At 35.2% G+C, this 144,179-nt stretch overlaps 1 protein-coding gene across 2 annotated transcripts; it reads left to right on the forward strand.

The window, feature by feature from the left end:
* The first annotated feature begins 8,643 nt into the window (after positions 1-8,643).
* On the forward strand, positions 8,644-76,606 carry ZDHHC21 (zinc finger DHHC-type palmitoyltransferase 21). 2 transcript variants are annotated; one of them, XM_001365943.4, is made up of 12 exons: positions 8,644-8,721; positions 8,847-9,138; positions 13,512-13,658; positions 16,691-16,824; positions 18,850-18,925; positions 20,702-20,896; positions 23,803-23,901; positions 31,200-31,311; positions 35,146-35,284; positions 50,415-50,531; positions 67,162-67,205; positions 67,718-76,606. In XM_001365943.4, exons 6-12 carry the CDS (start codon positions 20,743-20,745, stop codon positions 67,848-67,850), a joined length of 798 nt encoding a protein of 265 aa, XP_001365980.1. In that variant the 5' UTR covers positions 8,644-8,721; positions 8,847-9,138; positions 13,512-13,658; positions 16,691-16,824; positions 18,850-18,925; positions 20,702-20,742; the 3' UTR covers positions 67,851-76,606. The 2 variants fall into 2 exon arrangements, with proteins under 2 accessions (XP_001365980.1, XP_056661336.1); XM_056805358.1 differs by lacking the exons at positions 8,644-8,721; positions 8,847-9,138; positions 13,512-13,658; ... (1 more) ...; positions 18,850-18,925; positions 20,702-20,896 and adding an exon at positions 26,935-27,031.
* Positions 76,607-144,179: the final 67,573 nt, after the last annotated feature.

Raw genomic sequence — 144,179 nt, forward strand, 5'->3', positions numbered from 1 at the left:
GGCAGGCACACGGTTTGTTTCCTGGCTACAGGTTTTTCCTTTTTCCTCAAATCTGCTTTCTACAATGTTTTCCTATTTGCATGCATAATCCCTTGCTGCCATAGATCCCCAGGCTCTTCATCAAACAGGAAATGTGAAAGGAGGAGGAGAAGTAAACAGAAAACAACCAGGCTGTTTGCAGGGACAGGGTTGAGCTTAAGAGTGACATCTGTGGGAAATTACTGCAGCAAGAGTGAACAAATTCACTTTATTCCACATTGTTAGTCAAGGAGGAGAAAACAGAAATATTGTGTATTTGGGGACAGAACGTTGTGGAGTGATTTAAAAAGCAGTCAGTCTTGCCGCAGAGGAAGGGAGTTCCTTTTACCATAACCCTAACTGCATTGTGTCATTCTGTCAGAGAATTTTAGAGCTGGAAGGGTGCTTAGAGATGATCTCACCCTTTGATTTGTCCACCCCCCTTTATCCACAGATGGAGGGGCAGAGAAGGTAACTCCTCTGCCCAAGGTGATATACTGAATTAGAGGCAAAAAGAGGACCAAAACCCAGGTTTTTGGGTCCCAGGTTCAGTCTCTTTCCCCAGACCACAGTGTGTTTGTAGTCTTTACTGTTTTTGCCCATCAGGACCCTGTGCCCCTCCTTTCTCAACACATTCTCTCGGGAATCTCTGAATCTTAGTGTTGGTTATTACTATCATTACAAAGTGCTTAGGGTATGGATTTGGAGTCCTGGAGACTTGGGTTTGAGTCTCACTACAGACACTTACTAGTCATCTAGTGACCCTGAGAGAGTCACTCAGCTTGTAGGAACCTCAGTGTAGTTCCCTGTAAAATGCAAATAGTAACAGCACCTACCTCATAGGGTTATTAGAAGGTTCTTATAGATAGACAGACAGACAGACAGACAGACAGATAGATAGATAGATAGATAGATAGATAGATAGATAGATAGATAGATAGATAGATAGATAGATATCTGCATCTTTAAACATATGAACCAGGTTAGACAATGACTTCTAGATGTATAATTAGATGATGTCAAAGGAAATTCAGGGTGGCTTGTATTTGTTCATCTGTTATTCGTTTGAGGATAATATTACTTATGTGTCCCCAAGAGAATAAGGTGAATTAGTACATTTGGAAACTAACAGAAGTTAATTTGCTAAAGTGCTTTAGAATCATAAAACACAGCAATAAGTGCTGTTATTATTTCCTCTGGCACCTGGCTTTTTCTTGAAGTACATGTGCTGCCCTCTGAGGTTATTTTGTTCCCTTAGCAAACATTATCTTCACATGAGTGATGTGAGATGTCTCAGTGGCAGTTCTTCCTCTTCACATCTTTTGTTGGCTCAGATCATTTTCTTGTTCCCTTCCCCTTTGTGATAACTCAGCCAGTCCCTCTGATTCTTTTCTCCAACAGCCTGTTGGACTTGAGTAGTTTTTCCGATTATCCCAACTCATGCCAGTCTTTGCCACATCAGTCTGTCCCTTGCTAAAGAGATAGAGTAGAAAGGGCCTCTTCCCTCACACATTTATGTATTTCAAGATTTTAGACTGGATCAATTTGCCAATATCAGTGGAAGTTTTAAATTTGATTATCACATAATAATAGTTTATATATATATATACACACACACACACATATATATATATATTCATATATATATATATATATATATATATATATATAGAGAGAGAGAGAGAGAGAGAGAGAGAGAGGGAGAGAGAGAGAGAGAGAGAGCACTTACTATGTTAGGTACTGTATGAAGTGCTTTACAATGATCTCATTTGATCCTCTAACAATCCTGGGAGGTAAGTGCTATTTTTACAGATAAGGAAACTGAGGAATACAAGAGCTAAATTATTTGCCCAGTGTCACATAGCTAATAAATCTCTAAGGCCAAATTTAAATTCAGCTCTTTCTAACTTCAGGCTCAGCACTCTATTCACTACCTACTACAATAGTTGCCCCCTGAAACAAGGGAATATTGTCCCCCTTTAAAATTTTCTCTAGTGTATTTTGTTTGGTTCTTTCTTTTGACTCTATCATATTCTAACTTTTAGTATATATGTGTATTTTATATTGCTCTTAGTAGACTATAAACCTCTGGTAGATAGGGAACATGCTATTCTTTGTATATGCATTGTCTACATCACATAGCTACTTGTACTGCACATATAGTTACTTTGTACATGGTTAGACATTAATAAATATTTGTTGAATTGATTTCTTGTCTTTAAAGTCCTTCATACATGGCATGGCCACTTCCTACCTTTTCAGTCTTCTTTTTTTGGGATATTCTATTTATTAATTTTTTCCCAGATTACACGTTGGCATGATTTTTAATAATTATTTTCTGACATTTTGGAATCCATATTCTCTTCCTCTTTCCTACCCTTTCCCCTTCCCCTCTACCCTAGAACCTAGAAGGTAGGTAATATGATATAGGTTGTGCATATATTATCATTTAACACATTCCCATGTTCATCATGTTTTGAGACAAGACACATATTGCTTACACTAGAGAAAATTCATGGAGGAAATAGTGAAGAATGGTATGTTTTTGCTCTCTGCCTCCCAAGAGTCTCTTCTTCCACTTCCCTATCAAAATAGAATTCTAGTTCCTTTCCTTCTATAGTGTGGCAAACTTTGGGTGGTCCTGGCTACTGATTGGGTAAATGTTTACTTGCTTATATCATTTTAATTGGGCCCTGATTCAAGGACCCGTTATAGATTTATTTTTCTTTACTTAGAATTTTTACACATAAGACTTTGAAAAATCTACATTTTCAACCAGAACTTATCTTTTTTTATTTGGATTTTTCTGATGTCTTTTAATTTTTCTTGACAATTGATTCATATACCTCATATCTCATCCATGTATCCCTAAATGATCCCTGTGTTTTTCAATCAGTCTCTTCAAGGGGGAGAAGGAATGTAAAAATGTTATTATTTTAAATGGCAAAGTTTAAATTCCTTTTGAGAAGAATTTTAGGTTAAGAAACATGCTACCTCTCCAAATCCAGAAACTGAACTCTTTGGAGAAGACAGAATGAAGATGCCTCCAGACCACAAGCTGCACAAGAAGATCAAAAGTGAACTTTGGGTGTGGTTGATTGAACATTTATTTGTATGTATACTTTCATGCCAATGGGGAATGCCCCCTAACTGGCTTTTTTTCAATGCATCTAACAATTATTGGTTTTGTTCTTTTCCTCTTATCCTCAAATTATTGTAATCTTTAAATTGATTATGATTTCATGATCCTTTTTTGGGGAAACTTTTCCCCAATAATGATCAAAGGGGGAATGTAAAAATGGAGATTTGAACCCTAGACTTCAATTCCCAGAAGTCCTTGGCACCTCCCAGAATGCCCTATAATCTCACCTGAGATCCCCACCTGGACCAAGAACAAAATTTGTATTTAAACTGACTGTACCGCCTACTTGGGTCTCTCTGCTTCTGCTTCTAAGCACATGTGTCTCTCAAGATGTAGTAAGTGAAATTGAATGGGCTTACCAGCCCTAGGCTTTTTTTTTTTCTATTTTTGTATTTCTTTATCCTTGATTTCTAATAATGTTTAATAAACCTCTAAAAATATAATACTTTTAGTAGAGAAACTAATTTAACTGTTACAATAGTTGATCATCATACTTTACTACAATATTCTCCTGGTTCTGCTTACTTCACTTTGTATCACTTCATATAAGTCTTTTCGTATATAGCACAGTGGTATTCTATTACAAGCACATACCAGTTATTTAGACATTCCTCAACTGATGTGCATCCCTTCACTTTCCAGTTCTTTGCCACAACAAAAAGTATTGCTCTTTTCTGTCTTCTTACATCTTATTCTCTTCTGCAAATTCTACTATCCAGTGTTATTGACCTCTTTGCTATTCCTTTAACTTGACACTCCCAACTCTTGAGTGTTTTCATTGACTGTATCAGATGCCTAGAAAAATATTCCTCTTCTCTACCATCATCCATCCCTGTCTTCTGTCAAGTGTCAGCTGAAGACTTATTGTTTGTAAGTAGTCTATACTATTCCTTCTTCTTTTTTAAAATACTTTTAGCTTCTGTCTTGGAATCAATACTTGGTTCCAAGGCAGATGAGCAGTAAGGACTAGGCAACTGAGGTGAAATGACTTGCCTGTGGGCACACAACTAGGAAGTATCTGAGGTGAGATTTGAACCCATGTCCTCTTGACTCTAGGCCTGGCACTGTATCCACTATGCTACCTAGCTTTCTATTATCATTCATTCTTAATCTTAATACCCTTCCACTATTAAGTATTTCCAGTTTATCCTGTATGTATCTTGTTTGTATGTAGTTGTTTGCATGTTGTCTCCCCCAATGAGATTTGTAAGAAGAAAGATTGGATTTTGTCTTTTTTTCTCTATTTCTTAGTATAGTTCCTAGAACATAGTAGGCACTTAATAAATTCTATTTAACCGACTAAATTGAATATTCTTGTTTTTTCTTCTAACCTTTTCTCACAGACTTGATTTAAGGATAATTCTCTATAAATTATTCAAATGGACTTCACCTTTTTACTTTAAAAAAACCTAAGCCTCTGCTTTGAAGTTCTGTCTTTTCTCATTAATAAATTTCAATCATTGTTTCATTCGATATTCTATTCTGCTCCCTATACCTCAAGGTGGTTGGTTCATTCAGAGGAGTATAAACAGTGTAGTCTGGTGGAAAGAGCATTGGATTTGGAGTCAGATAACATAAGAGATTTGAATCTTGCATTGGACACTTATTTGTGACCTTAGGCAAGTCATTTAACTTAGTTCAGTCTCATTTTCTTCATCTATATAATAATTAATGGGAAAATAATAGCACATACTAAAAGGGAATATTGCAAGGATCAAATCAGATGTATATAAAGTACTTTGCAAACCAACTACTTTGCAAACAAATCAGTACAATAATTAACTGAATGACAAGTGAAATAATGCATATAAATCCCTATATATATATATATATATATATAAATATAAATATGCCTTCCATCTACTCTCTCTATCCAATTATTTACATGTTGTTCCCCTAATTAGAAGGTGATGATCTTCAGGGCAGGGACTGTTTTTGCCTACCTTTGTACGCTCAATATTTAGCACTATGTCTGGCACATAATAGATTAATGAGTACTTATTGATTGATTGACTATTATCCCTTCTTCCTTTTGTAGTACTTAGAAAGATCTATGATTTCATTGTTCAGTATTCCTTCCACTGACAGATAGTTATCTTTCTATTCCTTACAAGACAGTTTTCATGAATTGCTGAGGAAAAAGAATTCCACCCTTGTGTGGCTCAGCTTCTGATTGGCTCCATAGTTAATCTTCAGATAGCTGATAAACACTCCATTCCATTGCTGAACCTGGAAAAAAATCTGCCAAAACTTGTGCTCCGCTGGTAGTCTCTGAAAATCTTGAGTTTTCTCTACACTAAGATAAATAATTGGAGTTGAACTTTAATAAAAGTATTTTGCTTGTAGTCTTTACATAATCTCCCAGCCTGCCCCTCTTCTTGTCTATGAAATAGCCTTCTAATTGATCCTAGAAGGATAAAGTGATTGATTAGAATGCTTTACTTTCACCTACCTCCCCTGGAGACCAATTAATTTATTCAAAAACACCTGCTAGAGTTGTATCAATATGAATATACTCACAAAATTTAGAAATTAACTTTTGTTTTTTAATTGTCTCTTCCATTTTGCTGCCTAGTGAAGAACCATTGTTGGGGGACAGGATGGGTGACAGAAAGTCTGAGGGGTAGGGTGCACTTCCCTCCATAGGCAATCCTTTTTTAGCCACTTGTTATCATAGAAACCCATTTCTCTCTTATCACTATTCAGAAACACAATAACTAAATGAATTTTTTCTTTTAAGCATGGGTTAAAGTTCCTTATAACATCCTTATCAAGAATGTGAGTAGGAAGAGGTGACAATATCAGTTGCTCTAATTTGTATTTTTTCTGTTTCCAGATAAATATTATTTTATTAATAATCAGTTTGCAGCAAGTCACAAACATCTTAAAATAGAATGAAAATTTGCTAAAACCTATGTGTGTGAGAGTCCTGCTTTTATGATGGAGTTCTTTTTAGCACCTCTAATCACCAGCAATTCCAATTTATCTAATCCATTTGATGAAATCCAAGACAAATACCATAAATAGGAAAGCTCCATAAAGAATTAATTGATGTAAGAGGCAGGGTAGTGTGCAATGAAATGAATATTCTACTTCTGGTCAGAAGAACTGGCTCAAATCCCTGCCCTGGTGCTTCCCATTTTTTCTGTAAATGGGGAATGGGGGTGGGTGGGAATTAAAAATATTTTCACTATCTAATTTAGAAGGTTATTGTGAGTCTCCATTCATTAGCATTTAGATATTAGTGAGTCTCTTCTTGTTAGCAGGAAATAGTAATTTTTCACAATGCTTAGAATAAAGCAAAAAAGTAATATAATGTTTTTTAGAAAAGAAAAAAAAAACCCTGTATTTCTCTCTCCTAATTCTTATACTCTACTTTTTGTTTATTTTTGTCTTTTATTCTTTCTTTTTAAGCACAATAAGCTACAAATCCCCAATTGCATAGTTTCATATATTTAGAGCTGGAAGGAGCTTTATCTATCACCTAATTCAGATGAGGAGACCTAAGTTATTTTTCCAAAGTCACCTAGGTCATATAGCCATCACTTTGTTGACTGTATTGGGATCTTACTATGAAAGTCAAAATCTTTCAAACAAGACGTTATCAGTCCAGATTATAATCAAACTCAGATCCAATCCATCTATCAACCAAATATTTATTGATTTCCTCCTAACTCTATTGTCTTCCACCATTCCTATATAAATTTCTTGAGGGTAGGAGCTAACTTCCTTTTTTATATTCGTTCATTTAGTCAGTGCTTAGCACAATCTGGCATATAGCAAGTGTTTAATAGATGCTTCCTTCCTTCCTCCCTTCTTCCACCCAAGACACAATGGCACATAAGCACATAAGACACATAGCACATAAGAGATTCAGTCCTTGGCCACATGGAGTTGTTTTTTTTTTTTAAATCTAGTTAGCTAACTACAGCCACAGCATGGTAATTAATAACTAAGACTGTTTGCAAGCCTAAATGGATGGTAGAGAAAATACAACTAAGAGCTCAGAAGAGGGAGAAATTATTATGGCTAGGGTGATAAGTAAATACTTGAAGGAAAAGATGAAACTTGAGCTAGACTCTGAGGAATGGGGAAGATTTGGATAAATGCAAGGGGAGGGTGGTGCTGAGCTGAAGAGAGAAGTGTCCCTAGTCAGAAAGTAAAAGGCAACATTTGAATAAACCAGCCAAACTGGAGGATTTATATTATGAAGTTAGGAGTAAGGAGAGATGGGTCAGAGAGGTAGACTGAGATTTAAATTTTTTTCATTTAATTTATTGATTATTATTATTTTTGTCTACTACTGAAGTCCCTAAAGCTTTAGCTCAAATATGTCCAACTTTCCAAAGTGGAGAGAACACCCTACAATGGACTCTTTAGATGTCTATCACTTAGCTTAGTGAGAAAGACAACTTGATGGGGGGAAAAAAGAGAAATTCTTCAAACTTTAAAAGAACTTTGATTTCATTGAATGTGAATATTCCCCACTCAATGGTTCAAACAGAACTTCTTCCTTATGTTAATGGATAATTTCCATCAGTTCCAGTGTCCAAATTAAAAGCTTTTCCAGGTGGGGCAGTCCTGATAGAACTTTTGCTTTACTGACGACATAGCTTTTCATAAACCCACAAGGAACCAGAAAACCAGGAGAAATGTAGTCTTCCTAAATTTTAGTGCTTTCCCTTTGAGTTTATCTACAATTTATCTGGAGTAGATGTCTGCATGTTACCTTCCTTTTTAGATTGAGAGCTGTTTGAGAGCAGGGACTTCCCTCACCCTTCCTTTTTTTTTTTTAACTATGTTCGCAAAGTTTTGCACAATTTATGGCACATGGAAGGTGCTTAATAAATGCTTGTAGACTGAGAAATAAGAAAACCTGAGTGGAGTAAGCTATGAAGGTGGTTGATTTGAACTGCAGAAAGGTTAGACTACTTTTCTTATTCTTGTTATATGGTAGAAGTGGGCTGAAAAAGGTAGAGGCTATGTGATATTGTGGAATGGGCACAGGATTTAGGGTCAGAGGACTTGGGTTCTTACTCTGCCTCTGATATTTCCTGACCCGAGTGATCTTATGTGTCTAGAGATGAGTGTCCTTTTCTGTAAAATTAGTGAGGTGGACTAGGTCGTCCTTGAGCTCCCTTCCAGTTTTAAATACTATGATGCTTTAAGTCTTTAATTCTTAAAGAAAGAATTAAAGACTTAAAGAATCACAACAGTAAATGCAAAAAAAGGGAATAGATTGTTGAAGTTTTAGGAGATAGGAAAAAGAAGAGGATCATAAAATTGGGAGGTAAGACCTTGGAGATGATTTAGTTCACGTCAGTCATTTTACAGATGAAGAGATCGAGACCCAGATAAGGAGAGTGATTTGCCCAAAGTCGATTTCTATTGAAGGGAGGGAAGGGATTCTCTCTCCAAATTCCATACTCTAATCTCCATCCTAGTCTTAACCTGAAAATCCCTAGTGGCTAGTACCATACTCTACACACCATAGGCGCTTAATAAACGTTTGTTGGATTGAATTACCCAAAGCAGAGTTACTTTTCGGAAATGGGAATAGGGTGGGTATATTGATAGATTGATGACTAGGTGGGAAGTTATTATGTGTTGGGGAGGGGTCGGGGGGGGGTGTGCATTGAGGCTGGGGGCGTCTTTTCCTCCTGAATCGCGTTTCCTCTTATCTCAGGGCTCGTGGCCCTTGGCGGACTCCGTCCCAGGCTCCGGGATCGGAGCTCCGACGGTAACGGCGGCGGCGGCGGCTGAGACTCGGCGTTCTTGCGCCCCTCGCCTAGCGGCCGCAGCGGCCCAGTCACCTGCCCGGCCCGGGGCAAGGACTCGCGGAAGCGGAAGAGGGGTGCGGGCGCGGCCAGGGCGGTGGCGGCGGCTGCAGAAGGAGGAGGGAGACTGCGGGAGAGCCTTTGGCTGCCGCAAGAACTACGGAAGAGGCGGCTGAGCCGAGGCGGCCCCCGGCGCCCCCGGTGAGTGCGGGCGGGCCAGACTGGACCGGGCCGGGCGGGGCGGGGCCGGGGCGGAGACGGGGAGGGCGGGGGGCTTGCCTCTGCGCTTCCGCCAGTGCCCCCCTCTCCCAGTCGTCCTCCTGGCCTCCCTGTCATCCCTGCCTTCTGCCCCCATTCTGCCTCGCGTTCCTTCTCCGGGCCCCCCCCCCGTGTCCTTGCTGTCCCTCACTCCTCGTCCCGCCCTTTCTGTCTCCTCATTCCTTCTTTTGGGGCTCCGTTCTCTGTCTCCCCAGTTTCATCTCCTGGTGCCACCTCCATCCTCTGTGCTTCCTATACCTCCTCTTGGGACCCCATTCCGTGTCCCCCCATTTTCCTCCTGATCCCACTCATTTTTTCTGCACCCCCCCCTCCTTCCTTCTCACAGGGGCCGGGTTCTCTATGCTCCTATTCCTCTTGGGTCCCTACTGTTTTCTCTAACTCTGTGCTCCCTCTGTTCTCCCTGCTCCTCATTTCTCTAGGCCTTCCCTGTCTTTTTTTTTTTTTTGCCTCCTATTCCTACTGTGTCTCCTCTGTCCTCTGCCTCACGTACCTTCTGACTCTGGCTATCACTATCTTTTCTGCCTCCTATGCCCACTGTTGCCTTCCTATTTCCACCCTCAATCTTATTAATTCTTTGCTTCCTCCAGTGCTTGGCCTATATAGTGGTACTTAATAAACAATTATATACTGACTGACTGAATCTGTCCCCACTTCCTCCTTTGCCTGTTGGCTTCATCCTATTCCTTCTTTGCTTATCTTCCTCCTTTTTCTTACCTCTGTCCCTGATTCTTTTTCTTCTTCTTCTGTTTCATTCCCCCTCTTCTTTCTTACTCCTCTATTTCTTAATTCTATTTCCCTTTCTAGTTCTTTTCTGCATCTATCAGTTCCTAATTCATTATTGCCCTTTTCCCTCCCTTTTATTCCTATTCTTAGCAGTATTCCTATTCCTAATACAATATTCTTCCTCTTAATATATTTACTTTTCCCCTTGCTCTTCTCTTCTGATTTCTTCTTTACTGGCCTATAAAATCATCTTCTCTTTCTCTTCTTCCTATCCCTTTTCAATTTATTCTTTTTTTATTCTTCATTTCTTTTTCCCTCATTTTCTTCAGTTTATTTCACCTCAGATTCATACACCTTTTTGATCTGCAGCTTCAAACATCCTTGTCTGTTCCCCCACCTGCTGAAGTGTGGAATTTTTTTTGCTAGATCCATTTCTCATTCCCCACTTTATATTCCTCTATTCCTTCTCTTTCCTTTTTTTCTTGTACTTTGTTCTTTATTTTTCTTGCTATTTTGTCCTGCCTCTGTTTTACCTTTATGAACCCTTATCTTAAAAGTGCTCCTTTTCCTTCCAGAGCTCTTAATTCCTTAAGTCCCTGAACTGCTTACTGAAGAAGAGTGTAAACATTTCCAAGAGTTTTCTTTTTCCATTTCTTGAGGTTATGGGTGGGTTGTTTTCTCTAGTCTTAATTAAAATTTCAAAGGTTGTGTCAACTGCTTGATTTATCTCACTCATTCTCAGTACACAATGAATGATAAAGTGAATTGAGCACTGGACTTGGAAATAGAAGATGCTTATTAGCAATATGACAACCACTTTGAGCCTTGATTTCTTCATCTGTAAAGTGAATATAATTCTAGTTGTCTATAACTAGGCCATGAGGACAGTATTTTGTAAAGTGCAAAGCAATATAAAACTGAACTACTATTGTTTTGTGTCATAAAACGTCTTAAAATGTTGTCCTAGGTATCATTTGGAAAGAAGATATAATAAAATTAATAAAGATATAGTATGATGGAAATAGGACAGACTGGGTATTAAGAGGCGGGAATTTGAATTTATCCACTTAATAGAAGTTTGGCCTTAGACAAGTCCCTTCGTTTTTTGGGTCCTTGGTTTCCTCATTTATAAAATGAAAAGTTTGAGATTATCTAACATCTCTTACATTTTTGATTCTGTAGTTTAACTTCTGCTTCTGTGTCTTTATTAGGTCTCAAAATTAATCAATTATAGCCATAAGGTGGTTGTTATTTTCCCCTTGAATCCCAAGAGGGTAGTGAAACTATTCATAGTCTTTGGGCTCTTTTATCACTATTGCCACTGCACCACATCTGCCTCTCATGCTCTCTCTGTAGCCCTTCAGTTAGCTTGGATTTACTCTTATTCTATAATACAAATTCCAGACAGAGTTTTAAAAACTCATTAAGTCCTGTTCTGAAGTTTCAGTTACCAATAAAATACACATTTCTTTTTATGTGACTCTTCTTGAGTTTAGCTATACTTGGGCAAATAAAAAAGTTATAACATAATGGTTTGCAAGTTATAATTGAAAATGATTTTAAATAAGTATAGGAGTTTAGACTTACTATGTGAAACATGCAGCAAATTTCTTAAAAGTTCAGAAATGGTATCAGAGTCCTAGATGCAGAATTGAAAGGGAAGAAACTGAGGTATCAGAACATGAAGTGATTCATCTAAAGTGTAGTAGGTGTCTGAAGTGAGATCTGAATCCAGGTCCATTGTACAGGGCTATTTTGTAGGTAGGGAGAGGAAGGAACCTAGGACCAGTAAATCAAGTGTCTATTAGATGTTTATTAGGTGTCAAGCATTGTGCTAAACCCTAGAAATACAAATAAAGGCAAAGCAAGTCCCTGCCCGCAGAGCTTAAATTATAATAAAAGAGACAGCATCTAAATAACTAGGTACATGTAAGATATACAGCATAAATAGGGCATAATCTTTGAGGGGGAAGGGATTTGCAGTGGGGATGAAAAGAAGTAGGGAAGATGGGAAAGGCTACTTGTAGAGGTGGTATTTGTGCTGAGGCTTGATGGGAACCAGGGAAACTAGGAGGTGGAGGTGGAGGTGAGGAGAGAGAATTCCACCCATGAGGTATAGTCAGGGCAAAGGCCAGAGAACAGACTTCCATTCTAATCCTCCTGCACCATCCCAGTGGATCTCCCATACTTTCTTTAAAGGTAATAGGAGATACCTGATAAGTGATATAATTAGAAACAGAACTCATATTGTATCTCCAGGTAAATTTAAACCAGTATGTTATTCTTACTTAAGGCTATTTTCCTGAATATTTTTGACTTCTTTATTATACTTTGATAGCCTTACCTGGATATGAATTTATTCAAAATATCCACTAAAGAATCATTATTAGGTTTCTATTTTAAAATCACAATTTTAGAATATAATTTTATAATTATGTCACCTTTTGTGTAATCTTTTGACTTAGCATAGTTAAATGGATAGAACTTTGAAGCTTATATAGGAAATAGAAACTAGAGCATATTTTAAAATAGTACGTAATAGTAACTACTGCTATTATATAAATCTTTAAAAGTTACAAAATATTTACATGGATCACATTGTATATACTGACATGTGACTTCCTCTGCAGAATATAAGCTTTTTGATAGCAAGAACTTTTCTTTATTTAACTCTGCATGTCCAACCCAGAACAATAATAGGCAATTCCATCATGCTTACAACAGAGCTATGAAGGAGGGACTTATTGGAATTGTGCTTATTTTATTATATAGCTAATAAGTGATTGAACTAGTATTCAAACTCAGGCTTCTAACTCCAAAGCCATCACTTTTTCCTTTGTATCACTCTCCCTTTCTATGACAAATCAAAGTAAAACTGTGTCCATTGGGTTTGTAGCTGACATCTGTTTAATTTACCACAAAGTAGTTGAAATATTTTTAAATGTGGTTTAAAATTGGCTTTGCTAATACTCTGAAAAATACTTACCTGTAAAAATTTTCATATTCCTAATGCCCTAATTAAAATGCACCTTTTTATTGTACTACTGTTGTGGAATGACAGAATCACAGAATTTGAAGTAAGCATACAGACTATAACATTGTTCCAGTGCTATGGTTAGTAATACTTTGAACTTCTTATCAGCTATGTGATATTGAACAAGTCCTCCTCTTAGCACTTTAGTTTCTTCATCTATAAAATGGGAGTAATGCTACTTTCATTACCTGCCTTCCAGAATATTGTTAAGTTTTATAAACTATAAAGTGTTATTTAAGTGTGAACTATTTTAATTATTATTATTTGCTTTCTGACTAATCTCTTTAAAACCTTGACTTAAACTCTGTCAAGTAATGATAATCTCCATTATAATAATAAAAAAAAAACATTCAGATCTACCTTTAGGCTTTACAAAGCTTCTTTTCTTTTTTTTAAAACCCATATCTTCTGCCTTAGAATCAATAATATGTATTGGTTCTAACACAGTGGTAAGGGCTAGGCAATGGGGTTTAAGTGACTTGCTCAGGGTCACACAACAACACTTCTTTTCTTACAATATCTCAATTGTTCTTTATAGCTTCTTGGTCAAAAAAATATTCTGGATTCCATTATCCCTATGTTTACAGATGAAGATTCTGATGCTGAAGAAGTTAAGTGACTTCCTCAGGGTCACACAGCTAGTGAATGCCTGAAGTGGAATCAAACACAAATCTTGTTGCCTCAGGTAAGATTCACAGGACTCATTGCAATGACCCAGTATTCAGAATTTCATGGATTAAAATAAAGAAAAATAAATTGATTCAATTTGGTCAGTGTGTAATGGAGCTTTCTTTTAGAGTTCATAGGAGGTTGGGCATAACAGGCAGCAAACCAAAGTGCTTTTAATAAGGCATTGGCAGGCTGGCTCTGAAAGTGAGGGAAATTACCTTTTTAAAACTATCAGGGTGCTAATCAGTACAATTTTTGGACTGTCTATAACCATTAACTTAGCTGTTGACACTTAAAATGGGAGATCTTTTTCCAGCAATCAGTGAGTAGATCTGTTAGAGGAGTAGAATCATATCAAGCTTGATATTCTTACTATAAAGCTGTAAGTAAATGGACAACAGGTTCTCCTTGGTGAGGCAAACAAAGGAATAGGCAAAAATGTTTTTATTTTGAGTCTTCAGGCAACAGGAAACCTCATTTTACGAGGCACATTGTCATCATGGGTTATTTTGTTCATAATGTTATAAATTTATAAAAAGATCACTGTAGACTAATCAATTAATTAATAAGCAATTATCAAAGCACTGCTACATGCCAAGTGCTGTCCAGGGGATTGAGGATATAAATGTGGGAGTAGGGAACCCTTGCCCTCTAGGAACTTATGTTCTCCTGGGGGCACACAGCATGTTCACAGAGAAGTGCAAGATATATACAAATTGAATACACAGTGATTTTCTGGTTGGCATGCGAGAAATTGGGGGAGTGAGGAAAGGCCTCTATTGGGGGAGTGAGGAAAGGCCTCTAAAGTAGGTGGCACTTAAAGCTAAGCCTTTAATGCAAAATAAATTGAAGCTTGTCAACATATTGTAGAGGATGAATAGAGAATAATAAAATAATCAATGCAAAAGTTGACATAGGAGAAGACAGTGAAAATTATAATTGTTGTATAAGAAAAGAGAGTATCATAAGGATCTTAGACTATAGGAACACTCATGTTTATGTGACCTGACTTTCTTTGAGAAGAGAATGTGTTCCCCTGGATATGGCAAATGCCAAAAAACATCACCAATAGTCAGGAAAAATCTGGTTACTGTTGGAGTTATTTTTTCACATAACTTATGTAACTGGTCAAATAATTGACTTGTTAAAAGTAAGTATCAAAGTAAGTATCAAATTAGAAGAAGAAAAAAGAAAAGATAGAGCTTAAAATTGAGGTTACTTGGCAAAAATTAAGGACTTCAGAAACAAAGACAAAAATTTCTTGCCGTTACAAGTTTACTTTCTTCTATGAGTATGGCATACACATGCACACACACACACAAAGTAAATAGAAAATATATACATGTTTCCTTGTCCATTAAATATCAGTTTAGACTCTACATGACTTCTACAGCCTTTCCTGATCTCAATCTGTGATCCTATAATCTTGTAATGTCAAGAGTGAAAGTATTTTTATATGAGGGAAGCAAGAAAGGGTTTGTGTTTGAAGAAGCACCTCAGCTCACTTTACAGGATGATAGGGATTCTATGAGGTGAAGGTGAAGTAAAACAAACAATAAGACAAACAAATAAAAACACCTGCCTGAAGAGGAATTAAATTCTACTGGAGTATATAATGTATAACCAAACAAGTAAGTAAAAATATTTTAAAGAGTTAGAGAGGACTAGTAATTTGTAAGATCCAGGGAAGGCTTCATGGAGGAAATAGCACCTGAGGTGAGCCTTGAAGGAAGCAATAAATATTCATAGTGGAAGACACAAGAAAAAGGTATGCTCTTAGGTATGGGGGATGTGCAGAGGCAGGGAGGAGAGAGAGAAAATGCCAAATTTAGCCAATCACTGGTAGTCTAGTCTTGCGGTAGTGAGGAACATGTGAAAGACGGCATTCTTGGCTCCAAGACCAGCTCTCTAGATACTCTACTATGACTACCTCCAATCAGGATTCTTTTCCTAGTATTTAGAGGAAGCTAAAGACTTGAACTAGGACAGTGGCTGTGAACAGAAAGTAGCAAAAACAAGAGCTGTTGTGGAAAAGAATTGAGAAGATGTGAAGGTTATTTGGATTTGTGAGAAGAGGGAGAGGAAAGAGTCCAAGATTACTCCCAGGTCATCATTATTCCTTATGGCCTACTAGCCTGGTGGTGGTCAGAGAAGGGTCAGAGAAGACAATGACTTCCATTTGGCCTATGGTGTGTATGATGCTCAGTTGTCCAACAATCACTAGGTAATGTGGGACTGGAGTTAGAGAGATTAGAGCCAGATACATAGATGTAAGATTCATCTAAATAGAGATGATAATAAATTGTATGGGAGCTATTAACCTTTCTGATAGTATCAGGAGAGGAGAGAGCCCAAGACAAAGACTTGAGGGACATCTCTGATTAGGGAGCAAGAGCTAGATGGGGATCCTACAAAGGAGCTGCAAAAGAATTGGCCTTAGAAATAGGGAAAGAATCCAGTAAAAATAATGTCATGAAAACTCAAGTAGTAGAATGTGGTATTCAGGAAGGAGTGGCGGTGCAGTTCCACATTGTGGACAGAGAAACCAAGAAGGGAGAGGACTGAGAAAAGACTTGGTGATTGAAAGCTTGGTTACCTGTGAGAAAATAGTTTAACTTGGTTTTAGAAGCCAGATTGCAAAGGAGAAAGATGAGTGGGAAGTACGGACCACATATTTGAGTGTAGTTACTTTTTTACCCCCTCCTACAAGTGTGACTGTAAAAAGGAGAGTTATGGGCAAGACCTTGAAGGAATGGCAGTTTGTTTGGAGTAGGAGAGGGGAAGATAACTGAAGGGGGGGGGGTGTGCTCCTTTATATATTATTATAGTGATATAATTAGGCAGAAAATAAAAGAAAACTCATCAGCATGTAATTTCCTAAATCTTGGCAATCCAGTTTCAAGGGAGATAAGGAGACTGGATAAAACTACAGAATTGAGTCTTTTGTTCTTGTTAGTTCTGAGGTTAAGTGTGTACAACTGGTATTTTCATCAAGTTTTTAGCGATTACATTTTTGTGAGTAATAATTTTTTATTAAAACATTAATAGGCTTTCAAGGAGAACTGTTATTGAAGATGGATCCATTTGGTCAGATGTAGTATTAAAGAATGAAGAAAGAAAAAAATTCCTAATTAGTACTACAAAAATTACAAGTAATAGCCATCTCAGCAAATTTGAAATTGGTAAGTTTACTAAGTTAAATATTTATAGTTGTTAGTTGGTTATTTTTTTAAATCCTTGATGAGAGTCCTCTTTGATTAGTATTTGTTAAGATGAAGACTGAAAAAGCATGAATGGGAAGACATAAACTGATGCAGTGGAAATAATAAGGGACCTAGGAAAACAATAAGGGCATCCCCAAAATCTTGGTATAGTTGTAAGCATTAATAACTTAAATAATAAATGTTACAAACTTACAAAAACATCATTAAAAATAATTATTTTAATGTATTTAAATATTTAATACTATATTTTAAATATAAATGTTAACAAGATCAGTTGCCTTGTTATTGCACTCTGTGTGTGTGTGTGTGTGTGTGTGTGTGTGTGTGTGTGTGTGTGTGTGTGTGAGAGAGAGAGAGAGAGAGAGAATTTCTGGATGAAACTTTCTTAAACTGAGGGAGATCCTCTTGCTTGGACATATAAGTGACCTAATTTGTCTTCCTCAGACTTTTTCTTATGGGGTTATGTCAGATCTGTTGTTTTTTCAAACACAGAGCAGTAACTGATTATTTTTTGTTATTTGTTTAGTCATTTTTCATTTGTGTCTTTTCAGTAAATGTCTGAGGTCAGTTTTGAACTTGGGAAGATGAATCTTCCTGACTACAGGCTCAGCAATCTATTGTTGCCACCTAGTAGCTAATGAAAGTTTTACAAAGTTCAAAAATCAATCGATATTTTGAATTTTAATAAGAAATATCAGTACTTTAAAATTTTAAATAGTTAATAGTTTGGAATATTATTTTGAGAATTTTGTAGCATTTATACTTCTAGAATTATTAAAGCTTAAAACTACACTAATAATTTGGGGATACCCTATTTTTTCCTCAGTTCTCTGCTTACCTTACATTGTGTCACTTTATGTTTTTTCCATCTATGCCCTTTTTCAGACTTAATCTTAAGTGCTGTTTTGACTTTATTATTTAATATATCAGAAGTTGTATGTCAGGCCCAATGTATGGTTTTACTCTCATGGATGATAAAAATAATAATTATAGAAATGTTGACCTTTCTATTTTAATTTTTATGGATTTCTGTTGCCCTTGTGCTAATTTTATGTAAGAATTCACTTAGAATCATGTAAATTTTTAGTGTTTCTTACCAAGTCTTCATAACATTCATTTTTACTTTTGCTTCTTTCCATTATTTTTTGAGATGATACAACTTATAATCTTATGCTCTCCCCCTCCAAAGTGTTTTACAAATGAATTTATGTTCCAGAATGGTTGCCTTTGGGTACCATGTCTCTTTTTGGCAAATATTTGCAGACTGAGATGGTTTCTAGGTTATTTTGGCCTCTTCATTGTGGTGATTGCTTTGAATTCATTAAACTTTTTTGGGAAAGGTGATTATCATTGATCAATATCTTGACCTTTTGTCCATTTCCCATTGTTTAGCATTTGTTTAGGTTATGTTAAAATTTTTGGAATGATACTTATTGGCTTCTCATAATTATTCTTATAATTAGATGATGATATTTGACCCGAAGAGAGTCTATTGTTGTAAAGTAGTGTTCTTTGATAAAGCAAAAGGAAAAAAAATCTAATCATTAAGAAAAGGTCAAACAATTTGTAAATATTTACTCTCATATAGAAGAGTTGAACTGTAATTTTTTTTTTGCTATAGTAATTTACATGTTTATGAAGTGAGTCACACCCTATTGAAGTACAGTGACCTGATACAATCTTAAGAAATGTTGAAATATCAGTTGAGTGTCTACTAGTTAAATAAAAGTTTGAGTTATGAGCTCACCTTTTAATTTACAAATTAGTATGTTGGAATCACAAGAGCTAATGAAAGTATTTTACAAATGCTATTCCTGCCTCACTTGTTCAAGACAAGCTTACAGCATTGCATTAAGTTCTGGTTGCTGCTTAGGATGTGTAATAGTTTCTGTTTGGGCACTGACCACACCTAATAGATGTTAGCTGAGTGGAGAGATCTTCCAAATTTGTCTGTTATATGTTTGCTCTTTTAATCTAATTTAGAACTATTGGAGGACAACTGTTTCTTCTCATACACCCAAATTAGAAGGATTATGCTGTGCTTCTTTCAGCTAAACAGGTAATTTTCCATGTACCATTTATTTTTTCCTTCCTTTTCTTTCTTAACAGGTTTTGGTCAGAGATAACTTTTAAAACTATTCTTTTTTCCATGCTATGTGAGACAAAAACTGATACAGGTATGTTATTCACTGTTAATGAGGCTTCTCACTTTAGGGTTATGAACATTTACTCTTTTGTGGAAATTCAATTAATCCGTTTCAACCAACAGATGAGAATCAAAATGGATTAATTCCATTGAGAAGACTTAAGTTATTTAATATTTTGTGGATTTGAATGATGATAGTAAATTTAAGAATAGGTAGTCAAACATAAAAAAGGTATGTGAAAGTAATTGAAACTGCTTGAAGAATTTTCTGCAGCTTTATTTTAATATGAATCAGAATATTTAAAATTTAATATGCTTAAAATTCTTTTTGCAAATGTTAGGGATCTATGTTATCTAGTATACAAGCTTCTCTAAGTTTAATGATGATGCAGAGCAGTTGGTAACAAGATTCATCCTCTGGAGCTGCCTTGAATTTAATCAGATCAGCATATATTTTAGCCTTTCTAATGTAAAGATAATCAAATTCATGCTGATTTTTTTAAAGGATTAAGCACTATTGTTATTTTTAGAATGAGTAGAAATGTGATGTTCCTCTGTGACTCCATTATTCTAAGTGTTTTTGAAACTTGGTCACTTGGAAAGATTTTAATTCTGATCATATGTATTTTTTGGCTTCATCATTATTTGTATGTTTATAGGGAGAACCTTTTTGTAAGAAAAACATTTGCTACAAAACTCCATCTAGAATAGTTGCTAGCTTTGAATATCATTGATACAGACCTGCCTACACATATGATACAACTTTTCATTTAATAATACATTCAAGTATGTCAGCAGGAAATCATAGCAGAACTTGGAAAATTTCACCAAAATTCCCATCCCCATTAATATTGTATAGTCCCGGTAAAATTTTTGAGCTTATTAATTTAATTTTAAAAGTTGGTTTATGTAGTGTTTTAAGATATTTAATTTGGTACCATGCTACCTATAGCATAAGTATCTAATTGCCAAGTCAATCAAATGGTACTTTGGTGGCATAGTAATAAAGCTGAATTAAAAAAATTAAAATCCATATATAATAGGAACAGTACAGAATGATTTTTTTTGAAGACCTAACTCTTTTACTTTGGGTTTTTTTTTGAGAGTTACATATCACTAATAGATTATTTTTGGTTTCTACATCTGAATTCAGATGTATCTAGTTATCAATTCTCTTAACTTGAAAGGAAACATTTTAGTCATATTCCTTAAAATATATTAATGATTAAAAATTTAAAATAAATAATTTTATACTTATCAAATGAACCAGCATTATATAAAAGGTTGAGAATTGACCTCAAAGGCAGTGATTTGGATTCAAGTCCTGCTATGGTACCTACTGACTGAGTGACCTTGGCCAAATTATTTAGTCTTTCCATGCCCCAGATTAACATTTTAAATGCAGAATAGTTGCTGAAATGCACTGATAGAGGGATTCTTTATTTCCAATCCTAGTGAAATTATAATCTCCATTTCTATCCTCTCTGCAAAATGCTCATCAAATAAAAAAAATATTTCCATCTTCTTCCTTCTACTTAGTGGCAAAGTTTGAATATGTTAGCTCTATTTGTATTTTATTTTTTAAAGAAAAATAAAATATGTGGAAAGTGTTTGAAAATTATTTTCATTTGAGCATAAATGCTATTCTACCTTTTCTCCTCTAATCTAATTAATTTTTTTCTCCTTTAGGATCACCTTACCTTGTTGACTATTGATCATAAAATTATACAATGGGTCTTCGGATTCATTTTGTCGTTGACCCACATGGTTGGTGCTGCATGGGTTTGATTGTCTTTGTCTGGTTATACAATATTGTTATAATTCCCAAAATTGTCCTCTTTCCTCACTATGAAGAAGGACATATTCCGGGCATATTGATAATATGTAAGTTTATATGTCTTTTTTTTCTTTATATAACAGACTTTTTCTCCATGTAAATTTTTTTTGATAATAATGACTTTCCTTTTAGTACCAAGTAGATTAATAAATTGAACATTGAGAAAGCATTCAGAAAAAATGGCCTAACACTTGTAGCTTGATATAGTAGATAAAGTTCTGAAGTCAATGTCAGGAAAAACTGACTTTAAATGCCATCTTGAACTGGGTATTTTTGGGACAAGTTTAATTTCTCTGGATCTGGATAATTTTCTCCATTTGTGAAACAGAGGGGTGAACTCAGTGACCTCTCAGATACCTATCATCTCAATTCATAATTCTATGAAAATATCTTACTAAAATTTTTTTAAGTTCTTTAATATGATGACATGAAGGAGGAGTTTTTGGAATGGTGTAGGGAAACATCAATAAGAAAGCAAACTGAATGATCTACAACTGCCCATGATGATTTGGGGCATTTATTTACATCTTTAGGTAGATCTTACTTTCTTCAAATGAGAAGATTGAATTAGATCTCTAAGGCCCCATTCAGCTCTAACATCACTTATAGTAACATTGAGAGCAATTTGGATTTTCGAATAGCTTGTGTAAGTTTGGGAGTCCACTATAGAAGCCTTTTTCATATGAAATATTTTAAATGAGTTTTTTGTTATTTTGCAATTACATATGTATATACATAACAATAATTATAACATTAACATAATCAAATGACTAATTGTTTGAGAAGAGTTTCAAAACAAAACTTGCATTATGATTCTACTTTGCTGGGGGATGTGCTTTAGGAAATAGAGTTTTAGTGAATGCTAGAAAAGTTTGTTTTGCAGTATTTTAAAGATTTCACTTTCCAGTATTATTTAGATCGTTAATTTGCCCAGCATATATCATTAATTGGACTAAACTGAACTCGGGTAAAATTACAGGTGAATTTGTTTATGAGATTTTTTCCCAGTGACTTCCATCTCTTGGAGAAGCAATGCAATATGAATGAAGCCTAGGTAGATCAACAGATAATCCTACAAATTCCTCCAGTCAGTAAATGATGTCAAAGTATACCACTGTTCATTAGCCCTTTGTGATTTGTATTCTGTGTTTTTTATGTATTTGAATTTTAAGTTTGCAATTTTCTTATTTTACTTAAACTTTTATTTCATTTTGAGAGAGGTTGGTAATAGTAGATAGATCAATAGACTTGTTAGGAAATCCCAAGTTTGGATCCTGGCATAGATAGTTACCAGCTATCTTACCTTGGGAAAGTCACTGAAGCTTTCTGGACTTCAGTTTTATCATGTATAAAATGAGGGAGTTGGATTAGCTTGACTTCTATAGCCCCTTCCACCTCTAAATCTATGAGCTTTTTTTCTGCTTTCTTGCATCATGTTGTGTTCTGTTGTCTTATAATTTTAGAAGAAACTCTTTAGTCCTGTGTGACTAGCTTACTGATTCATCAACTTACATTATTAAGTATTTGTGGAAATGGGAAGTGTATACAAACTTGCCTAATTTTGAATTTTAATTCTGCTCAGATATGGAAAAGATTTTTAGAAGCTACAAAGAATAACCAATAACAAAGATCAGTCTACCTCATGAAAATGAAGTAATATTAAATCTGTCCTACATTTCCAGTACATTTCTATCACTAAAGAAAAAGCTGATAAAAGAATTTCTAAACTTTTAAGTTTTTTTTTTAGCTATTAATACACTCTAGTAGGCACTGATACACCAAGACTGTTGGGAAGATGCTCTCATACATCTTATTGTCAATAGATACTGTTTTAATAATGTGCCCTGTTGAGATATTTGGTAATTTGGCTTTGTGAACTTTTGTTTTATTTTTATGTGATAATTGATTTTGGGAAACTATTGTTTTATATTTCATTGTCAGTTATAACCTATTAAAGTACTTCTTTAATTGGAGGATCTACTGGTTTTGAACTTGTCTACTTCATTTAGAATCATGCAGAATGCTGCCTTTTGGGGGGCTCATAAGAGATTATTTGGTCCAGCCTCCTCTTTTTAGAGGGTAGGAAACTCAGGCCAGAGAAGATGAAGAGACTTGCTCAATTTACTGATCTCATAAAATCTATATGCAATGCCAAGGCACCAAGTTGTGTATCAGATGAGCAGGGCAGACTTTTGTCCATATCGGTAGCATATATTTGTTTCAAGTTTGTGTTATAATATATTTGTACTACAAATACCAGTTTCCAAGTTCTTATTTCTTTCCCGAACACTTAAAAGATAAAAAATTCCAATGAACATCTTAGCCATGAATTTGATTTTTATTATACACAGTAGTATGTAAAGAAAATTTCGAGAGAGAGAACTTAATCTAGTATTGAGTGGTCAGAAAGAGTCATGGAGCAGGTGATACTTGAAAACAATTCTTGTAGGATAAGTGAGGAATTTGTAGGAGTATTGGAGTAAAGTATTCCAGGATGGTGGAAGAGTGTGAGTACCAGTTTGTCTGGAGCAGAAAGGTTATACAGATGTCAGATTGCAGAGAACATATATCTGGGTGTGGTATTTAGGTGTTGCACCCTAGGTAATGAAGAACCATTGAAAATCTTTAAGCAAGGACTTGAAAGTGATTAGAGTTGTATATGCTGAATTTAACTGGGGAAGATACTAGGTATGGGAATATTCAGATAAAGCTATATTGTATAGGTCAGGCATGAGATAAGAATTTTATTTTATTTAAGGCTGGTGAACTTATATTAACCCTATATTACATACGGTTAGTATCAGTTGGTCACCAAATAAGACCTATTTTATTAATGTCTTTTTGGGAAAATTATTTTATTTTTACAATGTGTATTAAAGTATATATTTTAAAGTCAAATGTTAATTAATGACAAGTATCTTGATGAGTAAAATGGTTGTCTCTTTTTTTCCAGTCTTCTATGGTATTGCTATGTTTTGTTTGGTGGCCTTAGTGAGAGCCTCAATAACTGATCCAGGAAGACTCCCTGAAAATCCAAAGATTCCACATGGAGGTATTAGATTTTTCAGAAATAATGTACTTAATTCCCAGCTGATAAGTTTTTTTGTGATGCTTTTATTTAGTATATTATATTGATACTTTTTATGTCTTTATGGAAATCCAGCATTTCAACCCTCCCTCTCTCCTCTCTCAGGCATAAATCTTCCTCTGATAAAGAAAAATAGTTAAGCAAAAACTTCTATCTGAGACAGTGACCGCATTTCACAATGTATACAGTATTATAACATTTTAACATAGTAGTCTTCTATCATTTCAGCCAAGGAAATGTACCATTTTATATTCTGTGTTCCACAGCCATCACTGGTTTTCCAGTTACTCAGTGATTCAGTTTTTGTCATCTCTTTGCTTACTTTGTTGTCACTGGTGATACTATCCATGGTTTGGCTTAACCCACTCTGGATCAGCACATAAAATCTTTACTTTTTTCTATGAATTATTCATATTTATAATATTTTGCTCCATTCATAGATATGCCATAACTTTTTCAGCCATCTTCCAGTAGATGACATCAGCTTTATTTCTGTTTTTTTGCTACTACAAGAATATTTTGATGTATATCAGATCTTTTTTCATCTTTCCTCTACTTGTAGTAACACATGCCTACTTGTAGAATAGATGAGTCAAATGGTGTGAGCAGTTCAGTGATATTTCTTATATAATTTCAAATTCATATTGAGAATAGTTTGGATAACTCCATAACTCCACCAATAAGTATGGGGAGAGAGTCTTATCTATTTTTCCATTTTGTAGTATTATCTGTTGCCAAGCTCATCATTTTGTATGGTATGACAAGAATCCTCTAAGCTTTAATTTATATTTCTCATCAGTCCCTTGTCTATTAGAATGATTCTTAGTGTTATATTTTTGTCTGATTCCAGTAAATCTTATATATCAGTAATATTTGTGAAAATAATCCCCTTACTCTACCTTTTCTTTTCTAACTCTATCCTTATTGCTTTTATGTGCTCAAAAGCTTTAAATTTTATATTTTGTCTTTAGCCCTGATTGTACTCTTTCCTTCTTCATCATAATACCTTGGTAAATGAGTTTGCCTACATACTGTCCACTTCTCTGAGTTCTTTGCTCCTTTATCCTATTTTGTCTTGCCAAACCATAACCTAGGATGACTTCCACCATCTGTTGTCTTCACACCTACTCATTTGCTGCTGAATGAAGCCAAAAGAAATTAAAAAAAAAAAAACTTTGCTAACAAGATCCGCTACAAGTTCATGGTATATGATCTTTTTTTTTTTTACCCCCTTACTTTCTATCTTAGAATCAATACTATGTATTGGTTTCAGGGCAGAAGAGTGGTAAGGGCTAGGCAATGGGGGTTAAGTGATTTGCTCCGGGTCACAGAGTTAGGTAGTGTCTGAGGCCAGATTTGAACCTAGAACCTCCCATCTCCAGACCTGGCTCTCAATCCACTGAGCTACCCAGCTTCTCCCTGGTATATGATTTTAATGGGGTCCTCACTGTAGCAAAGCAGTTCTTTTATTCCTCTCTCATTGATTCACTGCCCCACTCACCACAGTGGATTTTCTAAACTTTTTCATCCAAGTGTCTCATAGCTTTCCCTATCCCAACCCATTCATCTGAAAATCTTGCCTCATGATTCACTTAAAAAAAGTGAAGTCATTTCCAGAGAGCAGCATCTTTTCCCCTGTTCTTCATGAACATGGTTGAGGAATTTTTTGTATTAACTGAAAACACAGATGTGGTGGTGCGTGCCTAAAACTCCTGCTTCAAAGGGCAAGGAGACAGTTGAGCTTTATTTAAATGAGATAATATAGATAGAATGCGGCATAAATATTAGCCTTTAAATATGCTGTAGATTTATTTTTCTTATCATATAGATGAAATAGCTAAAGTATCAGGTATAATTATTGATATTTCTGCCATCTTTATATGTATATTAAAGGTGCAATGAAAAGTTGAGATATTTTACTCTAGCCAGTCAGTCAGCTACCATTTTACTAATTACTGGTGGTTGGAAATATTTAACAAGTGGTGATTCAAAACAGTTGATATATAATTTTCTAATGTTTAAAAATACTTAGTTTGAATTTCAGAATTGATGTGAATCTCAATTTATCCAGGAGTTTTTGCTATTTAGCCTTCAGAGGGCCTCTTTCTATAGAAAAAATATTTTGCATATTTTTTTTTCTGTGGTGGTATAGAGGTCCCTGGTGATAATTTATCCTTGGAGAAATAGAAAATTTTACAGGATGATAGAAAAGATTCTTGACTTTGTGTTTGTTTTTATTATCTTACATTAATTAACTTGTGTGTACATGCACAGTATTTAGAAATTTTTAAAGTGCCAGAAAGACTGGATGCCTACTATGGGTCTGAGATTCTATGATTCTATTATTGTGATAGACTCAAGAATGATAATGATGAAAAATGCCTCTCCTTTTAGGTGTTGAAATAAGGTTACAGAAAGAGGTGTATATATATGTGTGTGTGTGTGTGTGTGTGTGTGTGTGTGTGTGTGTGTGTGTGTGTGGAGAGAGAGAGAGAGAAAGAGAGAGAGAGACAGAGAGAGAGAGAGAGAGAGAGAGAGAGAGAGAGTCAAGCAGTGGCTAAGTGGTTTTGTTTTGCTCACCTATACATCTAGGTTTTGTTGGGAGAAAGGAGGAATTACTGAGACCTGATATTGATATAAGAAAAGCACAAATAATACTTTTTTTTTGCATGAAAAAAATTAAAAGAAAAGCTATGATAGGTTAAAATGGAGAAGATATTCATGGCTTTGTGAAGTCCTTGTGTATCATTCTCCCCACACCTGCTTAGTCCTGGTACTGATAAAAGAAGCTTATTCAAATGAGTGTACATTTTATCCACATTGTCGATGCCTTTTTCATATATCTCTGTAGCAGAACATGCATTAAATGCTTGGTGTTTAATAACAATTTGGAAGCTGAAACAAATTGTTTTTAAAATGATCAGTTACTGTTAAGTCAGTTTCTTCCTGAAATAAAGGCCCCCGTTTTGTTTTTTGTTTTTAAACAATCTTCTTTAGGTGATGTACTATGACTGTGAATCATGGAATACTATAGTGTCCAAAGAATCATGAGAATCACTCAAATGGAAAAGAAGAAGGCTCATGCTGGGTGCTAGTAAGCTGTAACATTATATAAATGAGGAGAACTTTTATCAAGGATGTCATCATAGACATTTTTAATATAACCAGTGTAATATATGACCAGAAGGAGGTCAAGTACACTCACACTGGGGAATGAGAGAGAGGGGTGTGACAGATCTAAAGAAATGGGAGAGTGGGAGAGATTGATTCTCCCCTTTCTTCCCCTTGGAGAGGACAGCACAAATTGTCTTCCAGAGGGGCGAAATGTCTCCTTGGAGATCAGGTTTGGGATATGGAGGTTAAGGACTGGAGGAGAAGGTCTTAGAGAGATGACCCACTGCCTCCCTTCTTGATCTTGGCTGTTGCTGAGAGGCAGGGTAACTCTTCTGCCTCTGAATTCTCCCAGTATCCCACCTGCCACTCTTCCCTTTTGAGACCTGAATTACTCCTCAGCCCTGGTCTGGAGCTAGCACTCTTCCTTGGGGGGAAAGTTATGATTCTCCCCAAATCTTCAATCCCCTTCCTTGATGTTAGAAAGCAGGCAGATCTGATCTAAAGGGATAACACTTTATTCTTGGGAACTCACAAGGCAGGGAGAATGAGGGTGTTGGGTGAGGAAAGTGGGAGATAGGAATCCCTATGACTTAACAACTGACCTCCCCCCAAATCCTGAGGGGTTTAGGCTGTCTGCCTGACCCTCCTTTTGGTCAGTTGTTGGGTTTGTCCTTCTTCCTAAGCTAATATGGCTAAGAGTTGAAGTCCAGGACAATTTTGAGGATAGAGAGAAATCTTCTTAGTAGATGGCTTTCTGTAAAGTCCCAGTCTACTTTTTTTTGTCTTCAGCTGGAACCAGAGAGATTTAAAGGTTCACTGGAAGGCAGTCAGTGTTCAGAGGGATCCTTTGTCTCAGAGGTCCTCTTCTCAGACCATCCACTCCAGGAGATCTGAAAAGAACTGGCAGTTTCAACTTCCCACCCCTCCTCTGTTCTTTTCTGGAATCTTGAACCTTCTTTGCCCTTCTCCCACTTGGGCTGTTCCTTTGCATTTCTGGATTTGATTTTCTCTCTTACACCAGAAAAAAAATGGTTTGATTAGATAGCTGAGATCCCTGATTTCCATCTAAAGTGATTCCCCCAAATGCCGATACCTTCTTCCTCAAAATTACATGCTTTTAAAAAATGTATTTTATATATACTTATACAAATATATCTTGTCTCCTTTGATAGAATTTAGGCTCCTTGAAGGCTTGGACTGACTCATTTTTGTTTTTTATCTTTAACATCCATCAGTGTAGGTGTTTACAGAATGCTTGCTGGTTAACTGCTACAGGAATAACTGATAACTCTCTGTTCTTTGTTCTTGGATACTTTCTAGCATATTAGCGGGAATATTGATAAAAGAAGCCTTACAGTATAGGCAGTCATGGCTTAACCTCTTCATTTTTTCAAGGGAATACTAACATCATTAAGATCTCAGATTTACTGGATCATTGAAGTATCAAATCTGCTAATGTCTAAAGATTGGCTTCCTTCTGCTTTGATTCTTTGTGAAGAACCTTATATTGTTTCTTATTAAGGCAGTGGTAGGTTTAAGCATAATTAATATTGATCTTTGGGAGTTTTGGTCAGTAGAAATAAGTTGTTTATTTTTATTAGTGTCAGTGTATTTTTAACTTCTTATGGAAAATATAACTACAAAAATTTTAGTTGGCTTTGTTTTTTGACCCTTGTTTAATATCTTGAGCATAAAAAGGAATCAAAACTAATGAAGAATGACATGATAGACAAAATTTCAAAGCACAATATCCAATATTAGAATAAATTATATTTTTATTTCATATTTTCATAATACATTTCCATTTCCATATTCTGTTTGTGAATGGATAAATCCTACACATATGTTAATATTGTTAGTTTTTATTATTATCATTGTATCAATAATGAAGCACTGGTAAGATTTTTTTTTAAGTCAAGTGATGAAATAAGACTAGTACAGGTAAAAATTCATTTTTGTCAATACCATTATAAAGAAGTATCCTGACTGGATGAATGGAAGAGTAATATATGTTTACTATGTTCTAGGCTTTTTTCTAAGTCCTGAGCATACAAATGAAAAAAACTGAGATAGTCTCTACTTTCAAAAGGGAGTGGTGACCAGAAAATGGTATTTGATCCGAGAAGTCACTAAATCAATGAATAATACAAAGGGCATTTGACTGATTTGGTCTTTATAGAAGCAAAAGTAGAGTTGATTTGGTACTGTTCAGTAGAAAGGGAGTTGAGAAGACAGAGTAAGATAAATTGCAAGAGCATGGACTGGATGAAGTATGGTAGATCTGAAGATAGCTAGATATATCAAATGCAGTTATATTTGTAAAAAAAAAGCACCTGGTTCATTGTTTGGCATATATAAACATTTATTATACAATATATAATTATATGATAATAAATACACAAATGCTATTTATAAAGGTACTATTATATATGTATGTATGAATGTATGTATATATTATGTATAATCCGTAGACTCTCCCTAATCAGAGTGAGATTCATAGCTTAACTCTCCCAGGGCATGTTTGGAAGTCTTTATATAGATAGCCCTGCTATTTATTTCCATGCCTTCTGACTTTCCCCATCCAAACTTCACAGAGCTACCAACAATTTACTAATATATAGGCCACATCCTATTGCTTGACTACTCAAAAAACTTTAAATGGCTTCCCATTGCCTTAGCATAAAATATAAATTTCTTAACAAAGCCTTTGAAGTTATGAGATCATAAAATCAATCTACCTTTTCCAGCTGTATTTCATTTTGCTTTTCTTCACATACTCATATTTCAGACAAACTAGACAATTAGCCTTTTCCCCATCTCATCCTGTACTCATGACTCTATCAGCTATTGGCCATGTTTGGAAAGCTCCCAGTCCTTATTTTTCTGACCATTAAAATCCACTTCTGTACTGGCCCAGCTCAGGCACCACTTTCTCATGAAGTTTTCCTACACACCCTGATGAAAGTGATCTCTCTCCTACATTTCTTAAAACATTTTATGTAAACTTTTTTTTAATGATGCCTACCTTGTATCATACCTGTGTCTGTCGTTCCTATTACATAATAAGATCTTTGAGACCAGATTGCCATTTGTTATTTAGTATACCTAGTAAATACCATGATGCCTTTCAGATCACAATTACTCTTAATAAATGTTTGTAGAATTTGAATTAATCAGTAATTTTTAGGTAAAGCACCTGAATAACAAAACTGTTCCCTCCTCAGCTTGGCAGATGATCTTTAATAAATGTATTATTAACCAGTTACATTAAATTTTGTGCAGAGCAACACTGTAACTGTTTTTTCTTATGTGCTCATCTAAGTATCTGAGGACTTAAGAAAATGAGCAGTTGTTATTGTAACTTGATAAAGGAGCAAAGCCTTAGCTAAACACCTTGAATTAAAATTCTTTGTAGGCATCACTTCAGTTACTATAGCAAACATTTCCACCCTCTAAGCAAAATTCATTGACATTCTCAAACTTCCATTAAAGCCAAACAACAAAAACATATTTGACATAGAATTCTTGTATACATGATCTCTTTCCTCTTTACTAATTAATTAAAAGTATTTTGAATTACTTGATCATTACAGATAGGGAGAGAACAAAGTATTTTGGGTTGTAGTTTGGTAATATAATTTTTATCAACATACTCATTTTAACACAATTCTATTAAATTCAAAAGATTTGGATGCCTCATATAGATAGTGATATTTATATTCTGTATTTAATCTGATTTTAATTTTCCTTTAAATGTTTTTAATAACAAGTAATATAAAACAAAACAGATTATCACATGAGGTTGTTGTTCAATTGTTTAGTTGTGTTTGACTCTTCATGACCCCATGAATCATAGTATATTAAGCTTTTTTGTCCTCCACTGTCTCCTGAAGTCTGTCCAAACTTATGTTTGTTGCTTCCAGAACACTATCTATCCATCTCATCCTCTGCTATCCTCTTTTTCTTTTGCCTTCATCACAGGGTTTATGGTTTAGCAGTTAACACATTCAACTTTTGGGGATAGCCTATATACTTAACTTATATATGAAAATCAATTTCTTATACACCTCTTAAAATCTGTCTTCCTATGAAGTCTTGATAACAGTTGAAACACAGAGTAATTTCACTCAACTTTTAATTTTTTTTAGAAAGGGAATTTTGGGAATTATGCAATAAATGCAATTTGATGAGACCAAAGCGTTCCCATCACTGCAGCCGATGTGGTCATTGTGTTAGGAGAATGGATCATCATTGTCCATGGTAAGACAAGATTAATTATTTTTTATCACACTATATCCCATTGTATGCCAGTTTCCATGAATGTTTAAATTCCTCCTATTATCTCTAATCTGCAAAATAGGAAGGGTTCTACATTGATAGCAGACATACCCAGTTTCTGGACAGTAAAATGACCAATTCTCCCTCCTTTTCCAGGCCCTCAAACTATACCTTTTGATGTCCCTTGAGATTTATTTTTCTCAGAATTAACTAATATCAATATAAGAGTCTGGTTTGATCTGGTTTGAAAACAGCCTTATAAACATCACATATAGTTCTCTTTCCTAAAATTCCATCATCATTTTGTGAATTGAGAATTGAAAGTGGGGCAGAGATTGTATGTACAGAACTATGTTGACCTTTTTGGTCAATAGGGGGCTCTCTTGTAACATCTAAGAACTTGTAAGAAAATATGCTTTAGAAAGCTACTTTTTTAAAACTTGAAATTTTACAGGATTTCTGCATTGTTCCGCTACTACAAAGCTTTTGCAAAATATCTGTGCAAAAGAAGGAATTATATGTAATTCTTTTTTTGTATAAACATTTTTATTTGGGTAGCAAATTTGTTTGTATACATTATTATGTATAGACATACAAATTTATATGAATGCAGCTAAGTATATAAGAAAAAGATGAGAACTACAAAATATATATGGTAATAGCATTTCTTTAGAAATTTAGTCAAAGCTGATCTTGCCACTTTACTTAACAATATAAATAAAAATATTCTTATTTTGGCTAAATTTATTTTGATAATTTTCCCCCAAATTGATTGGACAATGTCTATAAATTTAAGACATATTTAAAGTTGTAAATTTTTACTGAGCTTAGGGGAAAATATCAGAAAGCTTTAGTAAAAATATATTGCTCTAGTATAAAATCAAAAGAGTTTAATTTTTTTGATCTGACAGATGTCAACAGTACTTTTTTTGATGTAATAAATTGGGTTAAGACAAAATAGTCATCATTATCCTGAGAAAGAGCTAATTTTAAATACAGTTTCAAATCTTGCACAAAAAAGTTAACTCACTCTAATTGCTTCACACATTTGAGTTCTAGTTTCTGTTAAAGGAATGTTTCTGATTATTGAATATGAAAATGTGCCAGCCTTAAATGAATTCTTTCTTTAAAAAGAAAACAAAATTTAAACCTCATGAAGAATTAAAAATCATAACAAAGACACTCATTTGTAAACTTTTTGAACAGAAAACAATGCCATTTAAAAAAATGAAGAAATAAATTCCTCTTAATTTTGTGTGACAGTGTGCTATCATTTTATCAGTTATAGTGACATAGAAATTATTCTTAAGTGTTTGGCTTTCACAGATGCAATTAGCTTCTTGGGATGTGGGAGAGTGAGGGAGAGTAAGAGAACTTCGAAGAGATTCAGGCTATAAGGCTAAGACCAAAGCCCTTGACATAATTAAGGACACGGGAAAAGAGAGTGATAGGATAGATAAAATGAGTTAGAGAAGAGTTAGTACTCTTTGGGGAAATTTTTTCTGGGCTCTTATGTTTCATTTGTTGTCAGCCTTAAGATTAAAAGACCAAAACTCAGATAGCTCTTTAGTTTTACTATCTTCATTCAGTGTAAGTGTCCTAGTTTTCATTGTCTGTGTCAAATATTTAATAAGATTCTTTATTATCAGTCCAGAAACAAACATTAAACATTTATGTACTAGGCTCTGTACCAAGTGCTGTGTTACAAAGAAAGGCAAAAAATAGACCCAAGAAATTCATAGTCCAACGGGGGAGACCACATGCTAACAACTATATACAAAGATGATTTTATACACATATTATATATATATATGTATACATATACATACATATATGCTATATATGTATACATATACATACATATATGCTATATATGTGTGTTTTATTTACATACATACATGATAAATTGCACATAATTAACAGAAGGCACTAGCATTAAGGGTGATTACAAAGAATTCTTGTAAAAGGTTAGATTTTAGCTTCAACTTAAAGAAAGCCAAGGAAGTCAGCAATAGCTATAAGGAGGGAGATAATTTATAATTTGAAAAGTATATTCCTTAATTTACAGAGCTCAAAAAATAAATGGTACAAACATTGCCATATGAACTGCTTGGGATGGGGGTAGGGAAGAAAAAAAGATTTATAATGTCGGGATTTTGAAGTGTTTTGTAGGGTTAAGGATTATAGATAGATACAATAGATAAATAGATGACACCTACATAACTTGACACTTTAATTAAATTTAAATTCTTTTGTTTATTTTAAATGTAACTGATGCTTTAAATTTCATTTTATTTCTGTGATAATTATCACAAATACCTCTATTTCTTCTAGATAATTTTTTATTTAGAAAGTGAAATTGTAGAAAACTGTCCTTCTTAGAAGAAAAATCTAAAAGGATAATTCATTATAGGATTGTGATTCTTCCATATTAACTGCTGTTGTATATAATTTTTCCCCTCAGAGAGTGACAAATTAATGCTACTTTGATATAATGAAATAATTTTGAATTTTTTAGGATTTTGGCCTCAGGGATTTTGTTGGAGTAGTAAATCAAGCAATTTTGCATTAAACTGTTACATGATAGTGAAGAAATTAGCTACATTTTTACAAATTAAAAATGTTTAGGATAAAAAGTATTTTATTTAATTTTGTACCAGTTATAAAAATTATGCCTTCCTTTGAGCTGTATTTGAAAATATTTGGTATTAGCTATTGCTATTAGCAGATATATATTCTAGAGATATTTCTAACTAGTGTCAAAGTAGATATGGTGAAGATGTATGTTTTTCCTGTTTTTTACAAGTAAGGGTGTGTAATTTTTGTAAGCAAAATGAGTCAGAATGAATCACTTCTGTTAGACTGATGAGTTATCAGGCTTATAATTTCAAGAGAAGTTATAGGGTATATTATATGTAACCATTCTTAAGTTTTATAATGGTTAATATGTATAATTGGATTTGAGCTTTATAATAGCATACTTGATGCCAAGTTTTGAAAAATTTTCCAGAATTGTATTTACATGTGAAATAAGATAAACATTTTCCTTTTTAACTTTTTAGATGTATTATTCATTAAATAATTAAATTTTAAAATAAAATTCCAAATTGATAAATGTTCATCAGAAAATACTTTCACATTCACCCTTAACCCCAATTCCTCACAATGTGAACAATTAGCAGAATGGGCAGAAAAATGTGTTGGTAAGACAATCTTATTCTTTAAAAATAAGCAAACAAAATGAAAAAAAATTGTGCCCAAATAAGAAAAATTCTGTCTAGTTTTGACAGTATGCATTCTAATTCATAGCACCCTGATTTCCAAGAAATGATAATTTCAAACACAAACTTTGAAAAAGTTATTTTTTTCCGGATTCGAGTTATTCTTTTTCCTAGAATGTAGATGTGTACCAATGAAACAAGAGTCAAAGGAACTACATCATAAACTTGACTCTGTCATTACTAACTCATCTCACTGTAAAATGGTAGTGAGACTTTCCCTATTGACCTCACTGCATCCTCGTGAAAAAATGTATGGGAAGTGATATTTAGCATGCATGATTCTTCAAGTATAAAATATATTCTTTGAATATAAAGTATGTTAAGTATAAAATGCTCCACAATTGCATTGCTATTTTATATTGTAGTTTCTAATATTTGCTACTTTTCCTCTTGTATTGAATGGGCCTAGCAATCCTGTTTAGTTGTAATAAAAGTTAAATTGTACCTTCTTTTTTCTTCAGAAACTGATTCTGAACATTTCAAAATTGACTTGCTTCCAATTTTTAAATTTAGCATTCATTTTTTCTCTCTGCAGGATTAATAATTGTGTTGGCGAAGATAATCATTGGCTTTTTCTGCAACTATGTTTCTACACAGAGGTTCTTACTTGCTACGCTTTGATGTTTTCTTTCTGCCACTATTACTACTTTCTACCATTAAAAAAGCGTAACTTGGTAAGAAATTTTTTAGCAGTTTTCAAGAGGACAACTGCATTTTGAAATACATAAGAGCATTTAAAAAATAAATAGTATTTTACATATTTGGGTTGGAATGGCAAGGAATATTGATAACTTTGACATTTAGTGAAGGTCAAATACAGTTATGGCTATTTAATAGTAATGTTAAATAACTAAATATTAGACCTCATCATATATGTCCCTTAGTGTAAAACATGTAAACCTGAGACAACTTTATTAATATTTATTATTTTAAAAGTAAACTAAAACTTTAAAGGAAAAACTAAACCATCAAGATGAAATACTAAATGTTCTAAGTGTGAAGAAATGTTAAACAATATTTAGTAGAGGTTCATTGTGTATTTCTCCTCTACCTTTACAGGAACGATGAGATATATTTGTATACCTCCACAGATCATCCAGTTTAATTATCATAGTCACCGTATGGGGTGATTCCCCATGAAAGAGTTGAAACTTAGAAGTTAAAGTAACTGGTTTCGGATCAGATGAAGATAGATTTGAGATTATTACTGTTTCTTATTTGTTCTTTAGTATCATATATTGAGACTTGGAAGGGACCTGATAAAATTTCTAATCTAACCCACTTGTCTTACAAATAAGAAAAATGAGGGCCAAAGATGAAGTGACTTGCTGAAGATCTTATAGGTAGCTTTGGCAGATACAATTAAGTAAATGTTTTGACATTCATCTAGCATTTACTCTGCACCCTGTCATACTGGGATATGCCCTTAGGAAAACAGTAATAGAGTTGATTTGAGGGAAGGAGGAGAGATTATTCCTAGGTGCCTTGGAACAGAAGGCTGTTAAGGAAGACATAATGAAAAATATGGTTCTGAACTGGGCCTTGAAGAATATTGTGTAAAATATATTCTAGGTTATGGGGAGAGTGTAAATAGAGGGTCTACAGTAGGAAAATTCAGCAGGACAACATGGGGGGGTGATGCATGGTCTAGGTTAGATGGAAAAGAAAGTGTCTAAAAGCAAGTGAGGAAACTAGAAAGGTAGATCAGGACAAGACTTAAATACTTTGAGAGCTAGATTAAGTTTTGCCAGATTTTTTTTTTTAATTTGGTAAGTAGTAGGTTTGTTGGGGGTTTTGTTTCTTTTCCTTATTCTTGAAGGAGATTATTTTGAGCCTTATGTGAAAGCAGTATAGGATAGTTACTCTTAGAGGTAGAGGAAGAAAATGAGTTAGTATTAAGTGACATGATGAGGGCCTGGATGAGTAGGAAAGGCGAGAGGGAGAGAGGATGCTATTGCAGAATTAGACTCAATGTCACTTGTTAAATGACTTAATGTGGAATGTAAGAGAGAGGAAAGTGGATCAGCCAGAGGAAGTTTTGCAATGGGAAATATTTTTGGAAAAAAAGATGAGAATGGAAGCTCCTTAATGTAAGGATTATTTAATTCATTGTATGTGTATCCACAAGACCTCTATCGAGTGCCAGGTATTTAGAAGACACTAAGTAAATATTTGTAAGTTGATAGAGCTCAGGTTGGGTGTATTTAATTTGAAATGATGGATTGCTGGCCATCCCAGTGGAGAAAGTCACACAGTCAATTAACTGTTGGAAATAGTAAAGATACAAGTTTAGCAACCAGTTGCATAATACTTCCCTACTGGATAATGTTTTTACCCTTGGTTTCCATGACACCATACCTCCTAATTTTCCTTCTGCTCTTATGATTGCTTGTTTTTTTTTTCTTTTTCACTGTTCCATCCTCTATATCCCTATATATTCATTATCCCATTCTCTATCCTATCTAGGCATTCCACCAAGCTCTCATTAACCTTCTTTTTTCTAGCTACACTCTCTTTTCCTTAATGCATGCAAATCAGTTGATCAGTAAACACTTATTAAGCACCTACTATGTGCCATTTAATTTGATTATTTATTTTTTGTTTCATTTGATCATGAAATTGGTATTATTATCACCCCATTTTACAATTGAGGAAACTGAGGCAAAGAAGTTACACAACTAGCTTATACTTCATGTCATTCTGAGTCCAGACCCAGGACTCTATCCACTGAACAACCTGACTGCCTTTAAGACAGAGTTCTGAAGGAGCCTGGAGGGAGTGGAATCAAAAAGATATTTTTATGTAATTCACTTTATTTATATTTTTTGAATATCTGTTAAAGTACCCTGGAACTTTGTTCAATCTAAAGTAAATACTTTTTACAATGAGTTTGCCTTAGAAATACATTTAAAGGGGTTTCTTTGTTATTCTGTTATAAGATAGTGGGGCCTATTGTGATAGAGACATGAGAGAGAGATTTTGGAGGACTTGTGGACCAAGATGCAAGAGGGGATTCCAATGGAATGTCCCTGGTTGTTGGCAGTTTGAGCTGACAGGGGGGAGGGGCTTTTGGACTTTGCCTCTGACAGGGAGACACACTCTCATGTCTCTATCACACTATATTATCCATTAAAACCTCCAGAAACAACCTTAAAAAAAAACATGCTTTCTTTACATCTTCTAATTCTATTTCTAGTTCATTTTTTAAAGTTTCCTTCAACTCATTCTGAGCAGATGTGTAGGGCAAATACACATAAATTGAAACTTGCAGGGGTAGTCTAGTTAGCTTGCATATTTTTTATCCAGTTAAATATATGTCATAATGGTCTTGGAATATATTGTTATTCTTATTTAGTATAGCTCATAAACACTGTCTTTTTATGTTTTATATTTATTCCTACAAACTTGTCCTCTGACATTTTTTAAAATTCTGGGCAGACTCTTCTCTCTGTAACCTAAAGATCTTCTCTAATACCATTTCAGTTCATTCATAGACCATACAGTCTTCAAATTAGAATTGTTTCTCAATGACTTGTTGAAAGATCTTGGGAAAGTCAAAACATCTTCTTGCTTTAGGTTCAATATGTGTATATAATTTATACCTTCTTTTCTTCAAATGGATATTGTGAGAATTGATAAAATAATGGTACATTTCTTGCTTAATAAATAAGTGATTCTTTGGGCAAAACTTGGGATACTTCTGAGTTTGCATGATACCTTCAAGTCATTAGTACTATCTATAAATGTGCTACTTAGAACTTATATATACCTAACTTATAACTAATATAATATGGTAAATTATTTTTATTTTGTATTTTTATATATTATATGAACGCTAAGAGGACCTATGATTTTTGTCATAGAACCTCAGTTAATCCTTATTTCCTTTTAAGGCGAAGTTCTGATGAAAGACCAACCATGTGAAAGGTAGTGACCTTAAAAACCCTGTTTATGTTGCTTTGTTGTCTGCTTGACAAAAAGAATTGATAGCTGTTAAAAAAAAGGGCATATCTGAACTTTTTTCTAAATATTTGTAATTAATGTCTTATATTTAAATGACCAAGCCTAATTGATCATAAGAGCATAGATATTGAGCTAGAAAGTACCTTAGGGAAATTTTGTTTTTGTTAAAATCTGTTTTTTTAATCTTTGCATATATTAAAAAAATTATAGACATTGTCAAGATGTAGATCAGTGGTTCTCAACCTCTCAATTTGTAGCAATGAGAATACATAATGCATATCAGGTATTTACATTCCAAATCATAACTGTAGCAAAATTACAGTTTTGAAATAGCCACCAAAATAATTTTTTGGTTTGGGGTCACTGTAACATGAGGAACTGTATTGTGGGGTCACAGCATTAGAAAGGTTGAGAACCACTGATGTTAGGCTTTGTAAAAATATATATAAAACATTTTAGTGTCTGATATTTCTTTGGTAATACAGATCATGATTTTTGTTTTGTAGTTTACCAAATTTTTAGTCATACTTACATATTTATACTTTAGCCTGGGAAAACTTTCAGCACAATGAATTGCCTGAATTAAATTTTCTTTAAGGGAAAAACAAGATTTGTGGGGGTTGGGATGGGGAAGGATAAAGGCAGTCAGTAGATTGAAACTATTTAGAAATCATTTGCATCATTTATGTGATGGGTCTGCTCACACCAAAATAAAAAGCAACTGTTCTTTTTTAAAAGTTACCCATAAAGAATGCGACATAGATTTTTGGACACAGCTAATGTGAGAATTTGTTTCTCTTGGATAAGTATAATTATCATAATTTATTATATATAGATAACATCATGTATTATATTATTATGTTATTTAGAATGTTTTAATACATATATATAAACTAAAAATGATAACTTAAAAATAAATTTAAATTACTAGTAGTTTTTCTACTACAGTTTTGTGGGCAACAGTCATGCCTACTTGTATATGCTGTAAATTTTTTTCTTTTAATCAGGGCTAAATGAGGAAAATTTTATCATCTGCACTGACTTTTAATAAATATGCAGGCATATATGCCCTTTCTAATCTGCAGCTTTGTTTTGAGGATTAAATGTGATACTAGATGTAAAAATGCTTTGTAAAAGAAAGAATTAAAAATATAAGTATTGTTATTATTGACATGAATGTTAGAATAGGTACAATGGTAAAATTTCTTAGGTTTTCTTTTCACAGTCATTTTCATTATAGGACAAATTAAGACAATTTTAAATTGGTCATTTCTAATCAAATTATTTTTGTATATAGGGCAACTTATAGGCTAGCTGCATTTTAGATCCTTGATTTAGGTTTTTAGAATAAAGGACATTGTGCTGATATTCAGGAAAAGGAAAATAAACATTATTTGGGATCTCAGCCAACTCTTCTGCTAGGAAGATATTGACATTATTGTCCTCATTGGCTGATTCTAATAGCGTTGCTAGGGACTTGGTGTCAAATATAACTGGCTTACAAAGAAGAGAAGCAGCAAAGAAGATTTGGTTATAATTAGCTTGGAATTTAGGCAAATCTACAAAATTCATTTTACTCTTTTTACACAAATTATCCTAAAAGTATATCCCAGAGATAACATTATACTTATCTTTTATATTTATTCCTTTTTGTTCAGGCCCCTTAATTGGTAGATTTTGCTTACTTAATATCAATTAAGGCTTATATTTATTATGATATGGAAAATGGATGAAATTACTAAAATAAGTGTTTGACCATCTGGAATTTTAGCATCATATTGGCATGTTAAGAATACTTGTGAAGTTATGACTACATGCCATCAGATGTATTTGTATTCTTTAGAATATATGATGAATAGAACAGGATGATAAGGATGAAACATTTTATTTCTAATCTTGTTTTTTTTAATTTGATCTTTTATTTGTATATGCTGAAATACCAACATTTCAGGCTTTAACATTTCATTTCATATTTTAGCCTAAAAGTATCAAAGCACAAATATGACTACTTCACTAGTTCACAAACGTTGTTAAATTATTTTTCAAATGAATTTCCCATGTCCAGAGGGGTGGACATTATAAGGTAATGGTCCACAGAAAAAAAACCTGTTGATTCTGTTTTTGTATTCAGCGCTTACATAATAATTTAAAATTAACCAGAAGCAGCAGATCAACCTTGTGTTTCCTGGCAGATATGGTAGTTGGGGCATTGGGATGCTTGAGTCTTATGATCTTATTGGGGTAGAGGGGAATGAGCTCCACTTCTCAGTGCCCAAATGATTAGACCAATTGTCTTTCCTCTTACTGCAGGACCAGCCTGCCCTAAGAGTCAGTACAAAACTGGCTTGTTTGCCAGCCACTGCTCTGGCTCTTAAGGCCCTATGTCTGCACTGGACTAGTGAGAGGGCCATCAAATAACTTTACTCCTGGGTCTGCTCTCAGCTGCCAATCTGTGTCTGAGCACTATGGTAGCCTGTTCACTGGCCACAGGCTTCTCTCCCAGTCACTTGTTAACTTGAATGGGTTATTACTGATTTTATCAGATAGATATGCTGGGGAAAGCAGTCAGTGCAGGTCTTTTGATGCTCTCAGCCATAAATTCTACACTCTTCTATGTTACTTCCACTATCACGATGTGGGTATCTACAAAGCTGTTGTCATGTTATGCATAACCTGTTAGGGAAAAGAAATAATTGAATACTCATTGCGTCTGCTCTATCACCTTCTTAACCAAGAATTATGAACAGAGAATAGCAAATAAGTTCAATGTTAAGATTTTCCCCATTAGGCCCACAGTTATTTCTACATTTGGTCTCTGTAAAGATTATGATGCAAGAAGATTATGATTATGGAAATTGTGAGATCATTATCATGTGTCCCAAGAATTGATGAGTCACTAAATTCTCTCGGGATTTCACTAGTTTTTTAGCTTGCTTAATCCTTGTAAGCTGTCACATTTTAATTTACTGATATCTTAAGAATTCAACTATGTGGCCATTATCTTATTATGACTGGAATTGTTCAATAGCCCCATCCCTCTGATAATACTTCTGGGGTCAAAAGGAAAGAACTCTTCTTAATTCATACAATAAAAAGTTTGCAGGAAATGGAAAAATAAATTGATGTTTAATAGGATTTTGCTTTCTGTTTTACCATTGCAAGAGCAATTGGTACCTGGACCTGATATGGATGATGTAGGTTTTTAACCCAGTAGTCAATAGCCTGCTTTTGTTTTAGTTATAGAGGTCTAAAATGTTTTGATTTTATTTCAAAAGAAAAGAGAAAAATTAAGTCATATCCAACTAGTATTAAAGAGCACAAAGAAACACTTTACTTAACATCTTGCCTCAATATGGTCTCTTTCAAACCTCAAGAAACATAGGAAATTGTTCTGAATGGATCAGGTTCTGATGAACCCATGAATTTAGGTGGTTAGTTAAGTTTATGAATAATTTATGTAAAATAGTCTTTTTTTATACTGATTGTTCATAGGATCATAGGATTTAGAGCTGGAAGGAACCTTAACAATCACCTTTTCCTACTCATTTTTGTTTCAAATGATAAAACAAACTATTTTAAACTTTCCAAAGATCAGACCAGTTCAAAGCAAGTCATAATACTCTGTATTTTAAATTCTATAAAAACATCATATCATTGTTTACAAAATCTCCTTGAGGCAAAGGTCTGCTTGGTTTTCAAAATAGCAGGAAAAGAAATTTAATGGAGTTAAAGGTTTAGAATTGGAGAGAATCTTTGATGCTATCTAGTTTTATTCCTTTATTTTTAGTTGAGGAAACAAAGACCCAGATAGGTTAAAGGACTTTCCCACGGTCATATTTGGGGTAAGTGGCATAGCCTGGATTTGAACACACCTCCTTTGATAACAAATCCATCACTCTTCCCTCTTGATCATGCTGAATATGAATAAAATCTTTTCATTTATGAGAGCTCAGATAAACAAAACAATTTACAACATAATTTATGCCCATACTTTAAAATGCAGCATAGATTGAAAGTATTTAGTAGCATTGTCCTAAAAGGGCACAAAAAAGGGTAGGGAATAAAGACAGAGGAGAAAAAATGGTTATTCCATGGCAGTCCTTTGCAGGCTCTGACTTTGTCTTTTTCCTTGTCTCTTTCTTATTGTTGTGTGGTTGGGGCTTGGTTATTCTTATTGTCTTTTGGGTGATATAGCTGACTTTTGTACCAAGGATCTCATTTTTCTGTTGGTCTCTTCTTTTCTTCTTTTTAACATGTTTCTAATTTATCTCCTTCCCTTGATATATCTCATGTTTTAATATATATATACACATATAATTTAATATATTTCTTACATAGTTTTTGTTTCTGTTCCTAAATTTAAAATCAAGTTGATGGAGTGTTTTATACTTTTCTCAGAAAAAACAAAAACCAACCCTGCAAAAAATAAATTTTTATTATCTGACCCTCATTGATTCACATAAACTCAATATTCTTCTTATCTGGTACCTATTATGAGAAACGTTCCCTATTCCATCAGTCAGGTAGCACAGTGAATACAAGAATTCTACACTCAGAATCAAGGAGACCCAAGTTCAAAATCTGCCTCTCATACTTACTAGCTTTGTGACTCTAGGCAAGTAAATTAACTTCTCAGCCTCAGTTTCCTCACTTACAAAACTGAAATAATAATAGCATTTGTGTCCCAGAGTTGTTGTGAGGATCAAATGAGATAATACTTTTAAATCTCTACGAATCTATAAGTGCTATATAAAAAGCAGTTTGTAAAAGAAATTTGTAAATATTACTGATGTTAATTATATATATTGTCAAGGTTGTAATCATCAAGCCTTCCAAATCCCGTGAGGTTCAGTGTTACTGCTATTACCAATCTATCTTGGAATTATGAAGAGATAAAGATAATTTTCTTCAACAGAGGAGAGATATTTTTGGGAAAGGGCAGAAAGTGAGTAAATGTGATAAAAATAAAATCATTTTCTCACTGTAATAATACAATACTATAATTAAGGTAAAATTGATACTTTGTTTTTGTCTCATTAGTTTAATTTGCTCATAGCAATAAGAATGTTCTTAGATCTTAGGACAGTGCTTGGTGAAAAAATAGAGACTTAAACTGATGTTCTTTATTTTTTGAAAATCAGCTTTTGAATAAGGGTCTAGTGCTGGCTGTGGGGGGTTTAGTGCTCCAGGGGGCGCACTTTTATCAAAAGTCCATTTTTATGTCTAAGCAGCTAATGTAAAGTCTGGCAAGAATAACTTCTGCTTTCAGTATTGTGAGTAGTGATGGGAGCAAGCAAGTAAAGGTGGGTGATTATAGGCTGAGAAATGACTTAAGTTTGTCATTGTCATAAGGTCATTTGTCATTGACCTTATCCTTTAAAAAAAATTTTTAGCATCAGTGTGAATTTGCCAATATACTAAAAAAGGATCGGCTAATTATCTTAAATGTTATTATTTTTTCTTTTTTTAAACATCAAACTAAATTTTCTTTTGTTCTTACAGTACAATTTCTTTTTAATGCAATGAACATTAAAGGGTTTTTTGAGCCCTTTGTTTTTTGAGGAAAATGAAGGATAGGTTTGATTTCATCATATTTTAAAATTTTAGTCATCATGTATACATTTTTTCTTTAGTTCAGAATTTAAATGTTGAGCTTTTGCTTTAGCCTGCTTATATAAATAAGTTTATATAAAATTTATATAAATAAATTTGTGTAAAAGTAAATTATATAATGGTATTTAAAAAGATAAATATTATTTTTCTATCAGAATTTAAATATCAGGCCTTTAGCTACACTTAGAATTGATGAAAAGAACTAAAAGCAGGAAGTAAAAAGCTCTGATTCTATTATATGTGCAGTAATGAAAGACTTCATTCAAAATACTAGAATTGCGATTCATGAAACTAAATTACATAAAAATTACTTATTTTCCATTAAAATCAGTTAAATTCCATGTTATTAGCTACAAAGGTGTAGTTGGTATTTGTTGGAGGAAATTAAATGAGTTACTATATTCACTATATACAGAATTATGTTTTTTTAATATATGATTGCTTTGTATTGCTTATGACAAAAGAAGGTGTCGGGTAAAATGTTTCATTTTTCCTGTATGTTAATTGGAATTTCACTTGTCGTTGAATTTCTAAAAATACAAGGTTTTCTTTATAGACTCAAACAGAAAATGAAAAACAAAGTTTGCACAACTATATTCATAGAGATCTGATTAATGTCATCTCAATTCCTGTGACTACTGATGAGCTATTTTGATGATTAGGTTTCACCAAATAATAGTAAAATGAAAAGTATTCGTAGGAGAAAAATAACTTGTGCAGGTAATTTCTGTAAGCATAGAAAGTAGAGATTTAAATAACCTACACATATATAAGTATTTATTTTAAAGAAACACTTCAGAGCCCTAGTATTCTAACTGGTATTTATTTCTAAAATAAAGAGACTAGACATTGAAGACTTAGAAGTCCTCTGAGGGCCCCTTCCCACTCTTAACTCAATGATCTGATCTATGAACCTATTCCTGCTGCCTTCTAGTATGGTCATTGTAGCAGAAGTGATGAAGTAGAGAAAAATGAACATCTATGAATTGGCTTAAAAAATTAGCATGCTATTGCTATTAATTAGTCTAGCTATTAGGTTTACCTTATCTGTAATTTAAGAGTTATATTCTGAGTTGATCCCTAAAGGATGAGTGAAGTAATGACCCTAGCTCTCAGTTAATCAATCAAGTTCCTGTGTGTTAATTAATAACCTTTTGTGTTGTACTGGAGTTCCTAGACTAGTTAGTCGACAAGCATTTATTAAGGACATACTATGTATCAGGCGCTGTGCTAAGTACTAAGAAACAAAAACATTGTCCTTACCTTAAAAGAACTCACATTTTAATGGGTGATATTTATTTATTCATTCATTTATTCATTTGTTTATTTATTGAATATTTAAAAGCTATATACTGAATAAATAGAAGGTGATACTGGGTAGAGAAAGAGTAGTGGTAGAGCCATGGGGTCCAGAAGAAAGAATTGCTGGAAAAGGTGGGAATTAAATTGAGTCTTGAAGGAGTACGGGGACGGAATGAGACAGGAGTTAGAGAAGACAGCATTATTCCAGTTATGAGACCCAGGCCATAGAAAAATATGTATACAATCAGAGGATGGAAGGTCATAGATGAGAATTAGGCCAGTGCAACTGTATTCTAGAATATTTATGGGGGCAAAATGTAAGAAATTTGGAAAGGTAGGAAAGGGCCAGGTTGTTAAGTGCTTTAAATGCCAAATAGAGGAATTTATATTTTTGAAATAGATAGGGATGCTCTTGGAATTTATTTAGTAGGGGTAGGTAGATAATGGTAGACCATATCCTTGGCCAAATGGACAATCTTATCTTCATTTTAAGAAGATTAATTTGAAATCTAAGTGGAGGACACCTGGAGTAGGGAGATTTTTGAGTTAGACAAACTCAAAGGGAATTGGAACAGTTAAGGCATGAGGTGGTGAGGGTCTGCACTATGGTGATGCCAATGTAAAAGGATAGAAAAAGACAGGTACAAGAGACATTGTAAAGTAGAATGGGCAAGCCTTGGCAACAGTTTGGATATGATAGCGATGAGAGGAAGATAAGAGTGAGGAGTCAAGGAAACATCCTTTGAACTTGGTGAGTAGGGGGATGATGGTGCCTTCAAAAAGCAATACATAAGGAGTATAGGAAGAGGGGAAGAGTTGGGGGAGGAAGATAATGAGTTCAGTTTTGAACTTGGTGATTTTTAGTATGTCTGTAGAGCATTCAGTTTGAGATGCCCAGTAGACAGTTGGAATTGGGAGACATGTCAGAAGAGAGTTTAGGTGGGGATAAATATATCTGAAAATCATCTGTATAGAGGGCAGTGCCATGAGAAAGGGGTTGACAGTGTCAGAGGCTACAGAAAGTTCAAGAAGGATGAAGATTGAGAAAGACATTTGCCAATTTAGATTTGGTGAGAGACAAACAAAAATAAATACTAAATTTATCATTTAATAATTGAAGGATTTAGAGCTGTAAGACTAGAAGTCTGGAGGAAATGCAGTTTTATGTAGTGGTAGGAACATTAAATTTGGAATTGGAAAAGGACTGTTTTAAAATCCCATATCCAGTACTACTACCTATGTGACCTTATTCCAATTACTTAACCTTTCCATTCAGTATTAATTTCAAGAGCATAAATAATTATATGTGTACTACCACTCAGAGGACTGTGAAGATTAACCTTCAAGCACTAAATATCAGCAATTATTACCTAGTCTGCACTCTGAACTCCCTCATTTTATACTCATGAAAATTATGTCCCATAAAGATTAAGTAACTTGAGTTCTACAGGTAGTAAATTATACTTAGGATTTAAACTGAGGTATTCTATATCTTATTCTACTGCTTTACATGCAGTTGTTTTGATTCTTGTGTTTACATAAATGCATTCTTTCAGGTACTATCATGTACAGCTCAGTTAGGATTAGGAACCCTCTCATAGCTTAATGAGTTATTTATTACCTTCCAAACTAGGACTTCAGCAGTCAACTGAGAATGACAGTCACATCTTTAAATTCTGTATTCTACCAATGTAGAAAATAAACACTGACTAAAGGAAATAATTCACAGTTTTGCAGTTTTAAGCCTAGGAGTCAGATTGAAACTAAATCATTAGTAGCAGTATGGTAAAATTTGAGGTCTACTTGAATATGCTCATTTTCTTATCACTTCTGTTGGAATTATCTTAAGAAATACGTAGTAACAACACTATGCTATATCAGTAAGTGAGCATCTATATAATTTAATGACCAATAGACATGGCTAATGTGATATACCTTTTATGTATATTTTGGCATATAATGTATTATCAGCTGGCATATGTTTATATTATCAATATTTGCAATGTAGATATTTAAAGATTATCATCATTAGACTATTTTCTATGAAGGTTTAGAAAACTTTAATCTCAGATTAATGTATCAAATTTTAGGAATATATAGACACCGATCATTGTAAATTATAATTCCATATTGGTAAGTGACTATTGAGTGGATTAGGTCCCTCATCTCTCAATCTGACCTATAGCTCATGACAAGCTTTCTTGGTCCATGTAGGCATAGGGAGTATCACATACATCTTATAATGTTTGGTTGCAAAGATCCAGTAAAGATATGGAGAAGACCTACCTATCTGATCACCTCCATTCATGGGCTTCTTCTGTGACAGAAAAAGAATTCATACTTTTGCCTTTCATTATCTTTTATCTGACTTCTTGTAGTAGGAGTGAATGAAATACTACTATTTTCTTACTATCCTTAAGCCATATTTCTTTGAACCACTTCATGTTCTCTTACCCAAGAGCCAGGGTAAGTGGACCTAAGTACTGTTTTCATGACTACTAAAATTCTAGAATCTATTATTAATAATATCTAACATTTATATAGTGCTTGCCATATGCTAGGCACTGTGCTAAGTGCTTAAGTGCTTTACAGTTATCTCATTTGATCCTCACAACAACCCTGGAAAGTAGATGCTATTATTGTCCTTGTTTTACAAATGAAGAAATGGAGGCGAACAGATTCTAAGGACTTGTCCAGGGTGATTCAGCCACTAAATGTCTGAAGTCAAATTTCAGCTAAGGTTATGCTGATGTCAGGCTTAGTGTTCTGTTTACTATACCACCTAGCTTTCCTGAAAGGGGCAATTAGTGAACATCTGAAGAAGGAACATATATCACTAAGAGCCAACAGGGCTTCATTAAGAATGGGTCATACCAGACCACATTTCTTTTTTTTTTTTTGATAAGGTTATTAGATTGGTAAGTGAGTGGAATGTTCTATATAAAGTTTATCTAGATGGAGAAATACAGGCTAGATGATATTATAATTAGTTGAATTTAGGATTAGTTAAATTGACCCCTATTACAACTATTAATGATTTGATGCCAGTTTGGAAGGGGAAGTCTCCATGCCCTGGGGATTTGTATTTTGCTTTATGCCATTAAACATCTTTGTCAGTGCCTTGCTTTTATTTTCAGAGGAAACTATCAGTAACAAACTGGATGACAAGGTCAGGGTTTAAAAGGCTCTTGGTAGACTAAATTGTTAGGCAAAATCTAAAAACATAAAATTTAATAGAAATAGCAATAAGATCTTAAGTTAAAAAGTTTTTTTTTTTTCTAGAACTTCTCAAATTCAGGATGGGGAATATGTGGTTAGAACAGCAATAAATTTGAAGATCTGGGAATTGCAAATTCAGTATGAATCAACAGTGATATGGCAATTACAGAAACTAATGCAAGGCTTCTCTAAATATAGAAGAGTGTCCAGTAATAGTCCTACTGTTCTCTGCCCTGAATAGCCTCTTACTAGAGCATTACATTTCATCTTGAGAGCCACCTTTTAAGAAGGACATGAATAGACCAGCGAGGAAGACAACTAGAATGGTAAAGGTCCTTGAGATCATGTCATATGAGGGTCAGTTGAAGGAACTGGGGATTTTGAGCCTAGATAAAGAAGATGTAGGATGGAAAAATAGAATGAAGTGGTAGCTTTTTTAAAGTAAGTGATTGTCACATGGAAGAGGAATAAGACTTGCTCTTGGTACCAGAAACAGAACTAAGCACATGTGGTAGAAGTTTCAAAGAGACAAATTTAGACTTGACATGAGGAAAACCTTGCTAACAACTCTTATCTGTTGGAAAATGGAATGGAATAGTTCATACAGTAGTGGGTTCTATTCACTCGAGGTCTTCAGACAAAGATTTTAACACATATGTAGGAGAGAGGACTCTTGTATAAATTTGAGAGCCCTCTCACCTCTGAGATTCAGTGCTTGATTCTTTGACCATGTTTTTATATTTCTTTCTTGATTTGCAGTGAGTTGTGATATTGCTAGGTTTCAGGTTACTTTAACTTAAATAAGATGAATTGTGTTTATTCTAAGCTATTAACATCTTTGCAACAAAATTTTTTGTGGATCTCCTTATGTAGTTTAAATATTCTTCCACTAATAACTCTGCTTTATCATGCCTTAGAGGTGACTCTAGAATCTTAAAGAATGTGCTGTTGGAGTGTAAAATCTGTCTGGAACCTACTATGCTAAACATCCATGACCAGCCTAGATAAATGTGGAAAAGCCTTGTCAAGAGTACATTGGCATTAAGGTGATGATTTTGAAGGGGGAAAGACAGGCTACAGCATTTCATGAAAGAGTTCTCTAAGCCAAAGCTAGTTTGCTATCTGTTTTGTTGAAGGGAGTGCCAAGATGAGTGACATCACAAATCTTTTCAGTATTAAGCATAATTAGAAGGTCCAAGAATTGCACATAGTAATCTTTGATGCTAATAGGTTCAGCTTGAATCTCTATCCAAAATAAATGAGAATGGAGCATAGAATTATACATTTTGGGGTAGAGGGAAACTGACCAGTCATGTAGTCTAACCTTATTTTATAAATTAAAAAATTGTGTCTCAGGCAGATTGAGTTGTCCATAGTCATGTATGGGTGAGTGGCCAAGATGAGAGTCTACCATATGTCTTCACTTATAGAACCAGTGATTTTTCCACAACACTACTGGATAACTAAGCTTTTATGTTTGGGATTTGGATTTTTGGCACAATAACATTGGAAAATCAAAATTTGAGAATGTTAATTTTCAAACCAGCCTCAATTTTTAAAATGTTAACATAATAGAGCCTCATGCATTAAATATTGCTTTAAAATAGTTATCAAAAGTGTTATGATCCAGCTTTTGACATTAATGCTACTTTTTGTGATTCTTTAGATTACTTTTTAAATTTTTTTTCACCTTTACATTCTTTCCAGGATCTCTTTTTAGTTAGACATGAATTGGCCATAATGAGGCTAGCTGCTTTCATGGGAATAACTATGTTAGTTGGAATAACTGGACTCTTTTATACACAACTAATTGGCATCATCACTGTAAGTATGACAAATAATTTTGTTGACAAATGTTTTTTTTTCAATTAAAATAACTTTCTTGTGAACATTAATGAATAAAATCTTATATGTAACTTATATTTTAAAAATGAATAAACTTTCTTTATTAAATATAGATTTAATAGATTATATTCCTAAGTATAGAGTTACTAGAAAAAGCAAATTAGTGATAAAACATCTTAGTAAATAATAAAAGATTATTGACTTAGTTGGTCTGGTGACATATTTGATTATTTATCTTCATTGATAATTTATTTCACTTCAGCTTGAACCATTTAAAGTATAAATAGTAGTGGGAAGGTGAATTTCAGAATTGGTAGTTATCACTTTGATACTTTATAAGAATATATTGTTTTGTGATTTTTTCCAACACAGCAAGTTTTCATTTAAGCATGCTTTTTTTTAAACCCTTACCTTCTGTCTTTAATCAATACTCTGTATTGGTTCTAAGGCTGAAGATTGGTAAGGGCTAGGTTATGGGGGTCAAGTGACTTGCCCAGGGTTACACAGCTGAGATGTGTCTGAGGCCAGATTTGAACATAGGATTAAGCATGCTTTTAATTTCTGACTAACACCTATTTTCCAAAAAGCTATCTACCTTCATTTATTCAGCAGTAATTTTAAATCCCATGTGAAGATATCAGTGTTATATATCGGTGCTAGATATCAGTGGTGATCAGAGATGTATAAGATGCTGTCTTGGCCCTTACAAAATGCAGAGTAGGGAAGATAAAATACATGAACAAATACATAATATTATAAATAACTAATACAAATTTAAAAATTTGTAGAAGACAGGTACAAAACCTCTCCCTTGAGCTTTAGTCCTGGATCACTAATTATGGATCGAACAATACAAACTGGATGTTCCAGAGACATCTCAAACTTAAAATCTTCTACCTTTAAGCCTCTCCTTTCCAAACTTCCATTTTTCTGCCAAAGGCATCATCATCCTTGGGTCTCCTAGGTTAGGTTAGTGACCTTAGCATTACTTTCTTCATTCCCATTCACTCTAAATATCCACTTTGTTGCCATATATTTCCATTTCTATTTCTAGATTATTTCTTGTTTCCACCCTATTATTTCTACTCACATAGCTCCTACCTTAGTTATCACCTTCTTATCACATCACCTAGATTATTGAAACATCTTTATAATAGGTCTCTCTGTCTCGAGTCTCTAACCTTTCCTGGCCATCTTACAGACTCCTGTCAATTTTTTTTTTCCTTAAGCATAGATTTGACCATGTGATTCCCACCATGGAAACTTCCTATTGTTTCTAGGATAATATATAAACTTCATTGTTTGAATGTTAATTCCCTATACAACCTGCCTTTCTAGCCTCCTTTAATTTTACTTTTCTTCTTATATTTTATGATGGACCCAAAATGGTCTGTTTTTCACGTTAGTCCATCCCTTGTCTCCATGCCTTTGCACTGACCATTGCACATTCTTGGAATACATTCCCTTCTTTCCTTCTCCTCATAGAGTCACTGTCTTCACACAGCCCTTTTCCAATTTCTAGTGTTATCCTCACAAAATACCTCATATTTAACTACCACATATAGATATTTATTCACTTTATATTTATGCTCCTTATGAATTGGGATTGTTATAATTATTTGTACTCTATCTCTAGTACCTAGCACAGGGCCTGGCACATAGTAAACATTAAAACTTATTGACTACCTGACTCGTTGATTGAAAAAGTAGGTTCCAAGAAAACAGAAATTAGGTCTTACCTTGTTATGGATATAAGAAATCACAGATGGGCTCCCTGGAAGACATAGCATATGAGTAGCTTCTTAAAGAATGATGTGAATTTCAAAAAGGGACAGTTCAGACATAGAAGATGCCATGGATATCTATATGGAGTTGATACATTTAGTTGTATAAAAGGGATGGATGATGTGGAATCAAATTTGATTGGAATAGGATGCTGCCCTCTAGAAGGTAGTAGTGTGAGATAGAACTAAAAAGGAAGAAAGGCCTCCTTGCATGTGGAAGACCTTGAATGCTAAGCTCAGGAAAGTAGATTCTGTTCATTCATCATTCCTAAACCTTCAATAGACTTTGAGCAGAGAAGTGACTTGATCAGAGCTACTAAAAAAGAACTGTTGTTGAACGTATTTGTGTTATCTGATGGGGGGGGGGGACTATTCAGCCTGAGGACCCCTGCTACATCAACAAATGTCGCTGGCATAGAAAGCTAACTGTTTGTGATCTTCTCTTCATTGGAGACTAAAGAAGAGAGAGGGATGAGGTGAAGAGATGATGTTCTGAGATGAACGGAAGAGGAGAGCTAATGGACTGGTTAACTGTAGTTAGGACTGGAGGTTAGTAAAATAAAGCCATAACAGGGCTTATAGCCTAGGAAAGTTTAAAGGAGTAAAAGAACTGGAGACTACATTGGATTATGTGACATTTAGGAGATGTAAAGCATAGAGAAAGAGAAAATAACTGAGTATGACCAGCCAAAGAAATTTTAGTATTCTCTATCATGGAGGTAAAAGATTTATAGATGATGGTGAGATTGAGGAAATGATTGTCTCTTTGTGAAGCTGGGGTGGAGAGGATGCGAGACTTGAGTAAATTGGGGACGTGGAAGATACGTTTGTTTGAGGGAATGTTAGCATACATGTTGACATTCCCTCTTACAGGGAGTTGTATTGGCAAGGAAAACGGAAGCAGATAGCTTGAATTTTGAGAAAAGAGGGAGGATTATCCAAGGACCAGCAAATGGCCATCAAATACTAGTGCAGATGAACTCAGTTTAGGAGATAAGCAAATCAAATATGGGAAAAACTGCATTCGCAAAATAAATAAATAAGTTGATTATTGTCATTTCACAAAAATTTTCACCACAAGTCTTTTAAAGCGTAAACCCCTTTAAGGTATTTAAATTGTGAATTGTTCTACAAGATATGGGTTATACATATACCTTTTCAGCACTGTATTTAACTATCTATGACATTATTTATTTATTTATTCATTTATTCATTCATTTATTTATTTATTTATTTATTTATTTATATAGCATCTTTTCTTCACCAATTTCAAAGGTCTTTTAAAAACTGTCTACTAGTTAACCCAAGATTAACAACAGATATATGTAAATATGATCAGTTCAATAAAAGTCTAAGAAAAATAATAGGATTAAGAACCAAAAGAATTAAATGCTTAAAAAATAAAACATTGGGTTTTTTTTTTTACTCATTTTGAAAACTTATATTCTTCAAAGGATCACCTTCAGTAAAGTCTGTCAGATCTTTGGAAGAGTGTTTTTAATGAGCTAACTTAGTATTATAGTGATTTGCCCATGTCTTATTTGCTTTACTAGACTGCAAAAATTCTTAAGGGTAGGGAACATGTTTTCTGATTGACAAGTCACTGAAATTTTATTTTGATCCACAAAAAAGATCACTGTCCATTTCTCAGTGAACTGTTTTTCTTCCCTTGGTGAACTCTCCCCTAAATTAATTGTCATTAGTCAGAAATAGTAGTAATAATAGTAACAATCTAGATTAATGTAATGCTATTGCTGAAAATTCAAGTTTCTAATAGGGTTTTGGAGAATGTTAATATCACTGATTCAAAGGGAAATAAACCATGACTTGAGGCCTGAAAAGTAAAAATAAATGGACTTGATAGAGCTGGACCAGACTGAGAAGTCTCTAGGTGTTATGGGAGGAGCCTCTGAGAACTATATGAGTGTTAGATATGATGAGTGGAGAGGAGAATGTGAGATGTGTTATAGGTAGAAGAACCTGAATGAACTAGCACCTTGAGGTTTGATTTAGCTGGTCAGATAACACTTCAGCAGACTGACTTGGAACAAAAATGCCAAATTGTGGAGTAAGGCAATGAAAAAGATTTGAAGGGAAATGTAACTGTGTTAGAAATAAATTAAACTACAGTAACAGTAATCATGCTGTTTCTCAGCCACTAAATGTTTTTACATGGAAAAATTAGTCTTAAAAGATTAGTAATTATTGTTCTCAGCATAGATTTTAAAAGTCAAATTACCACATGATTTATAGTATATATTTACTTTTTTAAAAAACCCTAACCTTCCATCTTGGAGTCAATACTGTGTATTGGCTCCAAGGCATAAGAGCGGTAAGGGCTAGGCATTGGGACTTGCCCAGGGTCACACAGCTGGGAAGTGTCTGAGGCCAGATTTGAACCTAGGACCTCCCGTCTCTAGGCCTGACTCTCCATCTACTGAGCCACCCAGCTGCCCCCAGGAGATTTACTTTTAAATAATAAAGTCAGTGTGGAATAGTGGATAAAATTTGAAGCTAGGAGCTAGGGACATCCAGATTCAAATCCCACTTCTGATAGTTAATGGGTGTCTTTCCACAAGGCATTTACCCACTCCATGCCTGAGTCAGTGAACTAGGGAAATCTTCTAGGATGGAATTCCCACACAAAAACAAAAAATCCTTCAGGTATGCCTCTGCTGTTAAGTAGCCTAAAAACTATACTACCTCACATTTTAGTACTGAACAGTAATAAAAACCATTCATCCGAGAGTGTTGAGACATGGTTTCAAGTTCTATCTTTGGTTCTAGGTGTGGGACTATATGCAAGTCATTTCATCTAAGTCTCAGTTTACTGAAAATTAAAATGTGAATAATAATACTTGCATCATCCATATCTCCAGGTTGTTGTGACCCATATATCATTATATCATTTACCAAACAAATAAATAAACAAAAAAACAAATAAATGGGATGAATAAATAAAAGCTATTTTTAAAGTTCTTATTTCTTAATTTTGTGAATATTCATGATAAATAAGCACTTGATGCAAATCAGTGATTTCTCACTACAAAAAGCAAAAAAGGTACTATCTCCCTATGGTTAGTGGAAAGTAACAGGGTAATCATTTTGGCAGTGATCCTTTTCTGTCACTGTATAACCCATCAAAAACAGATTATCTGTGACCCAGACAAAATAATTAAAAATTACTCAAACTTTAAAATAACAGATTTACTAATCTCCTCAAAGTTAAAAAGTCCGTCTCTACACATAATGCTGCCAGATGTTTCATTTTATCTGTATAGACTAATCTGAACCCCAGTTTTAAAGGATTACCTCCGATTATTTTAATGTTTAAATACGAAACAAGATTTACGTTTCATATGTTCTTTTTTTTTTACCATTTATAAGTAGTCTGAAAATCAGTATTACATCCTATAAATATATTCCTAATCTTGTTTCATGGAAATTATTTCTACTAAGTTGTTCTGATTACTTTTGAATTTGTCTAGATTTATCTTAGGATCATAGATCCAGAGCTATACTAATGTACTTATTCTGTTTAACTGTCATTTACTAATTCTGATAATGTTTGATGGCTATTTATTACCATAATGAACTGTGACAAAGCACATTGTTAAGCAAAATGATTGTCAGTCTTTTCTTTTAGTTTTTAAAATTAAATCCTAGATGACATAACGTACAGAAATAATATCAATATTGTTGAATATCAGTACAGAAAATATAAGGTGGATTTAGTGGTTGTTTTCTCAGTTACTAATGTAGAGAAGAAAAAGCATAACAGCTGGGAAGGGAGGTTTGGGGTTTGGAGTTAGAGCACCTCCATAATGGTCTATCTGACATTGAACTCTTGTGTAGCAGCTAACTCTTCTGGCACCTATCTAACTTTTTTGTAGGAGCATTTAATTTTCAGTCCAAAGTAAAGTATATGTTGTAATGTGTTATTGATTCTGCCTTTTTCTACTTAGTATTTTTTTGGCAAAGATTAAGTGTGTAAAAAGGTACTTAGTGTTCATTTTTTCAAAATTGGAATTTTCAAAGAAATATGTTTTTGTTTCATTACTTCTTTGAATTCTCAGTGCCTAAACTAGCATCTGGATCACTTCCTAAATGACAGACACTGTGCAAAGCCCTAAAGAAATACAAAGAAAGGCAAAATACACTGTCTGCAAGAAGCTTACACTTTAAAACAATGAAATGAATTTATTTTTAACTTGTAACAGAAAAATGACATACAAAATGACATATTTTTGGACCTGATCAATGTGCCAATTTGTTTTGTTTGACTATCCATATTTATTGCAAGGATTTTGTTTTTATTTGGGTGAGGGAGTGAAAGGTAGAGAAAATTCAAGTATTTTCCTCACAACAATATTATGAAGTTAAATAAAGGAAGCAATATTATCCCTATTTTATAGAAGAGAAAAATGGAAGCTCCCACAGGTTAGATAACTTGCAGAAGACCACATGGTTCATATCAAAACAGGAACTTGAACCCAGGTACATAAGAAAAAAGTAGTCTGTTACAGAGTTTAAATTTTTATAAAACTCTGCATAAAGCAGAAATATTTATTTCTATGTTGATACTTTTTTAGAAATTCAGCATGAAAATACCAAGGATATAATTTGGGGTTTATTTTTCTTGTCCATGATGATTTTCTTACTCATGTAACTTTTTCTTTGATCTGGTATTTTGTCTTTTAAAAAATGGGCTCTTAAGAGTTGAATGTTAAAATGATGAAGTGCAAATTATGTATACATTTTACTATTTTACACTTAAAAAAACATGGAAAAAACCCTTAATCTACCTCCACCTTTGATTATAAAGGTTCTTGTGGTAAACCAGAAATTATTTTACATAAACAAGGATTAATATGCTTTTACAGCATAGAAAAGATAGTGTCTCCTCAAAGTTATACAGCTAATAATAAAACTTCTGTCTGGCTCAAAGTAGATGCTTAGTAAATAAATATTTATTAATTGATGACCATAATAGCATTGAATAAGAACTGAAAGGGACTTCATGCATTCTAGTCCAATACCCTGACATCTGAGGAAACTGAGAAACAGACTTATTTGCCCACTATCACAAAGATACTAAGTGGAAGGCCTAGGATTCAAACTAAGTTCTGAGATTCCAAATCTAGCACATTTTTCTCTGTATCATAGACTGGAAATCATGAGAATCTTTATGATGATAGATCCATAATGATGAGAAAAATTTCATTCTTCTCTCTTGAATTTTCAGGTTAAATTTACATGTAGGTACTAAAGATTTCTATATCTTTAAATAATATATGAAAAAATTATAAGAAGAAAGGAAAATCTTGTTTTTGTTTTCTAACAGAAAAGCTTCTATCCAATTTAGCTATGTAAGTAAATATTTTAAAATAAAAATATTAAAGATATTATCTATACAGAAATGATTCAGCACTGACTTAGAATTTTCATAAGGGGGTTACCTGACTTCATAGACACACACAGATGTATTCTAGACATTAATCTTCATAATTAAATTAGCCAACTATCCTTAAGAATCAGGATTTTAAATTAGCAACACTCATTCAGTGTAATCTCTACAAATTATGTTGGGTATGTTGAATCCCATATCAACTTTGTAGTTATAAAAAATTTAATTATGTTGAATACAGTTTACTGGTTATGAAGACATTCTCCTATTCTTTAAGACACTTAGCTTATTTTATAGTGAACTTAAAAAAAAGCCTTTCTTAGAAAAAACATGGTTGGCTAGCCTGCCTTAGGAATAGATACCAGGTATCCTTAAAGTGGGTCAGGGTGTCTTGGACATCCTAGAATAGTAAAAAATGGAGTTGATAATAGTAGGGAGTTAAAAAAACCCTACAAAGTTATGAAGAACATTCTATACAGTTATTTCATCTAATGCTTTAAAATATTTTTTCAAAAAGTCTGGAAATTTTTTATGGATTACATTTTTCTTCCACAAAAAGAAAAGAAATTTCATGACCATAGAAAACCTTGGAAAACTAATGAACCAGTTTGAAAACCAAATTTGTGATAATAAAAGATTAGAATTTTGTCTCGCTCTGATTGTTTAAATTTGAAATGCCATCTAAAGTAATATGCAAAATAATTCTTCTGCAAGTATTTTCACTTTAAATTTTGCTACTTTACCAATGAAAAGCATAATTGTAACACCTGAATTTTGAAGTATTTCTAGTATATATATGTGTTTATAGATAGATGAAACATCACATTTTTATGCTATCAAAATTTTAGACTTGAAATATTTGTCATTTGTTTTAAAATGCCTTTATTTGTTCTATGTAACAAAATATTTCTTTTCTGATTAAATGGTAGGTGGTATATAGCCTTTAAAATTTGAAAAACACTTTACATATGATATCTCATTTGATTTTCACAAGAACCTTGTGAAACAAGTACTATTATTCCCATTTTACAGATGAGCAAACTGAGGCTCAGAGAGAGTATAGTCACACAGTAAGTATCTGAATCAGATTTGAACTCAGATCTTCCTCACTGCAAGTCCAATGCTCTATTCACAGAATCACTTAGTTTCTTGATTAGTAAACAACCAGAAGAATAAGTAGATTCATTGAGTTTATTTTATTTTTAAGGATTTCTTTCAATAGGATAAACATTTTTTATTATTATATAGCTAAATTGGATTGAACCTTTTCTGTTAGAAAGCAAAAAAAAAAAAGATTTTCCTTTTTTCGTGTAATTTTTTCATATATTATTTAAAGATATAGAAATCTTAAGTACCTACATGTAAATTTAATCTGAAAATTCATGAGAGAAGAATGAATTTTCTTCCTATCTATTGTTATGGATCTATTATCATAAAGATTCTCATGATTTCCAGTCTATGATACAGAGGAAAATGTGCTAGATTTGGAATCTCAGAACTTAGTTTGAATCCTAGGCCTTCCACTTAGTATCTTTGTGATAGTGGGCAAATAAGTTTGTGTTTCTCAGTTTCCTCATCTGTTAGATGTCAGGGTATTGGACTAGATGGCATGAAGTCTCTTTCAGTTCTTATTCAATGCTATTATGGTCAGTAATTAATAAATATTTATTTACTAAGCATCTACTTTGAGCCAGACAGAAGTTTTATTATTAGCTGTATAATTTTGAGAAGACACTATCTTTTCTATGCTGTAAAAGCATATTAATCCTTGTTTATGTAAAATAATTTCTGGTTTACCACAAGAACCTTTATAATCAAAGGTGGAGGTGGATTACGGCTTTTTCCATGTTTTTTTAAGTATAAAAATAGTAAAATATTAAATCTGTCTTCTAAACATAATTTACACTTTATCATTTTAACATTCAACTCTTAAGAGCCCATTTTTTTGAAAGTCAGAATTCCAGATCAAAGAAAAAGTTACATGAGCAAGAAAATCATGGACAAGAAAAATAAACCCCAAATTATATTCTTGGTATTTTCATGCTGAATTTCTAAAAAAGTATCAACATAGAAATAAATATTTCTGCTTTATGCAGAGTTTTATAAAAATTTAAACTCTGTAACAGATTACTTTTTTCTTATGTACCTGGGTTCAAGTTCCTGTTTTGATATGAACCATGTGGTCTTCTGCAAGTTATCTAACCTGTGGGAGCTTCCATTTTTCTCTTCTATAAAATAGGGATAATATTGCTTCCTTTATTTAACTTCATAATATTGTTGTGAGGAAAATACTTGAATTTTCTCTACCTTTCACTCCCTCACCCAAATAAAAACAAAATCCTTGCAATAAATATGGATAGTCAAACACAACAAATTTGCACATTGATCATGTCCAAAAAGATGTCATTTTTCTGTTACAAGTTAAAAATAAATTCATTTCATTGTTTTAAAGTGTAAACTTCTTGCAGACAGTGTATTTTGCCTTTCTTTGTATTTCTTAAGGCTTTGCACAGTGTCTGTCATTTAGGAAGTGATGTTTGTTGTTTATTAAGTACCAACAGTGTTCCAGATGCTATTTTAGGCACTGAGAATTCATAGAAATAATGAAACAATATCTACCTTCAATGAACTTTTAAATGATGGGGAAGAGTATAACAGGAAAGGGCTAATAACATTATTAGAAGGAGTAAGGGAAGGGTTCTAGGAATGGGCTTATACAAAGGTATGGGAACAAGAGATGGAGTTGGAGCAGAAGGAAATCCAGGCAGAGAGTATAAGAAGGAAAAAAACCAGATTATTTTTAAAGCATGATAAATAGCTCATAGATGAAGAAAGACAGTATGTAATATTTTAAACATGATTTTAGGGAACATTTGTCCTTTGTGCTATGAGCAAATAGCTAGTGCTCTAAATTTAAGGGTTATTATATATATGTATGTTTTTTACATACATACATTTTTAAAATTTCATTTATTTTTTTATTTTACTTTCTGAAATCACATTATTCCTCTGCATTCTTAGCATACATTTATTAAGTACCTGCTATGTGACAAGTTCTGTGCTCATTGCTGGGGTTACAAAAAGGGGTAAAGATAGTCCTTGCTCTCAAAGAGCTCACATTCAAATGGGGATATGACAAGCAAATACATACAAACAAGCAGTGTACAGGATCAATAAGAAATAATTGAGGGGGAAGTAACTAGAATTAAGAGGAGTTGGGAAAGACTTCATGTAAATGCTAAGATTTTAGTTTAGACTTAAAGTCAGCTTAGTCAGTAGGTAAGAGTTGAGGAGGTAGAATATTTCATGTGTGGAGAAATGCTTCAAGTTGTTATGATTTTGGGAAAGGGGGAAAGGAAGGGTATACATAAGGGAAGAATCACCTCTAAATAAAATAATTTATTAACAGGGAAGGGAAGGGTTTGGGGAATGGAATAGGGAAAGGGTTTAGCAATCTGACTTTTACCCACTGTATTTACTTCTCTAATTAAGACTGTCATGCCTAAATTCTCCAGCACACCCAGTATCTCGGTCAGATATCAGGAATCCAGGTTTTGGTGTTCTCACGTGGTCTCAGCAAAGTAGAGGTCTGCTCTCCAGTCGCTGTCCACCAGAAGCCTGGAGATCTCTCCCCCACAGCCAGTTGGTCCTCAAAGGCCAGTTACTTGATGAATGGATTATCAGGATGTCTCATCTCCCCCCTTCAGCTCCAGTGTCCGTTGGCAAACTGCCCCCTTGGAACTCTGACTCACCCGGCTCAGGAAAGATTCTCTGCCTCCAGACATCTTTCTCTTGCTACTTTTACCTTTTTTTACCTTTTTACCTTGCCTTGCTACAAAGCCAAAAGATAGAGTATCTCATTTCTGGAACAGCCAGGAAGCCAGGGCCCTGGATCACAGAATACATAATCAGGGGAGTGAAGTACAGCAGGATCGGAAGGGTGCAAGACATAAGAAAGTAGTAGGGGGTGAGTTTATGAAGTACTTGCAATGCCAAGCTATTTTGTATTTGATCCTGCGAGTGAGAGGGAGCTCAAGGGGTTTATCGAGTGAAGGAGTAAGAAGGAAGCAGCATGACGTGAACCTGTGCTTTAGGAAAATCACTGGCGACTAAACAGAATGGATGGATTGGGGAGAATTTTAGGCAGACACATCAATGAGGTGGTGAGGGGGTCTACAATAGAGTGGTGGCAGTGTCAGAGAAGAGATGCTGCAAGGGTGAAATCAGCAGGCCTTGGCAAGGGTTTGGTTGTGGTGCGGGGATGAGAGAGTGAAGAATTGAGAATCACAACCGATCGTGAGTCTGCACAACTTGGAGGATGGTATCGCCCTCCACAATAATAGGGAAGAGGAGAAAATGGGGGGGGGAGGGTTTGGGGGAAAGATAATGACTTTTATTATAGACATTCTGAGTTTATGATGTCTACTTGACATCCAGTTTGAGATTTCTGAAAGGCCATTGGAGATAGGGAATTGGAGGTAAAGATTAGAGAAAGATTGATAAATTCAAGAATCATCAGCATCAGGTAATTAAATCCATAGGAGCTGACAAGATCACCAAGTGAAGTTTAGGATGAAAATTCATTGATTCATTATGGATTTGAACTTAATGAAGGTAATAGTATTTGTGCTCAGTTTTTCACAGGCATAATTAGCCTTCTGGTGAAAAGATGACTCATTTCTACAATTATAAGATTATATGTAGAATGAAATATAAAAAATATAAAAATGACAGCTAATTGGCACAGTGGATAGAATGCTGTACCTGAGTCCATCTTCCTTAGTTCAAATCTGTCGTAAGACACTGACTAACCTTGTGACCTTGGGCAAGTCACTTAATCCTGTTTGCTTCACTTTCCTCATCTATAAAATGAGCTAGAGAAAAAAAATGGCAACCCTCTCCAGTATCTTTGACAAGAAAAACCCATATTGGGTCATGAAGAGTCAGACATGACTAAAGAAATAACAAATGGGATCACAAAGAGTGGGACACAAATGAACAACACTTATAAAAATAACATAATAGAAATACTATTTTATAAAAAATGTTCTTCATTAACTATTAAATCTTGGTTTCTGATATTGCTTAGTTTCTTAACTACCACATATAATGCTTATTTGTTTATAGTAGAAATATATCAGAATTTTAAAAAAATCTGTGACAAAGAATCTAAGTGCTGAAGTCAAATGTCATATGATCTAATCTTAGTTCATCAGAAATTCTTTCTGTAGCATCTCTAAAAATAAGTGTCCAGCTTCTGCTTGAAAACCTCTAGTGACTAAGAATCCAATTACTTGTCAAGGAAATCCATTCCACTTTTGACAGCTTTATTGTTGTTATTGGGGTTTTCATCAGCTCCCAAATTGGTATCTCAAAAGCATAGATCTGACTATATCTGGCTATCCTTGCTCAGTGACTTCCTGTCACCTTTAGGGTAAAATGCAAATTATTCCATTTGGCATTTAATGCTCTTAATCTCGATTGGTCTTTCAAGATTGATTTTACATTTCTTCTAAAGTATTGCTGTTTTTCAGCCAATCTGGCCCCTTTTTATCCCCATACCCAGAATGCACTTCCTTCTCACTCTTGCTTCCTCAAGTACTTCGGTTCCTTCAGTACTGAGTTCAATGAAACTTCTCTTCATCTTCCCCAGAATTTCTTTGTATTTATATTTGGTTTACCCATCCATCTATGTATTTGCTGTGCTCAACCCAAGTAGGATTAAATTCCTTAAGGGCAATTTTATTTTTGTCTTGGTTTTTGTGCTAGCTTTTGTTGTATCTTCTGTATCTGGAACAGTGACCGGTGTGGGTGCCTAATGAGGGTCTGTTAGATTGAATAGAAATTCAAATCTGTTTCTGCAACTTTTATTCTTTCCTAATTTTGTAGTCAGTGGCCAGGAAGACCAAGTTTAACCCTCTTTTTCATGAGACTCCTTTAAATTCTTGATGATGGATATCTGATCTAGCCAGGGCAAAATATAACAGAATAATTACCTCTCCCATGTTGGATATTATATTAGTTTTTTTTTTTTATTTATCAACTCAACAGTTATGTTTTCATTGTATATAGTAGGCACTGTCTTAGGTTCTGGGCATACAAAAAGTATACAAAGACAAAAACAAACCTCACAGCCTGGATCAATTAATTAATGCTTAGATAGTTATTCCTAATTAATTTGTTGGTGATTATAGATTGTTTTATTACTTAGGCCCCTGAATATAGGCACATGACAGGTACATGGTTTGGCTAGATCAGCTATTTTCAACCCATTTGGTCTCAGGACCTCACTTAAAAATTACTGAGGATTGCAAAGAGCTCATATTATATCTCCTGATATTCACTATATTAGAAATTAAAGCTGATAACTTTAAAATTATTCATTAATTTAAAGTAATCCATTATATATTAACATTTTTATAAAAATAACTATTTTCCAAACAAAACAAATTTATTGAGAATTGCTTTATTGCAAATCTCTTTAAATGTTTTCCTTAATAGAAGGCAACTAGATTCTTACTTGCTTCTAAATTCAGTCTCTTGTATTATGTTACTTTAGTTGAAGTAGATAAAGAAATCCAACTTTATAGAGGTAAGTAGTAGGTAACCTTTTTGTATTATTAAGAAAATAATTTTGACCTCAAAGATCCTTTGAATGGATCTTGATCTCAGATCCTCCAAATTCTGTATACTTTGAGAAACACACCAAATTAGCCTCTTTTTTGGCTCATATAAAACAACCCCCCCCTTTTTTTTAAACAACATAAATAGCTAATCGGCCCAATCAAATTACAGGTTAGGGTTCTGCCTTCCTAAAATTTTACTTAATAAAATAGTTTTCCATGTTGCCATTTTATCATTCTCCTGTGACATAGACTATCATAGATTTTTAAAAATACATTATTCCAAGCAACAGACTTTAAGATAACAATCTCCTTTCCTAAAAGTGTTACACCTTGTAACAGTTTATGCCTTGACTCCAGTATTTGGCATATGATTCAACACCACTCTCATTTTACTGATAGGAAAATTTAGCTTATGGACTCTTAGAGAGCAGGGTTATCTTCTTTGTATTTTCTTGCTTAAATTAACACAGTGCCTAATGTGTTAGGCACTTAATAAATGCTTAACCCAATCGTTTACTGACTAAACACTAGTTTACTGACTGATCCTCAGACAAGTCAGTGATTTATTCCAGTTTACAGTGATAGTGGCAAAGCTAGAATTAGAACCATGGCCTCTGGATTCCTAGTATGAAACTATTTCTATAACAGTGCACTGATTCAGTGCTGGAAGAAATATGGAAAAATTAGACCACTAATGTACTATTGGTGGAATTGTGAACTAGTCCAAACATTCTGGAGAACAATTTGGAACTATGGACAAAAAACTGTAAAATTGTGCATATACCCTTTGATCCAGCAATAACACTCCACTACTAGGTCTTTATCCCAAAGAGATTAAAGAAAAAGGAAAAGAGGTAAAGGAAAAGGACCTGCTTGAACAAATACATACATACATATATATATATATATATATATATATATATATATATATATAAAATTTCTTTTGTGGTGACAAAGAATTGGAGATTGAGAGGATGCTTCCATAATTTGGAAAATTACTGAAGTTGTGATATCTGATTGGGATAGAATATACTATTGTGCTATAAGAAATGACAAACAGGGTGCTTTCAGAAAACCTAAGAAGACTTACATGAACTGATGCAAAGTGAAGTGAGCAGAACCAGGAGTACATTGTAGACAGTAAGAGCAGTATTGTAAGGATGATCAACTGTAAAAGACTTAGCTATTCTGATTAAGACAGTGATCCAAGTCAGCAATAAAGAATTTAGGATGAAAAATGTTTTCCGTCTCCAGAGAAAGAACTGAATGTGAACTGAAGGTGAACTCTGAATGCAGATTAAAACATTTTTACTTTATTTTTATTGTTTAATTTTCTTTGGCTAAGATAGAAATATATTTTGCACAACTTAACATGTGTATAAGTATCAAATTGCTTTCCTTTTTGCTTCTTAAGGAGGGGAGAGGGGCAAGTGGGAGGGAGAGAAATTTAAGCTCAAATTTTTTTGAAATAATTGTTTTTTTCTTTTTTTTAATTTTAATTGGGAAATACCTAATAAATTAAATGAAAATAATTTAAAAAAACAATATGCTGATTCTTTCTTGGTCTGTGCTTACATATTTGACTTTATCTATTAACTCTTTATGAAAAGTTGAGTTTTTTTCATTTTTTAAAATTCATTAATAGACATCTATTATGAAGAGCTTGTGAAAGTTAAAGGCCTTTTAACTAATGGAAAGTACTATTGGAGTATGACTGGAAAGAGTGTGGTGAGAAATGATCTTTATAGTTACATAGGGCAATTTGGGTTTTATAATGAGACTTACTTTAATGTATTCTTGCTGTATAGTATTATTCAATAACAATTGGTTGGAGAGTTCACATTATACTCATTCCTAAACACAGTAGTTATAGAAACATTCCCATTATAAATTGAAGTAGAATGAGAAAGAACACATCTGGAATTTAAATACATTATTTTATTAGTTAAATAATTATTTTAGAGCACATAGTGACAAAGAATGGAGTAAGGAAAATAACAAAGAAGATTGTAGTAACAATGAAATTAATGAAATAACTAAGCCACAAAAACTGCTATCGAGTATAATTATGTTTTATTTAAATATTTTTAAATTACCTTTCATCACAGTTTATCTGACTAATTATAGACCTATTGCCAGTAGCATACCTAGTACCTAATACCTATTGCTAGAGAAAACTTTTTTCCCTAAATATTTCTGATAGAACTCCCTTGGTAACAGAGGAGAAAATGTATTGTATTATAGCCTTATGATAATAAGTTTTAAATAGAAGGAGCAAAATATCTTTTATGATAAAATTGACATATTATCAGTGTTATTTGACTCTGATATTGACAGATGATTGAATAAATATTTGAGGTATTTTTGTTTCATTTGATTAAAGTTTTTACTGCCTTTTAGTAATTTTGTTTATAATTTTAGTTTCTTTTGAAATGGCAGTTACATTATTTTCTTCTCAAATTATATCTTTTTTTCTATAGAAAGCACAATTCATTCCTGTAATTTTCTGATGATTTTCAGAGAGGAAATTTAGTAAGAAACTTTAAAAATTTTCTTAAATCTTTTTATGTGAATCTTTTATTGTAATAAAATGATATTGATTCTATTCTTACACTAAATTCAAATTGAATAAGTAGCATTAAAAAAAATCTTTAGTACCTGCATTTAAATTGTTTTGTGGTTCTGAAATGTTTTATGGTATTAAAACATAATATGAGTAGAAAATAACAAAGACTTGGAAACTTTTTCATATATGAGAAATTTGTAATTTTACTTTTCAAAATTTCTCCTAGGATACAACATCTATTGAAAAGATGTCAAATTGTTGTGAAGAAATGTGAGTATAAAAGTTTCTGTCTTTAAAAATTTAAAGAATTAGCTGTTTGAAAGTGTGCACGTGGAGATAGAAATGACAGCTTTTTCTTGCTGCCCTCACTGAGGTCTGGACTAGACAAGCATATCTCCAGCCCTCCAGTTGTGATATTTTTCAATACAAAATAAATACTGATGATTTTTGTTCTTTATCTAACCAAAGTAAGCTAAATTATTTTGTCCCCAAAGTACATCAAAAGACAGTTGCTACTGTGTTGTTGACATGCATTCTGTTAATCGTGAGATTCTCCTCTGCTTCAAAAGTTGCCCTCAGTTGATTGACGACCCAGATACAATATCTGGTATCCAGTGTTAAGTCTCAGCTGCATGCCATAATGAAAGAAAAGCTGTATTTGTGATGCTGGGACACAATTCATCAGAGTCCAGTAATGGATCCCCAGCCAACCTGCATTGTTTTAGCTGACTGAAGTGCACCATGGGAGTGCTGTCTTTCACTAATAATGCTGTCTTCTGTAGATCGAGGCCCCGAAAGCCATGGCAGCAGACCTTCTCAGAAGTTTTTGGCACTCGTTGGAAGATCCTGTGGTTCATTCCTTTCAGGCAGAGGCAACCACTGAGAGTTCCCTACCACTTTGCCAATCACGTCTAAACAGATGGATGGTGGGCACAGATGGGTCCTCCATGCTGGAAATGCGTTACAGGTTTTATGATAATAGAACTATGACAGTCTTCAAGTCAATTAAAATCCACCCACCAATCTTAGGCATCATAATGTGCCCCAGGCTTTATTTTAATAGTGATCTTGATCCTGTTGTGGGACTGATACAAGATCTATATTTAAGTTTTAAAGCGTGTTTACTTTCAAATTAGCTTTCCATGGGGATTTCTTTAAACTCGTTTGTTGTTTAAACTCAAAAGGCAATGATTGAGATGAACTAATTGTAGGACAAACTGTTAGTAACTTTATTTTGTGCAAAATTACAGATGTTTACTTAAATTCTGCATTTTCAAATGGTATTACCAGATCTGAAATTCTTCACTTTTTTTAACAAACCTTATATGCTGATTTTCTTTTTTAATGTAATTGTAAATCGTTATATCTCCTCCTTCTTTACCCTGCATGATATTAACCATACAGCAAAGCCCTGAAAACAGGCAGTGTATTTTATAAGAAGCAGACTTCTTCCTTATAGTCCCTCCCTATTTTTCCTAATTCCTTTCCCTAAAAGAGGTCTTTTAAAGGGAAGACTTCAAATTTTCATCTTTAAGTATAACATTTCAAGAAAAAAAATATCCTACACATTTTTACTACTAAGGTTATCTATCACTCTTGTGTTGATAAAAGATATTAAGGGCAAAGACCTAAAGGAAATATGTGACAAATGGACATATTTTCCTATTTTCCACTGAGATTTGTTTTGTTTATTTGTTTCTAGTAATTTACCTTAATTTCATTTCTGCCTTTTCTCATATTAGGATTCATACATTTGAAAATGTCAATTTAATTTTAATACATAATGTATAGTATATAGAGGAATATATGCGTGCAAAAATACCCTTTTATCTCCTAATAGAACTAGAATTGCTTTTTGAATGTTTATATTTAAAAATATTGACCAGTGAAGTATTTTTAGGTATTCTTTTATACGGTTACAGTTGTAATAGATAAGTAACCATTTCTGGCTGTCACTAAATACAATTGAAATTCAATTTTAATTGGCTAACATAATTAGGGCTTAAATATTATTTTGTGGTTATTGGCGTCCCTTTTTATTTGAAATGGCTATTGTTATGTTTGTTAGTGAAATTTAATTTCTGCAACTAATATTAGCCTTTCTGATGTTACCAAACTAAAACATGATCATAATGCTGGTATATTTGAAAGTCAGAGAATTCTTGGGTGAATAGGTGACATGTTTTAAAAAAATACATGTTTTATTATAGCATTCAGAACTTCAAAATATTCACATTATTTTACTTAAGGAATAAATTGGAAGGTTTCATCATCCCTCACCAGTTTATCTTCTAATATGTTAGTTTTTTGCTTTCTCTTACTTTTAAGGTAATTATACCTGGGAAATCATGAAACAAAATTTAGGTATAGCTTGGACACTTTATTGTAGTCATTGCTTTGAGATATTGTATATAGAAAATATTCTGGAATAATAGAGTTAGAAAAATATGCAACATATTTTTCATGGTCTAAATTTAGAGTTTTTTTTAACTTAAATATTTAATATCAGCAAATGAAGGTATTTATTGGTGCTGACAGGGTATATAGCTTAATACAAAAAATAACATTGTTGCTCCTGGCCAAATGCTAAGATATCACTTCTAAAAACAGAATTCATGTGAAACCAGGCAAATAATCAGGATTCTCTTCATCCTATATGCTAAAAAATTTTACCCAATTGATAATTGGATACTTGGAGATATGAAGCCAGTTTTAGCCAATACAGTAATGTCAAAAGAACAGCTATATATGTACTTTGTAAGCCAAGACCATAAAGAAGTGACTAGGTCCTGTTGGAGAGCTCACAGATAAAGTAGATGGGAAGTAAGTTGTATTTATACTTTGTTCATTGAAGGAAGCCCCCCAGGAGTATGCCTAGGAGAGAGCTATCATTCCTACTTCTAAATTAAAGGGAAGAAGCCAGACCATCACTGCCTTCTCAGAGGACGAGGGCTCAGGCTGGCTAGGTTTGGGACCCAAGAGGTAGAGGAGGTAAGCGTTGCTTACAATATGTTCTAGAATATAATTGAAAGGGCAAAATGGGAGACTTCTTACTCTTTCCTCCTCCTTTCCTATTTTTCTGTCTATATAGCTACACTGCCTTGGCCTTAACACTATCTCTGCGAGACTCATGGAATATAAACCCAAGGACTAGGCAAGGGATTATATTATTTTCGTGGCAGATATATTACATATCAGTCTATATACACATATGACAAATACATACAAATCCTAGCTTTTAACATTCCCAAATCCTCTAATTAGCACACATTTATCCTGTGAATCTTGATACTCATCTATTGGAGAAAATAACTTGAACAGTCTCCAAGGTGGAGCACAAACTCTTATGTTCCCTATGCGCCCTCTTTTGGTTGACTGATGCATTTATTTTTATTAATTAGAGAGATTTGTTCTTTTACCTTGTGACAACTTAAGGAACCAAACTTTTTGGGAATCAGAAGCCTAAATTTTAAAAGAAGCATGTAAGGAAAATATAAAGTCTTTAAAAAATGAGTATGTGTTTCTATGTATATGTCATTTTCCAATTCATATGTTACTGTGTTTCACTTAAATGTTTTATATTATTATTTTGTAATTTTCATTATAAAATTTTAGTTAATATCTCATGGGCACAGTAATGATTTTTGTTTTGAGCTATATCCAAATTATTGAGAATTTATTAATTATCAAGAATTAGAAGTTTTACTTTATTGTAGGATCACTAATTTAATAACCTATTCATTAATTTTATTTAATAAATCTATTTGAGCAAGTTAAAGATGAATATAGACCCTGCAGTTAAATCAGCAAGCATAGACAGTCAATACCTTAAAAACGTTTTAAGGTTGGTATTTTTGCATCTCTTAAAACATATATTTAATAAGAATTTAGTTTGCTTTTCCTTTTTATCTTTTCATTGAACCAATTTAGGTTTAATACTTTTACATATTCATTTAATTTATTATAAGCTTTACATAAATATTAAAACAATAAATGTATTGAGATTGGAAAAGAATTACTGGCACTGGAAAAGATATGATGCCATTAATATTATGAGTGATAGATTCTGGATGTTGCATAAAAGGAATTCTTAGAAATACTTCATTTTTTATTGAATGAAATGTGTCAAAAGAGATTCAAGTCCCATAAAAGTTATTGGTGGTGTGGAAAATTTTTAAAAATTTAAATTTAAAAATTCCAATGTTCCAAGAATTGGAAACTAGAACTCATGAGCAATAAAACTGATTTTTGTTTTTATTCACAAATTTACTTATGTATGATATAGTGCTTAGCTTAGTAGTACATACGTATAGCTACATAAGTAAACCAAGGCATTATATTTATCATATGTTGTGCCCCAAATTTAGTTTAAAAATAATAATAAACTAACATTCTGTAATGACATCTATTATTTTGCTTTAGAATTGTGCTGAAAAACTTAATTTTGGTTGATATAAAATTTCTGTAAATCTTTATCCTAAATTTTCTGCAGAAATTATAGTTTACTTTTAAAAAGTAACACATTTGTTGAATGTGAACAGGATTTCAATATTCTTAACTTTTGTTCTTTTCTGGCATAATTAAATTTAATACTTTTTCAATGCCTTGTCAATGATGACTCTAGTTATGGCATGTTAATTATAACTCATATTTGTTAAACTTTTCAAGTCACTTTTACACAAATTAATAGTTTTTCAAAATCTATGTCCTTGTTGACTTTATTATTTTTGAATGCAGACCATGAGCTTTTGTCTGAATACTCTCCCAGGCAGAAAGAATAAGTGATTTTAAATAATAGTAGTATAAATAGATTTTAGGTTATTCCATTGTTCTTGCATGTATAGATGTTAAGATTTCACTCCGTATCAATGATTAAAAATATATGCTGTTATAGAGAATAATATAACCCTTATTTATAGTGCATAATATTAATTAACAAAATTAATGATCTCTTCCTAGGTTTTTCTTCTTTTTTTTCTTTCTCTGTGTTTCCCATGTGACCAAATTATCAGACTCACTTTACTAAGTCATAGCTTATCTAGGTTTTAAACATCGGTTTGAGACTGGATATATAGTTAGTATTTATTTAGAATACCACTGACAGACATAATCATCATTTGTTAATATTAGATTTTTACCTGGCTTTCTATGAGCTTTCCGTTATTTGTATATAAAATATTGACACTTTAAAAAATGACACCTTAAGAATTAGCAGATGTGTACATATGTTATATTTTTTTACTTTTGGGTATCCTTTAACATTTAGCTAAATAATAATGTGGATACTTTTTAAAAGGCTTTATGTTCTTTCAAATTCTGAAATTCATCTCCAATTTGCTAAATTGTATTGTTTCTTCTAATTAGCCTTCTTCAAAATACCACCAAGGTGTTCTACAGAAATATCTGAGAAAGGAGCGGAATTAGCTTACTAAAACCATTGTGATCATTAATTGATTGCATTACATACCTCACTCAATATTGGCATCTCTGCTTCCAGTGAAATGGTTAGCTGTTCAGCATAGTTCTGCCTGGAAAGGGCCTATTTCCTCAGACTTCTGCCTTTTATCATCCTATAGAACACAGATGTATAATGACATTTAAGGCGCATTTTTTTTTACTTTTATCTGGTCTTCAGGTGTTGTAATTTAGTGAGCTAACAGTAATCTGTGCTAATTTGGATCAGGAATAGCACTGATATAAGTACAGAATAAACTCTTTTAGCATTCAGTCTTAACTGCCTGTTCCATCATCTTTTGCCATGGTTATGAAAAAGTGACAGAATTTTATGATTTCTTTCTGTACTTCCCCACCACATATGAAATAAGCACTAATGAATAATGAATATTCTGCCTTAAAAGAGGAGTGCAGTGGGTGGAGGAAGCAACGATAAGGAAGATGAAAAGTTTTTGTCATTAATAATCAGCTTCTCAGTAACAGGCTTGTCTTTTCTCTGTTTTTTGTCTCACCGGAGAATTCAGTAATTTTACTCATTATGGAATTCTTCCCAATTTATCCTTCTGCAACATACTAAAATTGGGAGGATACCCAGCAAATAGATTTGTTTTACCACTTTATGGTACTTCCAGTAATATATTCAAGAAAAGTCAGGGTTGACTGAGCTAGGTTGACTAATTGATGACTAAGTTCCTAATGCATGTGAATGCTTTCATTTTGGATAAGATATTTACTATGAGGAATCTCCATTGTTTCTTTACAGCTGGATTAGGTATCTTTTAGAAATTGTTTTACACCTTAGATTATATATTGTAGTGATATGTTTCTTAACATGAATTGTGAGGGATAAAAATAATGTGAAGTTTGAAGTTATTTTAACTGAGAAGACATTAATAGCTTCCACAAAGTTAGATTTGGGAACAACAAGACTGTTTTCCCAAATGCCAGGGGTCCATTTTATATCCTCATCAAGATACTTTTTCTGTTCATTCTAATGAGCTCAACAAAAAACCCTTGTCTCTTATTCTGACAGAAGTAGAGTCACTGATTTAGAAACATAGTGATTATTGCTTACATTTCTCTTACCTTATATTAAATACCTCAAAATCTCTATTCCTTTTGGTATGTTGCAGTAACACTATAAAAAGTCAAGGCTGTGGTTTATGAGAATAACTGAATATTCTGGGAGAAACTTGATTTATTGGTAATTTTATATGAATTAAGATGGAAAAGTAACATGTTTTGTGTATTGGTTTACTACATGTAGGGTTTTGTTTGTGAAATTGTAAAGTGAAGTGAAAGCATACTTATGAATCCCAAGCATTATATATTTGCCAATATGCTTTGTATATTATTTTTGCTTGATTGTACTCAAAGTCGTTATTTCCCAACCTCAACCACTAAGAGAGATCCTGGTGCTACTTGCTTAGTTTTGTGCATCTGATATTTCTAGCTCCTGCACCAAAGAGTTGAAATGTTTTATTGTTGTAGACTGAAAGATTTTTTCCCCTGTGTGAAGTGAGTAAAATATGTATTTAATTTTATAATAATTGAATTTAATGTCAGATCAGTTTCTATTAACAGATTCTAATTTATATACATTATTGAATTAGTATAATAAATTTTAAATAGCTCTTCTTTGGACTTTTTTTTCCATTTAGGTCTGATAGTGATATATGTTTTTGAATTTAATTTGATTATTCTAATGTAAATTTACTACCTTACAAAGTAACTTAACAAACTACTTTCAAAATAGTAGAAGCTTTTCATAAGAGATTTTCTTCATTTTTGTGTATGTGAAAAGGTTCATTTTTATTAATATAGAAAAACATATACCCTAAAAGACCTCTATTAAATTAGGCTGGAACAGTGTTAAGTCATCCAAAATTTTTGCTGTCCATAAGTTGAAGGTCATTTTGGTTTAGAAAACAAAAATTCTAAATCTTTTCTATTAAAAATAATTATACCTCCAAAAGAAAGCATTATGAAAATTGTACCATTTGCCTTGCTATTAAAGTAAAAAATTAACTTCTACTCTTAAAACAAAAATAGAAACAGGCTCATGTTTCCATGAGAGGTACTCAGGATATATACCTTGAGCTAAAACAAATATGGCATGTGAATATTCATTTTTTACACAAAATATAAATTTGGGAATGGTTATTTACTTTAAAGATGGATTTATAGTTCTTAGTACAGGTTCCCTTAGCACAGTGCTTCCCAACCTATGTTCTCCCTTGCCTTGCTATGTGAAAAAGAAGTTTGGTGGAGGGCAAAAGAAAAGAAGGATTACTAAAGCTGTAGCTAATTGGCATCTTTGTTCCTGAAAAAGGGGCAGAAATGTGAGTAAATATGGAAGAGAGAAACCTTGGCTAGGAACTCCCAGGAGTATGAGCAAGCCTTTATTGACTTGAAGGGGAATGGAATTATGTGTGAGCCAAGGTTCAGAGATTCCAAATATTCCATTTCACCCCAACACACACACCAGGTGTCAAAGTGGCAACCTATGTCCCACAAGAGTGTCCCTTGTTATGACTTAATCTTATTTTCCTTGACTTCCTCACCTACCCCTACCTGCCCCCAAGACTGTAGTACCCAACATTGACTGATTCTGTATAAAAGGTTTCTGAGGCCAAATTATTTTGGAAAAGAAAAAACTTCTTGTACTGAAAGATGCGGTTCATTTAATAAAAATTACATGGTACATAAAACTTTTGGAACACATAGCATAAAAAGAGATATACTATAAACTAAATGAAAATGACATTCTTTACCTTTCATCTAGAATAAATAATTTCTTGAATGAGGAGAGTGCCCATTTTTGTAGGATTTTTCCTTTTTTTTCCTCTTTCCTCCATTTTCTTCAAACTACCAGTCTCTTAAAAATTTCAGCTGAATTGCCAATCAATTAAAAGAATTTTATCAGTGTGTATGTTAATAAACTAGACAATCAAATTTAAAATGTTTTATTGTTCATTAGTCTTTGCTAAATATAGGTATAGTATATGGTATTGTCATGATTTTTCTGACTACTTACATGGAAAAAGTTTAGTTTTGAATCAGAAATGCAAATGGAACCTGTGAATCAGAACTGTTTCAGCAGAATCTCGAAATGTCAAAATTCACGCAGCAAAATTAGAGGACAAAGAAAGAACAAGCAATATTGCATCTCTTGAGGTTGCAACATGATATAGAGTGTATAGCCACTATGTTAATTCCAAGCCAGGTGATTTATTTCTGAATTGTTTAATATACCCTGGGTGAATATGATTGCTTAGCCTGATGCTGAGCAAAGCCACAGGTATTTCCCCATAATAAGATAGAAGAAAATGGACATTCCCAGTCTTTAACAAGAAGAGGTTAAACCAGTAGAGGGATATGGTAGGAGCAAATCAAAACACTATAATAGAGAGTTACTGAGACTCATGTGCAAATTTAACGTGAAGCATGAGAAGGATCTCAGTTATGGGATTGAACAAGATTGGCCAGTTTATTTGACCATGCCTTATGCACTAGAATTTGTCATTTCTTTTTAATCCTTTGTGCCCTATGCCAATGAGATGTGATTTGGAATTTTTAGTGACAAGACCAAATCTGTGCTGCTCTGAGATACAGAAAAATCTGTACACTCCATGTTGTGTATGTGTGTGTGTGTGTGTATTTGGCATGTATTCCTGAGACTGTTTTAACTTTTTCTATTCTCTAAGTGTCATGCAAAGGTCCTGTTCCTAGAATCCCTAAAAATATCAATTATCAGTCTTGTAAAAAATATTTTATAGTACATTTGAGTGTAAATTTATGTACTGTTTTGCTGCTTTGTTGTTACTATTATAACATGACTGTTATCATAGGGCATTGTATGACAAAATCTGCACTGTCGCAGTTACTTAGAGTGCTGATAAGTTAAAAAGGGAGAGATCTGATCAGAGACTGAGAAGTAATGGGAGGTGGAAGAAAGGAAGGAAAATGGATAAATATACCTGGGATTTACTTGTTTAAATAAGCAACATGCACTGGTTCTTTAAATGAAAAAGTAAAATTATGTGTCTACCTTATGAAAATGGGTTTTGTATTTTCTTTTGTTTTATTCATGTAATATTTCTATTTTCTTTACAGATTATTTTAATTTAAATTGTGAAATTTTTACTTCTATTGAAATGTATTATGTATTGTATTTTTAGAAATCTTATTTTTAAATAAATATTTTTAAAACAAAAGTTGCAGAAATTTGTTTTCTTCCCAGGCCACCAGTTATTTAAGTCAGCCTATAGTCTACCTTGTAGTGTTTTGTATGTTTGCCACTTGCTTTTTATACCCGTATGTCTTGAGCATAATTTTTAACTAGGAGGTTTAAATATATTGTTGGATCCATGAGCCATTAATACCATTAGCTTTATGAGGGAATAATTTCTGAGAAAAATGCTTAGCTAATCCCAAATTGGGAAATAGAATAGGTGACGGAAAAATAATACAAGTAAAAGTTGGGGTTTTTTAAGTTGAAAGAATGTGAGAGAAATCAGACCTTTATACATAGACTTGAAAGTTAATGAAAATTATACCCAAGTCAATGTGTGCTTCAAGAGTATTCCCCATGGAGCCTATTGCTTTGATGTCTTCATCTCAAAGGCAAAACTAAAGTGCAATGTGGGTTAGTTTAAAACATAACTTGGCCTAAAAAAGCAATTGAGCACTTGTCTTGAAAATAAATATTAAAACATCATCTTTTTGGGCAAAAGACAGGGTCCTATTTTAATTTAAGTTTCCTTAAGACTTCCTAAAGTCTTCAACTAATTAGTTAGTTCCTATCTATTTTAAAATATTGTTTCCCAAATCTTTATTAAGTACCCATTTAATATAGATCAATATTCTTCCTTTTCCATTCTCTTCCCCACGTAGCTGCAAAATATAATCTTCCTAGTGAACAAGTCTGAAGCTTCTCCATAGTGACTACAAAATAAAATTTAGTTTTTTTCAGCCTTAAAGATTAATTTCCACAGTTTGGTCCCATCCTACTTTTATGCCATTGTCCCTCTAGAACACATTCCCATCAGAGAGGCAGCTTGGTGGTACAGTGGAAAGAGTACTCCACCTGGAGTCAAGATGAGCTGAGTTCATTTTAAGCCTGAGCCACTAAATGACTCTGGGCAGATCGCTTAACTTCTTTGCCTTAGTTTTCTCAACTGTAAAATAGAGGTAATTACAGCACATACTTCCCAGGATTGTTGTATCAAATGAGACAATATTTGTAAAGTGCTTAGGACAGTGCCCTGCACGCAGATGCTTTATAAATGTTCATTCTGTTCAATATCCCTTCTTGTCAAACTGGACCACTGGTATGCTAAATAAGGCATTCCATTTCTTGCCATCATACCCTTGCCCGGAATGCACTCACTTTTCTCTCTCGAGCCTTTTTGGAACCTACCTTCTTTTACGGTCCAACTTTACTTGCCAGACTTCCTCCTTGAAGCCTTCTCTGATCCTCCTTATTATCCCTTTTCTCTCAGTCAAATGAATTTAGGTGACACTATTCTGTCTACGTGTTATATTCTACACCACCAATAAAATGAATGTTCCTTGAAGGGAGGAACTCTTTCATTTCTGTCTTGCCTCTAGAACTTCTTATGAGCACAGATTAATTTTATAGTCATCATAGAATGCCAACTAAATTATCATTACTATGCAAGTTCCTTAAGTACTTATTTATAAATTGCCTTCCCTTTCACCTTGCAGAGCCCTGAGTACACAGTAGGTGTTTAATGCTTGTTGACTGATCATCACTTTTATTCAAAAGTAGCATCTTTTCTTTGCATCTAGTTTACTTTGTTACTCAGAGCAATTGATTGTTTTAAACACCTAAAGTTGGTATACTTTTAAAAATTCCTTCTTTTCTCTGCTATGAGGCATTGACTGCAATTATGGTTTTTTTGGCTAGAGGTATGAAGGGTCCTAATGAGGAGCTGTACTTCTGTGAGTGTGTGTGCATATATGGGCGTATATATAATGCATGTAAATATATCGTGTATATATAGTATTCATATGTGGGCATTGTGTGTGTGTGTGTGTATGTACAGTGGATCTATAGTTGTACCCCATCCACTGATTTGGTACCTGCCTATTCAGTTACCTGTGGTTTGCCATGGGAAAAAAAAGAGAAAATTCCAGAAAGGATTTTTAAACAGTTGGTAAGTTTCAAACCACGGCTAAGTGAGAATAAGCTGTAACATGACGAAGTCCACCAGCCCTATTATCTGACCCATTTCCCTTGGCCCCCATAACCACCATTCATGTGAAACTCTTCCATTCTGCCTCTAGTGTTCTCACTGATTGCATTCACTGCAGTGTGATCATAGTGCTTTGTTTAAGAAAGCCTTTACTTAGTGGGATAATGGCCCCAAAGCCCAAGAGTCGCCATCCTGGTAGTGCGCTTGTGCCCCCGTATCCACTGATTCAGTTACCCCATGATTAACAGCAAGCGTTCCTTTCGTTCTATGGCTTCAGCCATCCACGGTAGATCTTAGGAAGTGTCCTTCATGGATACCGTAAAGAATACAAGTATATGTACACAAGTGTCATAAATATGTACTACGTACCAGTATAGAGATAGTTCTATAGACTGTATATCTCTATAAAGAGATAATGCTATAGATTTTACATCTATATAGATTAGAAATACAAATTATGTTGGAGATTTTGTCTGTATACAGTTATAGCAAAACAGATAATTACAGATTTTATATCTATACGGAGTTAGAGATAATCCTATAGGATTTATATCTATATACAAATATAGAAATATAGATAACATTATAGATTTTATCTCTATATGTAGGCATGAGATAGGGATAATCCTTTAGATTCTATATCTAGATACAGGTATAGAGATAATTATATATTTTTATCTCTGTCTATCCATATGTATACCCCATGCAAAGACTCTCTATACATATAGAGGTAGCTATATTTCTATTCACCCATGTATAGGTATTATGTGCATGCACACACACAAATATGTATCCTCAGCATCATAAAGGTAGAATTTTGGCTCACTTGGAAGTAAATGTGTATTTGAAGAGAAAAGACCTCATGTAGATGGCTGAGGGTCAAAGGAGAAATAGATTGGGAGGCAGCAAAGCACAGTGAAAAGAAATCTGGATTTTTGAGACAGAAACCTTAGGTTTTCATTCTGTCTCAGCTACTTATTAACTGGGTCCCTTCTAGCTCAAAATGTGACAGCCCTACATCTTTAAACTTTCTAAAAAACAAAACCACACCAAAATGTTGTAAAATGACGTTGATTTCTTTTATGTGTGTTAAGTCAACTTGTGAAATGACCGTTTTTTAAATTCTCAAGGTAAAACACTGCTTTTTTCTTTACTAGAATTGTATCAAATCTGTTTAATTTGGCTTAACTATTTAGAGTAAGGGAGGTATTGAATAGAGGCTTATGTGCATTTGAAATAATGTGTATGTTAACTGTATTTTAAAAAGCTTTTTTTTTTTAAAAGAGCTCCTTTAAAGATTTATTGGGTTGTTTAGCTTTTATGTGAAGAGACAAAAACTGAAAATCCATGCTAGAGCTATGAGCCTACAAATTCATTTGAGAAGCTGCCAGATACTGCAGATGAGCAAATGCATACAAACGCTGCTGTAGGCTGACCAATTACCCATATGAGCAGCAATTATATTAGTGTGCGAGGGCAATTGGAGGGAAAATTGGACCCTGTGGACATCCAGCTGAGTAAACAGGGCTAAGGAAGGATGGAGGATGTGTGTTAGTTTGAATAAAATACATTTAAGCTAATTAAAAAAAACAGACCAGAACTTGTATCAGTCACAGCACATTCTTTGTGTGTTCTCTAGACTCACAATATTTTTCTCATTAGGATTCTCAGAACAACAACCCCCCCCCCCAAAAAAAACCAAAAACCCTTTTGCTTAAAGATCAGGCACATAATCCGCCATGTACATTGTACTGCAAAAAGCCTCAGAGTAGGAAATACTTTATTGAATAGATAAATTGAAATAGACACTTGCAGCTAAAGTAATAAAATGAGCTTTCCAACTTCTAGTGTCTGCTTGGTATGATGTATAGATATGCAGTTGAGTCTGGATAATGCTAATTTTTAATACCAAAAAAAAGCAGACCCTGTCTTTAAAAAAGTAAAGCTATTATTCCTTAAAATACAATTGCTCTCCAAGCAGTAACCTCTGCTGAGTCTTGGCAAAAGTAATAAGTGACTCCATTGAGAATTTGAGATATTAGGTTTCATAGTTCCACACCATCACTATGGATGGGTAATCTTTGATGAATTAGTGATGACCATTTCTAGTTAATGAGACATGTTCTTATGATGAAATGTATAAAGTATGTGCCAAGTACACTCTCAATTCTATTTAGCAGGCTCCTATTTTACTGACTGGTAAAATGGCCAATCCTGAAACTTCTTTGTTTCCTTGTTGCTTTTAGGAGTAAAGACCTGATTTGTAAGAGACCCCCTGGGTATTCTAAAAATATTTGAAATATGTTCACAATGTAAAAAATGGAGAAAAAAGTAAAAGTAGTTTAATGAGTCCATCTAATATGGAGAGTTCCACCTGGCCTGCCATATTAAATATCATGGCATAGCCTAGAGGGGGACATTATGAAAACATGTTTTTTAAAACTCATCTGAAACCAAATAATTCAGTGAAGATACTAATATTCTAAAATGCCATACAGATTTAGTATCTGCCTTTTGAGGTCCAAAGTCTAATTACATTCTTAATAGAAAATACCTACTAATTAATCAACAAACATAAACAATTCTAAGTGAATTAGTGCCAGGCACTAATAGGCAAATAAAGCAATGTTTAAATAAATAGAAGAAAGCTCAAATTATCTTCTGGACATAATGTAGGAAAACCAGCTTAAAAAAGTGAGCCTGCATTTTCATTAGTTTAAGGAGCTCTCAGTGGAGATATGACCTTGCCACTATGGATGGATCTGTGCCATTTCTGCAAGTTTTAACTTAGAGAATTGCCTGAGAGCCATGAAAGGATAAGTAACTTGTCCAGGGTCAAATAGTCAGTAGCTGTCAGAGGTGAAACTTGAATCCAGGTCTTCACAACTCTTACGAGCAGTGTCCTATTCACTGCACCTAAGCCAGTAACATTTGATACATGTTAGTGTCATAAGAACAATACTCTTGGGAGAGCAGGCTAGGAAGAACAAGTTAAGTCTACAAATAACCCAATAAACAACACAGCCAATAATTTCAATATCATCAGACTTTTAAACAAGAAGCAAAATTGGCCAATACGGAGTTTGGGTTGGTTTTTTCTCTCTGCCCAGTATTCTGGTGGAGGTGTAAATGAACAGATAAATAGGACAGATAGGTGAATTTTAGGTTGAAAGGGAGAGAAATGAAGAACAAATGAGAGTTCTAGATAGTCCTAAAATGAAATAATTTTCCCCTGAAAAATTAAATTGATTATATTTAATGGAGTAATGGACAACAAAATAAATATCTTGACCTTAGAAACCATTTAAGCTTTTCAATTAATACTGGAACAGAAATAGATGAGGGTAGGGGTACGGAAAAGGAGAAGGTCCTATATCAGTTGCCTGATTCACTCTAGTGGAGGATTTTAAAATTTAGACAAAGTCAAGCAGTGGTCAGCTATTGAAGGATCCATTTTCCTAGAGGAATTTGCCCTTTCTCACAAACAGGAAAAGGGGAATTTCATGGGGGAGGTTTGAGAAATGACACTGCCCAACACTTGACTTTCTTTGCTAGAACATTTGCAAAAAGCTTGGACTCTTGTTGGTAGTCCTCTTGATTTTTCTCTCCCAGAGGACAAAAATAGCTTTCTTTCTCCCTCCTCTGACTTCTTATGGTAGGATTTGCCAACAGTTCCATTCTGTTCCATTATTTCAACAACCCAGATATATTGGAGAGTCAAATAAATTGGGAGTTAGTTGTCTAGTTTCCCCCCTAGAGGACAGGTGGGACTATGGATAGATTAAACTGGGAGTTATAAGCATAGTCTGCCCTTAAAGGACAGGTGGAGATAATTAGGAAGTATAATAAACTGGAAGTGAGTGGTATAGTCTACTGAGAAATTCAGAGGCTTTAAAGATATTAGCTTGAAAAATGATCGTAATTCCAAGTCAAGTCATAAAATAAAAACACTTTCCATTGTGTTTGTGGTGGCCTGATTCCAGGCAAATGTTAGACTTGTTAAAAATTAGTGATATTCTCTACCAGAAAGCATTAGCTTCCCTCCTGAAGTGTTGCTTCCCAGGAATAGGTGTGCAAAGAAAGAGTGTAAATTAAATTAGCAGAACAGATGTACTTTATGGGGCAGCTTATTATGAACAAAATTCAGCAGGCATAGTTGACAGGAAGTGACAAGGAAGATCTTCTGATTGACACGTGTGCTATAATCTTGACAGTATAGAATGAGGTCTTTAGGAGAAAGAGACATTGGGATTTGTTGGATAAGTAAATCCTCATAAATGGAATTACCTAAGGATTTCCTTTATGGTTGCTTTTCAGTCATAACTGACTCTTCACTCCAATTCTTGGCAATGATACTGGACTGGTTTGCCATTTCCTTCTTCAACCCATTTGACAGATGAGGAAACTAAAGGAAATCAGATTCACGATTATGTGACTTACTCAGGGTCACACAGCTTGTAAGTGTTCTGAAGCTAGATTTGAAGTTGGGAACATGAATCTTCCTGACCTAGACCTGGTGGTCTATCCACTGCTCCACCTAGATGCCCAAGTTCTTCCTACAACTTTTTTTTTTATGCCCAATCAACAAAACAAGAACCAAACACTTGGATTTCCTTTTCATCAACTAATTCAAATAGAACAAACATTGATACAATATCTGCTATGAACAGAGAGCTAAAATGGGAGAGCTAAGACAATAGCCTCTATCCTCATACTCCTTACAAAGTTGAATTTCTGTATAGCTTATAGAACGTGTCTGGCAAAATTCAAGGTGGAATGAGTGGACTCAGAGCACATTTTTATTCTTGATTTTCATTCTTGACAGTTATTGATTTTTCTGTCTGTTTTATAACTCCCCAATACAATCCACAAACATTTATTCAGACCTTATAATGTATATGATGATACTGTGCTAAGGGCTAACCAAAAATAATCAGTGATTTCAAGAACTAATATATTTGGAGGTAAGAAATAGGACATACAACATATAAACAGATTAACATGACCAGAAGCAGAATTAGTGAAGGGAAACTGAGGATTTTTCCCAGGGCCTCCCATCTGGGAAGATATCCCATGGAAGAACAAATAAATAGAAAAAATAGTCTTTAATATAAAATGTTTACTGTGTGAAAAAAGAGGTTTGAATGCTAAAGTAAGATAAACCTTGCCCTCAAGGAACTTACCCTCTAATAAGGGGAGATGGTGGTGTTATTATTTGTTTTTTTTTTCAGTCATGTCTGACTCTTCATGGCCCTATTTGGGGGTTTCTTGGCAAAGGTACCGGAGTGGTTTGCCTTTTCCTTCTCTAGCTCATTTTAAAGATGAGGAAACTGAGGCAAATAGGGTAAAGTGAGTGTGACACTGCTAATATGTGTCTGAGGCAGAATTTAAACTCAGTTCTTCCTGACGCCAGGCCCAGCCTCTTGTCTATTGAGTCACTCAGCTGCCTAATAAGGGGAGATACAGGGGGCAGTTGGGTGGCTCCAGTGGAATGAGAGCCAGGCCCAGAGATAAGAGGTCCTGAGTTCAGATTTGACCTCAGACACTTCCTAGCTGTGTGATCCTAGGCAAGTCACTTAATCTCCATTGCCTAGCCCTTACCGCTCTTCTGCCTTAGAACCAATACACAGTATTGATTTTGACAGAAGGGAAGGGTTTAAAAAATAAAAAAAAATTAAGGGGAGGTATACCTAGAGAGATTTGAACAGCCAACATCAGCATGGGATCTGGGCAAGAACCATGTTTGGCCAATGTCAAAAATTGGAGGCATCACCTTCATAGCTTCTGACCTACAGGTGGCCTTCCATATTCCCAAATGCAACCTGAACAAGATTAAAATGGAATTGGGAAATGTTGATCAAAATAAATTAAAATACAACAGAACATAGATAATGTTAATTTTTGTGTTTCTAAGTCAATATGCTTCTTCCAGCTGGGATCTTTTTCTATTTGAGACACCACTGTCAGATATGAAAAGTCTGAGTAGAAGGATTCCCCATGGATCATCAGTTCTCAACAGTTCCTGTGTGTCTTGGACCCTTCTGGTAGCCTGGGGAAGAAGCCCCTCGGTCCTTTGGAGAGAGCAGGTTTAGAGGATTAATGGAAGAAGAAAGGAGGAAGAAAACAAGTATGTATTAAGCAGCTGCCTACAAAATGCCTCGTAAATATCTCATTTGATCATCACAACAACTTTGAGAGTTTGGTGCTATTACTATTCCCATTTTACAGATGAGGAAATGGAAGCCAATCGAGGTTAAATGATTGTCCCGTGGGCACACAGCTCATAAGCATCTGAGGGTGGATTTGAATTCAGTTCTTCCTGACTGCAGGTCCAGTGCTCTCTCTACCAGTCCATCTAGCTGCCTCTCGACAAGAACAAAAATAAGACCAAATGAAAAGGTCTGTATGGAGTTGTGGTCTATACTGTGGAACAGCTACAATGGTTAGATCAAGACTCTATGGGCTGTGCTCTTTGTGGTGGAAAATAATTGGAAAATGAGGGGATGCCCTTCATTGGGGAATGGTTGAACAAATTGTGGTATATGTTGGTGATGGAATACTATTGTGCTTGAAGGAATAATAAAGTGGAGGAATTCCATGGAGACAGGAACAACCTCCAGGAAGTGATGCAGAGTGAGAGGAGCAGAACCAGGAGAACAGTGTACACAGAGATGGGTACACTGTGGCACAATCAAATGTAATGGACTTCTCTACTAGCAGCAATGCAATGATCCAGGACAATTCTGAGGAATTTATGAGAAAGATCACTATCCGCATCCAGAGAAAGAACTGTGGAAGTAGAAACAGAATAAAAACATTTCCTTGATCACATGGGTCGATGGGAATATGATTGGGGATGTAGACTTTAAAGGATCACCCTAATGCAAATATCAATAATATGGAAATAGGTCTGATCAGTGACACATGTAAAACCCAGGGCTACCGGAAGGGGGAATGGGAGGAGGGGAGAGAAATAACATGAATCATATAACCATGGAAAAGTTTAATTAATTAATTAAATAAAAAATTTTTAAAAGCCTATGGGAGTATATTGCACAATACAACAGCATAACCTAACACTGCATTGGTCAATACAATATCTGCTTTGTCTTAAACAGAGATGTCAGGTAAAAGGAAAAAAAAAACCTGGTGATTTCAAGTTCTGGGGTTCTGGCCCCAGTCATATTTCCTTTTTGAATTCCAATTTCCTCAGAACTGTGTCTTACTCTTCTGTGTTTACCGCTCCAAGGTCCTGGCTCCCAGTTCCTCATCACTTAGGTAATGTTTGGAAAGTGCTTTGAAGGAAATGGACCCAGAAATGCTAAGTGGAAATCCAGGACCCTGGTTTGTTCAGTCTGTGCTCAGAGCCATCGAAAGAGATAAAATCTTCAGGCTACATTGTGGATAATTTTCTCCGGCAAATTTTATGGAGCCCTCATGAGTTGTACTGGAAATAAGTTGGGAAATAAAAATTTTATGAGCAATATTTATGCTGGATATCTAAAAGAATAACTATTAATGGGATGGAATATTTTCACTCACTTGGGTCTAATAAAAACAGGGTGTTAGAAATTATGGATATGCTGCTGTACATTATGTAATATTTTTAATAAACCAAAGGGTTGGAAGATGGGGAGAAGTAAACAGGGCAGGGACCAACTTTAGGGGGATTTCCCATGAAGGAAAGCGGTCATGGAGAACTAAGAATTCAGTCTACAGAAGTTTTATGAAGATTTCTGCAAATACATAAGTGAAAAAGTATATATCTCCAAACACCCTTTATTAAGTAATACACCTTATGGCTTTTTTAAGAAGTTTGTCACCCTGTGAGTCTGTGCCAATTTAGTGCTTCTCCTCAGACCAATGCTGTCTGCCTGTCTTGTACGTCATTCGTTGCCTCCAGGACTAAGCAATGTGATATAGACCCTTGCAGAGAGAGGGATTATGTTCAGTTTAGTAACCATATTCAAAGTAGTGTTTTGAGAGCATCATGGGAAGTGCTTGGAGCAAGTATGCAGAAAGGAAAATTACTATTAGGAATCTTACTGATGCTATAATTAAAAGTGTTGTCTCCTTCAAAAGGCCTCAAATGATACTAGACATTAGAAGCAAACGAGGCCACTGGAGCCAGTTCCGTGTAATTCAGCAGCTTTTTCTTGAGGACTTGCTTATAGGCAAGACATTGTATTCCAAGTTGAAGAGGAGCCTGTACCCTAAAGAGCTGCTACTTTGGTAGTAGACCAATGAGGAAATGCATGCATAAATATAACACAAGAATAAATATAATTTTTTAAAAAGAGTCACTTGGGGTGGAAAGAGGTAGAGAGGGTTCAGGAACTGATTCCGCTCCCCATTACCTGAGTGACTTGGGGCAAGTCACTTCTCTTTAAGCTTACATTTCCTCATTGATGTTGACTAGATCACCACCAAATTATTTTTCCAGGACTGATTTCTTTACCAGATGCTTGCATCTGATTGTAGAGATCAGGGCTGGTATCTTGGAGAAGGAAGGGTTTGAACTGCCTGTGGAAAATGAGTAGTATAACATGACTGACTCTGGCCCCACTCTTGCAGGGTCAGCCTGTTCTATTTTATCCTCCTCCCAATGTTATCCAGGACCCCGAAAAAGTGGAGAAGTAACGTTCTTCTGCCATTGGCTCAAGATCAGACCAGTCTAGCTAGGCATGAACCAGATTTCCACCTTGGGTAGTATTGCAATAAGTCAAGGTGAAGGGGACAGACATTATAGATAGTAGGAACCACAGAAGCAAAAGCAAGAAAGCATGTAGGAGGGAGGAAGGTGTGACTAGGGGACAGTAAGGATTTCAATTTGGTAACCACATTAAAAATATATGTGGGAGTAGTCATGGGAATGGTGGAGCCAATTCAACCCGGCTATCAAGAGTGTGTTTTTAGTGTGAGCATTTATACCTCAGAAATCAGCAAAAAAACAGGGATTTACTTATTGTCTCACTGATTGTCAAGAGTCTACAAAGTGACAGAGAAAAATGTTAACAATTCAGATTAAACTTTAAAGTGTACTAGTGCACATCTTTTCCCCCAGCTGACCTGTTCTTAAAAATTCACCAGTCCACTCCTTTGAGTAATTGTGAGATAAGGTTAGAAAGACAGATTGGAGACATATTTTAAAGGTCTTGAATGCCAGGATGAGTAGTTTTATCCTTATTCTGTGGGTGATGGAGAGACATTGAAGTTTTATCAACAGTGTATTGGCATAGTTGGAGTTATCATGTTAGAAGATTAATTTGGCAGTCATAGGAAGGATGGATTGGAGTGGGAAGAGAATAGTGACAGGGAAAATAATGATTAAAGCCCATTAGAGACAGAGTAAGAAATAATCCAGCTGAGAAATAGTGAAGCATCACACTTGGGTCATGGTATTGGAAATGGAAAAGAAAGAATAGATGTAAGAACCATCATGGAGTGGTTTTTGATTGGATGGGTCAGGACCAGGAATGAAAGATGATGAAGATTTGCCGTCTGATTAATTGGGGGAATTGTGGTGCCAAGAACTAAAACATCAGAGAGAAGCTCCTGTGAGTGAGAGAGATAATGAGCTCATTTTTTGGCATGCTGAGTGTGAAGAATGGTGAATATCCAGGTGAAGTTCTCAAGTCATCAGAACTAGAACTAGAATCAAGGAGGGATTTTGCAGCTGAACCTTTAAAGATTTGAAAGTCATTTGCATAAAAGTGATGGATAAAGCTAAGAGAGTAGATGAGGTGGTTTGAGGAGACAACATAGAGAGGAGAGGAAAAGGTAAAAGGGTGAATTTTGATAAATGGCATTTAGTAGATAAGAGAAAGAGAAACCAGAAAAGGAGTGAGAAGCCAAAGAAGAAGAGATTACAAAAAAAAAGCAAAGGTTAGTGGAATAAAATGATGCAGAAGTCAAAAAATGTGAAGACTGAGAAAAAGACTGTAATGCAGAACCACAGAGTTCAACCCTCTCATTTTACAGATAAAGAAACTAAGAATAAGAGGTTAAATGACTTTTCCAGTGTCATACACTGGATTTAATCATGGGGTTTATATCACAAATAATATACATTTATATAGAAAATTTATTTTCTATATAAAATATAATTTAAATATTTTATCTAAGTTATCTAAGGTAAATAATTTAAAATTATATAATTTATAATATAGTTATATGTATTATATACATTTATTATTTATAATACAACATAATAAATATAATGCACAAATAGTATATATAATATATTATAATCAATCAACTTATTCATTTTAGAAAAGGACCAATGACATTTCAGGGTGATGCTGTGCTGAATTGCGTCGTTTCCAGAAGCTGGCATTCTAATCAAGGAGACCACACTTGTGACATCTGAGCTACCAGTCAGTCAGATAGAAGAAGTCTTGATAGGCAGCAATAGCAAGGTGGATTGCAATGCAGCTTCTTAAATGTCATTTCAATTGATAAAATCATATCTATTTCTGATGTTGAGTCATTTGACAGTGCCAAGGACTTTGGCGTTGAGAACTTTCTTTTTCTGGATCTTCTTTCAGTAGCAGTGGCTGCCACTGGGGGATTCAGCACCTTCCAAAGGAATTACCAGATCACATCCCTAAAGGGGTTGATTCCAGCATAATGACTGTGGGGAATGTGATGGTTTGGGTGTAGAAGAACCTGATAAGCACTTGGTGAGTTATACTGAATTATCTTTTACCCCACTTCTTGTTTAATTTCCATCAATGGGACTTCCTGCCAGCCATGTATTTCTCTCTATTGCTCTGAAAGTCACTGTAATTTTAATTTTTCAGAAGCTGAGTTCCACCATGATTCACAGACATATAATTTTATTGAGAGAACATTGACTTCAAAGCTGGAGTTCTGTGCTAAGGAACAATTTAAGATCCCTGACAATGATGCAGTTTCCCAACTACAATCCAGCCCACTCTCTTCCTCTTAAGTTCTGAACCTAATTCTGGTTCCATCTACAGCACCTCTCTGAGATGTATTGGTCTTGGACTACCTTGATGGGCTTCCCATCACATTGTAGGTCATCATCTGGACAGTAGGCTTTCTTCTTCTATTGGTTTTTCCCTGTGTAGGTTGTTAAGGTTATCTCTTTCAAATAGTTTAGATAACATTTGGGAGACTTCATGGTATTCTGGTGCTTGATGAAACTCAGCACAGCATCACTCCAAGATGTCACTGGTTCTCTTTGAAAATGAACAACAGCACAAATGCAGCAAGGGTCAGGTATTTGTGGTTAGCTGATGTGTCCAGGGTCACATAATTCAGAAGTGTCTCAGGTTAGATTTGAATGCAGACCTCCCAGCTCTGTACCCACCTAGTTGTCCCAACATCTCCTATAACCAGTCTGGGTAAAAGAAAGCCTATTGTATTTTATGTGCTCAAAAAAACAAATCCCAGGTCTTTATTTCTAGATAACACTATATGGTCTTATTTAACTGATCAAATCAGGTTTTCTGTCATAAAGAAAACACCAAGTTTGGGTGTCATTTTCTTATGGAAAAGCAGCATGGTCTAATAATCTCAAAAAAAACAAGTTGAAATAAATCCCCCAGTTCTAAAGGAAGAAGCATTAAGTTTGGTGTAAAGGAAGTGGTTGTCCATCAGATTTCCAAGACTCTGATTTCAGAATTCTTAGAAATGCAGCTCATTAAATAGAATATTTCAACTACTCTGTGCATGAATGCAATAACGATAGCATTATTTCTTTCAGAGATCTTTAGGAGATTATGGGGGGAACGTGTTAGTAGTACACAGAACCCCTCTACTGAGTAGTACTTGCCTAGAAGGAAGAATTGGGTGGTGGTGGTGGTGGTGGTTGTGGTTGTGGTTGTGGTTGTTGTGGTTGTTTTTGGTGGTGGTGGTAAGAGGATGGATGCTAGTCTAGAATTTTGACCCTGACACATCCTTGCCGTATGATATTGGGTTCAATGAACTTTCTCACTCCAAGCCTTAGGTTTCTTTTCTCATATCCCTCTGTTGATTACTTCCAATTTAATCCTGGATGTAGTTTGTGCATATATTGTTTGCATGTGGTCTCCCCCACTAGAATGTAAGCTCCTTGAAAGCAAGAACTTCTGTTTTTATAGTTCTTTGTATCTTCAGGACTTAACACAATGCCTGGCATATAGATGTTTAATACATATTTATTGACTATCTCACAGTTAGCAGGAGGAAGGTACCAAAATTTCCATACTTAAATAGCTCTATCTCATCCATTTGGGGTCTCCCTTCTATAGTGAAGATTACAACTTATCTCTGTCTATCCATCAGTCAATAATGTGTTCTATAATTCCTATATTGAGGGTCTTTCTTTACTTTTCTTGAAATAGCTAGCATTTATTTCTATAAGAGCTTTAAAATTTAAAAAGCAAATATTATCTCATTTGTTCCTCACAACAACCTTGGGAGGTAGGTCCTATTATTATCTCCATTTTATAGATGAAGAAACTGAGGCAAACAGGGGTTAAGTAATTTATCTAAAGTCATATAACTAGTAAGTATCTAAGGTAGGATTTGAACTCAAGTCTTTCTGACTCTAAGACTAGTGCTTTATCCTTATGTCACCTAGCTGCCATATTTCATGGATCCTAGTGAATAGACCAGCTGTCCCTCTCTCTCCTTATATGACCAGCTGTCATTCTTGTCTGGTCATTTATCTATGACAATCTTCACTGATTCTCTTTTGCTGTTCTTGGTTTGTAATGTTATTGTTTATACCTGTTCATGGTCCACTAAGTACCTCTTCGTGGTCTTTATTTGACCCTCACCTCCACTTGTTTGTAGACTCTAGTATCCCATGTCTTAAAGCTAGCTGTACAGTATTGCCAGAAGAATATTGTTGCTTAAAAGATGGCACATTTGTTTCAGGATTATTAAAAGCATAATAAAATTCCCCAAAGGCATTCCAGAGCAATCTTTTCTTCCTTTTCAGTTCTGGGCTGAGATGTATGTATTGATGAACCAACTCTTCAGACTGTAAAATCAGCTGTGTATTGACAGTCTAGGCAACAGGCACTTTTCAAGCACTTTCAACCATTTTAACAACTAGTTTTTCTAGTGTGGATAGTTATGCCAAACTCTCTTATAAGATTATGATTCTCACTTAGGAGAGTCTACAAAGTTGTGAGACTTATGTACAATAATTAAAACCTTATTTCCAACCAGGAAAAACTTGGAGCATATATATAAACATTTATTGTACTGGTTATTTACCAAGAATCTGGGAACTTGGTATTTTTTAAAAAATTAATAACAAGTTCTATTTCAATAGAATTTATTTCTTTTATAAGCCTATATATTTTTTATCATTTAAAAATTATTCAGTGAAGAGGGCCCATGTATTTCACCAGATTGCCAGAAGAGTCTGTGATAAAGAAAAAGGTTAAGAACTTTTGATCCATAAGGAATCTCTCTTCCATTCAGACTTTCTGCAAGGAGCCTCTAAGTCACCAACAAACGTTTTGGGGCCACATCTTTCTGCCTATTTTATATCTCACTTATTATTACTCATGAGATGATCAACGAACAAAATTATCTCCATTATTACATCTTCCAGGGAATTTTAATTCGTTTTTGCCATAGTTATGGCATTCTCCCAGTTGGAGGAGAGCCTAAACTAAGGCAGTGGTTTGCTCTGTCCAATCAAGTCTTGCTTTTTTGTGCTCATTAAGCAATCAGCACAACAGAAAAGATTCTCTGCTTTTTGATCAGCTATCCAATGGTAACGATGTGGTTTGCCACAGAATATCATTTGCTAATAATAGTATATTATGAATTATTATTATTATGAAATTAGCCATCTACATCTACCACTTCTACATATTTTTGAAGAATTTCATTTCAGAGATTGATGCCTTTGCATTATTTTCTGAAAGGTAAAGAAAGGTCTGTGCGTGGAGGCATTGACAAACATTCTGATTAGATTTCTGAACGTTCTGCCATTCTGGAGACATGTATTAGAGATGCTTGAAAGTAGTAAAAAGCTGCCTTTGGAATTAAAAGCCCCTATTTTTCCCGTCCTCTTGAGGATGGAGTGGAAGGCCAGGAAAGGGCTATCCTCCATTGTTCACGTCCCACCATCTTCCCAGAGCCTTTTAGGCCTGGCAGGGAACTAACTATTAGCGCGATTACTTTTATCATTTCCCTTTATCATGTCCCTTTCTACAAAGGACAACCGTAGCCCAGTCTGGAACCCATTTAGTATGGAGCAGATCATTTTGAAGTCAGGTAAATTATTGGGTGGGCAGGAAGCTTGGCTTGGGTTAGAGGGAAGGAATGAATGGGTTCCTTTTGCGGACCGAGTTGGCTTCAAGTTCTCAGCACTCGTCTGAGAAAATAAAGCCTCTATCTTATGACACAGTAAACTCTGAAAGCAGTTTCCAAAGCTGAAATGTGTACATTTTTTAATAAGGTTAGAGTCTGAATTTATGGCTTTGATTGATGGCCCTATAAATTGCAAAGGAAAGACAGGGAGAAAATGCGGCTGGGGGGGTGGGAGGAGCCGAGGGGGACTTTTATCGAAAGCAGGTACATTGTGCTCTTCCAAAAGAGAAACAATGGGACCTTTGTGCACCTCTCGGCACTGGCAGCTCAGATCCTGCAGTGGGAGGGAGTCGGGGAAATGTTTTTGTGCAAGGGAAAAGAAAGAACAATTCATAAGAGCCGCAAAACAGGGGACGCGCTCTTAAGTCGGCCTTGAAGCTCGGCTTGGCGGGTAGTCATGTTTCACTTTAAGGAAAGGCGACCTGCTGGAAAGAGGGACCTGAGGGAGGCTAAGGTTCACATTGATGTGGACGAACTCATGTCATGGAAGGAAGATATGTTCTCTCCCTGAAAGCAAAACCCAGCTCGGCTCTGGCAGACACCTGCCCGGGACTACTTGGGGTGGGGAATGCAGGTGCTGAGAGGCTGGGCTGGGCTGGGCTGAACAATGTCCCATCTCAAGTTGGCCTGCACATGCCCAGGGCCAACGATGCAGAAAGGGCCGTGTGACACCCCCCCCCCCCCGCCCCCGTCCCCCACCATTGCTGGGAAAGCCACTTGGCTGATTCAGGAGGGCATAGAGTGTTGTTTTTATTAACAGTTTGTTATAAACAATATTAACAGTCAGTGCAACCAATTACACTTGCGTTGCCCCTACTTAAGTTTAAATAAATGAATTTCAACACATAAAATGCCATAAAAGCTTTTCAGTCAATTCCCTCCATCTCCATCCATCACAATGAAAGCATGTGCATTCATTCCCATTCATTCTTGTTTGGGGATTGTGTGTACTCTTCTGAAATTGTTACTTTTCTTATTATTCTATATTCTGATTTTTATTCTGTATTATAATCTCTTGTTCTATATTCTGATCTTATTCTATATTATAATCTCTTATTCTATGTTATGATCTCTTATTATTCTGTATTATGATCTCTTATTCTATATTATGATATCTTACTCTATATTCTTATCTCTTATTCTATATTATGATCTCTTATTTTATATTATAATCTTTTATTCTATAGTATGATTTCTTATTATTCTATATTATCTATAATATGTTTTTATAGCTCTCCATACTTGTTGACCTTTGCTTCATAGGATTATATGTGTATGTACACCTATATGCAAGTCAATATTTTAATATGCAAGTTACTACACTGCCCTCAGTGATGCCACCAATTCTCTTTGAAAAGGAAGGATGAATAACAATTACACAGACTCACAGGGGAGAGAAAGAGAAATGGGATATGGGGAGAAAGAGAAGGAACCTTAGAGACTAGTCAGACCTTATAATTTAACAGATGATGAAGCTGAGGCTCAGAGAAGTTAAGTAACTTGCCCATGCTCACACAGGCAACAAACAGCAGGGGTAGGATTTGAATCTAGGTCCTCTGACTAAAGCCATTGCTCTCCGGTCTTTTTCCTTACAAAGATCATAGATTAGAGTAAGGGGACCCAATAGGTCAACCAGGTCCAACTGCCTTATCAGGCAAAGCACAGGACATTGTGAAATACAGAGCTGGAAGGAACCCACACCTCTTTATAGATGAAGAAACTAAGGCCCAAAGATAATAATTTGTCTAACATCACACAGCTAATAAGTGGACCTATGAATTATATAATTAGGGTCAAGCCTTACAACAAATGCCCTGATGGCTCATTGGGTAGAAGAGTCAAGAGGGATGCATTTAGAAATCAAGGTACTATAAAAGCCAAAGGTATCAATAAAAATAAGATTAAAAAAGAGAAAGTAAATACCTTGGATTTTCCATACAATGTTAAATAATTTTTTAATTGCCCATGCTCTTAGAATCACACACTTACAAGCTGTGTGACCCTGGCAAGTCATTTAACCCTGTTTGCCTCAGTTTCTTCATCTGTGAAATTAGCTGGAAAAGGAAATGGCCAAGGATAACTCCAATATCTTTGCTAAGAAACCCCCCATTGGGGCCACAGAGGGTTAAACATGACTGAACAACAGATTTTGCATCAGTTTTTTCTTCTTCCGGGTCTCTCCCTGAATCTATATTCAGGGAATCAATATATAAGAAGAACCTGTGACTTTTTCATAATCCAGACTTAAAAAATAATCCTTTCCAAGGAGTTGATTACCTATGATTTGTTTCATTTATTGTTATATTATTTTCTTACTATTCAGTTTTTTAAAAAACTGTCCATTTTGAGTTTCTTTCAGGTGAGTTTATCTTAGTTTGTTTGCTTTGAAAAGGGCAAAGCTAATTAATTCCTGAATGCCAAATTCAAGGCAACTAGGTGATGCAGTGGGTAAGAGTATTGGGTTCAAATACTGCCTCGGGCACTTATGAGCTGTGGGACCCTTAACAAATCCCTCTTTTCCCACTTAGATAGGAAGTGAGAGCACCTAATAGGGAGGGGTGAGGGAAGCCCCTGCCCAAGCTCCCTTTCCAGAGAAGTCTGGGTTTGAGGTCTCAGTGGCTTGCGAAGCTGCAGTTTCAGCTGGAAGCTATTCAGTGACTTAATTCAGCTTGGAAGCAAGAAAGCTCACTTGGTGTTGCAACTGCCTTCCTTGGTCCCTGTGCTGACCAAGGAGCTGGGCTGGACTCTGGTGGAAATAAGGGATAGTAGAAGAGAATATACATGTAGATGGAACCTGCTATGAGCTGGGCCCCATGCTAAGTGCCTTACAAATATTATTTCATCTGATACTTACAATAGACCTAAGAGGTAGGTGCTGTGATGCTCCTTATTTTACAGTTGGTGAAACTGAGGCAAACAGGATTTTTTTTTAAGTGATTTACCCAGGGTCTGAACTTGATCTGGTAAGTGTCTGAAGTTGAACTGGAGGGTCTCTATCCATTACACTACCTAGCTGTGCTTAGGTACCCCCATACACACATACATGTTAGGGCCACAGACTGAGAAGGAGAAGAAACCTCAAAGGCCATCTAATTCACCTTTCCCCTCATGTTATACCTAAAGAAACTGAGGTTCAGGACAGGTGTATTCAAAGGGTTGTTTAGTTGTAATTGAGGGGTTCAGTCTTTCAGTATAGAGAGGGGGAAAGAATGGAGACCTCCCCTTCTCAAAGTGGGGTTTAGGGGAGACAGCTGATGTTTAAGGTTGGCTCAGAGAGAGGAGAGGGGGTTTGAAGATTTTCCCCCTTCTGCCTTCCCTCCTTAGCTAAGGCTGCTCTCCCAGATTCACTCTTGTCCCTCTTGTCCCCCCTTCACTACTCGAGACCAAAGGGTCTCCCCTTGATTTGTGCACTCATATTCAGCTTGGGGAAAGAGAACTATTTTAATGTCAACTCAATCAGGGTAATACAAAGGAATAACTAGCAGGGAAAGAATGGGAAGGGAAGGTGGGAAAAGGGGGTCCCTGTCTCTCTCTAAAACCCTTTTCCTTCCCTCCTAGAGTTTGGGGGGAACTCAGGACTTGGCAGCCTGAGCTCCCTGAGAGAAAGTCAGGTTGACTCACCCTGGGTTTGGCCCCTTGGCCACAGTTCAGACTCAGGGCAACAAGAGCTGAGGTAAAGTCAGACAGAGATTTAAAATGTCTTTCTCCGGTTTTCTCTTCAATAGTCTTTCCAATTGGGAAATGTTGGGGGGAGGGGAAGATTTCCAGTCACCAGCAGGGAAAGTTGGTAACTCTCAGGAGAAAGTCTTTTTTCCATCTTCTCTCTTCAGCTTCTCAAGACTGAGAGAGCAACTCCTCTACCAGCCAGAGTCTTCTCCTCCTCAAGATTCCAATCCCTCAGGGCCCCTGCTCCATTAAGATGATCAGTTTCACACACTCTTCAGCCTCGCACTTTTCTTATGTTCCAGCCTTGGTCACAAATCCTCCATTTCCTGTTGTTTGCATGGTGCCACCCTGGCCCACCTCAGTTATTTACCTTCTATGTCTATACTAATCTACCTATGTTAGTTACTGTTTCCATCTAACCTCCCCCCTCCCAAAAGAATAAATCTTATCCTAATCTGTTTGCTAATCTAAGTTCCTATCTTATGCTAAAACTGAGTTGTGGGAAGAGGGTTAGGATTATGTGCCAACAAAGTTGTACAATATAACAGTTTCTTAATACAAAGGTCATTCCTATTGCAATCAATATAAAAGTTAACTCTTAAGTAAAATTGAACTATCCTATGCCTTATGTAATACTAATTCCAATGTAACAATTCATAACACTTACCCTGGATTGTTCGCCTAGTAAATGTTAGAGACAGGATTTGAACCCCTGATTCCAGAATTCATATACTCTCTGTGGTATTATGCTTCCTTCAGGTTTATTGCTAAGCTTCATTCTTGTGGCTTAAATTTAGCTCCAGGATCCTAAAGAAATAGTGTTCTCTCTCCTTCCTCTTCCAAGGTTGCCCAGTGTGAATTAGAAGCAGGGTTTGAACTCGGGTCTTTCTGAGTTCTTTGAGGCCAACTCTACTATATACTGCACTAGCTCATAAGGTTAACAACTTCCTTCACTTTTACTGGGTACAAAATAAACATGTCAATAAGAATAAGAATGAATGAGATTTGTCTAACAAGTGAATAATAAATAAAGAATAAATAAATAAGAAAAGCTACCATCTTTGTGGTTCCCTCCCTCTCTTGTTCAGACACTATGTATGTCTGTGATAGTCTCTTGTTGTATGTTGTTATCTTTCTCTCTCTCTCTTTTTTTTTTACGGAGAAAATAATTAGAGATCCAGGAGTAATTAAAGCTACAAAAGTCAGTCAGTTAACAAGCACTTATTAAACACTATGTGTCAGACACTGTATATACAAAGAAAAGCAAAAAAAAAATAATTCCTGGCTTTAAGTATCTGACAATCTAATTGGAGACATCATGTAAAATACTATATACAAACAAGGAATATACATAATAAATTGTAACCAGTCTTATGGGGAAGGTGCTAGCATTAAGGAAAATCATGAAAGGCTTTTTTTGGGAGGTGAGATTTCATCTGGTATTTAAAGGAATCCAGGGAAGCTAGAAGGGAAGGAGATTTGGAATCGGAGAAGGGAACAAAAATTTATTAAATGCCCACTGTGTGTGAGGTACTATGTTAAGCATTTTATAGATTTGATCACATTAATTAGAAGACTTAAGTTTGCATCCTAGATCTACTTACTGCCTGGATAATCTTGAACAAGTCACTTAAATTTGGGTCTCAATGTCCTTATTTAAAAAATGAAATAAGAGTAGGCTGAATGGCCCATCCAATGATTGGTGATATAGACTCTAAGAGATCGTCCTAATGCAAATATCAATAATATGGAAATAGGTCTTGATCATTGACACATGTAAAACCCAATGGAATTGCTCATTGGCTATGGGAGGCGGGTGGGAAGAGAGAAGGGAAAGAACATTAATCATGTGACCATGGAAAAATATTCTAAATTAATTAATTAAATAGAAATGTTCAAATTAAAAAAAAAATAAAGTTCCATCCAGCTCTTGAAGATCTGTAAAAATAAATTAGTGAGCTATAAAATAAAATATTAAATGTAAAAACTATTTAAAACTGTTCAAAACCTATTTAACTTGCCAATCAGGTTCAAACTGTTCAGATACTTTTGAATCAAAAGTATCCTCAGTGATAAAGTGAAGCTCAAATGTAAATTTCCCTTCAGGGTCAGGTGTAAGGATGCTAAAGAGACTCTTATTATAAAATAAAATTTTTATTGAAATATATAAGGATAAATAAAGGGTTTCTAATTTTAAGGGATGCTAAATCCACCCAAATAAACTCCCAGGTTCTGCAAGGAATTGCTTCTCCTGTGTTTCACAGGCTACACTAATCCTCTCTGATCTGACTAACCCAAATTTATGCTATCTGAAGAAAAACTACCACTATTTTCCTTATAAATTTTAACTTTGCCCTCAAATTATAAAATAGCAAAGGCTAGCTGATTGAATCTCAACAAGAACCCAGTTAACAGACTCAGAATCCAAACCAAAGACCAGGTTTTTCTTTAGTCTTCTCAGATATAAACCAATCCATAAAACCGCAATAGATATTCAATCGTGTTTCCCAAGTTGGGAAAGGAAAACACTGAGCTCCTTCAGACCTTTCCCTCAGACAGAGAGAGAAGCAAAGATGTTACCTCCTCCAGCCAAGAGAGAGTCTCTAAGAGTGTGTCTCTGCCAACTGCCAGAGAGAGAGTAATTGACATAGAAAACCCAGTTATAACTGTCACATCTGAAATTAACACTCTCTCAGCTCCGCTTCAAACTCCAGTTCTTTCTCAAGCAGCCACTTTACTTCTTATCTCTAAACTAATAAAACAATACTTATTTTCTAATATGAGCCTTACACTGCACACATTCTGTGTATGCCTAGGTTATGACAAGATTATTGCTGAAGTGTAGCCTACCCTCTTTTGGACTTTTTTTCATAACTCTGACCTTGCTGGTTATGGTTTTCATTGCTGTTGTTCCTGTTATTAGTATTTATATACATTTTGTGACTCATAAATTACAACTTTTACATCAACCAGGGGCAACAGATCGTTTATGCCACTTATCATTTATTATCCCAGTTTTACAGCTGAGGCAAGTTCTTGTGATTTGAAACTATAGCTATTAAATGTTATCCCTGAGTCTTCAATTGCAGTGTTCTTACTCCAAAATCAGAGTCCTTTCACTATACGATAACCCAGTTTGACTTGCTTTTAGGTTTATTTCTAGGTCAAAAGTCTGGAAAGTGTGCCTGGGAGAGCAGGTAGGGGTGGAATCAGGAGAAGGATTTTAATTCTCATGTTGAAGGAATAAAATAATTTGTTGTTTTTCAGTTGTGACTCTTCATGACCTCATTTGGGGTTTTCTTGGCAAATATACTGGAATGGTTTGACATTTACTTCTTTTTACAGCTCCTTTTACATAGAAGGAAACGGAGGCAAACAAGATTAAGTGACCTGCCCAAGGTCACACAGCTAGTAAGTTCTCTGAGGTCCGGTTTAAACTATGATCTTCCTGACTCCAGAAGGGTGTTCTATCCATTGTGCTACCCAGTGGCTCAGTAGATAATAAAGATTACTAAAAAATTCAAAATTGACAACCTCTGGGGGCTGGAACTTCAAAGATAAGTAAGACACAGACCCTGCTGTTCACAGAGTTGCAGTCTAAGTTTAGGGCAAATTCTTGTATATAAATAAATGGAGATATGAGAAAGGGCAATCATCTTTAAATAATTTAGTTTTAAATCAACTTTTAATAACTTTGAGGGAGGAGAGTTCTAGGAAGGCTTTAATAGGATGTATGATACCTGAGCTTATCCTTAAAAAAAGGAAGACACTTCAACAGAAAGATATGACAGGAGTTGAGGGCACATAGTTGGACAAAGGAGCTGAAGTAAACAAAAAAAAAACAGAGAAGGGAAGACAAAAAGAAGAATAAAGAGTAGTTCAGTTTGGGCTAGATCTTAGATAATTGGAAGCAGAATAACATGAGATGAAAATAGGAAATAAAGTTGAGTCAGTTTGTTAGAGGCCTCACATATTAAGGTAAGAAGTTTATACCTTATCCAGCAGACAATAGGGAGCCACTGAATATTTTTGTGTAGAAGAGAGATCTGATTGGAACAACAAATTTTAAGAAGATGCTGTAGCCAGCAGAAATGAAGAGTGGATTAAAAAATAAGACTAAAGAAGCCAGGAAGAACAGTTACATTATAGTAGTCTAGAAAACAAGGGAAGGAGGCTTAACTGAGGTTGTAGCAACAGGGGAGAAAAAGAGTACAGATACAAGAACTGATCATTGGTCAAATCAGCAGGATCTAATCACTGGGATGCTGAGGAAAGAGATGAATTAATGATGCCTTTTGCTGCCACACTGATCATCTAAAAACATTAATCAACATTAATTTAACTGTTGCTGTTCTAAATATAATATTCTTTTGCAAGACCAATGAATCTTCATTAGCATCTGTCCTTTTAGCTTTTTTCCATTTTTTCCAGCCATCATTATTAACTCAAATTAGAAAAGGGAGATTAGATTAGATTCTCAGATTAGAGAATGGGAGCTGCAGGTGCTGAATTGAGCGTTATATGGACAGATGTAGTTAATATATTGATTGGTTTTGCTTGACTTTTTCTCATGCAGCAAAAAGTTGTAGATAGAGGGCATATATAGAAATGATTGTGATATAAAAAACAAACCCCAAAATCTTTTAAATAAATAAAGCATTTTGTAAATCCTAGCTCTGCCACTAACTAGTTATATGACCTCAGAAAAGTCATACTCTCTGGGCCCAGTTTCTTTATTTTAAAATGAGAGGTATATACTAGTTTTTCTCTAATCCCCCTTTAGCTCTAATAATGTATGAATCTTAAATTGTGATATCAGTTATTACATATTTTGTTAAATAATTAGGATCCACCCAAATACATCTGAAAGAAAAGGTTGAAAGCAGAGATATAGTATATAAAAACTGAGGCAGCCCCAAGTCTTTGTATATGATTAAAGAGTCTTCTTGTCAAATGTTCACTACTTAATGGGAATTTCTGGAAGAAAATATCCATTTTAATCTGATATATTCCAGAGAAAACAAAGTGCAAAAGAATAACAATGGAAAACAAAAGAATGCTATCCTTTTACTGTAATCTGTTGAAGGAGATGAGATCAGTGCTTTGAAGTGGAGCATTTAATAAGGAAACGCTGAAAATAGTGTTGATGTGAGGAAGCTTGTTTATCTACAAGATAAGGCCATGTGTGGCCAAGCTATATTTCAGACTGTGTTTCCATGGCCCTGGTGTTTGGATTGGAAATGATTTGCAGTCTGAATCTTTTTTTTCTTTAGAGCTAGAGACAAATGATAGTCTCTTCCAATTATTTGGAACATTTTAAGAAAGCTGCTGATGTGATCTTTTTATGAATTAAATTTCTATCAATTTCCATCATCTTTATATCATAAAATCATGTTAGCATCACATCTGTTTGAGGTTGTATTTTTTTACCCCTCATCCCATAAATGAATTACTTTAAAATTTTTTCCCACATACTAGTTCTTCCATGTTCTTTCTGAGCTTTATTGAATTTCCTGATAAAGGAGATTCATTTACATGTGTTTTATGTCTATTTCTGCTTCTTCGTGTGTCCACACAATATTTGACATTGTTCAAATAAGATTGGATTAGCTGATCGCATATTCTTTACCTTATATTTTATAGTCAGGGCTTGTAACTGTAATACACCTCCAGGTGAGGAGCCTCTGTATCTGACTCGATAGCCAGGAGGTTACAATATGGAGCCACTTTGATTGGAAACAGCCAAGATAAGTAACAATCAATAATATGTAGAATAGAATTGGTTGACCTTTCTCTTAGGATGATGGAGCTATTGATATTATGTATCTTCTTAAGGGCAACTGTCCCTGTAAATTTTATCTATAGATGATCTGGAGATCTCAGAGCAGGTCTTGAAGATAATAATAATAACAAAAATTCAGTCTCTAAAATTTCTCCAATTTATCCCATCAATATCTTGTTCATACATAGTTGTTTTCATGTTGTTGGAAACTCTTGAAAAATAGGAACTATATCTTCATATCCCAAGCACTTAGCATAGTGCCCAACATATATTAGGCACTTAGTAAATGCTTATTGACTAGCATAATAATAATCATAATACATTTTAAAAAGAGCTTTAAGATTTATAAAGTGCTTTATAGATGTTAACTTATTTGATCCTCAAAACAACCCTGCGAGGCAGGAGCTATTATTATCCCCATTTTACAGATGAGGAAACTGAGGCATAGAGGGACCAGGTGACTTGTCCAGGGTCACACATCTCATAACTATCTGAAAGAGGATTCAAACTCAGGTCTTCTTGATTCCAAGTCCCTTGCTCTATCCACTATACTGCTTTCAATTTCATATTATATTTCAGTTTGAGAAACAGTGCCTAAGTTGTCACCTCATTCAAGAAAACCTCAACTGAAGTAAGTTTTCTTTATATATATATTAACAGTTTGATTCTTGAAACCTCACTTAACCACTCAACTAGGACCCTCTCTAAATTATAAGAACAGTGGCAGGATCTGCATTGATAGAGTTTTCTTCACTATTCAGTCCCCTCACCCCAATAAAATGACACATCAGAAAAAAACAAAAGGAAAAAAATCTTGAACTTCCTTATCTGTTTTCACTCTTCACTCAGGAAGAGTATGTAGAACACAGAATCATGGAAACTGAGGGCTTTCAGGTTCCCTGAGTTTTATGCATCCACCCCTGAAATAAGACGCACATGTACAACATCCCAGACCTGGGGGTCATCCAGCCTCTACTTCCTAACCTCTACTCATTACTTCTTAAGGCAAGCCATTCCACCTTTGAACAACTCTAATTGTTAAGAAGGTCTTCCCCAGATAAAACCAAATATGCCTTCCTCTAATTTATATCAGTTTTTAGGGCGAGAAATTTTTGCCTATTTTTCTTTGTCCATTCTTCGATGGGCTGGAGCTTTTTCTATCTACAGATCTCTTCACCTTCTCAGGACACTTGGAAAGCTAAAGCTTGCTGAATAAAAAGATAATTTTGTGAGTGAGGAAGAGAGGTAATCAAGGGAGACTTTTGAAGAAATTTTAAACTGCCTCCCCCAAAGCTCAAACTCATAAATTCACCAAAAATTATTTCTATAAATTGAGAATATTATCCTTAACAATAACCCTAAAGATACAACAGGCGCATTTCTGAAATCAGATTAGAGTTTGGGTCTTAAACCCAGCTGCTTGTGATATGCACATGAGATATTTGTAAAAAAAGAATAAAGGGATTAGCCCAGAGCTGAGCACACAGTCGATACAAGATAAATGCTTATTCCCTTCTCTTCTCCCTTTAGATTATAAACTCCTAAAAAGGTAGAGACCATGTTTTTCCTTTCTTTAATTTCTCAGTATTTAGGACAATCATGTATCATTCAGTTGTGTCTGACTCTTTGGGACTCTGTGGACCATGATGTCCATGGGGTTTTCTTGGCAAGGATACTAGAAGAGTTTGCCATTGCCTTCTCTGGTAGATTAAGGCAAACAGAAGTGAAGTGACTTGCCCAGGATTATATAGGTAGTCTGTGAGTTTAGATTTGAACTCAGAACTCCCTAATTCCAGGTCCAATGCTATTCACTGAGCCTCCTGGCTGCTTCTGCTTGTCACACAGGAGGTACTTAGTAAATGCTTGTTAACTGATTGATTCATTTTCACTAAGGATTTGACCCTGTTTTCTAAACACTTAACCTAAAAACATCTCCGTTACAAACTGTTTTACAGACGGGGAAAGTGAAGCACATAATAAGTCAGCAGGAAGTAAAAACCCAGTCTCCTGGCTGCTAAATTCTCTATACTCTCTCAAACAGAACACTCTTGAAAGTCCAAATAGGAATTTTACTTCCCAAGATTCTCAAAAACCCTTGAAGAGACATCTATTTCTTCCTTTCTCTGGGCCCCAAATCATTCATTATAATTAATCTGAGTTGGGTAGCCTTTTAAGGGTTTTTGTTTGCGTTTCCATAGCCATTGTGTATATGTATTGTCTTCTTGGCTCTACTGTCTGTTCCTGTTCCAAATCACTTCAGAAAAGTCTTCTCATGTTTCTCTGAATTCCTCCTTTCTGTTTCCAATGTGGTAAATCATCTTTTAACACGTTCCTATTCTGCGGGCATTTCTTTTAGCCTTTTCTTAATTGATGGACACTCACTTTGTTCCCAGTTTTTGCTGCCACAAATAGTGCTGCCATGAATTGCTTGTGATTTATGGGAGCTCCATTTTCATTAATGATCTCCTTGAGGTAGATGTCCAGGTTTAGGATGTCTGGGTAAAAATGATCAATAATGACTTTTCTTACCTAACTCTTATTTGGTTTTTACAAACAAAGATTAGTTTGGTTGCTTTTTAAATTGGTTCCACACCATATTTTCCCTTATGGTTATGAATGATTAGAGGCTTGGAGTTATTAAATCTGCTTAGTGAGGGGGTAATCCTGCTCTGGAGGGGAAAAAAAAGCTGTAAAATATTCTGCTACTTATAACCTGGGTACTCATGGTTACACGGATGGTAACCAACAATGAATAAACTAAATTTGACTGCGGTTAATTGTTAACTGTGGTTATTGTTGAAATATTACCTTAAAATGAAGAGAGATTTATTTAAGTTCATTAATATCAGCTTCATGGGTGATGGCCTTATGGTGTTTAAATGCTGTATATATAATAAGAGTAGAACTTTTATGTGACTTCTTAGCTCTGGGTCCTATTGTAAACCCACCCATATTTTGTGAACCTTGCCTGATTTCTGTATCTTTATATATTTTTGTTTCTCTTTCTTCTCATTTCTAAATCTTAAATTGCAGAACATGTGAGCAGGTACCTTGGTGAGCAGAAAAACCAGGTTAAAGGTAAACATAACTCGCTGTGTTAAAACAGATTAAAAACATTCAGGAGATATTCTATTCCTACAATTTCTTTCTTCCCTCTTTTCAGCTGTTAAATTCCCATCTATTCTTTGAAATCTAATTTAGATGTCTCCTTCTTCAAGAAATCTTCCTGAATGTTCTGCCTACTGATAACAACCTTTCCCTCTAAAATCTCACTTAGGATTTCATGTGATTCTCTGAAGTACTTCTCTAATATTGTATATTATATACAATGTGTATACATCTTAACCTAATGTAATTACTGTTTAATTGTATGATGACAACAATGTGTCATGGTCTACTGAAAAGTCTCTGGAGTCCAGGGATCTAGATTCAGATTCTGCCTCTCATACTTACTACCTATGTAACCTTGGGCAAGTCCCTGCGACAGCTTGGACCTCACTTTTCTCACTTTTAAAATAAGAAAATTGGATTGGATAACTTTATGAACTAAACTTTTTATCTTGAGTAAGAATTGAAAGGATCGCCCATAGTAAATGGTTCTTGAATCAATAATCTATCCTATTCTCAACACTTTTCTCTCCTTTTAAGAAATCAGAGAGTAGAAAGCATGCTGGAGCCATCAGGACATCTGGATTTGGCTCAACTTGGCTGTATAACCTGGGATAGACCACTTTAGTTTCTATTTCTTCAGCTGTAAAGTGAGGGGAGGATATCTTTGCCAAGAAAACCCAAAATGGGGTCACAAAGAGTTGGACATGACTGAAACAACTGAACATCAACAAGAAAAAATGAGGGGGTTGGACTAAATTATTTCTCAGGTCCAGCCAAGCTGTGACAAATATTTGTATCTATGAAAAATAGGCTGTGGACTAAGCTGCTTAGATTACAAATGGATTTAAGGTTATATTCGGGTGATGCAATTAGAGAGAGAATGAAGAGATAGTTCAAAGGCACAAAACCAAATACAGTGACCTGGACCCAGGAAAAATGGTAGAGTCCTAGGATATCAAAACATGAAGGCATCTCAGGACAAAGAGATGGAATTGTACAGCCCTACATTTTAGAGCCTGAAAAGAAAATAATAATTGCTGACTATATATTTTCTTTCAATTTGCCCAAAACTTTATATATATTTTATCTCATTTGAGCATCATATCAGCCTATTTGGTCTTCATATCATCTTCATATTAGCAATAAGGAAATAGTTGAGAGAACCCAAATGATTTTCTCACACAAGTTTCAGACACACATTTTAAGTCTAGATATTCCTGACTCTGATTCAAGCACTGTTGCCATTCTTGAATACTACTTCTTTCAAGATCTTACATCTTATCTAGTCCAATTTCTCCATTTTATCAGTGAAGAAACTGAGGCCAAGAGAAGTGCTTGCTCAAGTTAGCTGATGAAATTAATTCCCTTTTTGCTCATATATTTTTGTAAAAGAGAAAAGCTACTTTTCTTCCAGAATCAGTAGTATCAAATACCCTGGGTAAAGTCCTCTAACAGTAAACCAACTTGCATATTGCCTTTGTATTTATGAAAGAGATATTTCCATCAGCAGTGTGATATGTGAACTGCTTCTCTTTCCATTTCTACTCCTGATCTTCCATGATGGGTGAGGTAGAAAAATCGGAGGAGGAATGGAGGAGGAAGAAAGATGGAATGCAGAGCAGCAGCTGGGCCAGAGAAAAGGCCTATTTATTGTATGTTCTAAACATTAAAAAGTCACCACAGAATTAGTCTGTTGTCTTCAAAGCACATAAAACAAAGTACAACAAAGAGGTATTGAGTTATCTTTCTCCTCTACCATCTCTTTGGATTAGGGGTGGAGTTGAGGGAATGTCTTATTTTGAAATACCGCTATCAACAATGAAGGAGGGGGCACACAGTCTGTAGAGTCTTAGATCCCATACCCACAAAATGAATGAAGGAATGTCATATTTTAGAATTAGAATTTTCAAAACAGAATCTGAACCTGCTTGTCCAAATACCCAGGCAGAACTTTGATAAGGCTCTTGTACCTGGAAGAAGATACTATGGATTAATTTGTGCTGTTATTATCTAGGTGTTAACAAGTGTAAAGATCATTCTAGTGATTCTGACAGTTTCCATGGTTTTCTTTCCACCCCCAGCCATTCTTGGATACTGGTCATATATCTTTTGGAGTGGGGCAAAATTTTATGGTTGTATGAGGAAGAGAAAGCAAGGTTAAACATGCCCTCCAAGCAACCTGCACCAGTCTAGACACAATATAGAATTCTTGTGCAAGGCTTCCCTATCCTTTGCCTTACTCATTCCATGATTTTTCATGAATAAGATCTTGTGCTAATCATTGATATAATGCAGTTCTCATCTTTCAACTTATAGCATTGAAAAATAATACCTTTACTTGATGAAGTGATTCAAGGAAGAAGTATTCCCCCATTGATAACACTCTCTGCTTTCTGAATAAGTAAGACATTCACTTTTCATTTTCCTCACTTGTAAGCATTTCATAAAACTTAAAACCTTAGAGAAATATGGCTGGCCATTTTATAATTTTTAAAAAATATCATTTACTAAAGAATTTAAAACAAAACTCATGAAAGATGAGATCATGATATTATTACTGAAAGAAATATCCAAATGGATTCTATTACAGATCTATTTGAGTGAAAATTTAATGGATGAGAACATAGGATCAGGGAGGTTTTTTTAAAAAATTTAGTGGTACTAAAAAAATATTCATCTCTTTGGCATTCCCTTAACAATTTTCATTTTTCAATCTCTCCTTAGTGCTGAGAGATAAAATGTAAATTATGCCACCATTTCTTTATTTGAGAAATGAACTATCTTCTGTTTTTCCTAACATGATAAGGGATTATCATAAAATGATAAATCTAGAATTGGAGGGATCTTAGTGGCCATTTACTTCAACTCCATCTTTTTATAGTCAAGGAGCCTTAGGTCTACAAATGGTGAGTGATTTGCCCATGGATACACAGCTAGTGAATAGCAGGGATAAGATTTGAATCCAGGTCTTCTGTCTTCAAAGCTAACATGTTGTAAACTGATTTGTATAAAATACTAGATATTTCCCTGTCCTGATGAATTATTAAGATAGAGTTGTCTAATTCTTTCCCATTTTATGGCTTATTAAAAAAACATTAGATCATTATTGGAATGGTGAGTTCACTGGGGAAAATGTTGAGGAATTTAACTCCTTTTTATTGAAAAATTTTTGCCCATGACAAAGCTTTCTAAAGGAGCACAAACTTCCAACTTCCTTGCTTTCTGAGGAGTTCTGAATGTCTTCTTAGAAGTCATATTTCTCAAGAACATGTCCATTTTGGTTCATTTATAAACTCTGAGGTCCATGTTTTCATTTTTCAAAACTTCTAAGGAAGAAACTGATCTGATTATACTTTTGGGCTTATGTCTCATTTGGAGGTAAAGCTTTAAGTTTATTGAAGGAAATTAGGGGCAAAGAGGAAACAGAAGACTTGATTTGGGGGATCTTTTTAAGGACCCATGCTAGGAAACAATAGTCAGAGTCTGAACCGATGTCAATGAACTAGTTAATGATTGGAATTTTTCAGTGTGCTTGTATCATATCTTTCCAAGTAGACCCTATGAAGCCAAAGGGTCTAAAAAATTCAACATTTTGACTGTTTGTTGCTAAGCAGTATTGTTAAGAGAATATGAAAACTTCTTCCCTTTCTTTGACATTAATCCTCATGATCAACAATTCCATTAAACCTGTACTATAATTGATTTCATATCTGGGGGAAAATGCTAAAATTAAAGGTAATGTCATCATCAAAGTAAGAGAGAGAAATTGAAATATCCTACTTTTTATTTCTTTTTGATATTTGGGTTCTGAATCTTCCAAGTCTCAAAGATCTGACCTGGAGCTATTTTTTTTGTGTATAGTATCATAAGAATATAGAATTCTGAACCTAGAAAGAGAGCTTACAAGTAATTGAGTATAATGACACCTTTCCAAAGGTTAGAAAACTGAACATTTCAGAGATCTGTGTAGCATCTTTTGTCTCCTTGTAGGAATGCTAATAGATTAGTGGAAAACAGGGAAAAGGGATGGTAAGAATTACAGAATTTTAGACCATCTAGAAACATTAACTCAACTGTTGATATTCTAAATACAAGGACCTTGTCCAGTGACTAATGATTAGTAGAGGAACTGAATTGTATAGGTATTGACATTTTCCCTGTCTGTTGGTACAGGCAACTCCCAGGGAGGGAACCCCTCTCTGTTGATAACATTTGGGCCTGCTTTTCAATATAATAGTCTTAGAAAGTTGCCTAGAGAACTAAGAGGTTAAGAATTTGACCCAGTGTTACATAGCTAGTATGTATCAATGGCAGAACTTAACCCAGATCTTCTTGATGCTGAGACCAGCACTGCAAGAAGGAGACAAAAAGAAAATGCAAGTAAGTAGAAGGATGGTTCATGGGTTCTACCTGTTTTCTTTTTCCTCATAAGATTGCTCTGGGTATTCATTTTGACTAAATTTCACTTTATAAAAATGTGGGGAAGGAAGAAACACAGGATAAGTGAATAAAAAAGCATTCATTTAGCACTTATGACATACCAGAAACTATGCTAACTGATGAAGATACAAATATTTTTCAGAAGAGACAATCCCAAAAACATTCATTCCTTTTGACCCAGAGATTCCATTAGGAGGCTTATACCCCAAGGAGGTCATTAATTAGAAGGAAGTTTCTATGTCATCAAAATATTTATAACAATACTTTCCAAAGAATTGGAATAAAAAACAAAAAAATTGCCTTTTATTTGGGGATTGACTGAACTAGCTAAACAAATTATGGTATGTAAATGTAATTGAATATTATGGGCTTTAAGAAATGAGGACTTTGTGGGCAGCTGGGTAGCTCAGTGGATTGAAAGCCAGGCCTAGAGACGGGAGGTCCTAGGTTAAAATCTGGCCTCAGATACTTCCAGCTGTGTGACCCTGGGCAAGTCATTTAACCCCCATTGCCTAGCCCTTACCACTCTTCTGTCTTGGAACCAATACACAGTATTGATTCTAAGACGGAAAGTAAGGGTTTAAAAACTTAAAAAAAAGAAATGAGGAATATGTGGGTCATGCAGAGAAAAATGGAAAGAGCTACATCAATATAGGCAATGATTACAGCAAAGTAATTGGAAAGAACAATAATAAAAAATAAATATTAAATAATTATAAAGAACATCTATGAGAAATAAGAGATATGAGAAGACACTCCCATCTCCATCCCTTTGCAGATATGGGAGGTCCACAAGTGTTTTACATTGTACAAATTTTATTACTTTTTAAATATACTAATCAGTTATATTGCTTTTTTTCCCCTCTTCTTTTTTGTTTTTCTATTTGTTATACAAGATGGCTTTCTGGAAGGAACAAGGAGAAGATACCGGGGAAAACTATGGTGGCATATACAAAAACTAATATTAGTAAAGTCTTAAAAAATGAATTCTTGCCCTCAAGAAGCTTACATTCTAATTAGGGGAAGACAACACATGTAAGGGAGCATGGACCAGGAAGGGGTCTTTTGTTTTGGGGATGTGAATGGTTGGATACTTGTGAAACAAGCATAGTCTGACATCCAGGGATAACCAGAACATATAAATGGGATAAGTGGACCACTTGGGCCCTGGAGCAGGATGAATGGATTAACAACCTCCATGGCATAAGAGGAAACACAATTTAGTTCAAAGAATATAAGATTAGGAGCAAGAGAGTTCAAATACCCTAATGGCTCTGTGATCTTGTCAGTTCTAATATTTTCTTCAATAAAGCCAATCACAATTCATCCATGCCTTCCTATCCTAGGACATTCCAATCATCTCTTCTTCTAAATTCACCGTAAGGACTCCATGACCAATGGTTTTTCTCCTGAAATTCAAAGAAAGAATGAAAAAAAGAACTTATTAAACATTTACTATATGACAAACATTGTGCTATGTTCTGGATATAAAAAATTTGAAAAGCTGAGCAGATCCTGTTCTCAAGAAGCTCATCTTTTAAGTAGAAGAGACAACACATGAAAGAAAATTCAGCTGTAAGGCAGATGGAAAGGCTTAGAACATTTCACAGAATCTCAATAAATTTGAAGGTTGATGAGAGCTCCTTGTTGGAAATATTCTGGTCCACCAAATTAAATTATTTTTATAATCAACAAACAGTAAGACATTAAGATTATGAAAATCTTGTATTTTCTATATCTTTTATCACTTAAGTATAGATACATACTTAGATATTTTATCATATACATATCATTACAATTCTGTGACAGTAAGGATCTGTTCTATTATAGAATATTACTTGGAAAAGACAGTCTGTTCCCTATTTATCAAGTATGCCCTTTGTGCAAGATTAGATGATTTTTCAGAATGCCAGAGAGATGGAAAAGTAGATACTTTGGTAATAATTGTTGGTGTTTTCTCAGTTAACTTTTTTTAGTATTAATAAATTCTAAAGTTCCCCCCTCTGTCTTTGACAGCTTTATCCTCCTTCATATATTCTTTGAATCTTTTCTTCAGAACTCTGCCAATTATGTGTTATAACATATGTCTTAACCTAGTTGCTTTCTTGGTCTTTGTTTTCTTTCAGGCCTTTTCTCTTTCCTCAATAATAGCCTCTGGGACTGTGATGTTAAAATCCAAGGATAGCACATCTACTAAGTTTGATAGTTTGAAAAAAGTTTACTATAAAAATCTTTGCAGATTTTGAATATTTCTCTTCTTTTTGCTGTCCTTCCATTTTCACCCTCAAGATGACTGCTTAGTTGAATCTCTTGCCAGACTTCCTGATACTGCTCTCTACTGCTTTTCTCTATGATATGGTGATGGACCATTTTCTATCATTCGCCAAAATATTTTTACAAACAAGTTTATATTCTACATTTAATTTCCTTTGTCAGCTCTCAGAGTATTAATTATCATGTGTGCACTGGTGAAGGGCATTTTTAGTCTCTTTTGATCTTGTTTATAGTAATTGACTTACATTGATTAAACATCTTTAAGGATTATTATGGCTATATCTATTTCTTTTCTTATATTCTTTGTTCATTGTTTAAAATTAACAATAACTTTTTGAACAGGTCAGAATTAAGTTGTTTCAAACGCAAGGCATACCATCTTCTTTTTTGCATTTTTGTTTCTAGCTTTGTACAAACTTTTATGTTTGCTCTAACAAATAATTGTATTGATTCTATGTAGACAACAAATTCCAGGCATGAGAGTTGACACATCAGGCATAAGACTAGGTCTTTGTGGAAGAAGAAAACCTTTGCTATTCCACTAACTACCTTTGTGATCTTAGGCAAATCACTTCTCTGTTGTCCTCACTTTTCTCACACATAAAATGAATTCCTAGGTGATTTTTAAGATGTCTCCTAGCTCTAATGATCCTGGGGAACCAGTCCTATTGATTCACAAATGCCACAAATGTCATGATATAGTTCCAGGGTTTCCTGGCTAAGGAAATTTCTTTCACCCTCTGTATGGCCCTACCTCAAGGAATCTGGCAATAGAAGAGCCTGACATAATAATTGTGAGATCAGTCCCTGCCATTGTTCTTTCATAAGAACTGTTCTTCTGAAAGGCACTGAGTAGCCATCTATCACCTGCTTCAATCAGAGCCTTTGGGTTCTTATAGTTATCTTTGTTATTAATATGTTGTACTTGCCCGGGGCCTGTCAAAATGTTTTCCAATGTTATTTGCAAAGACTTCTATCTTTTGGCAAGATTTTCTGCTTTGCAAAGGGTTACATTTAAATGTGTCACTACTCTGCAGACAATGCTCCTTTTCTCTCTGCCTTCTTTATTATTTTCCTTCTCACAATTTTAAAAGCAGTAATCACCACATATTCTGAAGACCCTTTGACCAAGTCATTTATAAAAATAAAGATTTTATCCATCACATACACTAGTGTTTAGATAGAAACAGTTTAAAAATAGTTTCTAATTGTTACATTTTCTGAAAGCTTACATCCGTTATACCAAAGGGAAAAAAAATAACTGCAATTCAGAAACTCCTGTAAGAAGAAAGACACTTTGATTTTTGCACCCCCTTTGTCTCAGATTTCCAAGTCACATACTGTAAGGAAAGCTGAGATTCTGTCTCTGATTTCAGGCAAAATTCTTGTCAGGAAACTCCAAGAAGTTTGAGGTCTAAACATTATCAGTCCATCTCCAAGTTCAAAAACAAGCCCATTCTGTTCTTTAAGTGCTCCGTCATCCTTGTTTGGGCAGTTAAAAGTTCTGCCAGCTGTATCCAAAATGGCCTTTTGTCATTAGCGATATAAAAGGTTATGAGTACAGGGCAATCAAAGTGACAGGTGAGTCGAGAGGGAGGTCATTTCAGTATCAGGTCATAATAGATCCAGTGGCCAGGGACCATTTGAAACAAATTGCTTGGAAACTGTCTTAAGATGGTAAGAGAATGCCTGTTGATTGGCAAATATCATGAATGCCAAGGCTTTGGTACAGTCCAGACTTTCTGGCAGAAGATATTCCAGATGGCCTCTAGTACTGTTCTGTCTCTGTTGCCAGATAAAGAAGGTAAATTGTCTATAATCGGTGATTATCATTTACTATTTTGGTTGGCTCAGCTGCAAGAGGTAAAAGCAATAACTCCACCAAGAATGTTTCAGGGTATGTAAGTTGCATTCATCTGTTCTGTATACACGCTTAGCAGAGCTTCATTGTGACCTTCCATGGATTTCTAGTTTGTGATTGCAGTGTCACTCATGTGTAAGAGAGGGTAATGGGTCAGTGTAGAACCTTTCATGGTAGAAACTTCAGTCTCCCATGAAGCCTTGCTCACTGGCTCCTCCAGGCCAGTGACTTCAGAGGCAAGAAAACAATTAGGCATGCCCAAGCAAGACCATGCCCCTCTACATAAAAACACAGGCCTCTTTTGTATCTCTCAGCTTCCCGAATGTCCCCAAATGATAATAAATTCAGGTGTTCCACCTTTTAAACCAAGTAGCAGCCTCTTACAGAACCATCATGAACTCTATTCCCTTGCAATTTTGCTCAAGGACTGACAATATCCATGGCTGCATCCTTTCCTTTCCTTGTCTTGCTCAGGAGGAGTTGATTTTTGTCCCATTTCAGAGATGAATATTCTGGTATCCTGTCCTAAATATGGTGGCTAGAGCTCTGAACCTGAAATTGGGAAGACTTGAATTCAATTCTAGTGTCAGACTCTTACTAGTTAAGTGACCTTAGTCAAGTCACTTAACTTCTGCCTCAGATTTTGTAATTATAAAAAGCGAATAAGAAACCCTAACTCTCAGTGTTGATGTCAGGATTGAAAGAGCTAATTTTTCTGATGCGTTTAGCACAGGGCCTGGCACATATAGATGCTTAATAAATACCTTTTCTTCTTTCTTTCCTTTCTTTGTTGCTCTTGACTACTCTTCTATTTAGACATCTCAGTGTTTAAAATCTGAACTACTTAATCTTTCTTTGTATGAGTTAAGGTACATCAAAGTCAATGCTTTCAGTATGCAATTAGTCTAATTCTTATGTGATGCTCCTTATAAGTACATGATCTGAATATCAGATTAGAGCAGATAAAAAAAACAGGAACAGAGAAATTCACCACAAACAAAAATGTATTCCTCAGTCTACTGGCCAACAGGATGAAATCAAATTTGATTGGTTTGAGTCTTTTTGTCTTCAGTCATTTCAGTTGTGTCTGGTTCTTCATGACCCCATTTGGGGCTTTTCTTGACAAAGACACTGGAGTGATTTGCCATTTCCTTCTCCAGATCCTTTTATAGATGAAGAACTGAGATAAATAGGGGTAAGTGATTGCCTAAAGTCACAGATCTAGTAAGTGTCTGAGGCCAGATTTGAACTCTCGAAGGCAAGTCTTCCTGCCTCAGGGACCACTGTACCACCTGGCTAATTAAGATCTTGGAAAATTAAGGATAATTAAGATCTTGTCCGTCCTCTTTCAATGGCCTTGTCAAACTCCTCCATTTCAACACCATATTTTCCATATTCTAAATATTTTAATGTCTATGCCTCTCTTCCTATATAAGTTTCCTATTTGCAATTTGCTCCTCCTTGGGCCCTTATCAAAATTAATTTGTCTCTCTTTGGGGGAGGGGGAGGATTTTGTACAGCTAAGGTGCATAATTCAAGCTTTAATTAATAGATCAAAGTAAGTAAGGAGTCAAAGTTGGTTAATGTTCATTTAGTCCAATGAACATATTGATATTTTACTGCTTTTAGAGTAAAATAATGATTTTGATGGTAAAAATTTCAGATGCTATGGGTAAGCAGTTGAATTTCAGAGGTATTGACACCTTCCTTTTTCTATCAAAAGTTCTAGAAGAAGAACTACAGCCCATTGGGAAGATGATCTGAGGAGAAATTATGGAAAGACAAGGACAAAAATAACCAAAAGAGCATGGCCAAGTTATGATCTGCACCAGTGGAGAGAACAGCTTTATTCAGGAATGAGAGCAAAGGTATATCTAAGGAGTTGCTCTTGGGTGGCCATCAGTGCGAAAGGATATGGAAGAAACATGAAAGCTGTAATAGTTAAAGGAATTGTGGAGGATTGAAGAGGTACAAGGGATAAGGAAGGTTTTTTAACAGGGAATGGAGGAGTTGAAGGGATAGAGGGAATATGGATGTGTGTAAGGTAAAAGGAGAGAGATACCCTCTGCTGAGAGGCTATCTTTGAAAAATGGAGTTCCCGAGAAATGGGCCAACTATGATAGTCTGAGGGGATGTCTTCTCTATTGATTGATGTTGAAGATACCTCAAGGTAGGGAAGCATGGACTTTCCTGAGAGACAAGCTTCCCCCTGGACCAAGGTCGCCAGCAGGGGTCCACTAAGGACCCTTTATAGTTGAATGGCTGTCCTTAGGTTCTGCTTCCTCCAAGTCCCCCTGAAATGTTAGTCCTCCTCTTATCTGACTGTGGTTTTTTTTTTAAAATCAAGATGAATTTATTAACAAGTTTAGATTGGGAAGGTATCAGGGTAGAGGGAAGAGGGACTGTTCCATACTTTGCCACTGATTGGGTTTGAATCTCTCTCAGCTTTTGCTCTGAGGCCAGGCCTTGTGGGCTTGTGGAGGGCTTTTTTTTCAAATTTCTGTCTATGCTAATCTATGCTAGCTTTCTTATGTTAAAACATTTTAGCAGTAGACAAGAAGAGGAAGAAAAGATTCTGACCTTCAGAGCTGGTTGGGTCTGTCTCTTTAGGCTAGAACCCCTAAAGACCAACCTTAAGTTCAAGCTGCTCCCCTTAAATCCCTTTGTTCAATGACACGATCACAGGAATCCAGGTAGATCACACAGTTGGTAAAAATCAGGAATAGAGGTACTTCTATCCAGAGACAGGGAGAAAGCGCTCTTTCCAGTCCCAGGGCCAGGAAAGAGAGTCCTTGAGAGTAACTGTCAGTCTCCAAGTTGCCCCTCTCCCCATCAACTGTCATCATTGTCAATATCTTCACTCCAACATTCCAACTTCTCTCTGTTCCACCTCAGTGGCAGAAAGGCCCAAAGCTTGATTCCGTTTTCCTTTCCACAAAGCATAGGCCCTAACCTCAAGAAACTTATCAGGTCAGACAAACTGGATTTCTCTTGGATCCTCATATATGGTATTATACCTCCTTTCTTTGTGTCTTTGTTCTGGTTTTCCCCCATGTCTGAAGATATTCCCTTCTTGTCTCTACCTCACGGAATCTTTCTTTTCCTTCAGGGTGTAGCCTCAGCAGTACCTTCTACGTGAAACTTTTTCTGATCCCTTCAACTACTTGTACCCTCCCTCTCAAACTAACTAGTATTTATTTTGTATTTATTCTGTATGTCCTTGCATAAGAGATGGTCCTTGAACTCAAGTCTTCCTGACTTCAAGTCCAGCACTCTATCCACTGTGCCACCTAGCTGCTCCCTCCATCCACTATTTTAAGCCACTTCTCTCTCCTTTGACACATATGACCCTGCAAGTCATTTAAAATTTAAAAGAATTGTAGAGAAAATGCTAACCTATAATGGTAAAAGAAGTTCCTCACTGGGAGTTCTCTACACCAATGAAATCACAGAGTCAATCCCTCTCCTTGTGTGTAGTTAGATATGTACATGTTATCTCTCACAATATAATTCATTCTCTTTAAAGGTAGATATTGTCTTATATTTGATATATGTATCCTTATTGCTTTAGTGTGATACATCGTAGATGCTTGATAAATTTTACTGCCTGGGAAGAACAGCACATATGCTCAAGAAACAGTTAAACAAATGTACTAGTCACCAGAAGCCAGTAAACTTTCCACACAGTTGTCTCAGAGCAAGAAGAGTGTCTATAATTACTCCAGAAGTAAGATGGCAGGGGGCAGTTAGGTCTCACAGTGGATTTGGATCTGGAGCCAGTAAGATCTCAATTCAAATGGGACTCTGAAATTTAATAGATACATGACTTTGGGCAAGTCACAAATGGCTCTGCCTCAGTTTTTGCATGTGTAAAATAGGAAAAATAATAACACCAAATCCCAAGGTGGCTATGGAGCTAAAATAAGATAATATTTATAAAGCCTCTGCAAACCTTAAGGCACTATGTAAATGCTAGGAAAAAACAAAACAAACAAACAAAACAGTCCATACACGACTGGAATACATTAAGGGGGTAGACACTGGGATACTAGGAAGGTGTGCCTCAGACAAAACACCAAAATCAATAACAGCTCATTATTGCCCTCAGGTGGCCCTGAATCATCAAGCCATAATGGGAGATTTTAAGCTAAATACATTCTAGATCTAAAGGCAGAGTAAAGGAGTGCTCAGTCATTTTCTTTCTTTTATCAAAATTACCATTGACCAGCAAAATCAGCTTAGCAATGGAAGATTCTCTTTAAACTCTGTTTATTTGAAAAGAAGAGAAAAGAGAAGAGCATTTGGGCGGAGAAAGAAGACAATGCTTCAGCCTTGTTGACTGGAGAGACTGGAGGGTTGAAGAGAGAGTACCCTAATAACAGGGCCCAATTTTTCCCCTGGATGCTACAGCCCCACAAGTAGACAATGCATCTGATCACTGTAGGGGAGCCCAGTCCCTTTCAAATCTCAGTCTGCTCCTCTAAGGGCCTCACCATCTATCTTCTTTCTCCAACTCTTTCCATCTTTCAGCTGCCTTCTAAAATCTCACCCTTTTCTTGAAATTATGCAGCCATTCTGTCAAGAATACACACTACAAACCTCAACATCTTTAGCTGGCACTTGGCTTCCTCTCATTGTGTCCAGCTGAAGAATTGGACCCCTTTAGAGCTGGACTTATGCAAAGGTGTGGTGGCAGAGAAGTAATGTAGCCAGTCTCGAACTGGATGTCCAGTAAACATCTTAAACTCAACATGTCCAAAACTGAACGCATTTTCTCCCCTAAATGTTCCCCACCACCTGCTTCCCCCCACCTTGTTACTGTAGAAGTCAACAGCATTATTCCTGTATTTTGGACTTGAAACTGAGGAATCATTCTGGACTCCTTGCAATCTCTCAGCCCACATAGCCAATCTGTTGCCAAGGTCTGTTGGTTTCACCTTAGCAACATCTCTCTCCTGATACTACTACTCTGGTGAGGGCCTCATCACCTCATACCTGAACTACCGTAAACATCCTACTGGTGAGTCTGCCTGTCTCAAGTCCCTCCCAATTCCAATCTATCCTTCATTCATCCAACCTCTAAAATTATTTTCCAAAAGTATAGGTCTGATCATGTTAACCTCTCTCCCCACCCCCTGAGCACCTTTGGTTCCCTGTTGTCTCCAAAGTCAAATGCAAAATCTTATATTTGACATTCAAAGCCCTTTATAACCTAGATCCCTCCTAGTCTTTCTAGTCTTCTCTCATTGGTGAACCTTTTCTAATTAGACTGCCCAGAGGGCAAATTCAAATTGTCTGTAAGCCCAGCATTAGGCATTACTGGAGAGAGCTAAGGGAGGAAAGCTTGCTTTGGGCAGCTGGACAGAAGAGAGGAGCATTCAAAAAAATGTCTTTGGGTGCTGAGAAAAGGGGGGAAAGAGCAGCTAATAGTGGGCTAGCAATACACATGTGCCACATCTTTTGCCAATGCTGTCTTACTCTCAGCCACATACCCTTCAATCCGGTGATAACTGCCCTCTTGGTGGAAGCACAGAAAAGACACTTCATCTCAAAACATTCCATCTCCAGGCATTTTCTTTGACTGTCCGCTGTACCTGAAATACTCTCCTTGGGTTCCCCTGTACTGACTTCCTTTAACTTCTAACTAACATCCTCTCTTTTACTAGAAGCTTCCCCCAACCCCTATTAATCTTAGTGCCTTTCCCTCATTAATTATTTCCTATTTATCTCTTATACCTTGCTTTGTATAAATTTATTTGAATGTTGACTACCCCATTAGACTGTAAACACCTTGAGGACAGGAACTAGCTTCTGTCTCTTTTTGTATCCCAAGTACATAGTATAGTCCCTGGCACTTGATAAGTATTAAATAAAGATTGATTGACTGATAAATGCTGTGGGGAAATTTGAAGACAGGAGCAGTGTTTTGTTTGTTTGTATTTTTAAACTGAGGGAGAGACCAAGGAAGATGTGGAAGATAGCCTATGAAACGCATGAAGTAGCATTCCAATATTCCTAGGATGGGTGAGAACCTTACCAGGATGCCATGGCTCCTTCTGGAAACCATAAGTGAAGAGAGACAGGAGAACTTCGAGAGAAGCACATTTGTATGTACCCTTTGTCTTCCTATACACACCCAGAAAAGTCTTCCTTTCTCCCCTCTACTCTTCAAATTCTGTCTAATTTCAATGTCTCTCTCTTCCTCTGATGACTCTACCACTCATAGATCGGAGTCCCTAAGCTCTGAACTTCTAAAGTTACCTGTGTTTGCAACACATTATTGAACCCTCAGTCATATTCTACTTGGGGTTATTCACCATTATTTCATGTGTTAATCTTGTTTTCTCAATTACATTGAAACTCCTAGAGGAATAAAACTTATCTTTCTACTATAGTATCCATACTGCTTAGAACAGTACTAGCTCTTAGTAAATATTTGTTGGCATGTTGGTTGACTGGATAACTGGGCAACTAGACCCATACTAGTCCAGGCAGAAAAGAATATATGCCATTTTAAAAACAGCTCCAGACAAGGTCACACATTCTAAGTATCAATACAATATGTACAGACTGTTCTAGCTTGTTATAGTTACTCTTTTCTAAAAGCAAGTCTAGAAACCACATGGAATTCTTATGAATCATTCAAGTCCTGATAACTGTTTGGCCACTCCATTGACCTGATAGGAAAACTCCAACAACTGAAAGTTGTCAGAAATTTTTTCTTGAGACTTTTCTTCTGCAGGTCAAATAATTCTAGATCTCCATGGCTACCTTCTACATTCTCTCTGTCTCCCACATCTCTCAATAATTCTTTTAAAAATCTTTTTTTTTATTTTAATAAATTTCCACATGAGTTTTTCAAAGTTATAAAATCCAAATTGTCTCCCTCCTTCTTTCTCTCCCCAGAGCTAGCAAGCAATTCAATCTGGGTTATACGTGTATTATCACATAAAACATATTTCCATATTATTCATTTTCGTAAGTGAATAATCTTATAAAATCAAAACCCTAAAACGTATACTCAAGTGGTAAATCATATGTTTTCATTGGTGTTCCTACTCCAACAGTTCTTTCTCTGGAGGTGAATAACATTCTTTTTCATAAGTCCCTCAAAATTGTCCTGGATCATTGTTTTGCTGTTAAAAGCAAAGACTTTCACATTTAATCATTCCACAATATTATTGTAACTGTGTACAATATTTTCCTGGTTCTGATTATCTCAATAGTTCTTGATTGAAGAACAAGGTAGTCTGATAAAGCTGTGAACATTCCTAGTGAGTATTAGACAATTAATTCGTTTCAATATCTGCGTGTCTTCTTTTCTTTCTGTCTCAGTGTTGTGGTTTTTTTCCTTGCTTATGATCAGGATATTATCTACTTTATGTTATAGAAATAATGCTGGATTGGGGTTTGAATCCTGTCTGGCATATATTAACTGTGTGACCTCAATGAAGTCAAATTCAGAAATTGTTTCCTCTTCTTTGATGGGGTTAATAATACGAGAAATACCTTCCTCAGAGGGGAGTCGGGAGGCTCAAATAAGCTATTTTAAAGTGTTATATAAATTTCACATAACATCATCAGCATCTGTCCCATGGTCCCTAGTCATTCCTTTTTCCTTCAACTTGGTGCCCCTGCACCAGATTAAATGTCACATGCCCAGATCAAAAATGTTACCTCTTCTATAAAACTTCCTCACTTTTACATCCCTTCCTTTCCCTCACTTGGAAATAATCTCTCCTGCCCTTGAAATCACGTGACACTGCATACCTGTATTATTATATTTTCACATTATACCTTCTCTTTTACAAGGTATCCCCAAAGTCTTACAATAACTTTAGGCTTAACTTGCTTTGTAGTATAGCATGAGACTTGTAGTCAATCAGGAAGACCTGGGTTCAAATTCCTCTTCCGAAATATCATGTAAGCATTTTTTTTGGTCTATTGTGAGTATAATTGTTCTTACCTCACAAAATTGTCCTGAGACCCTAGTGAGGTTATGTATGCAAATTGCTTTCTAAACTTTATAATGTTGGATCTCACTATAATAGTTACTTGTGCACTCGTCAACAAGCATTATTAGAATTCACGTGATTAAAATCAAAATAGTTGTATACAGTCCAGATGTTCCCTTCTAGATTGTAGGCAGGCATTGTCTCATTCATACACAAATGCATATATTTGTATAGACAGAAATATATAGATTCACATACATATATGTATGAATATGTGGTTGCAAATGTTTATGTACTTGTATATTCTCTGGCAGCACACCTGTTACAGTGACTTCAACATAGTAAAAATTCAATATATATTTGTTTTATTAAATGACCGTGCTTTAGGCTGACATTATCCATTCACCTCACACTTGGGATCAAAGACAATCGGAGCTAGAAGGAGACATTAGAACTCATCTGAGTCCCATACTTTTATTTTGCAGATGTTGAAATTAAAGTCCTAGTTGTTTATATTTCTTGCCCAAGTTCACATAGCTAGTTAGTGTTTGTGTGGGTATTCATTTTCCCCATTTACTGAATGTGTCAGGCAATAAAAAAAGCTTTTAAAATGTCAAGTTAGATTAAATCGACTGAATCCCCCTTGATCAACTATGTCTGTTGCTTTGTTATAGAGGTTGATTAGATTAGTTCATGGGTCTCAACCTATGTCATGGGGGTCAATTTTAATTGACATGTAGACCAATTGAGCTCTCCACACTGCCTCCCAGCCAGAGCAATTACCTGGTGAGAATGACACTTATTGGTAAACGAGTGTTCTCCCTCTCACTCAGGAGATACTAGAAAGAAATTTACCCTTGATCCAGATAGACTTTGTCTTTTCTAATCTATTTTAAAAGGTTGCAGAATCCTGGATGAATAATTTGCTTTACTAAATCATAGGTCCATAGGATTTACAACTGGAAAGGACCTTTGGGGTCATCTGATCTAATCCCTTATTTTACAGCTGAGAAAGGTGAGACCTGATAAGGAGAAATGATTTACCCAAGGTCATATAAGTAAGAAGTAGTAGTCAGGATTTGAACTTAAATCCTATGGTAGGCACAGGTCTCCTTTTGATTCCTGACACTCCACACTCTTGTATTTTGGTGATGCCCCTGTCTTAGACTTGCTTTTCCTTCTCTCTCTTTTCTTATTGCCTTTCATTATTGTCAGCATCTATTTCCAATAGTCCAAATAGGTATCTGTAGTTAACTGTAGTTAACAGTGATGAGCTGAAAATTCCAGGGTATATTCTTATGTATTGGGATTGTTGCCTGCCATTTTTATTAAATAATTTGAAGATCAATTTTAAAGTTGAAGTTGGCTCATTATATTCTCACATATGCATCCCCAAATTGGTCCCTTCTCTTCTTTGGCTCTTGGTAAATACATTGATAGACACAGTCAGACATTAACCCTTCCTCTACCTTTCAAATGAATGTCTTTGCACTGTTGATTCTCTTGCAAAACCTTAGCTCATGCTGTCTTTTTTCCTGATAGACAGATAGCAAATGCCCTGAAAGCTGGATCTATTTTTACCTTATGGAGTTACCTAGATAATGAATTTGGTCAAGTACTGACAGAAGTGATCCCCCAGGGTTTGAGATTTTCCATTCCTCAGAGACTTGAGTTTAAAGTAAGTCCCTGCAAAGAAAAAGAAAAAAGATCTCAGGTCCTGTTGAGTCTTCAGGCAAATAGAAGTGTCCCTTATAGCTTAAGAACATGAACGCCCTCTGCAACTGTCAAAAAACTTCAGAACATAAATCTCTTATAATCAGAGAGATGCAAATAAAAACAATTCTGAGGTATCACCTCACACCTAGCAGATTGGCTAACATAACAGCAAAGGAAAGTAATGAATGCTGGAGGGGATGTGGCAAAGTAGGAACATTAATTCATTGCTGGTGGAGTTGTGAACTGATCCAACCATTCTGGAGGGCAATTTGGAACTATGCCCAAAGGGTGACAAAAGAATATCTACCCTTTGATCCAGCCATAGCACTGCTGGGTCTGTACCCCAAAGAGATAATGGACAAAAAGACTTGTACAAAAATATTCATAGCTGCGCTCTTTGTGGTGGCCAAAAACTGGAAAACGAGGGGATGCCCATCAATTGGGGAATGGCTGAGCAAATTGTGGTATATGTTGGTGATGGAATACTATTGTGCTAAAAGGAATAATAAAGTGGAAGAGTTCCATGGAGACTGGAACGACCTCCAGGAAGTGATGCAGAGTGAGAGGAGCAGAACCAGGAGAACATTGTACACAGAGACTAATACACTGTGGTATAATCGAACGTAATGGACTTCTCCATTAGTGGCGGTGTAATGTCCCTGAACAATTTGCAGGGATCTAGGAGAAAAAAACACTATTCATAAGCAAAGGATAAACTATGGGAGTAGAAACACCGAGGAAAAGCAACTGCCTGAATACAGCGGTTGAAGGGACATGACAGAGGAGAGACTCTAAATGAACACTCTAATGCAAATATTATCAACATAGCAATGGGTTCAAATCAAGAAAACATGTAATGCCCGGTGGATTTACGCGTCGGCTATGGGGGGGTGGGGGGAGGAAAAGAAAATGATCTATGTCTTTAATGAATAATGCTTGGAAATGATCAAATAAAATATAAAAAAATGTAAAAAAAAAAGAATATTAAAAGTTATGTTGACTCAAAAAAAAAAAACTTCAGAACATTTGAATGGGTCTTTGAAGGACTCTCATGTCTTTCTCGCTTCTTTGGTCTAGATATTTTTTAAGGCAGTACCTGAAAAACCACGCTACTAAAGGATTTTTCCTTATCATCCAGATGTATGATTTCTTCAATGTGGGCAACTCCCTCCACACTGATAAAGTTCCCACTATTTGTATCTTAGAGATGCCTAGGGCAATGAGAGATTATGACATGCTCACCTTGAGATGCATAGTAAGGTAATAAAATGGTCTGAGTCAGGAAGATCTGTGTTTGGGCTACTTTGTGTAAAAGACCAGACTTGTGCCCTGTGTCCAAGACTGACCCTCTAACCACTCTACCACACTTCCTCTCCAGAACAACAGATGACAAATGATAGGTAAGAGAAAAAGAAAAATCAAGAATGTCCCTTGAAAGTCTGAGTTAGTTATCAGTTATGTAGTCTATTGGAGGTCAGTCAGGATGGTAACTGAAACAGTATTAAAATTTGAAAGTACAGTGCTTGGGAAAAATATTTTCAGTACTGAATGTCTGGATTGATTTGGAAAATGGCTGGTTCTTGAGCTACCATCATAGCAGTGAAGGAACATTCAGAACTTGCTCTGAAAGCATTGTCGACATTTGTCCCAAGTTGAGAGTAAAGTGTCCTCAAGAAATATCTTCAGGTTCATTCCTTCAGTGAAATTCACAGTGTGAAAAGAATTCCAATGGGCAATGGAAATAAAATCTTGATAATTCCATTTTTAAATTTTCATCCTTTTTGTGATCTTTGACAGGTCACTTCCCTTTCCTGGGCTTTGGTTTCCCCATCTTATTAAATGCGATTGGACAATCAATCTTTCCAGTCTCTTCGAGTTCTAAACATTCTGTGACTCCATGACAAATCAAATTAAAACTCGAGTTTTGAAGGAAAAAATCATGTTAACATTACAAACCTTAAATTCCAAAACAATTTCCAGACATGATATTAAGAGGAATTGAAGGTATAACTTTAAAATGTCAGTGATAATAAATGCTCAGTCACAATATCTGCATCCAGAAAAACCCATGGAAGACATAAAAACATCATTCAAGGGGATTTACTGTATTTTCTGTTTGGTGGTGGAAGGGAATCTGAGCAAAACTGGAACTTTGTTTACCATGATATTTTGAAAGCTAAATTTCAGAACGTTTGGTGAGAATTTAGTCTAAGGTCAATAAGGATATTAGCTGAAATATTTCAGATTTGCAAGTCCTTGGAAAAATATATTCAGCTCTAAGTGCTGTGAGTGATGAATATTTGTGTCTGTTTTCTGTGTTCTTGTTGGCAGAATTATAAGAAAACTCAATAGGAAATAGAACCTTTCAAAGCTGAAGAAAAACATGCATTCTTTTCAGAGAGAAGTGGACTGGAGGGATGAGCAAAGACTGTTGCCTAAACTCAGAGAAGAACATGAAGCTTTCCCGCCAACCCCGTCACCCTTCTCTAGTCTTGTCCACATGAAGACAATAAATATCTAGAGGCCATCTTTGGTAAGGATGGACACCAGGGCCCTCACCCTTTAGATTTAGAAACTGAATGGTCACATCCCTGTTCTGGATGCCGACATTCTCTCTGACGGCCGAGTTCTTCCCAAGCAGTGATTTCAAAAGAGTTAAACCGTTTCCATATGTCCAATATGAGAATGGAGTTTGTAGCCTTTGGCAACCTCAGCCGAATCCAGCTGCAGCTGCTACCTGTGTGTTCCAGTGTGTGTGTGTGTATGTGGTGTGTGTGTTCAGTGACATCTGAACCATGCCCCGATTGTGTCAATGAAACTGTTATGTCTTTGTTGGGGGAGATATTAATTCTGAGCAATTACAGCTCTCTCTCCCTTCCCTCCCCCCATCCACCCTCCCCTTCATCTTCTCAGCACGGACCATGGACCATGTCAAACAATATACAACAGAGAAGAATGCAAATAAACTTTTAGTCTGCATAGCCCAGCAAAGCAGTTAGCCGCCCACTTACAAGATATTTAACTCTTGTACACATGATACACAAAGAACGCTAGTGAGTTTCACCAATCCCTTCAGACACACCAAAAAAAAAAATGTGGGGGGGGGGGGAGAAGAACTGATCCTTGTCTTTATATCTGTGAGATTGGAGTTCCTGCTAATAAAGGAGCTTTTCCCATGATGCAGTGTGATAAGGATTGGCCTACATGTAGCCCAGCAAGCCACTGCTGATGTTTTCCTGATTAGGTGTCTTATCTTCTATTGAGCTGCATCTGATGAAGGTTGCTGACAGCGTAATGTCTGGGAAAGCGTCGGACAGCTCCATAAAATGGCAGCTATGTTATGACATGTCAGCCAGGACCTGGTGGATGGTGAGTTGGCGTGATAACTTTTTCCACCCCCCCACCCCCCTCCAAACTTTTTCTCCCTCTTCCTTTTGAACTCCTCCATTGTTGCAATGCACGTGTTATAAAGTTCGGCGTCTGCAAAGTTTCAGGCTCAAGTTCAAGGAAGCTTTCCACATCAGTGCTTTAGCTAGGGTTTCCCTCCCTTTGTGGAGACGAACATGGGCCTTCTTTGAAAAAGGCAGCACTGAGTTTTTGTTGAGGATTTCTCCCTCTTCTCTCTTTTTAGAGAAAAATGCAAATTGTACAGTGTGTGTCAGGCTGGTTGGTGGGAGCCTGGATGGAGGTGGGAGCAGCCAGAGAAAGCAAGAAGAAAGAGCTCTCCTACTGAATTGTTCTTCAGTTGGTCTTTAAAACTGAACAGTCTACTTCTTTATTCAGTGCCCTTGAATAATGATTTAGAAAAGTGCATTGTATCACATTGTGAGCAGCTTTCTAATCAGTATTCGATTGTCCCCCACGCTTCTTCTTAATTTGGAATCCACCTCTCCTTACAATGAATACAGTAACTGGAGCAACCACTGATTAATATGCTGCTTGGCATAATTAAATTTAGTTAATGAGGCTATGCATATTCAGCCTATCCCCCCTTTTCTTGGGACAATTTATGTGTGAAGGTGGGTTTGTTTGGTTTTTTAAAATCTTATGTTGCTCATATTTGTCCGGCTGCAAGGCTGAGGAAGGGGTGGGGGCCGGAGGTGCAGAAAGCACAAACTCCAGGGCGAGAACAAACCCTGCCATGCAACTTTGTAAAAATGATTGGGAAGTTCTCAACTTTGCTGGATCACAATTCTGGGATTCGGTACTAGAGTTTGGGGAGAGAAAAGCTTGTCTTCTGTTCACAGGGGCTACATGAAATTTTCTCCATATACTGATTTTTGTTGTGTAGACAATGGTCTCTTGTATGCAATAGCCATCCCATGAATGGGGCACCTTCTGCTGGCTAGCTTTCCATTATGAATATTAATTTCATTCTTGGGCTGCTTTGTCTAGAAGTGTATTTTCCCCCTTTCATTTCTGTCTTGATTGCCTTTGCTTGTTTGCCTGGATAATTATTATGCTTACTGCATGGGCTGTTTTTTCACAATTAGTACAGTGCTGAGACAATGGGCACTTTATTCTGGGCTGGTGGGTACGGCGATCACTGGTGGACAGCACATCCCAGTGCCCCGACAGAAGGCAGCCTTCTGATTATCTCTGTCTTCTTACACTGGCTTGGCAAGAAGGTTGAGTTGGGAGCCTATTTCAGTGTTTCCAAAGGTGGATATTGCTGTATGCCTTCTGAAGGCTCATGTACCCAGGAAGTATTCAATTTACACCTTTGCTTTCCTCTGATGGGATTCCTTGTTTCTGGATGATCAGAGAGACTGGAGGAAACTTCTGCTTCTGCTACTTGTTGCTGTTTTGAGTTATCCTGTAAATTCAGAAAGACTAGTTTCTCAGGGATGTCAATTGGGAGAGAGGCTTGTTTTCAGGAAATCCATTTTATTCTTGCTGGTGTGCATTTTTACAAATGATCTGAACTTTACAGTAGCCTATTTTTTAAAAATGCCTAAATCTTGAGTCAGACTTTAGTACCGTGTTTGTACGCTGGTGCAGTGAACTCTTAAAATGACTGGCAGATGTTTTGTACAAGAGTCTAGGAACTGTTTGTATAACAGATTTAGTTTGTCGCATGTTCAAAAGATTTTATGTGTGTTTATTTTTAATGGTAACAGTACTGCACAACGATCATTTTAAAGATTTCTAAGCATTATTAGAAGTCCAGGGTGATTGGCTTTTTAAAAAGAAATCAATACTTTCACTAAGGGAAAAATGTAATTTTATTAAAAGAATTAAAAATGTTTGCTCTGTAGATATATTTTTATCCTGATTTATTTTATTAAAGCATAGGAAATCACCATAGGATATTCTTCTATTGAAAATATCATCTTTAAAGCTTATATGAAAACAGATGAATGATTTATATAGAAAGAATGATGGGCAGTCTATTAGATTTGAATGAGCTGACAATTCCTTTTAAAAATGCTTTGTAAACTGTCTGTGAGGTAAACTGTATGTAAATTGCAAATACAGACATAGACATTTACCTATACACATGTTGCATTAGAGGAAAACCAATATCATATAAGAGATATTTCTGATATAACTTACTTTTCACATTAGCACTCCAGAATTTAAACACAACTGATTCTGTGGTCTATATGAAAAAGTATGTCAGTTACTCAAAACAATTTGGCTTGAAGAAGGGTAATTGTTTGAAGTCAAATAATCTAAGAAATTATTACTTAATATGTTTTTGTAAACTTGGATTGGCAGATGTTTTGTGGGAAATATATATAATCAAACTAATATCGATGTTTATAATTGGTAATATGTTGTAAGTGGCATAGAGGGGAAAATAACATATGGGTTATTTTAACTATGTTTGACCTCCTTTACTCCCTCACCCTGAATTTTTTCTTATGGTTTTTGAGAATTCACTTAATGTAATTTTTCCCCTTCCCAGAAGTCATTGTTTCTTTTATTTTTACAATTACTCTGAGATATTTGAGTAAGAAAGAACATGGTCTATCTTTATTTGACTTGATCAAATGAAATTGTAGTAAGTAAATCCTGAATTCCAAATCCACGCTGGGAAAGTATCACCCTAATTACTTCCTGACTGATTGTCTCTTTCACTTAGATTCTCTTATAGTGTGACAATGATAATAAATTCTACTTGACAGGGAAAAAACCCAAACAACCAGCAGTTGTACACTTCTACATCTGTTTTCCTTCCTAGATGGGCATGTTTTAGTAAAACAGAGGGAGGAGAAAAGTTTTATTGAGACAGCTAAAAATAAACAAGAACAAGAAGAGTAAACTCCTGAGTGTGTATCCATATATACATGGAAATCACATCTAGATACATGTGATTGTTTAAAATGCTACATTTCTTATGTTTTATTTTTATAGTTGTTGGGTTTTTTGTAATGTAACTCAAATCAGAGGAAAATATCACAAACATCATGAATGCAAATGCTAATTAGGCTCTGTATGACCAGGTTACTAAGAGACCTTCAGCTTATTTTATTAAAACTGGTTAGAGATCAGTGAAGACACTTTACTATAACCAATATAATGTTTAGACATGAGATACTTGAAGAAAATGGAGTGCTTAGCAATATTCTTATCACTGTCTTGATTCCTGATGAGGCTACTTATTTTTCTCAAACAGAAATGAATAAAATTAATGAAAAAAATAGTTTTGACCTTTCCATTTTAATTTAATCCTGTTTCAAAAAGTCACTCTGTTGGCCCCTGAAACATGAAAAAAATTCCATTATTAAAATTTCTTTTGACATTGAGAAAGTTCAGAGTTGTAAGGACATATCGAGAATTTTTTCTTAATTCTATAAATCATGTTGTCTAATCCTTTGATTACATCAGAAGTCGAATGACATATTTGTCAAGAAGTTTGTCTGAATTCCATGATGTAGCCCTACAAATATCTACAAAATTAAACCTGGAAACCAGTTATATATTCTGGTTTTGAACCTTTATTCATTAGCGATTTCAGAGGAATTGCTACTATAAACAACAAAAGCTCAGTTGGATCTTATTTTATTGCGAGTATGAAAGTAATTCTTATTTGGGCTCCCATGACTTTGCTTAGTCTTAACATAATGCAGTTTTTCTTCCCTGAAAATGTAAACCTGAGGAATTACTGTTCACTGGTATTTTGTATGGATATAATCTGTGCAGTTTTATCAACTTGCTAAAAACTATTATTATCATCTTTCAATTTATTAAACATTTGCTATATTTATGCCACAAGTAAATCAATTATATACTCTGCAGCTAATATACAGGGCCTACCACATTGCCTAAGAGGTGCTTCAGTGGATTTAATTGAATTGGCTTTTTGGTTCTCAACACTGACTTTCAATTAAATGACTTAAAAACAAATGCCAAGATGGCTGCAGATATATTAAGCAGTGCTATTTTCATTCATATGCTATAAATCTCCTTACATTTTTGAAAGGAAGAAGAGTTATTACATCTCTGAGCTACTATTCCATTTTAAAAATGTAAACAGGTTCAAAATTCCAGGGTAGATTTTCCTTAAAAGCTAGTACTCGGCATGCTTTGTATTTTCGTTTTCTCCAGCTAAAAGAGTTTCTAAAAATTTCATTTGGTGAATTTTCTTAAAGCATCTGGTAAACTCATACCCAATATATGAACTCATGTTGAGGGTTGAGACTCTTGGGACTAATTCGTAGCCAGGGATAAATAAATTCAGCAACTTTTCTTGAATTTGAATTAGTTTTAATGGAAAAAGCCAAGAGGAACTAACAATTACCTTGTAGATAACAAGTTAAATGAGTATCTAATGTATTTTGATATATCTAATGTAATGGATGAGCTTCTTTCTTAATATCATAATATTAGCACAGAACTCCCAACTATGAATTATTAATTTGAATCCATAGTATTTCAATTAAACAACATCCCAAAAGCAATTATTAAGTGACTAAATACCAGGCACCTTCCAAGGTGCTGAGGATTCAAAGACAAAAGGAAAGTAATCTTTACCTTCAAGGAGCTTCCATTCTCTACTTTAAAAAATGTGCAGAGGTAAATAAATTCAAAACATATACAGAATAATTAGTGGGAAGTTACTTATTAATAACTAGATATGATGAATGAAGTCCCTTCTTATCCCTTACCTCTGAACCACTTTCTTCTCATTTCCCTATCAATTTTATTAATTCATAAAAACATGTGTAAGTACTATCCCCCATTTTAGATTCTCAGAAAAGTATTTGCCAACACCCTCACTGCCATTTCCCATTAACATAATGGTCATGTAGAAATAATGAGGAATTCACTCAATTGTGACTTCTGAGAAAAATTGTTTTAGAAATCCTAGAAAAACCTGATTTATTTCAGCATCATTTATTGATGCTAATATTGGGTTATGATTTCATGCTTTTTTCCACATGCAAAAAATACACACCTTTCAAAACTTTGATTTTGCATCCTTTATGATATTCTTTTTATAATATATCTCGTGGCACTTGAAATACAAACAAATCTGTATTTTTCTGTCATTGTTACCGATATCAACCTTAGAATAAAAGACATTTTTTGTCCTCCCAAGAGCTTACTCACCTTACAGTGAAATGGTAATTTGGGATTTTTGATTTCTTTCCACTTAAACTTCACCATAACAATATAATATGTAAAGTTGGATTAGAAGTAATATATTTTGAAATCCATCCCTCTGAATACCAATCAGTGGGTTATTAATCTAATCAGATAGGAGGAGATATCAACAAATCCCTGTCGTTTTCTCCATTCTTTGGTATACAAAGTGTTGTGCTCTCCAGAATAACTCACTCTTTGTGGACAACTATGATTTTATAGCCTTTGATTCTCCAGTGAAAAAGATCTCAGCTACGCATTGTGTCAGCATGACTGCACTTTGTTTCTGTTAACTAGGTGAATGCTGTCTTTTTGTACTTTTCTCCTTTATGTCCTCATAAGCTTATTGTGAAATAGTGCTCATCCTCAGACGCCTATTTGCAGCACATATTCTTATAGTTCAGGATTCCGATTTCACAGGATAATGAGAAATGAGCCCAGAGATACGGAGATACTTGGCAATGAGAGAAAATGGAAGTCATAGACTCTTCTCCATCATCTTGAAGTACAAAACTATTTAGTTAGAAAATACTTTTCTTCAGTTAGTTAAGGGACTATATATGTGCAATAAATATTTTAATACATGTCTAATATGAACTTAAACTAGGCAGATTGGGTGCTCTGTACCCTGGGTAATATTTTCTACTCAAATAAAAAATAATACTAGTGGCTGGATGCTTGAATTTTTTTGCTGTTATCCAGCACCTCCCCCTATCTCCCACAATGATTTTTTAAGTCAGAGTGAAATAATTTTGTTTTTGCCTTCTCATGTGTAAGTACATATTTTCTCTTTGTTCATTTTCTGATATTGTTTTATACCAAAGACTATCTCTGTGAAGCACAGGGCTGGATGCTGGGAGATAGAGGCTAGGTGACCTTCGGCAAATTAATTCACCTCTCTCATCTCTAACGAACCAGGCTGCAAAATGTAGATAATTGTACTTATTACTTGTCGCTCTGGGATGTCATGAGGATGAATGAGAACATGTCTCTACACCACCTCATTCTCCCCAGAAAGAAGCTGTTATGTAAATATAAATAAGCAAAACTCTGTTATACAAAATGAATGTCAGGAGCTGAGCAATATGATTTTGAGGATGGCTCAAAATAAGCAAGTCAGTCAAATTAACTCTAGGAGAATTTCACCTCTTCTACCCTGTCAGAGTTGTTCTTTTTATTATTGTGACTATTTGATTAAAACACAGGTCCAGAGCAATAAACAGTCTAAGGAACTCTCTCCCATGATCCTAGTCAACAAATTTTCTGTAAGGTATATTCCAAGGGAGTCGCCTGAGGCTACTCTGAGGTCGTGACTTGTCCAAGATCACTTAGCTAGTTTAACGCCTAGGCAGGATTTGTACCCAATGTCTTTCCTACTCCATGGCCAGCCTTCTGTCTGCTATACCAAGATGCCTTACTTCAGTTACACTTATTTTATTTCCCAAACTATTGATGGTAATTATAATTGATTTTTGCTTCTGGGCCAAACTTCTATTTCTTTTTGAAGTAAAATGATTATCATCTCTTTCCCAAGTTGAATATAAATTTCCTTATCCTTGCTGGGATTATTGTATTCTGTATGATACACACAATTAATTAGTCTATATTACATATAATGTTATAAATTCTCAATCATCTCACAACCCAAACCTTTGGACAGCATTAAATGTACACCTTTAGTAAGGCATTTTATTTCAAGTTGCTACAACAGTGACTCCCTTTGCAATGTTGTGACTTTCTATTATTTGATATTGTTACTGTTCCTCAGTACTTCCTCAAAGTGCTATATGGCATGGTGTACACAATCTGATCTATAATGTGGTCCATTTTTATATAGATTCATATCGTCCATAGACCAAATTGTGTTCCACAAAACATAACTACTATATATAGTAAAAACCCACTATAAAATGAACGGCCTAAAAGATCTTGTTCATTTTATTTTGATACTGCCATATGGAAATTCCAGTGTATTTCCTTTTGCTTCCAACAACTCAGATCACATCATTTTAAAGATCTGAGGGGCACATTGTGGCCATTATTTTATTTAATTATAAATTAATTTTATGGCTGCTGCTGCTCATTTTTCAACTGCAACCAACTCTTTGTGATTCCATTTGGGGGTTTTCTTGGCAAAGATGCTGAAATGGTTTGCCATTTCCTTCTCCAGTTCCTTTTACAGATGAGAAAATGGAGGCAAATTGGGGTTAAGTGTCTTGCCTAGTCACAGAACTAGTAAGTATCTGAGATCAGATTTGAGCTCATGAAGATGCGTCTTCTTGACTCCGGGCAAAATGCCGTATCCGCTGGGTCACCTGGCTGCCCCTTTCTTATAAATATGAATGATAAAATATAATAAAATCCTCCCCCCCAAGATTAAAAATACACATTTAAGGTAAAAAGTTTCATTATTTTGAGGGTTTCTTTTTTTCCCACTTGTACAGATAAACCTTGAGAGGTAATGTTGCCTTGTGACTAGAGAGATGACTTTGAAGCCAACAAGAACTAAGTCCAGGCACTCATATATACTGCTTTTTGACCCTGGGCAAATCACTTAACCTCTCATAACTACAGCCAACTCTCCATGATTATAAGCTTCAAACAATGTGTCAACCTGGACTTGTGTTTATAAAAGGGATGCTTTCCACTTGAAAGTTCCCTGTATTGATGAAATCCCAGTTCTCCCCCCACCCCAAGTCTCTTAGAGAATTTTGTGGCAAACAAGGGGGCATATTCAAAAGTCAGGGTTGAGAATCAATGATGCTTTTTAATATAAGGCAGCTATAGAGTACAATTTGTGGCCTGGAAGCACTAAATCTAATACAAATTAAATTAAATCAAACTCCTTATCTTCCATTTTCCCCAATATATTTCAAATGTGTGGTTTTTTAATCTTTTTTTTTTCCCTAGAAAGCTGTCTACAGGCAGCTAGATAAGGTATTGTGGTGGGTAGACAACTGGAATTAGAAAGACATGAGTTCAAATTTGGCCTTTGCTACTTACCAGCTGGGTAACTCTGGGCTGGTGACTTAACTTCTGTTGGCCTCAGTTTCTTCAACTGTAAAATGAGCATAATAATAGCCTCTACCACACTGGATTATTATAAAGATCAAATGAGACAATATTTGCAAAAGCACTTAACACAGTGTATGACACATAGTTGATTCCCTTTCATGCTTCCCTTCCCTTCCTGCTACATTCTCCTAAAATTTAATAGCAGCTAAATTGAATAAATCTAGGAGTTTGATTAGATTTTCATCTAAGAGGTATAGTAACTTGGCAGTAGGTTCTGGCTTTGCTAGACCTAAATTACTGAGATATTTCAAGAGATGACTTAACTATCAATTTTTTTTTTGTAACTATTATCTCTCCTTTCCACATCCTTTCCCCCCATACCCTTTCCCCTAACCCTAACCCACCCCCCATTGAACAATAAGAAAAGAACACCCCCTAACAAATAAGAGGCATTAAGTCTTACTTCTTAGGAACAAGACTGTAGAGATGTAAAATAAATTAAGTTTATTACAATTTTCTTTTATCCCTAAAGCCTTTGAATAATCCATGGCTAATGTTAAGGGTCTGGTTTTGTTTAGTCACCCAGCACTGAGCCCGGTTGCTCAGCATTAAGGCTGGCATTCAGTAAATGCTTGGATAGTTGGTTGATTGATTGAAACTGGTTACCATATCTGTGACCATTTAATATTACAGCTACTAAGATAGTAAATCCATGGCATGTTTATAGCAATTTTCATTTTCAAAAAACTCCATTAAAATCTTTGCTTGCAATTGCCATGTTAGGCATGTACTTTCAGTTTAAACTGGAACATTATTGACGAGTAGAACCTTTAGACGGCCCTTGGGCTAAAGTTGGAGATTATCTAATTTTGAACATTACCTATAACATACATGAAACTCTTTACTCTATAAAACACACTTTAACATTGCTTTTAATTGATGGGAAAAGGTGACATGCAGCTACGGTATGTAATGGAGAGAAGGGATAGTGGAGGTTGATAATCAGTTGACGAAATTTGCAAATTCTGGAACTCATTAATGAAAATCTCACTTGAAATCTCAGGAACCTGTTTAAACTCTGTGAGGGCCTGGTGGGATAGTCTATACCTCCAGTTTGGGGGAGCTATGCCTGGTGTTTGAGTATGGGAGTTCTGCGTTGTAGTAGAATTTAAGCAGATTGGATATCTACACTATATCTAGCACCATTATTGGTACTCCCCCCATTTGAGGGCTACCTAAGGAGCAGCCAGTGGGGATAGCCAGAAGGGGAAAAACAAAGTCAAAGTTTATATACAGATCAGTACTGGGATCAGGTCTTAGTGGACCTTTAACTTCAAACCTGGGTGAGAGAAGGAATTTCAAAACAACACAACAAAACAAACAAAAACCCAACATTATTTGGCAGAATTTTCTCATGTTTAAAATGGTTTGGGTAACATTTTACCACTTCCTACACAGTCTTTCCTGATTCATCCTAGTTGTTATGGATGCCTTCCCCCTTCTGCCCACCCCCACCCCTCCAAATTTTTTGAATTTACTTTGTGATCATTCTCTGCTTTCTTATTGTATGTGTGTTCTTTTCCCTAGTAGAAAGCAAACTCCATGAGAATGGAAACTATTTTTTTCCATCTTTGTATCCCCAGCATCTGGCACAATACCTGTTGGATTAGCCACTTAATAAATGCTGCTTAAATCGAATCATATCATTACTTTGGGTATGGGTTGAGGACGGTTAGTGACTTGCTGCATGGGAAAGATTATTGAGCTTTTAGAAACATTATCATTATGAATTCTTCAGCATTTTTCTTTCCTCAAGGTAGCCAATCTCTCCATAGTCATTAGTCATCTGGGGAAAATAAAGTCTTTAGCAAGATGCTATTCAGAATTAGTTCATTTTCAAGCATTTGTGACATATTGACCTGCCTCAAAGGATTGGGGTGTACATGAAGTGAGAAAACAACCATAATGTATTATGCAGACGTAAGGGGACATCACATGATGGTGTAAAATACAGTAAAGAAATTTCTGAAATTAGACAAATGCCAGGGAATGTTAATAGGTAATATTAACATGATATCAGCCAGGGCAGCAAAATATAGCTAAATCTTATAGGGTGGGATAAAGTACCTGGCCTGGTGTCAGGAAGTCTCATCTGCCTCAGACACTTACTAATTGTATGACCCTGGGAAAAACATTTAACACTGTTGGCCTCAGTTTCCTCATGTGTAAAATGAGCAGGAGAAGGAAATGGCAAACCACTCCAGTATCTTTGCCAAGAAATGCTCAAATGGGGTCATGAAGAATTAAGCAAGATTGAAAAATGACCAAGTAAGAAATAATATACTGTGATCTCAAGTTAAATAAGGTTAATTTGAGGATAATTTTAGAAAGCTATGGAAAGACATAGGTGAACTGATGCAGAGTGAAATAAGCAGAACCAGGAGAACATTATACACAATAACTGAAATATTGTGGAACAATCAAATGTGATAGACCTGGCTACTAACAGCAAAGTAATGTTCCAGGATAATTCTGAGGGACTTAAGAGAAAGAATGCTATCTACCTCCAGAGAAAGGTTTATGATTTGGGGTTTTGGTTTTATAAGATTATTCACTTACAAAAATGAATAATATGGAACATGTTTTGCTTGATAGTACATGTATAACTCAAATTGATTTGCTTGTCAACTCTGGGAAAGGAGAAGAAAGAAGAGAGGGAGACAGTATGAATTATTGGAAAGTCCTACCGAGTCACAGAAATGTGAGTTTTATAGCAAGTCTACCTACTCCAAGGATCTGCCATTTCCTCTATGTTGGCACATCCTACTACTAATATAAATCAGAATTCTTCAATATCTTAGTGAAGTTTTTCATAAGTAGCTATGGCTAACTATAAGATTACATGTTGTTCAATTTCCTAATAAAGAACATTTCAGAAATGAGTCTATGGTAGATAGACTAGGGCTTATACTTGAGTCCTTTCTAATTTGGTAAGACTGGTGCCAGAGTTTGCATTCTGCTGGCATAACTATCACTAGTTGACATTTATAAATCATTTTCAAGTTTCCAAAGTAATTTGTATCCCTAATCTTGTTTGCATTTCATCAAAACTTCTGTGCAGTCCCTGCTATGGATAATGTTATCCCCATTTTACAGATGAGAAAACTAAGACATAGGTAGTGTCAGTGTCTGACACCAATTGTAGTATACTTTCTACTATATTGTACTGTCTCTCAAGAAGTCAATGTCATCCCAGGCCATGACATCAGAGTAGAGCTTCAAAGGGAGTGGGGCTTTTGGAAAGTATATTCAGTTCTTCTACAATGCAATGTATAGGTTTGTAAAAAGAACCATCCAATATGCTATTACATGTAAAGAAATAGTTAAATTCTATAATAAATGTCAACAGTGTCAGCCACCTCAGGTTGCTGTTTAGTCTGCACCATGGTTGGTTCCCACAAGGATAGGGGATGGCAAAGTTGATGGTACTGGCAAGAGAATGGTCAAGGTGGGCAGGAAGTTGGGGGGGGGGGGAGCGGACTTAGAGAATTCCAAATAGCCCTATTCTGCCCATTTCTCGTACTATACCAGAAGATATAAAGTAAATATAGCACTCTGCCTTGAAAAAAAGACTAATGTTTGCTTTTAGAAGTGGGTATGGGAAGGATTTATACTTAGAAGGTATTGTAAAATGGCGGTGTCCAATTTTGCAGAACAAGTGTTTTATGCTTAATTCATCTGGGTGCAACTTTCTATTTATTGCTAATGAAATTGAACACAATTAAATTAGGAATTCTAGTTAAACTCAGATTGTTCCCTAATATATTAATTGCATTGGGACAAATTTATGTTTTCAAAGCAAATGTTATAGCAGAACTGAGCATATATGTGTAGTCATACATACATCAATGACCTTTGAATATCAAACTTAAAAGGAATAGTCAGGAAAACCAATACTCCTTAAAACACTGAAAGAACCAGAAGAAGGTTGAATTAGGTAAAGCCTGAAAGGAAGCCTTATAGAAAAATTTACTGAAGAAGCACAGGAGAAGTCGGTGTGGAAAGGTTAGTATCCAAGCGAAGGGGATCCCCACAAAAGGGGGAGCATATATTTCTCCTAGTATCAAGAATAATACTGATAATAATAGCTACATTTATCATAATTACTATGTATCAGGCATTGTGCTGTGTGTTACAATTATTATCTCATTTATCCTTCATAACAGCCCTGGGAGGTAGGTACTATTATTATTCCTATTTTACAGATGAGGAAATAGAGGCAAAAAGGGCATAAGTCAGTGTCAGCCAGCTAATAAATGTCTGAACCCACATTTATTCTCAGGACTCTCTAACCACTGTACCGTCTAGTTTCCCTCTCTAAGTTACCAAAGTGTCCTTGCCATCATCTTATAATTGAGCTCTACAGCTTGATGTTACTATATCTATCACCTTTCACTTATGCTCTATTAATTAATGGATCATCTTAAATGATTCTGTAACACATGAACAATTAGTTCTTTCCTTTGTAAGTTTGTAGAGAATATTGCACTACATACTAGATGTCCCGATGCAGCCAGACACAAAATGGGCTTTAGAGGAAATGAAAAAGAAATGAAAATAAACTTTCTTTCTTTGCTGATGCCCTGTCATAATGCAGAGCCATTGATTTGAGCCATGTCAGTAATAATAGCAATAATGGCAAAACTTCATGGATTCATAGAAAAGAAAGAAAAATGTCAAGGGGACAAAGAAATAAAGCAATTTTGATCCCCCCCCCTTTGACCTTATTGGTAAAGAGAATTCCTATTGAGGAACACACCCTTTTTCACTGCAGGTAAGTGACTGTTCTGTAACTGAGGTTTTAAGTGACTCGAGTCACCCATCCTTTATGTGGGAGAGGCAGTACTTGACTTGAGGTCTGCCTGACTCCAAGGTCAGCTCTTTATTCATTGTGTTATGTTGTTGTTATTTGGCTGTTTTCAGCCATGTCCAACTCTGTGACCCCATTTGGGGTTTTCATGGCAAAGATACTGGGGTGTTTTGCCATTTGCGTCTCTAGTGACTTTTATAGATGAAGAAACTGAGTCAAACAGCATTAAGTGACTTGCCCAGGATAACACAGCTACAAAGTATCTGAAGCCAGATTTGAAATCAGGAAGTTAAGTCTTCTTCACTCCAAGCCTGACACTCTATCCACTGTGCCATCTGGCTGCCCACAATGTTATATTTCTTCTCAAAGTTAAACTACAGATATGAAAATAAAAATAATAAAATATACATAATGGAACACTATAGATTGATGCATAATATTTTGTGATTTTATGGGGGAGACTTTTGTGTTTGTGAGTTGCATTTGTGTTTGTATTTTGGTGTTCATAAAATTATAATAGTAGCCTGAGGGCTTAAAAGAGTCATTAAAATGTACTGACTCAGGAGGACAAGGGTCTCTATCTACAGACAGGCCCTTTTTAAGTTGAACCACTCTGATGTAAAAGACATGCCTATGTGCCCTTTGCTGAGAACTTTTCATTTTCATTCAAACTAACAATCCTTTGGAAAAAAATCACATGGTGAAATATTAGCATCTTGGCTACTTGCTATAGAAGCACAATTTCTCAGAGGTGGAAGTTATCTCGACTAAGCAAGACCCAGTAAGATTTTTTGCTACTTATTTTATTTCTAACCAAGAAAAAAATTAAAAATTAAGATTCGACGTTGCCAGGTGCCTATCTGAAGATCCCCAAGTAAGGGAAAGCTCACTCCCTACCTTCCTACCTCTCTTTTGGACATCTCTAATAATGAGCAAGTTTCTCCTTCATATCGTGCCTAGGTTGGAAAGTTTTAACTTGCTCAGCTTTGAAACTCTCCTTTTTTACTGATATGAAACCAAGACCTAGAAAGATGGTGGATCACCCAAGGTCACAGTTTAATCACTATTTTGTGATAAGCCTAATATCCTCCTTCAAAAATAAAACCCACTTTTCCAGATTTGGGGGACACAACACAGATGGGTGATACTTGTCAATTATTATTACTAATTTCTGAAGCTGAGGGAAGAAGAGTGGGAGAAGTCACAGCAAAACAATTCATTCTTTCTGTTCTCCTAATAGGCTAATTCCATTAAATTAAAAGCTAATTTAGCCCACTAATAAGCCACATTTATCTGTTGTCACTTGATGATCAATTCATATTTTGGGCTGTATGGGAACAATTTTGTCAGTGTCTAAGAGCCCTGAGAATAGAGGAAAGGATCGTATGTGTTTAGAAAATAGTATCCCAAGATGGAAAACAGGGCAAAAATAAATTTGTTTAGATTTTCTCTCTTATTTTTGATAAAAGGAGACTCGTCTAATAATAATAATAATAATGATTCCTCTATCCTCCCTCTGTCTGACCCCCCCAACCCAGACTTGAATTACCTTTTCTGTTTGTTGGCTTTGACTCAAGGTCAAGAAATGCTAATCTGTTATGGCCTGTGTGTTCTGAGGGGAAAATAAGAGAAATTGAAACCAAATAGCCAAGATATAAAAGGAAATGTGCCTCAGGGAAATGGGGAAAGGGAAGCATTCAGAGCTCTCTTGTGAAGAAATATGGGTTTACAAGTAATAACAGCATTCTTTTTTATTAAAAAAAAAACCCTTACTTTCTATCTTAGAATCAATAGTATCATCTCCAAGGCAGAAGAGTGGTTAGGGCTAGACAGTTGTCATAAATGACTTGCTCAGGGTCATACAGATAGTGTCTGAATCTAGATTTGAACCCAGGACTTCCAATCTCCAGACCTGGCTCTCTATCCACTAAGCCACCTAATTACCCCAATAATAATATTCGTGAAGAATGTAAGACTCCATAGGAGTCTAAAGGATGAGTCTTAGAAGTCAAGAAGACTGAGTGCAAGGCTTGTCAGACACATAATAGCTGTGGAACCATGGTAAAGTTCCCCAATCTTTCAATGTTCCAGACAACTTTCAAAAGCTATGTTACAGTTGGGTTGCCAATTTGCATCAGGGGAGGCAGTTCTTCACATAAAGCTACCCTTCCTCACCCACTCTGATCCCCCCAAAGCTCTAGAGAGGAAATAACCAACCCACGTGAGTTAAAAGCTGGTTCCCTCTCCACACTATCAGGGATATTTAGTTAATAATTCTACCTGCCAGACTGTACTTGTAAAAAGACAATATTCGAGTTGACCGGGAGAAAGCTTAGAGATCATTTAGTCATTGCTATATAGACTGTAGTTTCTTAAAGAAACTCCCATTCCTTGATACAGTAATTAATTCCTTTAGTCCTCAGGGTTATCACATTTTAGATTTGTGGGGGGGGAAACATTTCTTAAGCAATAGAAGCAGTGAAAAACCCTATGATATTATGGAAATATTACTGGTCTTGCAGTTAGAATACCTGGGGTTTTTTCCCAGCTCATGTTCCATGTTATTTTTATGATTTTTGGCAACTCATGTCTCCCTGTGCCTCAGTTTCATCATTTATAAAATAGAAGTAATAATTCATAAATTATCAGTTCTGCAAAATGGCAAAGAATAAAGTGTTTCATAAATTTTAAAACTCTTTAAAATGATGAGCTATTATTATGAATCATATAGTTCTCTAACTTTTATTGGATCCAATCATCCAAAATATTTCTTTATCTTAGAGATATTTTTCCATTAGGAATGGTACATTTTATGATTACAATTTTAATTGTTTGCATGATCTACACCTCTGTTCTTGGATATCTTGCTTTAAAGAGTGGGAAAGGACAGGAGAATAAAGTAGAAAATTTTATTAATATGGTGTAATGGATAAAGAGTTGACCTTAGAACCTGGAAAACCTGGGTTCAAATTCTACTTCTTATTTATACTTGTGTGTGATTCTGAGCTATTCACTTAACCTCTTACTATTCTAGGCAATTTGCACAGAAAGGGCCAACCTATATTGATCGACATGGTTTCTTCATATCTGGGAGTTCTCTGTATCAATGAAGTCACAAATCATGTTCCTCTTGCCAACATTGTTGTTGTTCAATTGTTTTCAAGTCATGTCTGACTCTTCATGATCTTGTTTGAGATTGTCTTGACAGAGATACTGGAGTGGTTTATCATTGCCTTCTCCAGCTCATTTTACAGATGAGGAACTGAGGTAAACTGGGTTGAGTGATTTGCCCAAGGTTTCATAGATAATAAGCTACTGAGGCTGGATTTGAACTCATATCTTCCTGACTTCAAGCCCAGCACTCTTTTCCCTATGCCACTTAACTGCCCCTTCACTCACATGTTGAACTCCATATTGGCTTGAAATAAGAAAGCACTTCTTTAGAATTAGAGCTCTCCAGAGCTGTCATTGACTTCCTCAGGAGGAAGTAGATTTCCCTTTGATTAAAGGTTTTTCTTCTTTTGTGTGTGTGCCATGTACTGTTTTGGAAGTCTGGTGAAGCTATAGACACCATCTCCCAATCATATTTTTAAATACACAAAATAAATCATAGAGGATTATAAAGGAAACAATTATGTACATGTATAATTATGGACCCAAGGCCAAGAACCCTGGCTTAGATAAAGGTTTTCAAGTGAAATCTAGATCACTATTCGCCAACATATTGTAGAAGAGATTTCTAGTTAAGTATGAATTGACATTTGTGACATCTTAGTGGTTTCAGCTCTTCTGCTCACTACTATTCATGGGACTTGGATAAGTCACCTAATCCCTCTTAGTCTCAGTTTCCCATGTAAAAATGGGGGAGGATTTTGAAATTTCTTTTTAGCTCTAAATTCATGATTCTGAGTTCTCTGATAGGTTCAAAACTCTTCCTTTCTTAC

Source organism: Monodelphis domestica, chromosome 7, assembly GCF_027887165.1.
Source record: "Monodelphis domestica isolate mMonDom1 chromosome 7, mMonDom1.pri, whole genome shotgun sequence".
NCBI lineage: Eukaryota > Metazoa > Chordata > Mammalia > Didelphimorphia > Didelphidae > Monodelphis > Monodelphis domestica.

Excerpts from the sequence above, each read along its gene's own strand:
- ZDHHC21 (XM_001365943.4), top strand. The coding sequence starts at position 20,743 with ATGGGTCTTCGGATTCATTTTGTCGTTGACCCACATGGTTGGTGCTGC. Across the intron at positions 23,902-31,199 it reads TCCAAAGATTCCACATGGAG|AAAGGGAATTTTGGGAATTA; the intron begins GTATTAGATTTT and ends AATTTTTTTTAG. Across the intron at positions 50,532-67,161 it reads AACTAATTGGCATCATCACT|GATACAACATCTATTGAAAA; the intron begins GTAAGTATGACA and ends AATTTCTCCTAG.